The 144,179-nt window shown below is 39.9% G+C and overlaps 1 protein-coding gene across 1 annotated transcript; it reads left to right on the forward strand.

Annotated features, from left to right (window-relative positions):
• The first annotated feature begins 33,265 nt into the window (after positions 1-33,265).
• LOC307142033 (uncharacterized protein) lies at positions 33,266-91,812 on the forward strand. The gene is made up of 16 exons (XM_079842555.1): positions 33,266-33,391; positions 78,280-78,380; positions 78,509-78,638; positions 79,770-79,819; positions 80,499-80,607; positions 81,001-81,159; positions 81,263-81,380; positions 81,510-81,571; positions 81,677-81,802; positions 82,251-82,330; positions 82,420-82,551; positions 83,189-83,385; positions 84,635-84,764; positions 87,980-88,164; positions 90,630-90,812; positions 90,895-91,812. Exons 2-16 carry the CDS (start codon positions 78,363-78,365, stop codon positions 90,914-90,916), a joined length of 1,701 nt encoding a protein of 566 aa, XP_079698681.1. The 5' UTR covers positions 33,266-33,391; positions 78,280-78,362; the 3' UTR covers positions 90,917-91,812.
• The last annotated feature ends 52,367 nt before the right edge of the window (positions 91,813-144,179 follow it).

A 144,179-nucleotide genomic window follows, 5' to 3' on the forward strand; every position in this document is an offset into this window, starting at 1 on the left:
GAGCCAAAACGTCCAAAAAATACCATAAACACTTGAGTAATCCATATGACTATATCTCAAGTCTGTGATAGCTTTATGTACAGGAAGTACAGTCAATTAAACAATTTAAGTTGGAAATCATGTTTAAATGGATAGTTCACCCAAAAAGGAAAATTCTGTCATAATTTACTCACCCTCAAGTTGTTCCAAAACTGTGCGAGTTTCTTTGTTCTGCTGAACACAAAAGAAGATATTTTGAAGAATGTTTGTAACCAAGCAGATAGAGCAACCATTGAGGGTTGGAAATACTATGGTACTATGGTAGTCATTAAGGACAAAATACTATGGTAGTCAATGGTTGCTCTATCTGCTTGGTTACAAACATTCTTCAAATTATCTTCTTTTGTGTTCAGCAGAAAAAAGAAACTCATACAGGTTTGGAACAACTTGAGGGTGAGTAAATGATGACAGAATTTTCATTTTTGGGTGAACTATCCCTTTAACAGCTGTGCTCACCCTTCACTTTCCTTGTAATGAAATAAGTAGCTTTGCTAATAATATGTTTTGCATGGTATAAAGAAAATCATTTGGAAATGACATGAGTGTGAGTAAATGTTGACAGAAGTTTCATTTGTGCATGAAGCATCCTTTTAAGCCCTAGGACTTCATTATGAGATAAGGAGGCCCAGACATGTTCTTTCGACATGCTCAATGGCTGAAACTTTTGAAGAACAGATTGATGGAGTGAGATACTGAAGATTCAAAGTGGTTCCATGCAGTACAGTATGTTGGAAAGGCCGGGCCTCTGGTTTGGAGCAGATATGCTGTTGTCTGATCAGACAATACCATGAAGTGAGATGGATCTATGCTAATCGCCAAGCCTAACAGCACTGACAGCGAAATGAATGAAGACTGAAGAAACGGCTGCCTCACAGCGCCAAGAGTTCTTCATCTGTGTTTGGGAAAGGGAGTGAGAGGGAGAAAGCGTGCTGTGTATTTACTCAGGTGTGTTCCTGTGCTTGGCAACTGTGCTACAACAATATTGAAAACAGGCTGCTGAGCTTCATGAACAACCTGAACGAGGGGATGATGTTTCAGTCAAATCTTGGGAGCTCCCCCTCCTCACTAACATTTTTTTTTATTTTTTATCCGAAATGCAAGTCATGGAATGCCTGGCAACAATACAATCTTTCAATTATTGTAGTGAATTCCAAACGTTTCCCTTGATCCTGAATCTGTTTGAGAATTGAGTTTGTCCTGAACATTTACATTAATGCATTTAGCAGATGCTTTTATTCAAAGCGACTTACAAATGAGGAACATATCAAACAATTAGCCTTAAAATTGAAATTATCATTATTTACTCACCCTCGTGTGAACTGCATAAGTGAATGAGTCGTTTACTTTTAACCATTTCTTTTCAGTGAACTGAACGATTCCTTCATGAATCATACAGATTTGTTAAATTGGCAGCCCTACAAGATATATAGAACAGCTCCATGATGCTTTTCGATGTTCAAAAACGAAAAAAAAAAATCCTGCATGTAGATGGATTGTTCATTTCACAGGGGAAATAAAGTCATAGGAGTTTATAATGACGTACCCATAAATATCTTGTAACTTGTGTCTTTCACAGCATCAGTTCTTGATATTGGGATCTCTGCAGTGTGGGGATACAACGGCTTAATAGCCATACAGAATGCCACTTTTTATCCAATGACATCATTCACTGGATCAAACTTCAATCGCTTGGGGTCTGCAGAGTTGCATGCCCCACACAATGCGATTGCAGTGTGCCAATGAAAATACATGTTTGTTCTGCTTCTCCTCAGAGCTATTCAGACCATTACATATGCTTTTGGATAGAAGTTTTCCAGAAGACGTTTTTCCAGGAGGTCTTAATTCTAAAAGGAAGCACACCGTGTGTTGAATACTTACTTCAGTCTCACATGGCCAAAGCCTATGGGACTTTTGCCAACAGTCAACATATAATATTCAAATATTCACATTACCCTTTAATTGTTTCATGATACTTGTTACGCACAGGGATTGACATTAACTTTTTTTTGCTCACCAGCCACTGTGACTAGTGGTTTTCCAAAGTTACTAGCCACTCAGCATTTTCACTGGCCAAAATCTTGTTGTTGGGAAATGTGTTGTTGGCTATATGTAAAATCCCTTAATCTAGACAGAAAAACACTTAAAGGTTGGGGTAAGTGCTTTCTGGTAACCGATGTTGATTTCAAATCACCAAAACAAACACGGCCCTATTTTGATAGCTCCGCCCCACACATACATACGTAACCCAGGCAACGACTATGGTGGAATCTGCTGTGCCAGCCGGCTGAGGGTATGATGTCATCAATAAGTGAAAGCAATGTGTGTTACTATGGTAATCCAGGTTGAATGTTCCGTGAAAAAGTCATCCCTTACATCCCAAAAACACAAACATGGTTCTCATGAACAACTCGATAGCACAAGCACGACAGTCCAACTAACGAACATATTACAATTATGACAAGATTAGAGGGTTATTGATCTCTAAGAGGAACCAAAGGAAAACAAACATATATTAGGAGTTTATTATCTTACTTTTCAGACACACTTTGTGAGCGAGGAGGTTTAGACGCTCCAGGATTATACGGTGTGGAAATGAATGGGTAATAATCATAAAGCAGTTATTTCTAAAGCAGTTTTGAAATACAACTTACCCCACCTTTAACAGTTGCTTGTCTGAAAATGTTTTGTTTTGGTATAAATATAATTTGTTCTCAAGCAATATTCTCATCAGTGTTCTATCAGCTATGACATGTTTAAATCTAGCATATTTTGTGTATGAGCCCATACAGTAGCCTAGTGAAATACATATCCATATTTTCATGTGATTTAACCGTTTAATTTATTAAATATCAAAAATCTAAAAGGTGTGTATCATACCTGACACCTAGATGAATGCATTACGGTTGGTTTTATGACTGTAAGTCATCCTCTTCAAATGCTATTGAAATTAGAAATTTGTATACCAATGTATACCAATGTGAACCAATGTTTGTATGTACCAATGTTTGTATACAAATTTGTCCCTAAATTTGCAAAAATTGAACGTCCAGCGTCAAGCCAACTTTATGCCAGTCACATCAGATGTGCTATGGTTCTGCTGTGATCTTTGTTTGAAACTATTTTCGCTGCTGAAATAGAACAAAAACAGTCAATCACTTGATGATGAATGAATCTCCTATGAACATCGCACATACATCTCTGCTTTGTTGTTTATGATAGTTACACATTAGCTAGTCTCAGCTTCAGACGTTACTCCTATTAACCGTCTGAACGTCTGATGAATATGGCCCACAAAATTGGAAACACTTCACAAGTTTCGAAGTCGTCATCTGATTGGCTGAATTCTACAGGATTTCCGGGAGACGCGTGTGCCGCCTTCTTTAAGGATGAACCTGGAAACTAATGCTCATGGAAGAAGAATGCTGTTGTGTTTACAGCTGTGACAATGAGAGCTTATCAGGATAAACTAAACGATGTGTGTGATCAACTAAAATATGTGAAGTTGCACAGACTCTTTTAAATGTCTGTTATTGTAGGGACATCGATGTTACATCCCAAAATGACGCTGAACAAAACAAATTGTGATTGGTTGCTTTACATGTCAGTTAGACAACCTTCCGCCGTCAGTCTGAAGGTCTTGCTATGCATTAGCTTGCTTTGATTGATCAAGACATTGTAATTTGCAAATAACCCTGCTAACCCTGAAATTTCTGTCAGAGAAGGAATGTGGAGATGACAGATTGGGTCAGGGTGTGTCTTCATATTGAGACATGTTTGTGTGTGGGACACAAGCTGTGAGTAAGGCCATATCTTCTCTCTGGTCCTTGATGAGGACCTCTGCTGGTATGTAGACCTTGCCCCATGGCTGTTCATAGGCTTGCTGTGGGGGACTGGAACTGTGGCTTCTTTTCTCCCGTGGCCTCTAGACTCCATAGGGAGATGCAGACATTCAGATATTTGCTTTGCAAGTTGGATTTGGCCTGTGTCAAGAGCCCCAAGAAGCATGAAGAGCCCTATGAAGCACCAGTGTTGGAGATAATGCACTTACTGTAATACAATTTATTATTTTTCAAGGTAACCCCTTATACAAAATTCACTTTTATATTGTTTTTGAACATAATTATGTTTCTGCAGTGTGTTTATACAACCACCCTGTTGTGGTAAAAATACCTCAATTCCATTTTCCCCATAAATCTGAAATCTGTGTTTCAAAATGAGCTGTTCCGGAATGTACTCCAATTTGATGTCACTTTAGAACAGGCCCCGCCCACGACGGAACGGAATCTGCCCTATTAGCTTAGCTGTTGATTTGTGTATTTACATTATCCCAAATGTTTTCAACAATGTTTAAATGCAGAGAAATCCAGCTATTTTAACAAGTGCAACGCCCCTCCCATGTCATTGTGTAACGGAGGCCAGCTAGTAGTTGTTGTGCGAGTAAACCTCACTCCCCTGATCTCAAGAGATGCTCTAGTGACTGAGGTTGCAGCCTTTAGCCTCCTTGTTAGAGTATCCAACTCTCATGCTGGCGAACCCGGGTTCGAGTCCCACTTGGAGCAGGTGGTTCGAACAGGAGGGGTTACATTGGTGCCGTGACCGGGATGGGAGTGAGGTTTAGGGGGGTGAGTGTAACGGAGGCCAGCTAGTAGTTAATGTGCGAGTAAACCTCACTCCCCTGATCTCAAGAGATGCTCTAGCGACTGAGGTTGCAGCCTTTAGCCTCCTTGTTAGAGTATCCAACTCTCATGCTGGCGAACTCGGGTTCGAGTCCCGCTTAGAGCAGGCGGTTCGAACAGGAGGGGTTACATTGGTGCTGTGCCCCGGATGGGAGTGAGGTTTAGGGGGGTGAGTGTAACGGAGGCCAGCTAGTATTTGCTGTGCGAGTAAACCTCACTCCCCTGATCTCAAGAGATGCTCTAGCGACTGAGGTTGCAGCCTTTAGCCTCCTTGTTAGAGTATCCATCTCTCATGCTGGCGAACTCGGGTTCGAGTCCCGCTTAGAGCAGGCAGTTCGAACAGGAGGGGTTACATTGGTGCCGTGACCCGGATGGGAGTGAGGTTTAGGGGGGTGAGTGTAACGGAGGCCAGCTAGTATTTGCTGTGCGAGTAAACCTCACTCCCCTAATATCAAGAGATGCTCTAGCGATTGACGCTAGGCAAGGCAAGGCAAGTTTATTTGTATAGCACATTTCATACACAGTGGCAATTCAAAGTGCTTTACACATAAATTAAATTAAAATATTCGTAAGTGAATTAAAACAGTTATAATAGGAATGAAAATAAATAAAAAATAAAGATGAAATCCCCTATCTGGGGTGGAAGAAAATGGAGAGTCAGGTTTACTTTGAAAATATTTGTTAGGTAACTGTGCGTTTAGACAGTACCCTTACAGACAAATCTTCTTGGCCTAACTTGAGGGCTTTCTCTAGATGATTTCCCGTCAGAGCAGATCTAAACGGGTCTACCTCGCACCGGAGGGAGCACTCAAAAAAATATTTGTCAGGTAACTGTGCATTTAAACATTACCCTTACAGACAAATCTTCCTGGACAGGAACACCAGGGCTATCTCTATTTTGTTTGACCGTCAGAGCGGATCTACACGGTCCTTCCTCTTACCACCAAGGCTATACAGATCCATCCATCAGAGCAGATCAAAACGGATCGTCCTCGCGCTGGAGGGATTTCGATTTATCGCTCCCCCATCTCTCAACCTCTTCCACCCAGACAGCCTTAACAAAATAAAAAATAATAAAAAATAAAATAAAAAGCCTTTACACAAAGCCTTTTGCAGCCTTTAGCCTCCTTGTTAGAGCGTCCGACTCTCATGCCGGCAGACCCGGGTTTGAGTCCCGCTTAGAGCAGGGTGGTTTGAGCAATTGCGATGCCTGTCGATGACTGTATCCGTGTTACCCTCAATTTTTTTATTCTATAGAAACAAAGACATGTTTTAATAGACAGGTGAGCAACTATTTGGATACTAATCAATACTATATAGCTCAAAACAGTTAGTCTTATTGTTTGATTCTCTTGTATTCTTGATTTACCGCGAGTAAATGTTTTTGTGTTATGCCTCCAAGACAACACTATTTTGTCAAGTGCTAACAACATAATCAGAAAGAGCTTTATTTGTAGTAACAGTAATACACCATTTTCTAATATTTTAAAACTAATTGCATGCCATTTAGCAACACAAGTCATGCATCTTTTATTAATATGATATTCTAATATCGATCTAGCTTACTGTAATGTGCAACAAGTGTCTTATAGCAGCCACCGAGCGAACCCACAGTGTAGCGTTATAAGATTCTGAAAGGAGCTACTGCGGCATATAAGCATAATAAAACAAAACATTTGCAAAGTAAAAGCTCCTCCATGGAACTCAAGACCGGTGTCTCTCGCATGTGTCTCTCATTAGCATTCGCTCCACTGGCCTCGTTCTGCTCCCACGGCTCTCGGCACTGCTCTGCTTCATACCACAGTAACTTAATAAAACTTTAGCTCATCCATGAACATGATTTCTGCCTGAGTCCCGTCGGATTGCTTTCCATTGAAAGGTGCAGAGGTGAATACGACAACTCCCATGATTCCACGCTCATGCACGGCATCATCAAGCTACGTTTTTGTTTTGAATAAGCGACCTCTAGCACCGAAACTTACATAGTGTGCCTTTAAAAGCAGCATTCAAGTAAGAAATTTATTCTTATTAAAGCTACTAAAGTTATTCAATCAAGAACAGTGAGCGATTTCTTTTTCTTTTTTTCGTTTGATTCATATAACCAGCGTATAGAAGTCAGGGAGCAGCAGCTAATTTGCAAATATAATAATTGCATGTATAATAGATAATCTGTGGTGTGTTCTAAACTGAAAATTCCCAGACACATTCTGGAGACACCTGAGACTTTACAAAATGACATCTTGTAAAAAAGGGGATTTATAGGTATCCTTTATTCATTTGCACGTTCAAATAATTAACATGCATTACAATTTTTTAATAGTTTTTTTTAAATGCAAAAATTCTTTTCTATTTACAATTTAATTTACATAGCTACTAACAAATACAAATAATATTATTTTCCATACATTTCTTTAAAAAAATAAAGTAATGCAATATTGTAACACATACATTTTTGGAAAAAAAGTTCAAACGTACTTTTACTTTTTATATGTAAAACAATATTGTTGCACATTTGTTCCAATTAAAGTATGAGTAACCCATTATTGTAACATTACTTTTAAAAGTAACATTATCCAACACTGTCCACACAATTCCTTGTTATTTCATGCCAAAATGACTGTCAATCACTAGTGTTAACTAATTTCATAACTTTTTTAATCATGCATTCAAGTCTGAATTACTAAGCTTGTCTCCAGTACAGTTAGTGATTTGATACTTTAATGTGTGCAGTTGGCAGGAAGGCGGCACTAGTTCTCTCGAGTCCAAATTGACTCTGACGTTAGGGAGGATATTCCTCATCTGTTGGCCATTGTTGGAGATAATGGGAGCCATATTACATCAACACTACATCATAGGCAGCCTTTGACCCCATCTCATTTCCAGTGATGCCGCTCTGTGGCACTCCCAAGTCGGCAATCATGCGTGGAGCTCAATGGGATATACTTTCACCTCAAACCCAGCTCAGAGTTGGCAGAGGCCAACACAGAATGAACACAGAATGAGTAGAAAGCTAGGGCAAAAGCAAAGGATTTGGGGTGGACACAGTCGATGCAAAAATATACCACATGTTTGCAACTGAGGGCAACATAGCTGGCAAGCTTTACTAAACATGGGCATAGCCGCTCTGTCTGTGACCATGTGCTTTTACGGCACCGGAATCTGTAAAGGCTTTACTCAATGGCCTGTGTAATCTTTCAATGACTTATGTCAGCCATAACCAGGGCTCTTGCGGAGATTGGCTCACTTGCCTTCCTTCCAGACTGGAAAATGTGGAACTGTCGATCTGTTTTGTATTTTTTCTTAACGAGGCATGTTTACAAGGTTTGTTTACAATGATATAATCAAAGCTGCTGCAATACAGAGAGACTTCGCCTTGTCTGTGGTCGGTTGTGGTTATCATATGCAGATTTTGCAAGACGCTCTGGAATTCCAATAGGTCAGATTTATAAGCTGCCAAATAATTTTAGTCGGATCTATTTCACATAATAGCCTTGAAGATATCTTCGTAAAATCACGGCATCTGTAAACTGAAACAGAGTTTGGTATTCAAATATTCCACATATTGAAATATTTCCATAGTGCAACTGATAGAACATGCCGCCGTCAATGCTGAGGTCATGGGTTCGATTCATACTGATGAAAATGTTTAGCTTAAATTTTGTTGCTTTGGATGTCTTGAATAGAAGATTTTATAACATGGGTTATTAAACTCTGTGTTTTTAGAGTAGACGTTTGAATTTTTAATTATCATTCCAGCTATATATTGCATTCATTTTGCACTCATCTTTATTAAAGTTTATTCATCTGCCTCTTTTTAATCATGTTACTTTAAAACATGATATTATACTTCCTAGCATATTACAAGGCTCTCTGGAATTATTGATTCTGATTGGTCAATTGCAGCATTCTAAAGTAAAATGTTATTGGACAACAAACCTTTATGTGAACATACTTATCTTCATCTGTGTTTTCACCATGGAGGTCCTTGTTATTTATTAGCATTTACTGAGTACAGAGAAAGCAAGACCTCAAAGCGTTGTGTGTGTGTGTACCCCCCAGACCGCAAAAGTTATTAGCTGTGTTAGACGTGTCTATAATGGTTTAAGCACCGGGGCCTTCGAAAGAGCCATTTTGCTGTTAATTAGAGGGCAGTGATTTAGCCCCGTGGAGAGGCAGGCCACCAGTGCACTCACTTCCCCTCATCTTCACACTCGTAGTCACGGCCCCTCCTGAGCGATGAGTCAGCCCTGCCTGCACAGCCCATGGTAGACAGGAAGCCTCATCTGCCCTGCGCCCACGAGGCTCATCATTTGCCATTGGTGCATGCTGTGATTTCAGGTAAAACTGATTAAGTGAAACAACAAAGGATTTGAGCCAACTCCTGCAATGCATCTTAATACTCTTACACATACTGTAAGGTTTCAGGATTCATCTCGATTTCTGTTCAGATTGATTATAAAATTCTCAAACTTTTTCAGGTGGCATACTGTTTTGTTTATTTTTTAATTGAAATAATCTAGATTCGCAAGAGTTAGCACATTCAGCTAATTCATTGATTAACGTTGATTAATTGAGTGTTGTGTTTTTTGTCAACTATAATTTATTTATTTTTGAATTTTTTGTGGAATCCAGAAATCCATTTATTCAGAAATCCAAGTACATTCACAGCAGTGCTTTAAGTGGAAAAAATAAAGTGCCGGTACTCACCAGAGGGGGCGGGGCTTTGTTGGGGGCGTGGTTATGGGGGGATTGTTTAGTCAATAATTCAAGAAGGTCCGTATTTTAAAGCTCTTTCTAACTTGTTCTCAGCCTTAGAACTAACATATAGTTCTTGTAATTGTTTAACTATATCATTTGTTACAATAAGGGTTTATTTACAAAGCAAGACCATTGACGGCACCTCATTAGGCTACCATGCAGGCCAATGTTCACTTTTGTCTTTCTTTTTTCTAATCAAATAGCAACACAGTTAGAAACTATAGCTGGGTCATTCCTGGTATGCGGTAACATTTTGGCTTCATAAATGTTGGGGAAAAATGTACATGATTTTCAGTTTTTAGCATTCTACCAAAATGGTGACATGTTTAACTAGTCGGAATACATATTGGTCAAGCTCAGGGACTAAAAAAATTATAATTCTGGGTAGATTCATTGTTCATGGGCCGTGAAGGTGTTCCACCCTGTTAGGGACATATACATAGTTATCACAAAATGTTAATAATGTAAATGTTAAACAATAACAAGTTTTTCTTGCATAGTATATGCCCCTAATGCCATGATATTTTTTTTAATTCTTGAAACAATAACAAAACTATTATTGATGAATAGTATGTCTTGATTATTAAGAACAGGTACTTTTTGTACCCATTTTTGCCAACAGGATGGTAAATAATAATAAAAAATGTGTTCAAAACACATTAGGATCATGCTGTTAATGATCCTCACCTTCCAAAATAAAACATAAGTATGCAAAACATTTAACGTTGCTGTCAAATTATTATTTAAAAATGACTCGCCTAACAGGGTGGAAGACCAGAACAGTGGATGAGTTTTCCGTCATTGTCCTGCATGATTTGCCATCAGTAATGTGTGGCACTGCACCTATATAACATGGTTTTATATATAATATTTATATATGCATATATGTGTTTATAGTATTTGCAATATACACTAAATTACGATTTATTCTATTAGAATTTCTACTCTGTTAGGTTTATAGATCTAACAGGGCGGAATCAACAGGGTGGAAAATTTTAAGATAAGTTAGCCGTAGCTCTTTGAGGGATCAACGTTTAGCTAGCTAACCTTCTACAGATAAACAGAACTTTTATAACTATGTCAGATATGTTTGAAAAATGTTTTGACCGGACAAACATTCTTCATAACAGAGCCTAACAGGGTGGAACTTTAAGAGTGGGACAAGCAGGATAACATTTCAAAAACAAAACAAAAAATGGTAGAGGTGAGAGTTGAAGCTTACTTAATTTTGTACGGTTGAATTCCAGCAGGAAAAACTAATTATGTAATTTCCTGAAAATTGTCTCAATGAAATTGTGGTCTTTTTTGGAAGTCGAGAAATACATACTAACAGGGTGGAAGATGACTTCAGGGACACAGTAAATTAAGACAATTGTAAAAAAAAAAAAAAACTATAGTTTCACATGATTTATATGTATAACTAGAGGTAGTTTAGCCTATTCTATAACATAATCTAAAAATATTTTGAGATTTTTATCATTTCATGGTTTATAGTTCTTGTGGAAGTTGATTACTTTGCACTGAGGACATGGTAAAATTGAATGCATATATCAATAAAAAGGTGTGTAAAATACAAAATAGTATTTTTAATACCTATTATATCTGTTTAGGTGATAAAGAAGACCTACATTTATAATTTAAGCCATTTCTTATGTGACTCATTTTATAGAAAATATGAGTAAGTAAATCATAAAGACAGAAAAGTCACTGTATAACAGGAACGACCCAGCTACAACATGCGGCTGTTGTCATCGGTAGAAGTGGAGAACTCTCGTCCTCGTCACCGGTCGCGGACACAAGTGCTTTGTATTTTAACCATAGATTTTAAACGAGCAGCTATGTTTGCGCGTTTCACACACCCTCTCCGGACCACTTTGAGTTGTTGACACTGACAGCGGCAAAAGCGACGCATGCGCTTTTCACTTGTAAAACTCAAGGGTGTATGGGTAATGTAGTCTCTGCTCGCAAATGAGCGTACCGGTGCGCTAAAAGCACGTTCTGGGCGCACGGAAAGGTGGCGGTACGCTCAAGAGCTATTTTTGGAAGTGGCGGTACTGAGTACCGGCGCGTACCGGCCCACTTAAAGCACTGATTCACAGGCAGTACTCGACATTAATGCTTTGTCTGGGACAAGTGGATTTTTCACTTGAAAGGGCAAGTGAAATTTTACTTGTCCAACCTGACAAGTAGCCTGATTAAAACATCAATAACAAAAAATAACTTGGGAAACCACGTACCCCCCACCCCCTGTGACATTGATTCTGATTCTGATTCTGATTAAGAGTGCTATTTTCCAGAATATCAGCATGATTGCAAATGTGACTGATTTTATAGTAAAGTGAAGTGTGGCCAAGTATGGTGACCCATACTTGGAATTTGTGCTCTGCATTTAACCCATCCAAGTGCACACACACAGTAGTGAACACACACCCGGAGCAGTGGGCACCCATATTGCTCTCACCTCAGTCATGGTATTGAGGGTGGAGGAGTCACTGGTTATTCAATCCCCCCACCGACAGTTCCTGCCAGAACTGAGACTCGAACCCGCAAACTTCTGGTTACAAGTCCGACTCTCTAACCATTAGGCCACAACTGCCCCAAATAAATGTCTAATATCTAAATGCCACCTCAGATGCAGCTTGTGTTTCCTCCACAGTGGAAAGATGCATTTGTAACTGATTTTTGATACTGATTTAATTTAATTGGTAACAGCCTTACACTGTAAAAAGATTACTGTGAAAAATACAGTAACTTGCTGGCAGCAATTAGCTAGTAAGTTGCTGTATTTCATTTCACAGTATTCTTACTGTAAATGTAATCGCAGTAACTTTAAAATTACTGTAAATTTTTTTACAGTAATAATCACAGTACTGTATTTCATAACTACTACTGTAATGGGGATTACTGCATTAATTTTGTGTACTGTAAAATAAAGACACTGTCACAAATGCCATTTATTTTCTCACTTTTAATTTCAAAAATTCATAAAATAAAAATAGTATAGCATCATTTTTTTCAATGTTACAATTTTTCTGTGAACATTTAATTTCATCACTTTTCTGAACATACAAAAAACACTTTTCTGAACAAACAAAACAATCAATATTTATTAAAATGTTTGGATGAAATTACAAATGGATAAAAATCTAATGATTTAAAAACAGCAGGATTTCAAACCTATATATTTTCTGAACATATACATTTTTTTCAATAAGTTAACATTTCTCTGTGAACAATTCATTTCATTTCAACACTTTTCTGAGCAAACAAAACAATCAATATGTATTCAAATGTTTGGGTAAAATTACAAATCTAAAAAAATTAAATGATTTAAAGGGATAGTTCACCCAAAATTTTTTATTGTGTCATCATTTACTCACCCTCAACCTGTATGGATTTCTTTCTTCTGCTGAACACAAAGAAAGATATTTTGAAGAATGTCGGTAACCAGACAGTTGATGGGTCCCATTGACTTCCATAGTATTTTTTTTTCCTACTATGGAAGTCAATGGGACCCATCAACTGTCTGGTTACTGACATTCTTCAAAATATCTTTCTTTATGTTCAGCAGAAGAAATAAATTAATACAGGTTGAGGGTGAGTAAATGATGACACAATTTTCATTTTTGGGTGAACTATCCCTTTAAAAACAGCAGGATTTCAAACCTGAATATTGTTTCTCTCCAAGAAGTTTTTTTTTCTTCATAACTATTATTCTTTTAAAACTTGACCTGGACTTCCTGGGCTGGAGTCTTCTACCCTGTAGAAGAAGAAATTCATTATTAATATAAAAGTTTAAAAGCAAGACAGATGGGTTGATGACATATACATAAAAGTTTTAAATAAATATTAGTATTTTTTTATATGCTTTGTTGGTGGTTTGTGGAGTAGCATCCCCCACATCTTTATTTTATAGCTTGAATAAAGATGTAAAATGTAAATTTATTTTCGTTAACACAAACTGTAACATCTGTAAAAATAACCTATTTTTAAAAGATAAAATGTAAATATTCTTATGGAGTTGCAACTCGACTCTTATTAGACAGTATTGGTTTCTGTCATTTGCCATTACTTTAATATTTAATAACTGTCTACATGAATAATATTATAAAATTGTACATGAATATCCCACATTTCTGCCACAATACCATGTTTACAGTAGACATGTGCCGGTAAACGGTAATACGATATACCGCAATAATGAACATGCACAATATTGTTATCGTGGGCACTTCAAAATACCGTGAATAATTATTTATTACGAATTATTCAGATTTTTAGAATTAATTTTAAGGATACTTTACCCATCAACCGTTTAAAATGAAAAACACGTCAAAGAGGAATGCCACTGATGTAAATAGACCGTGCATGAGCCGAGCACATGGCGGAATGAGGAGACACTGAAGTGCACATTCATTCTTCGACAGCAGAGGGCGCTGACGGAACAGCAGAAATGCAGCCGTTTCTCCAGTAATCACATAACCTAATACATAATACTTAAAGACTTAAGGCTATTCATTTTCAAACTTGCATTTTATATTTTAATCTGGACTAAATTACATGCCCTTGAATATGTTCTGACTGTTGTTCAATCACACACTTTACAAGGCTCCAGTATTTAACATTAGTTCCTTCATTAACAAACTGACAATGAAAAATACTTCTAAAGAATGAATTAATCTTAGTTAAATGTACATTTCAGCATACCTATTGTTCTTTATAATTCTTTTGCACTTTAATCTGTTTAAAATATTTGTTTACTTTATACATTTTTGTGTATTGCTTTATTGTATATAAATGTTTGGTTCTTTTGTTATAAGAAAGTGATTTAACCTGTTATAGTATGACAACACTTTTTTTTCAACTTATTTCAATATCGTGATAATACCGTATACCGTGATAAAAGCTTCAGCAATTAATCGCAACATGAAAATTTGATACCGGCACATGCCTAGTTTACAGTTAGTGATAAAACAGTGAAATTTATGGTAAATGTTTCTGAGTTGTGAATGGAAAAGTATTCTAACTGGCTGGTGTTGTCACACAATGTTCCTCCTGTTTTTCATGTCAGTGTTATTGAATCACCTTGTGTTGACGCTGTAAAACTGCATGATTTGAAAATGATGCTTGGCAAGCCTAAAGGGATAGTTCACTTTAAAATGAAAATGCTATTATCATATACTCAACCTCAAGTTGTTTCGAACCTGTATGAATTTCTTTCTTCTGCTGAACACAAAAGAGGATATTTTGAAGAATGTCGGTAACCAAACAGTTAACTGGAGCCAGTGACTTCCATAGTATTTTTTTTTCCTACTATGGAAGTCACTGGCTCCAGTTAACTGTTTGGTTACAGACATTCTTCAAAATATCCTCTTTTGTGGTCAGCAGAAGAAATAAATTCATACAGGTTTGAAACAACTTGAGAGTAAATTTTAAAGTGAACTATCCCTTTAATAGACAAGTTGCGGGCCACCTCTGACTTTCAACCACCAACTACCCACCCAAACTGGCTTCCAGTTATTCCAAGGTATTCAAGGTAACAATTAAAAGTCTCACCTGGTATTAGTTGTTCTGCCAGTCATACTCAATGAAGTCCCTGATGAATGATGCCACGTGTGGATTGAGGCAATCGTTTTTTTTTTTTGGACCACCTTCCCAGTTCGTCTGCTAATCTGGACCTTTGAATTTAAAAAAAAAATCACGTTATAAATGTAATTTAGCCAGATAAGACAAATATTAATACAATATATGCTCCCAAAAGTCGGAAATGGCACTTCTAATTAGGCTATTAACAATCTAACGTTAATCTATAACGTAATTTCTGCAGCTTGAAGGCAAAGAAGTTCAGAAAAATCATGAAATTATTAAAAATATGTTAAGTAACGTAACTTAAAAGCTGCTATGTTACCTCTAGCTGCGTTTTCTCGGACCGCTTAACTTCAATGTCTGATCCTCAGGCGGCAACAGCAAGCAAGAGAAAAAAACGAGAGATTATTAAACGGCTACCGCGCCAATAAATACAAAAAATTACACCATTTTAAATTACTGTCATTTCACAATGCTAACGTTAGACTTTAATCAAATTAAAGACGTTAAAAATGTAATGTTGCCGGATAAGACAAATCTTAATACAGTACAGCCCATGCCATGCTCCCAGAAGTTTGAATAGCATTTCACCAATCTCGTTTCTGGGGGTTTACATTCAGAAAAATCATGATGAATCACTATGAAAAAATAGGTTAAGTATTAGGCCTAACGTAAGTTACCTCAGCTGCGTTTTCTTTCAGCTCGAGACCGTCGAGAGGCGGCAGGCTAGGCTCACTGCCTCACGCGAAAGTGGTGACAGGAAAAAAAAAAAGTGATCATATTATGTGACGTATCTGCACCAAAAGAGATCACATACACAATTCCAATTAAATTTTTATTTAACAATGCTATAAATGACGTTATCAAATGTTGCCAGACTAGAAAATATATCGAAATCATGCAGAAATATATATTTGTGGTAATAAAATTATAAAATGCACACACAACATGAGATGTTTACTACGAAGTGTGCTGCTCATTACTCTTTTCTCTCTCAGTGCACTCTTAAAGTTGAACAAACAGGTGACTTTACAAGAGTAAACTTTGGAAATAAATTATGTTACCTTTCTGAAGTAAAAAATACAGATGAAAGTGGGAAATCTCGTAGCTTTCCTTGGCTGAAAAAAAATCTTCTAGAAATTGCTGTATTGTGATTCACAGGAAAAAAAAAAATACTGTAGAATTTACCCGCCGTTGAAAAAAGACCATGATGCTTTGCAGATCTACAGCAACATGCTGTATACAGGTTCTACAGTAAGTATTTGCTCATTTTACAGTAATAATGCTGTGAAAACTACAGAAATTTGTTACAGTGTATAGTTACACATGCAGACACATCTAATAAAGTTAGGAAAAATATCGTCATTTATGAAAATGAGTGTTTTGCAAACATTATCAGTATAAAACCGCCATTTACAGACAAAGCTTTATGAAATAATTTACTTAGTTGTGCAATCTGCAATCAAATTCTCAGAACAAACATGTGATCCAGGACGGCATTAAAAATAGGCATCCTGTTTTTCCTGGGACAGTCCTGTATTTCAGTTCTATTTTTAGTGTCCCGACTTATAATGAAAAATCATGTTTTGTCCCGTATTTCTTCTTCCCTAAATTGTCTTAGGTGATCGTATAAAAGCGAGTAGTAGTTTTCCATCATGCGATAGCCTGATCAATCTCGTCATAGTATATTTTGGGGAACAAAATTACCATCCAATCACAATTCTTATAGATTAATTTGCAGTTAGTGAAGGCAGGATATTAGAGAGCGCGGTGGAGATCAAGTCAGACGCTAAGATGTCAAAGAAGCGTGTGTACATTTAATAAGGATCTTTAAAAAGAGTTGATCAAGTTATTATGCGCAGTAAGTTGTGAAAAACAAACTCAATGTGGTCTCACGCTGAATTACACACACTATAAGTGCTCTCTCAGACAGCGCACAATCCTGAATTCAGTTATCTTTGCGCCTAAATAGTCAAATACAGACACAATTGTCAAAATGCCTATCATGTGGAGTATCTCACCTGTCCTGTCCATCCCATCCCATTTTACACCATGAGAGCTGCTGGTCACCCTAATTAAAAACAAACCATCCACTTGTTCCTGATGCTGGTATCCTTCTGAAGTGTCTAAATGAGCAATTAAAATGGGACGCATTATTGCGAATGTCTCTTAATGATTCCATTTACTTTTCTAGTTGTCCTCTTGCTGGCAGACTTAAGTGTGTGGAGTCCAGCAGAAAGTGAATGGCCATCTGTATCCAGTGTAGACAGCGTCAGGGATTGTAATGGGTTCTATTTGTTTTTGGTGCGACATGATGCTTGTATCCGGTACAAAGACCTCATATACTGTATGTCAAAAGATCAAGGCAAATTTGATTTCTCATGTCATGACTCCTTTAAGTAAGTAAGCGCAGATAGAACACTGATGAGTATATTGCTTCTGAATGTTACATTTACACCACAAATAAAATACATTTCTTTCCTGACAAGTGAATGACCGAGTTATTTGTCTGAAGGACAAGCACATAACAAGACTTAATGTCAAGCCATGAAAGGGTTAACATACTTTTAAACAAACTTATTTGCTACTATAATTTAATACACACGCTCTTACACATACCCTGGCACTGTGTTTTCAGACTCATACATTCAGATCATCTACAGTACATGCATCAATGTTAATGCATAATGCTCACACAAACACATTTGCCAATAAATGTAATGATATTGTTGTGGAATATGGGTGGTTTATATGATTCCTCTCATCCCAGATGTGGTACGATTCACTGACTGTCAGCATGGATGAATTTGAATCATCGTTATGTGTTTTAGGGCTTCCATATGTGTCCTGAGGACCTGCATGTCCCTCTATCTCTTTGCTGTTTATGCTACAGGAAAAACCATTGTCAGATTAGAGTGATCTGCCTCATCTCAACTGCTTCTACATTACTGTAGAAGTCACTTTAAAAGGATTTCCTTGAGCCATCAGATGCAGGTGCGCTCCAAAGATCAAAAGAGACCGAAAGTTCGCCAGCTCAGATCGAGATCTCAAATAGCCTGGTTTTATCCTGTCATGTACATTGTAAAAATGCTTTCTGTCTCCAGCTGTGATTTGAATCCACAGAACATGAATTTCCTCCACATGTTGTTCTGGCTCACAGACTGGTCCTCTTGTGGATACAGAGAATGACTGACATTTGACCTCTTTTTATCAAACAGATGTAGGGCTGATTCCAGTTAACGCAACGATAACTGGAGTTTAAGTCATTATTTTTACAGCACTGCAGCTATAAATTATGTATATGTCTTGTGTTTGGTTGATAACGGCAGGAATGTCGGATCTAACCGACCAGCATCTGCAATAGGCAAAATCATAGATGTGTATGTTCAAAAACACAGACAATGAATTTCTTACCTTCCTCCATATCAATAGTAGTTATTTATTAATATTTTTACATTTAAAGTCCCCCTGCAGTCAATAATTGTATCCCTTATATACCTGTGCATATACGTTGACAGGAAGGCAGGACATTGTATCATTGCTTTGTATGAATGTTTTTGAAAGAAGTCTCTTCTGCTCACCATGGATCCACTTTGATCAGAAATACAGTTAAACAGTAATGTTGTGAAATATCATTACAACTTCAACTGTTTTCTATTTTAATATATTGATTTGGCTCTCAAGAAACGTTTATGATGCGGACCATTAAAAAGATCCTTGCTGTACACACGATTTGTGCTTTCCTTATTTTCACATCTGTATTTTTCGAGGAGGCACGTATTACAACGACCCCCTCAACTCTACCATCTAATTTGAAAATGGTCTTGAACTGTTTGCTGTAATACGGGTTACCAGTGGAAAGAGGCAATTACGGATCATTTGCCCTCTTCCATCAAACCCATCAAGTGAGCCATGGCAAAGTCCAGCAACTCGAACCACCTCTGCAAACACAAATTACAGTTTAGACTTTCTGTTGGATTCTGTTTCCATAGTTTCTCACAGTGTTTCATTGAAGAAACCCTTTTTAATAAACTCAATAAATAAAGATTTAACTGTAGTGTAGGAGACCCAAGTCATGTCAAGCCCATGAAATCTGGACAGGAACTTGGAATCTGTTTTTCTCCTGGCATATTCTAGGGCACCTATTGCCAGGCGTACCATAGTCACACCCTGCTGACTGATTCTAACCACCTCCGTCCTCTCCAACGTTGATGTCAGCGCTTGGAGAACGTTACTATAGTGTTGTCCTCTGAGTGCGTGCAGCCTCTTAGGGGCCCCATTATGATGAGAGGGATCTCCCAGAAATCAGTGCGCTTTATAGCTTTTATATTGACTAAATCTTTTTAGCTCTAAATCCCTTGTTGAGAATGAGCCAAGAGTGCCTGTACGAATGGATAATCCGGTAATCTTTGAGAGGTGGAAAAATACAGTCATTATTTGCGGAACAGTTGCATAATTATAATTTGTAACAATTGTTAACGACTACATTACATGGCTAATTTTGTATGTCACAAGACTCAAACCCACAATATAAGATAGTTTGAGTTTTTAGGCACATTTGGACAACTTTAAGAAGTCTCTTATGATCGCCATTGTGTAATACCAAGCTTAAAGTCTTAATTTCTTTCAAGAAAAGAATATTACTGTCCCCCAACTTTTGCATAGTGGTATATGTACGTCCCCTCAGATTAAAAAAAAATTGGGTAATGTCCTAACTGCAAAACATTTAGGGGGTTGATAAGGCACAACGTTTTACCTTTAAGGTCGTAACAAGCTAAAAGTACAAGTTTGGCTCATTTTTATGACAGTGTGGCAGAAATCACTTCATATGTCTAAGTTTGGACAGTCCAATCAAGCTACGACTTGCGCAGATCATTTGGTACCAATATCTAGCATGACTGTGGGAATGCTCACTGAATACTCATATGGATTCAGTACCTTTTATAATATAGCTAGTTATATACAGTACAGTCTTCAAGAGTAAATGTGATATAGGTAGAATAATATGTGAGGTCAGTTAAGTGAAACCATGTCCTGGGTCGCACCATCTGGTGTTGTATGAGGGGGGAATCCCACACCGCTGGTCTGCTGTTTGCTCCGTGGCCGCTCAGTAACACCACTCTGCACCACAGTCATTAATCTTTGTGCTTTTAGGTTAGAACCTCCTGCTGAGCCCAATAAACATAACGCAAAGCAAACACATAGTAAAGTTAGGTCGATGTAAAGCATGAGAATTTGTTTTTCTGCGTAGATCGTGGCTTGTTCTGTGAGAAACTATGAACATGGTATAAAAAAATCTCTTTGGTCACACTTTACAATAAGGTTCGTTAATGCATTTGGTATCATGAACCAACAATGATAAACACTTTTTTTTAGAGCAATTATTAAGAAAAATTCTAACTTTGTTAATGAACATGAATGAACAAAAGTGTATTAACTACTAACTTATTCAACTTGAAATGTTAAAAAGACTGTACTTATTATAAACTGTTACCAACGTATTAATATACATTACTGTTAAAAAGTTTGGGGTCTGTAAATTTGTGGATTTTTACTTTTCATTTTTTTATTGACAAAGTTCGAAAGGACAGCTTTTATTTGTTTTATTTATTGTGTTTCCTGGCACCTTTGATCAATTTAATGCACCCTTACCGATTAAACATGTCTTTAAAAAATGTTTAACAATAGTGTATGTAGAAATTTACATTATCTAAGAATAATAAATACTGTAAAATGATTGCTCATTGTTAAATCGTGTTAGCTATTGCATTAATTAATACATAGAGCTTTCTCATGAAGTGTTTTCAATTCTTTCATGTTTGCACAAAATTATGATGTGAGGGTAATCTATGTAAATACATTTCCGGACCTTGTCTACCTCTAGCATTTTCCATCTCATTGCCTTTCTAAAGATTAAATAACAACTATGGTGAGTGATTGAAAGAGAAGTGATATTTGCCAGGCAGGTGACAATATAAACCCTTCCACTAAAACATTTCCATTCTGTTTTTACTGCTCATCGGATTTTCTGTTCTGTGGTTCAGTACAAATTGGTAAACACAGCTCTTTAAATATAGGTTGAACCATTGAGCAAGAAAAAGCATTAAGACTCGCCCCACCCCAGCCTGATTCGAGCCTAGAGGTATTTGAATGTGTCTCACTATGACATATGAACAAAGCTAGCCATCATTACCGAGCTTAAAGAGCATATTTCTACTGATCCGAGGAGTCATACAGTGCACAGTGCCCCCAAAACGTCCCTTAATATGAGAAGTGCTGTTTCATGACTCAGTGTTCTTTAGTGTCAGATAATGACTGTTTTCAAATTGGGTGGGGGGTGGGGGGGTGGGTAGAGATAAACGAGTGGATTTTATGCTTGGGTTGACTCGAATACCATCTTCTCTTGACCGTCGATTTGTGTTGAGTGAATGTACAGTGAGAACTGATGCTGGATGTCACACATGAGCTTTTCCACTTGGTTTGTTTTTCCAGGGACAAACAAACACGGAGGTACAAAAAGATTCTGGAATGAGGCTTTTCAAAGTTAAGATGCTGAGATGCAGACTAGGTTGACAAACTAGATCAAGAAGGAAGAGATAAATGCCTTCTTTCCTTGTTCTGACATGCATTCCCATTGAAGGAAGGATTGTTTGAATGTGAATGAGCTTTGTATACAGCAGAGGCTTTACCCGTTAGCGTCTACTGTACGCGGCACGCCCAAGCTAGGCATTGACTTCCCTGTCATTTATTTTTTGAATTATGGATGGATACTTATAAAAATGTTTTCTGCACTTCTTTCTGCTGTGGTTTTTGGTCGAAGCCTCGATTCTCCAGAGCTTAAGTCACAGATTCTTTGAGAAAACGTTGAAAACTTTGGGGAAACTCTTAGACAACATCTTCCTAGTCTATTAGCGTTAGTCAGATTCTTGATTTCTCGAGGTGGTCCAGGTGGTCCTTCATTTTGCGAGAGAGTCTACCGTTTGAACTCGGTCCCATTCTTATTGTCATTCACATTTATTGTCTGTGGTTGTTTTGTCAAATTCCTCTGTACTTCTGTCAAACATTCCTCTCCCTCCATCGCCTACTCTTTTTCTTGTTTCTCATTAAAAGTTCAGGGGGAGACAGATGGAGAGGGGGGGGGACAAGCTTGTTTGGTGCTGGCCCGGGGGCCTCGCTCTCTGTTGTGGGAAGCAGCGTGAACGTTTAATGGAGGGAGGTCTCACTCAGGGGGAGATGACACCCACGTTTACAAAGGAATGAGGTACTGTAACGCACATTGATGTCAGGACATGGAATGAAAAGTATGGTGCCCTTTTGGACAGTATGAGAGGTGACTCAAGTGACAGGATGAGAGGAGAGCAGTTTAAATGCAGTGAGAACTCTCTTTATGGCTCTGGCTGGACCGCTTCCCGACCTCCTGCGTCTCTTCATGAAACAGAGCAGACCTTCCTTACATGAAAAGCCGCAGTGACAGCACCTGGTTGTTATTTGGCCTAATGGACTGAAAGCTTACTCACCAGCGAGCAAATCAACTTGGGGGGGCTTGTTTCTTTGTTGCGCGCTCACTCGCTACTTTTTACATCTCCTTGTTTTCATCTGCTTTCTCTGTCTCTTTCTTACCAAGGTTATTGCAGTTTTACAAATTGCTAATTGTTATGTTTTAGTTCAGGTTTAATTAGTTCCTCTAAGGCCTGGTTTCACAGACAGGGCTTAGACTAAGCCAGGATTAGGCCTCAGTTCAATTAGGACATTTAAGTAACTTTTATAAACGTGCCCAAGAAAAAAACATTACTGGTGTGCATCTTGAGACAAAACAATGCCACTGACATATTTTAAGATTTGTCAGTGCAAGATTCTTTCAGTTAAAATAGCTCAAACATGCATTTTAGTCTAGGATTAGCTTAAGCATTGTCTGTGAAACCGGGGGTAAATGAATCAGCCATTTGTGCACAGCATGTCACTGCAAGTGTAAGATTCATTAATCTGTTTCATTAATGTTAATCAAACGATTGTGGTATCATGGGAAATTAATATATTATAAGTAGTATTATAAAATATAAATTTTTCCTAAATATATTTGGTTTGGACTTGTGTGTCAAATTTGGTGTTATTACCAGGTATGGTTGCTAGGTGATTTTGTTTTGGAACCTTCAGAAACAACAATAACACATTTTTGAAAATTTGCTCATTGCGGCTAATTTTGCCAGCACGGGTCACATGTGTATCTGTATGTGTATATTTCTGTCACAGCGTTTGCAGGCAGACAGATGAATAAAGTTCTAAACAAAGTTTAATTGTCGGTCTACTCAAAAACAGGCGTTAGCACAACACAACCTTACATGAACATGACCGAACAGAGAATGAATGTGAGGGTAGAACTTAAATAGCAAACACAAACGAGACTAATTAATTACACACAGCTGAAAACCAAAGACACAAATGAGGAGCGGGAAAACTGAATAAAGGAACCATGTGACAAACGAAAACAAACTAAATGTCCATGAAAACAGATACTATAACAGAACATAACTGTTACAATACCCTTCAAAGATCAGTACGATTTTTTTCTCCCTTATAAGAAGTCTCTTCTGCTCACCTAGGCTGCATTTATTTGATCCAAAATACAGCAAAAACAGTATTGTGAGATACTTTTACAATTTTACAAAGTTTTCTATTTGAATATATTTTAAAATGTATTCCTGTGATGGCAAAGCTGTTTTTTCAGCATCATTACTCCAGTCTTCATTCTTATATGCTGATTTGCTGTTTAAGAAATAGTTATTATTATTATCAATGTTGAAAACATTTGTGTACAATTTTTTCAGGATTTGATGAATAGAAAGTTCAAAAGAACAGCATTTATCTGAAATAGAAATCTTTTGTAACATTATGCATGTCTTTACTGACACTTTTTATCAATAAAATGCATCCTTGCTGAATAAAAATATTATTTAATTTTACTTCTTTAAAAAAAAAAATCTTGCTGACCACAAACTTTTGAACGTTAGTGTATGTTATAATGTATAATGTTATATAATGTTATAAAAGCTTTCTATTTATATAATGTTTTTATTTTTTAAAATACGTTTTTATCTTTTTGTTTTCACAGTTTATGTATCTAATAATAATTCTATCGTTTCTATTCTGGATCTCCTGGATCTCAGCCTGTGTTCACCTCATAAGTTCTGCAGTCTACATACTGTAATGCACCCATGTAGGACATTGCCTTCAAGTGAAAGGGAGGGCCACATGAAGTATGGTTCTCAGGATCCACCAATGACTCGCACATATACACCACCTCTTTCCCCCGACCACTGACAGACAGCAACACAGACTGTGCATGCACATATGAATGCTTTCACCCACAACCCTCTCACACGAGACTTGCTGTTTTTATGCGTGTCTGTGAGTTCAGAGAATCCCTAACTTCTCTTTTTCCTTCCACCCTGTCTTTTCCCTCTCCTCATGTGTTTTTTTGGGGTCTGTGCATGGAGAATGCTGACATGAGATTTCCTGCCAGTGTGTTTTCCTGTTCAAAGCGCTATTACTTCATTCAAAATGTTTTTTTTTTTTTGGCACTGTGCACATCCATCATCAGATTCCTTGAGGACGGAGCTCTTTGTGGACATACAGCTCGTATGTCTAAAAAACTGAAAGGTCCAGTCGATTATTCCTTAACCTTGTCCTCCCCTCCCATATCCTGGGAGAGACCGTGCCTCTTTCCATTGTAAAGTGGTTTAGATTACACTGCCTCATTGTTGATTTCTGCCTCTTTCATCCTCCGTAACTAAAATGACAAACACATTTCTCTTTTAACTTGCAGAACACAGTTCATTTGTCATATCTCGCTTGCATCTCCCTCTCTCCAGGCCTGCCGTGAAGATACAGCGGCTCAAAGGGGAAATAGCTTCGCTCAGTCAGGGGCCTCCTAACAAGGTATCTGTGTATCTAATATTCAACATGTGTTTTGAAGTTTCCACTGGAGGTCTTCATAAAAATAATTTTTTCCTCATCAAAACACGAACTTGCGAAAGTGAAAACAGGAGAGGAGCAAAAACAAAGGTCTGACTGTAAAACCCCAGAAAACTTCCAGCTCAGCATTCGCTCCTTTAAATCAAAGTGCCGCTGCAGAGACCAAACAGTGAGTCAGACACTGGAGGTAACACAATTTCCATGCAAATTCTCCAAGCTTAATAAATCCAAGTTGTCGAAAACCACCCTTCGCGAGTGGCGATGGCTCCGCTCGCACGCCTCCTCCGAAACCGTCTTTCCATTCCCCTTCTAGCTGTCTCTCTCTCTCTCTCTCTCTCTCTCTCTCTCTCTCTCTCTCTCTCTCTCTCTCTCTCTCTTTCTCTGTTTAACAGTTGAAACTTGAAGAAAAGGATCAATAAAACATTACATTTCATCATTTTTTCCATTCTTTAATTTTCACCACAAAGCTGACATGTTTTAAGAGGTGCAACCTAATATTGCCTGAACTCCAGGACCCACCACAAAGATCTCTGGGTAACGGCAAGGGGAGGAAGTGCACAGACAGGAAGACGGGCGTGTATGGAAAAGCACACTCTGCTTGGCTGCAGCACACCCTTAAGTAACAACATATGGCAGCGGAGGAATTCTTCTTGTTCGACGGTCGCGGGAACGTCGCCCTGTCGCTGCGGACACTTGGCTACCCTGTGTCCATGTCGGAGGACTGATAAGACTAGCTGTACCTAATTCCTTTCCATGTTCTCATCTTGGAGTAGGCATCACAATGGGTATGATTCATAGGGTAATTCCGACAGCTACTGACTTGGCTCCCGCTCACATTTGGGAAGAATGTGACCTCACAATACTGTTCTTTCAAAGGCCTATCCCTGTCTGTTCTTCTCCCAGACCCGGCCTGAAGCACGCCTCTGTTCCCAGAGAGGGAAGTGGGGAGAAACAGAGGGAGAGAGATAGTGGAGAGAGAGTGAAACTGAGTGTGTGTGTGTGTCTTTCTCTAATAGCCAGTAAGGAGGAAGGCAGGTCATTGTCATAGCAGAGCAAAAGCAAGCATCTCCAGACAGTGAGTGAGAAGAATAATGCTGTCCATGGCCACTAAATTATCTGAGCAGTTGCATTACAAGTAGTGGAACTGTGCATGTTATAAATTTCTCATGCAGTTGTACTAAAGGTTCCTAATTTTGTTTTGGAGGTCTCCTACAACAGGTTTATATGCATCAAAGGTCAAAAACAATGATTCTCACACGATATCAGATGATTGAGTCCCTCCTTTCCAAGAGCCTACTCTGCTCTGATTGGCAAGACGGTCCAGTCTGTTACGATTGGTCTACCTTTCGGAAGCTAAACACCCATTACTATAACCGAACTTCAGCTGAGGTTTCCTCAGTCCTCAGCGATTGTACACACTAAAGACAGTAACGATGGCGTAGATTTTACCATATCAATCGGAGCGCGAGTCCGATGATGAAATATTGGAAGAAATAGTTATTAAACCCGAACCTCCATCGCAAGGATGACTTGATCAGGACGTTTATCAGTCATACGCTACTCAGTTTGAGGTACATTATGAGATGTAACTGTAATTGTAACAACTTTAATTTCACCTTTAGCATCAGCAACAATTGTATGTCCATCAACAAACCCATGTGTATATTTGTAATTTGATGCGGTGCACTGGCGGGAACTCTTAACTGTATTAATAACGGTGCATATGTTAGCCCAGCACTAACGTGAATGACTATTGTAACATAAACATTTGTAAAACAAGTCTTGCTCCATCCTTTATCTTTACTCAAAGTAGTAAGAACGACAGACAATATGCATTAATAGACAGTTTTAGGTAATAGTGGCCCGAAACTTACACAAAATAAAATAAAAACACAACGTATATGTTGAACACCCAGTAGAAAATATATACATCAATAATTAATCATACTTAATTAATACAGGTTGTGATTCTGAGGAGCGAGCTGGTCCAAATAAACAGGCTACTGACGCATCTTTTTAGAGCAAGCATTTTGCAAATCCTGCATTGAAGGGGCATCGGAATTGTGCATCAAATTGTTTGCGAGCAGACAACATAGAACATTATGCAAAGGTGGGTATTATGCAAAGGTGTTAGCTAGTGACATGTATCCGTAACTGATTGGGATTTGAATTCCTGATGACTTGTTTAGGCGGTTCAGAGTCAATTTTTTTAACGCCAAAAGAGGGTTTGCACTGGCGCAAGCTGTTAGTAAATCTGGGCCAAAATGTTTCATAATTACTTGCATATGTATGTGTCTTCGAGTTCAGACGTGTTCATCAATAGATTTGAAACCATAAAATGAGAGTATTTATACAGTATGATTCAATTCTCACTCTACAAATATTTATAATTTATCATTATATCTTGTTATAAATTACAGACCCTTCAATGTGCACAGAATATTGATTTTAGTCCTATACAAACCATAAAATAGCTTGGGTTTATGACAAATATAAAAAGCCTTTATTTCATTGTGAATGAGGCTGAAAAACAAGTACACTCCAAAAAAATGCTGGGTTAAATATAACCCAAGTTGGGTTGAAAATGGACTAACCCAGCAATTGGGTTGTTTTAACCCAGCAGTTGGGTTAAATGTTTGCTTAAAACAACCCAATTGCTGGGTTAAAAACAACCCAATTGCTGGGTTAGTCCGTTTTCAAACCAAACTTGGATTATTTTTAACCCAGCATTTTTTTTAGAGTGTAGGCAAAGAGCACCGGGATACAGATTTTACACCCCCTGCAGCCCTTTTTTTGCATTTCTTGTGTTGAGTTCTAAATGTCTGTCACAATCTCAGTCTGAAGTTCATAGTTTGTAGAGTATCCCAGCGCTGCATAATTTAAGTGTATCAATAATCTGACACACCAAGTAATGGTCACGGAGCCTTTGCTAATGATCTGGGCTGCATTTCTCAAAAGCATTGTGAGCTAAGTTGATCGTGGAGACCATTGGTGGCAATGGTTCCACAATCTACTTAGGCTTACGATACATTTGGGAAATGCAGCCCTGATGAGTTGAATCAAGTGTGTTAGATATCACAGACATCAATATCTGCTGTACTGGCATATTTTAATGGATAATGTCCTGGCAGAAAATTACCAGTACTTTTTCCATTTTTCTGTAGATTTTTTGCTTACAGTGTGAGAAGGCAGGAGGAGATGTAATGCTGTGGCCTTTCCTCTTCATGTGTCACCAACTTACTCACCACAAGCCTTCACGTATGCTTTTCAGACACATCAGAGATACACACATAATAGACAATAGACTCTCCAGCCTGTCACTCACTAACTGGGTCACTCAAAACAGCTGTACAGACTTTTGTCTGTTGTTCACCCACACATCTCCCATGGCTGGCCAAAACCACCACGTGGTTTGTCATCCATCTCTACGCCAACTGTGCACGTTAGATCTTAAAGCAGTCATCCATCTCTTTCATATTAGGCGTCTCACCATACAAACAGCTCTGAGTCATATCCTAAACTTCTCATGATACCCCATTAAAATTTATTCCAAAATCATCATGTTTTATAGAAACTCTACAAGTGAGCACCTTTAATCAGCACTAGACCAAACAACTATTTCTTAAGACAGAGCCAATGGAAATATATATTGCATAGCCATTTAAGTCATTTGTTTTTTCCCTTAAACTTTGCTGCTACAAAAGAATGAGGCATTTTGGGGCGGACAATGCATTGGCAGCAGAAGAAAGGTTGAGGGAATTGTTAAAAATGGGATACTGGGCAATCTCTCAATTCTTCCACAAGTGCACACCCCTTAGCTTTGAAACGATCCAATCTAGACAACACACTCTCAATTGCTCTGTTAGCCACTTGGCTAAGTGCTAAGTAAGTTGATTTCCTACAATTGTCTTCTTTGGTAAGTAAAAGAAAACCGGCCCCTTAGTCATAAATTACAAGATAGTCATAACAACCGTGATTAAAAATAAGAACCTTCACAGATGGCCAAGCTTTTAATTTTTGGCTCTCAAACAATATAAACTTGATTTATTTAAATGCATTAATGATAATAAATTATCAAACTGAAGTGTCCATTTGCTATACACTTGTAAAATAATGAATGAGCTGTTTTCAGTTAGCATTAAGTCAAGACTTCACTGTTGTAGTTTGGTTTGCAGGGAATCTGGACTTCTAGACGGCCGTTGAGGGTGGAAGAATTTGGCATTGTTGGAAGTCTAAAAAAAAAAAAGTCGGCTTTTCAGAAGTGATGATTTCAAGATCCGCCAATTCATTCTTATCTGGACCAAGAATGAATGTTTGATATCTGGAAATTTACTGAAGGTACATTGTGTTGCTTGGAGTTCTAGCATATCTGATTACTAATGTTAATGACAGCTTTGAAACTGATGTTCTGATATACCTTTAAATACAAAAGCAAAGCTGTAAAATATTTTATAATCTTGTATAGCGTTGCATTACACTTGATTATTAGAAGAAAAGTGATCCACTTAAAAGGCTTTAGTGAATGTTGTTCCTTAAAAGACCATTTTATTAGCATTATTATAAAATACTATAAATAACTTTAAAGACATTGTGAGGAGTTTTGCACATGGTCTGATTCCATAAGAGTTCTTTTTTTTTGCATGAGTGCATGAGAAAAACCTACTGGAATCAATACAGAATAGCTGTTGGTTCGACAAGCAAGGATACTAGACATCCATTTTACAAAAATAGAGCTTGGTTTATTTCCAAGCATGAGTCAAAAAAAGTTTAATAAATCTCATGAGGCAAGTCCAACACTAGAGCGGTCCAGAACAGCCCAGGAGGCCAGATAGGAAAACCGTCTAGTCTGTTTTGTGGAGCTATACTGATATAAATCCAATAATAGGAGCAGATGATGTCACCTTGAATGTTTTTTTTTTAATTTTTTATTATTTAATTCTTGAGAAAAGATTGTCTGAGCTTGTTAAATGTCTACATCAGTGTGTTTTATAGGATCCCTAAAGTAGCCATAATTGCTTGTAATGCAACACACAGTAGAGCTGGCAAATGCATATGAACAACACTGCTGCAATAGCAACGGTTTTCTTTATATGCACAATAAAAGTATGTGTATGCAATATTTTTATATATATATATATATATATATATGCACTTAAAATTTTGTATCTAATGTTTTAACATTTGCTGTTACTATTTACAAAGCCAAACAATGTTACTGCTTAATTTTACAATGTGGCTATAGCAACTGTTGTTAAGCATCCAGAAAAAGACGCACTATACATAAATAAATAGTTAAAGCCTGGGACTGCAGCATTAGCTTACTTCCCTGTGATTAACCAGTTTGAATTCCTCATAATAGTGTTTCTGTCATCATAGCTTCTCAGACATTTCCTTGAAGATTTCTATCTGCAATGCAAACACACCCTGGGAAATATCATGCTAATCACCATGATTCCAACATGTGCCTCATTTTCCGCTGGGAGTAATTTATCTGGAGCATAATGCACATATGAAAACAACTAAATCTAAATCTATTGAGATAAAAAGAAAAAATCATGTTCAGGAGGCCATGCTGGTAAAACCACGGATTAAAGATGCTTCATGTTTTATGTGCAAGTAAATGCACTGCAAAAATAACTTCTTTATTAGATTTGAATTAGTCTTGTATAAAATTACAAAATTTCTTTCTCAAAACAATGCCAGTGGGGTAAGAGACAATTTTGTATCTCAAACGCAAGACAAAGAAAAGAGAAACTTAATTTTAAAATGTACTATTCCACAGTGAATGCAGTGCAAGTTTGGCAGTAAGTGCACTTTGCTGCACACTTGCACATTTTTAAAGCTCTCATGATTCACAGATTCAGAATTGTTCATCTGTTGAGTCAATCAAGGGTGCAGTCGCTGAGTCAGTGTCTAATCACAAAACCTTCCTCGAGAACAGGAAGACACTACATGCTGAAGCCTTTCCTGTCAATGAAAGTATATATTGTAGACAATGAAACAAGGAAGCATAAATAGGGAGCACTTAATATGAAGTTGGGTAGAACTTCCCTATCTACACTTAAATGAGGGGTTATACTGGGTAAAAGGATTGAGAGATACACCTCTTATTGTTTGAAGAAGAAAAAAAAGAAAGAATAAAGTGTTAACAAGATTAACTGATATGCATGTAAACAGGCAAAAGAGGATATTTGAAGTATTGCAGTTGCCTTTCTAGACCATTCATTTGAATAACTAAACTGTCATATCTGAGCGTTTTAATTTAGTGGTGAATGTTTGTGTTAGAGCAGGCCTGAGTGTTTAGATTGGTTGATTATTGTTTAATGCATTCCTAATTGTTTTACTCTGTAAGTGTTGACTGAGCAATTAATTTCCTCAATAGATTTATGGCAGCTTCCAAATCGGCTGGCTAACAATCATGTAGACTTGCCCAGAGCAATTCCTCAAGTGTGGCAAGACACAGAAGGAAGGGCAAAGGTCATCGTGCTGCCATTAGTGGTTCATTGAGTAACTCATTTCACACTATGTTTCAAGGCTGGAATTAAACATGGACAGAACATAGATAAATGGAAGATATGGAAGATGCATATAGATACGTGGATTAAACATGATAGATAGATAGATAGATAGATAGATAGATAGATAGATAGATAGATAGATAGATAGATAGATAGATAGATAGATAGATAGATAGATAGATAGATAGATAGATAGATAGATAGATAGATAGATAGATAGATAGATAGATAGATAGATAGATAGATAGATAGATAGATGGACGGATGGACGGACGGACGGAGGGACAGACAGACATACAGACAGACAGACAGACAGATAGACAGACAAATACAGTAGAAAGACAGACAGATAAAAAGGCTGAAATTAAACATGGATAGAACATAGATACTTGGAAGATATGGAAGATAGACAGACAAATAGACAGACGAATGGATGGACAAATACAGAAGAAAGACATATAGACAGACAGACAAAGACAGACAGGCAGGCAGACAGACAGGCAGGCAGGCAGACAGACAGACAGAGAGAGGGATAGATAGATAGACAGACAAATACAGTAGAAAGACAGACAGATAAAAAGGCTGAAATTAAACATGGATAGAACATAGATACTTGGAAGATATGGAAGATAGACAGACAAATAGACAGACGAATGGATGGACAAATACAGAAGAAAGACATATAGACAGACAGACAAAGACAGACAGGCAGGCAGGCAGACAGACAGACAGGCAGACAGACAGGCAGGCAGGCAGGCAGACAGACAGACAGAGAGAGGGATAGATAGATAGATAGATAGATAGATAGATAGATAGATAGATAGATAGATAGATAGATAGATAGATAGATAGATAGATAGATAGATAGATAGATAGATAGATAGATAGATAGATAGATAGATAGATAGATAGATAGATAGATAGATAGATAGATAGATAGATAGATAGACAGACAGAGAGACAGACAGACAGGCAGTTAGACAGAAAGATAGACAGATAGACAGACATAGAGACAGACAGACAGGCAGTTAGACAGAAAGATAGACAGGCAGATAGATAGATAGATAGATAGATAGATAGATAGATAGATAGATAGATAGATAGATAGATAGATAGATAGATAGATAGATAGATAGATAGATAGATAGATAGATAGATAGTAGATAGATAGATAGATAGATAGATAGATAGATAGATAGATAGATAGATAGATAGATAGATAGATAGATAGATAGATAGATAGATAGATAGATAGTGATGCTCATGTGTGTTGGCCTACTTTATTATGAATCCCCACATGTGTCAGATGTGTATGTGCCGTGATGTGTGCATGCGCAGTGTTATGTTTGTGTGAATAATGCTGTTCTTACTCAGATATGGGTCCATCTGTCCCTCTTTAATCAGCTTTAGCTCAAAGAGGCTTCAGCCCGTCTTGTCTGTGCTCCTGCCATTACAGTATCTGCTTTAAACACTCTCAGACATACTGCTCTTTAGCACCTGTATTCAAATCTTTGCTATCTGGGACTCTGAAGAGCTTTTGTTTGGATGTTTGGGAACCACCTCAAAATTTCATGATGATTGATTTCATCTTCTTTACTTTGGTTGTGGGAGCTGATTGGTGCCCATCAGTGGGTCAGTATGCCAACGTCAGTGGGATGATGGCCCATCTGTGGATGTTCCCACATCTGTACACTCTTAATGCTGTAATCCTGCATCGTCACACACATATTACACCCACCCTGTTCACAGTGTCTACAGTGTCTAGCCAAAACAATGTGGACTGTTATCGGTGAGTGGTGCTGTTGAATGGATTTCTGACCACAATTCAAGAGGACTTTGAATGTAAGTTTTAAAAAAATGTGTTTTTATATTTTACCTTTACAAGGCTTTTACTGCTCCTCACCTGTGCCAGCATCTCTCATTTAGCTGCCCTGCAAACTAGCATGTCTGTCACTCTTCATCCTAATCTTTTAATCTTGAGGTCTCTATCTGTCTGAGTCTGTTTTATACATGTGTTGTCAGTATCTGTTGCTTTTACATTTTCTCATCAAATACCAATGACTATTTTTTCCAATAAAAGAGGCGAAGTTTTGCAATGTGAAGGTAGATGACAACGACAGCAGCAAATCTTGGTGGGTTGAAATGCCATGAAATGGTATTGCTGCAGTATCAATAACATCGTCATATATTCATTTATTTTAGTAACTTTTACTCTGACTAAAATGGTATCTAATTTTAAGTGATATGAAAAAATCTAAAATTGTATATATTTAAATGTTTATCAACATTTAACACAAGCAGTGTGAAATGTAATTGTTTTCATTAACAGTCTTGATTCAAAAGTTTGGGGTTAGTAAAACTGTAGGTAACACTTTACAATAAGGTTTCATTAATTTACATCAGTTTACTACTTTAGTTAACATGAACTAAGAATCAACAATACTTCTACATCATTTATTAATCTTAGATAATATTTTTTTAAAAAGATTTACTAATACATTATAAAAGGTTCAGTGTGTAGTATTTATGACGACCTATTGTCAGAAATGCAAAATAACATACATAACTATGTTTTTAGTGGAGTATAAAGACCTTACATAGTCTACCATACAGGTTTGGAATAACTTGAGGGTGAGTAAATGATGACAGGATTTTCATTTTTGGGTGAACTATCCCTTTAGCATTAAAATCAATCAGTAAATACGTCAGTGTCATAAATGGAAAATCAGTGTTTTTACACTGCTGAGATACAACGGCTCACATGACAGTCAGAGCATGTCATGTTATATTTGGACAACTCTCAACAAGTTGTAGGGTGGTGCTGGTGATTTTGTTTCAAACAGTGAAACGAATCAGATCTCTTGTCTTGTCTATCTTGAATGTGTACAGTGAGGTGGATTCTCAGTTCCTCTCTCAGCGATAATCGTGTGTGGGGTGGCTGTTTTTGTTGGGCTGCTCTCATATTTTAACCATGATTCATCATGAAAACTATCTCTGACAGCAAATACTTGTAGTGTAGTTTATCCCTAAAATAATGACCTGATTTTATTATATCTTTATATTTATATTTATATTTATTATATATATTTGCGTAAATTACCAAAATGTCTTTTTTTCACCCTTACGGAAAGAAAATATATTTTCGTTCAGTCACTCCTAGTTACGTCAGTGACTGACAAATGGGGGTTTCACTCAGAAGCCTATCAACTTCGAGTTGAGCCAATGGCAAGGAATTGCCATGTGTCTGCGGAATTTGCATAGCGTAACTCCGCCCCACCGCGTGGGTATATAAGGAAGGACGCTGGCAATCTCGCATTATGTTTCTGCTTCGGAGCCAAGAGCATCTCTTCACTCCTGCAAGCTTGAATTCTGAGTTCTTTCTTCAGCTCTTTGAGACGAGCGGTTCTCCAGTGTGTTGGTGTGACGGCACGTTCCAGCGATCTCTCATTGCCTGCCTGCTGATCTGTGCAGTGATCTGCAACAGCTGTGTGTGTGTTTCCCTGGGCGCTTAAACACTCTGCAGAGCTTTCCTCTCACAAAAGAGCTTGCGCGTGGCACGTCTTTTTAAAGATGTCTCGCCCGTGCACTTCTGGGTGCGGTCGATCTCTGTCGCCGTCTGATGGGCACAATCACTGCTTGATGTGTTTGGGCTTACAGCATGCTCAAGCAGCGTTTGTGGGTGAGTCATGTTCTCACTGCGGGAACATGACCAAAGCAATGTTGCGGTCGAGACTCAATTACCTCCGTAATGGAGGTAGAGTCCCCTCTGCCACACCCTAATTTATCCCCTCCACGAGAGGGGATACTTTGGCTGGTGGCCAGGGTAACCTGAGGGTTACGGTGTGGAATAAAGCCACGACAAACGCTCCTCGGGCCACAACCCCCTCTTGCACACACCCTAATCTATCCCCTCCACGAGAGGTGATACTTTGGCTGGTGGCCAGGGTGACCTGAGGGTTACGGTGTGGAATAAAGCCCCGACGATCATTCCTCAGGCCATACCCCCCTCTTGAGATCGCTTCGTGCCATTCACATCCTGGGAGACCTGAATCGTGCAGCCGACGAGCTCTCACGGTTTCAGCCACTTCCTGGGGGAATGGAGACTCCATCCCCAGACGGTTCAGCTGATTTGGGAACAGTTCGGCCATGCACAGGTAGATCTGTTTGCCTGCCACGACTCTTCCCATTGCCGTTTGTTTTACTCCCTGACTGAGGGAACCCTCGGCACGGATGCACTAGTGCACAGCTGGCCGCGGGGCCTCTGCAAGTATGTGTTTTACCCAGTGAGCCTTCTTGCACAGATCCTGGAGGGAGGACGAGGAGCAGGCCTTTTGGGTTGTGCCTCATTGGCCCAACCGGACTTGGTGCTCCTCACGACAGCCCCTCCCTGGCCGATTCCTCTGAGGAAGGACCTCCTTTCTCAGAGACGGGGCACCCACTGGCACCCACGTCCCGATCTATGGAACCTGCACGTGTGTGTCCTGGAGGGGACGCGGCAGGTTTGAGTACCCTACCACCACAGGTTGTGGCTACCATCACTTCCGCTAGGGCTTTGTCCATGAGACAAGCCTATGTGTTGAAATGGAACTTCTTCGTCACATGGTGTTCTTCTCGCAAAGAAGACCCCAGAAAATGCCCGATCAGGTCCGTGCTCTCCTTCATCCAAGAAGGGTTGGAATGAAGGCTCCTTCCACGCTGAAGGTTTACTTGTCCGCTATCTCTGCACACCACGACCTTGTGGAGTTGAAAATGGTGGGTCAGCATGACCTGGTCATCAGGTTCCGGGTTCCTGGTCATCAGGTCTTATCCACCCTGCAGAGAGCTCCCTTTGAGCCTTTGCGATCAGTTAAGTTCCTGTCTATGAAGACAGTGCTCCTGGTCGATTTGGCCTCTATCAAGAGGGGACCTGCAGGCATTTTCGGATGACAAAGTGTGCCTGGAATTTGGGCCGGCTAACTCTCATGTGATCCTGAGACCCTGGCCTGGATACGTGCCCAAGGTTCCCACCACTCCTTTCAGAGATCAGGTGGGGAACCTGCAAGGGCTGCCCTGGGAGGAGACAGACCCAGCCTTGGCACTGCTCTGTTCAGTATGCGCCCTCTGTGCTCACATAGACAGAACACAGTGTTTCATGACCTCAGACCAGCTCTTTGTCTGTTATGGTGGGAAGCTGAAGGGAAAGGCTCTCTGCAAGCAAAGCCATTGTCTTGGCTTACCAGATGCAGGGTCATCCATGCCCCCTAGGGGTGAGGGCACACTCCACCAGGAGTGTGGCCTCCTCCTGGGCTCTAGTGCATGGCGCCTTGCTAACAGACATCTGCAGAGCTGCAGGCTGGGCAACACCCAACACATTCGCGAGATTCTATAGTCTCCGTGTGGAGCCAGTGTCCTCCCGTGTACCCACTTCCAGTAGCCAGTAACTAGGACCTGCTTGGTGTCATCACTTGTTCGCCATTCCACTCCACGGACTGTATAAGTGCGATATTTCCTCAGGTAAGCTTCCTCCTCTGAAGCCCTGAGTTCCTCCAGCAGTGTTAATGCTGACACCAGAGTGCATGCCCGCTCGGTCAGCCCTCGTGTTAGGCTAGGTGCCTCCATGTGCATGGTTCCCCAAGAGGAGGGAACGGAGTGGTTACGTCCCTCTGCCACTTCCGCTGGAACAGCCGGGAGTTCAGTCTCAGCTCCTCAGCAGGTAACATAATGCGAGATTGCGTCCTCCTCCTCCCAACCATTCTTCAAGAAGCGCATTTGTGAGGTCAGGCACTGCTGTTGGATGAGAAGGCCTGGCTCGCAGTCTCCTCTCTAATTCATAACAAAGGTGTTCTTTTGGGTTGAGGTCAGGACTCAGAGGTGCAGGCCAGTCAAGTTCCTCCACACCAAACTTGCTCATCCATGTCTTTATGGACCTTGCTTTGTGCACTGGTGCGCAGTCATGTTGGAACAGGACGGGGCCATCCCCAAACTGTGCATGGAATTGTCCAAAATGTCTTGGTATCAGGGATGGGCATTCGATTAAATTTTCTTAGTCCATCGTCGGGAGAATTAACGATCGACTATCGATTAATCATTAATATTTGTATAATAAAATTAATTATTTAACTTTTATAATTAAAAAATGCAATGAATACAAAAATACAGCGTGTTTTTCCTCGATGAGACCTTTATTACAAGATCAACTTGTGGCAGACAGTTAAACTTCGTTTAGTTAGGCAAACCGAACATATATGCGCGTGCATGTGTGGTGCTCTAAAGCAGAGGAACCTGCAGCTGCGAGCCGGCGTTCTTAAACAGAGACCTCATTTGTTCCAAAATAATAATAATAAAAAATAATCATGTTTAACAATATCTTAAACAAAAAGCATAATATTTAGACCTGACAGGTTTTGTCAACATGTAACTCAATACTGGCAGGCTTTCTATCAGAAAGACGCTATAGTTTCAGCCGTAGCCTACTCAAAGGCCGCGGAAACAGCCCAGTTACGCACGTCAATCCATTCCCAACGATCTTGGTTTGCTTCTTATTTATTAAATATACAGGCAAATAGTGTATTAAACATTGATCAAAATTAAAATACAATTTATACAAAACAAAATTAATTTTAAAGAAAGACTTTCTAGAAAACACAATTCAATTAAGTGCTCAAAATCCATGTCCCCAGACATATGCGCATCTGATGTTTACTCATGCTGCTCAATTTTCATAATCAGCATATGAAATAAAAAAATTATAATATTTTAACATAGCCTAACTATATGAAACTAAATAGGCTACGTTTTCTTAAACCCTCTGTCCAACGAAGTCGTCGGCGCCTTCTGATGGATTTTTTTACTTTATGACAGCAAATACAAATCACAATACTCCATAATGTCTAGCCATACTACAGATAAGTGCAAGACATAATTAGGCCTATGATAAACAGTGAACTATCTACTTTTATTTGTGTACACTCACAATAACGGCAAAGGCCGTGGATTCTGGGAACAGATTATTTTGCACTCCAATCCAAACGATGTCTTCATTTCAAAAATATATTTTGTTTATTAAACGCAAAGTTTTTCATTTCAAAAGTATTTCTAAATTCAGTTTATATTTCCAACAAACGAAATTCCAAGCCAAAATAACGAAGTGGTAAAAAAAACTTTTGAGTTGTCACCATGAAGATTCAAACTTTTTGCTCGTCTCTGTATGTGGCAATGCGTCAAAGTGGATCATTCTTTACAGATGATGGTATGTTTGGACAGAAGACGAGACAGAGTTCTTTATTAAACTCATAAAAAACAATAGAATATAAAATGCCACAATTTATCATAACACCTCATATGTGCCGCTCAAGTAGTATAAGGTGCCTTCCTTGCAATCAATGCTGGATAACACACACGTCTCTTTCCATTAAAAATAATGGCGCGCGGTGGCTGGGATATACATAAACCTAACAACATACGTAGCATAATTTTTGGAATGACTTATCACAAGATAAAAAAAATTGCTTTAGTCGCAAAACATCAGTTAATGGAAACGCCGTCATTTCGCAATATTTTTTTATCGACCTTTAGAAAATATCGCAAAAGTTTTGGGCAAATCTGTAATGGAAACGCGGCGAATGATGTAGCTGGCTGGTTATGGTGATGTAGCTCTCAGCTGTTAAAGCGGTCCAGCAGTCTGTAGTTAGAGCAACTCTCTCAGCTTTGCTCAATTATTTTAACAGCTGCTGCTTTCGTTCTTCGTAGAGAGTTTCTACCAGTCTGGTGATGGTACGTCGTGGTGGAATTTGATATGCTGGTTCCAATAAATGTATCAGTTCTCGGAAACCATCCAACCCTCAACAATACTTAAGGGCAGAATATCCAACTCAATGAACTTGCTGATCCCTTGGGTAATGTTCTCTGCTCGTTATGCATCACAGCTCCGAGTCCGAGCTAACGCCGACTTGATGCTAGGTTGAGATTGGATGCACCGCCACCAAAATTAACCAGGGACGGATGCACTTTGTTTAAGTGGTACATCATTTGAGTCGTGGCCGTGTTGCACTTATACACGGCATCGCAATGTTTGCAGTGAACTTCACCACACAGGGAAATTCATTTAATTGCTTCAAAACTCACACTATGCAACGCAATCTGCATTAGATAAAAAAAAAATGCATTAGATTAATTGATAACAAATTAACGTGATTGACGAAATTCTTAATGATCAATTATCGATCATCGATTAATCATGCCCATCCCTACTTGGTATGCTGAAGCATTAAGAGTTCCTTTCACTGGAACTAAGGGGCTAAGCCCAACCCCTAGAAAACAACCCCACACCATAAACCCCCTCCACCAAACTTTAAACTTGGCACAATGCAGTCAGGCAAGTACCGTTCTCCCGGCAACCGCTAAACCCAGACATGATGTTTTATTAACAAGGTTCGGGAGAAGCACGTTCAGATAATTGACAGGTGGAGAGCACTCAGCCAATCAACAATAGAGGTATATATATACACAGCAGTCCTACCTCCGTTTGTTGACAGTTGGCAGCAACCCTCCACCACCCCTTCTCCACACTTTTTAGCTCTAAACCACTTACATATACGGGGGGTACTCTGGGTTTGGTCCTAATTCCGAGCTAATTCCGGACAGCACACCAAATACGCATTCAATTACTCTCTATAAATTATATGTAAGTGCGAACTCGGGAATCATCCATCGGATTGTCAGACAGAGAAGCGTGATTCGTCACTCCAGAGAACACGTCTCCACTGCTCTGGAGTCCAGTGGCGGTGTGTTTTAGTCCACTGCATCCAACGCTTTGCATTGCACTTTGTGATGTAAGGTTTGGATGCAGCTACTTGGCCATGGAAACCAATTCCATGAAGCTCTCTACGCACTGATCTTGAGCTAATCCACAGTCCACACGAAGTTTGGAGGTCTGTAGCTGTTGACTCTGCAGAAACTTGACAACTTCTGCACACTGTGCTCCTCAGCATGCGCTGACCCTGCTCTGTGATTTTATATGGCCTACCACTTTGTGCATGAGTTACTGTTGTTCCCAATTGCTTCCACTTTGTTATAATACCACTAACCGTTGACCGTGGAATATTTAATAGTGAGGAAATTTCACGAATTTACTTTTTACACAGGTGGCAACCTATCACGGTCCCACGCTTGAATTCACTGAGCTCCTGAGAGCGACCCATTCTTTCACAAATGTTTGTAGAAGCAGTCTTCATGACTAGGTGCTTGTTTTTATACACCTGTGGCCATAGAAGGGATTGGAACACCTAAATTCAATGATTTGGAGGGGTGTGCAAATAGACTTTTGGCAATATAGTGTATATAGAGAAATATATAATGTAATATATTTCTTATATATTTACTTACATTAAACATGTGTCATATACTTTCAAGCTAGTTAACAATAGCACAAGCACACCTGCATGTGCTAAAGTATTTAGCAAAGAGACTATCACTGTGCTGAAGATGAGCACAGCCGTTACTTTTTAAATATAGTAACATAACTTAATGGTGTTTGGCCAATCATCAACCTAACCACAGGCTCTACTCTTCAGCACAACGGTAACCCCAAAAAGTCAGACATGCCAGAAACTCATTCCGTGAATGTGTGTATATATGTGTGTGCATACATTCACATTTATATGGGAACATGTTTGTGCAATAAATGTACATACTAAAGGATTAAACTTTTAGTTGGCTGGTAAAGTGGATAAAACTTTATGAATATCACATGTAATGCTATTTTTGTCTTCATTTCTAAATATTTTATATGTATCAATATATAGCCATACATGGTCAATGGATGCAGTTTGATAAGAACTCTGTGAATCATGATCTTATCCACATTTATTTACTCTTCAGAGACCTGAAAGATTTCCCTGAGGGAACTCAAAGTAGCACAATAAAGGAAAGTATTTCCCATGTCACATACCAGACAAGTGGATTTTTTGCTACATTGAGCAGTGCCTGCTTCTTTCACTGACAGGCCAGGTAGTCTTGGGTCAGATAATGCCTTTGAGAGACACAGACACAATAGTTCAAAGGAACAGCCCTGGCATTTGATCCATTGTCCTGACAGGCCTTTGGAGACCACCACCCACAGAGCATCATCTTACCCAGGCAGAAAGCAAGAGAGTGTGGCTTGCTCTGGATTAATTGCAGGTGAGCCGTATCGGTGGACTCTATTGTGCGACAATCAGCCGAGCCATTGTTTCGTAATCTTTGATGGTTTTGTGAGGTTCTTGATGACTTCTTGGATTGGTATGCATGTTACTTTCCTCTCATGCTTTGGTCATATGGCTTGAGTGAGTGACTAAGGTTAGATATAAATACTGAGATCTGTCTTGCACTTGTCTCTGGCTGTCTTCAGCCAGACTCAATCACTCTCCGCAATGCTTTGATGTGATTTGATGGAAGGCCTGTTCGTCTGTGTGGTCCTGGTTGGAAGGTATGACCCAGACTGATGTCATGGGTCATTGGATCAGAACATTTTAAATCCAGCCTTCTCTCTCTTTTTCTCTTTGCAGGCTCTCAGGGAGATTAAGCAATCTGCCGGTAGTGATGAACAATGATCATATGACAGGATTAGCCTCCCAATAATGATGACAGTTGAAGATCTGAACTGAACACCTTCTGTCATTGCATCATCGCTAATAATGCACGGGACACATGCACTTACAAACTTCACTGTCTGCTGTAGCATTGTGCTGCCAATCCGTCTCACACCTAAGATTCCTTTCAAACACGTAGCAATTAACAAAATGTAATCCTTCTTTTTTAGTGCAAATGTTCATGTAATATTTATAAGATGGCACAATTAGAATGATGCAATGCCCAATGGCAATTAATAATAGGATGATGTAATTCAAATCTGTTTATAGTGCAACATTAGTTTAGAGTGTTTTTGATAAAGGGAAAAGGATGTCAAACTCCAAAATCAGAGAATGACAAATCTGTGGCTGGTTGCATAAACATTTTCATAAAGTGTATTCAAGTGTGCTATACTTCTTTAAAACTAAAAATAAGAAAGTATAGTCTACTTTTTATGTACTTCTCAGAAATATACTTAAAATTACACAAGTAAACTTTTAAAAAACAGTTTCTGACAGAAAAGTGTATGTTGTACTTTAAAGTCTTTTGATTGAGATAAAAGTATAATACAGTTTTCTAAGTATACTTAGCTTGTAGTTGTGTTTATGTCTTTGATTGATTAGCATTTTAAATACCATTTTAAATACTTTATAAACTTAAATTGTTTGAAAATATTGATATATATATATATATATATATATATATATATATATATATATATATATATATATATATATATATATATATATATATATATATATATATATATATATATATATATATATATATATATATATATATATATATATATATATATATATATATATAAAACAGATATGTTACCAATTCTGAGTATATGTGAATTGTTGTGTAGTTCACTGGTAGTGACATAGGAATTTACCTCAAATCTACTTAACTCTTTCCCCGCCATTGGTGGAAATTCCTAGCTAACCATATTTTCAAAGTTTTTATTTTTTAAGGGGTGGATGGTCGTTTTATTTAGAAAATAGAAATTCAATAATGAAATGATCAAAATGGATTTAAGGGAATAAAGAAGAAATAAGAACGCTAGAAAAAGTACAAGGTCTAATTATAGCCTAGTTGTGAATTCATCCATTTAAACTCTGCAATTTAAACTCTTTAAATATGCACACATTCACACTTGTTTGTATGTCAAATATGTCAAAAAAGTCAATTTGGCCATTGTCAATTTGGGAGTAATTTTGGCCATTTCCAATTAATGGGAGGGGGGGGGGTGTACTACAAGTATTTGACTAGAAAACTATCAGTATAACTATAAGTTCACTTGTAGTAAAGTTGCAGTACATATGAAAAACGTAATGGTAAACTAATAGTGTACTAAAAATTTACCACTGTTACACTTAAAGTATATTCAGTTCCCTTTCGTTCAGTCACTACGACGTAACGTTAGTGACTAACGAATGGGGGTTTCGCTTAGAAGCCTATCAACTTCGAGTTTTGAGAAAACGCCCAATGGCGTGCCAATGCCATGGGGCATGCGGAATTTGCATACGTAGCTCCGCCTCACTGCGTGAGTATATAAGGAAGTACGAGGCAATATCGCATTATGTTTCTGCTTTCGGAGCCAAGAGTACCTACCTCTTCACTCCTACAGCCTTCTGAGACTCTGTCAGCTTCTTCGAGACGAGCAGCTTTCCAGTCGGTGTTGGTGTGACGGCGCGTTCCAGTGATTGCATACTTCCTGCCTGCTGATCTGCGCAGTGGTCCGTTTGACAGCTGGTGTGTGTTTCCCTGGGCGCTTCGGCATCGACTGCGAGGCTTTCCTCTCACAAAAAGAGCTTGCGCGTGGCACGTCTTTTTCAAGACGGCTCGCCCGTGCACTTCCGGGTGCGATCGATTTTCCGCTGCTGTCTATGGACGCATTCACTGCTCGAGCGTGTTTGGGCTTCAGCACGTTCGGGCAGTATTTGCGGATGTGTCACGTTTCCATTGCGGGGGCGTGACCATCGCGATGTCGCGGTCGAGACTCAATGATCTCCGTGAGGAGAGAGAGTCCCCTCTGCCACACCCCAATCTACCGTCCCCGAGTGAGATGGTACTTTGGCTGGTGGCCAGGGTGACCTGAGGGCGGTGCTGTGGTATTAAGAACCCCGACGTTCATTCCTCGGGCCACGCCCCCCCTCTTATACATCGCTTCCGTGAGTGTTGGATTGAATCTACGGCCCGTCTCTGACGCCCGTTCGTTCAGTTCACGCTCCGGATAGCAGTGAGATGTCGATCGCCGCATCCCAAGGTGGGCTGGAGTCCTTTGGGGATGACGATTAGGTTGTGCTCCGCCTCCGGGTGTGTTAGCACTGCCTGATCTGACCTAAAGTTGACAGCCATGTTATCTCGGGCAGCCGCGAGTCTCGCGCTGGTGTGGAACTCCGCCCAGTCGCGGGTGCTCGTGGTTGCGCGATTGGTTTTTGGGGGCGGCACCCGACAGCTGTTGGGCCCCGCCCCCAATGCCTTTCGCTCCCGGGGTGCATGAGGAGATCACGCGGTCCCGGAAGTCCCCGTGCTTCCCGTGACCGTTTGGTGGCCTCCTCCGCCTTCTCTGCCCTTGATGGGGCCGCGGCCTAGGGTACACTGGGGCCCCCTCCCCCCCACTGTTGAACTCTCTGTTGCGCACTACGGTGTCCACAGAGGGCTTTGACGTGGCGTGGTGTGGCTGTCCTAAGCACCCCCCCCAAAGCCTGTGGGCTCGTCTACTTCGGTGGCGTGGTCCCGCAGAGCTACGGGCAGGCCGCCGCCCCTTTGCACATGCACAAGGGTGGAGCCGACCCAGGGCTCTTCATTGAGCTGCGTGCCGCAACTGACCCCGCCCCCGGGCGGTGAAGGTGGCCACACGCTCCCTGGGTCGGGCGATGTCCACAGCTGTGGTCCGGGAGAACACCTGGCCTTACCTGGTGATGTGGAGGACGTTGAGCGGGCCCGCCTCCTCAACTCACCCATATCCCAGGCTGGCCTCTTCGGCGGCGCGGCTGAGAACTGCGCCCAACAGTTCTCGGCCGCCCCAGAGCAGACTCAGTCCGCTCGCCGCCGAGGGCGCCCTCCCTCTTCCCGCCCGGCCCCAGCAGCAGCCTTCACCTGGGCCGCGCCGTGGAGGTGGTTGAGGATGTCGCCCAGTCCGCTCCCCAGACTGGTTAAACGCCAGGATGGAGGTGGACAACTCAGAGATGGGTTCCAGTTCTTCCCAGGGGATGGTGGCAGGGCCTCTCCTTCCCCCGGTGAGGGCCGGGGGAAAATCCTTCCGCTGCTGGCTCCCGGGCTAGCAGCGCTTGGGAAGAACTCATGTTCCTGTCTCTGAGCACCCAGAGACCAGTGACGGCAGTGCGCGCCACCCTCGGGTCTCGCCACTCTCGTACTCGTTAACCGTGCTCCGACCCGGGGACGCCCAACAGCCTCCCCTGTCCGCGCCGGTAACGCTGCCTCGCTGCCCCACCCAGGGTACGTCTGTCGTCCGTATGACCCCGTTGGTGCAGTCTCTGGAAGCCTGGCTTCAGCTTCCGGGGCTGTCCCGCTGGGTTGCCCGGACCATCAGGCTCGGCTACGCGATTCAGTTCGCGCAGGCTCCTCCCCGTTACAGGGGAGTCCGCTATACCATGACCGGGGCCCATGCCCCCGTCATGCGTGCGGAGATTGCCACTCTACTGGCGAAGGGTGCGATCGAGCCTGTCCCTCCAGCCGAAATGAGGTCGGGTTCTACAGCCCCTACTTCATTGTACCCAAGAAAACCGGTGGGTTACGGCCAATCCTGGACCTTCGCATCTTGAACCGATCCCTTCACCGGCTCCGTTCGAGATGTTGACTGCGAAACGCCTTTTCGAATGCGTTCGTCCGGACGATTGGTTTGCAGCGATCGACCTGAAGGACGCCTACTTCCATGTCTCCATCCTTCCTCGACACAGACCGTTCCTACGGTTTGCTTTCGAGGGGCGGGCATACCAGTACGCAGTTCTCCCATTCGGGTTATCTCTGTCCCCTCGCGTCTTCACGAAGATCGCCGAGGCAGCCCTTGCGCCCCTTTGGCAGCACGGGGTTCGCATCCTGAACTACCTCGACGACTGGCTCATACTAGGCCACTCTCGAGAGCAGGTTTGCGGACACAGAGATCTGGTTCTCCACCACTTAACCCGTCTGGGCCTTCGGGTCAACTGGGAGAAGAGCAAACTCTGCCCAGTGCAGAGGATCTCTTTTCTCGGTATGGAGATCGACTCGGTCGCCATGTACGCGCAGCTTTCGAGCGAGCGCGTGCAGTCTCTGCTGACTTGCCTCCGACAAATCGAGAGCAAGAATGCGGTTCCACTGAAACTATTTCAGAGGCTCCTGGGGCATATGGCATCTGCAGCCGCGGTAACGCCGCTCGGATTGCTTCATATGAGACCGCTTCAGCACTGGCTTCGCGATCGAGTCCCGAGATGGGCATGGCAGTCTGGCACGCTCCGGGTCCAAGTGACTCGGGCCTGCTTACAGACACTCACCCCGTCGTATCGACGGATGCCTCTGCCACGGGCTGGGGTGCCATGTGCAATGGACAAGCAGCCGCGGGCTCCTGGACAGGACCCCAGCGCCTCCTGCATGTCAATTGCCTCGAGTTGCTGGCAGTACGGTTCGCCCTGCACCGCTTCCGAGCGTTGCTGAAGGGTCAACATGTGCTTGTCCGGACAGACAACACGGCCGTAGTAGCGTACATCAACCACCAGGGCGGTCTACGCTCCCGCCGCATGTCTCAACTCGCCCGCCATCTCATCCTATGGAGTCAGAAGCGCCTGAGGTCCCTTCGTGCTGTCCATATTCCGGGAGTCCTGAACCACGCAGCCGACGAGCTCTCGCGGTTTCAGCCTCTCCCGGGAGAATGGAGACTCCATCCCCGGACGGTTCAGCTGATTTGGGAACAGTTCGGCGACGCACAGGTAGACCTGTTTGCCTCCCACGACTCTTCCCACTGCAGCCTGTATTATTCCCTGACCGAGGGCATGCTCGGCACGGATGCACTGGCGCACAGCTGGCCGCGGGGCCTACGCAAATATGCGTTCCCCCCAGTGAGCCTACTCGCACAGCTTCTGTGCAAGATCAGGGAGGACAAGGAGCAGGTCCTTTTGGTCGCCCCGTACTGGCACGGCCGGACCTGGTTCCCCGAACTCTTCTCCTTGCGACAGCCCCTCCCTGGCCTATTCCTCTGAGTCCGGACCTCCTTACTCAGAGACGGGGCACCCATTGGCACCCGCGTCCCGACCTTTGGAGCCTCCACGTGTGGCTCCTAGACGGGACCCGGCAGGTTTGAGTGGCCTACCACCTACGGTGGTCACCACCATCACTTCCGCTAGGGCAGAGTCCACTCGGCATGCCTATGCGTTGAAGTGGAACCTCTTCGTCACCTGGTGCTCTTCCCGCCAAGAAGACCCCTGGAAATGTCCGATCGGGTCCGTGCTTGAGTTTCTCCAAGAGGGGCTGGAGCGAAGGCTGTCTCCCTCCACCCTCAAGGTATATGTGGCCGCAATATCTGCCCACCACGATCTCTTGGAGAACAAAAAGGTAAGTCAGCACGACCTGGTCATCAGGTTCCTGAGGGGAGCTAGGAGACTGAATCCTCCTCGCTCTCCTCTCGTACCCTCTTGGGACCTCGCAGTAGTGCTAACTGCTCTGCAGAGACCTCCCTTTGAGCCTTTGCGGTCGGTTGATATTAAGTTTCTGTCTATGAAGACGGCTCTGCTGACCGCATTGGCCTCAGTCAAGAGGGTCGGGGACCTGCAGGCATTTTCGGTTGACGAAGCGTGCCTGGAGTTCGGGCCGGCTAACTCTCACGTGATCCTGAGACCCCGGCCTGGATATGTGCCCAAGGTTCCCACCACTCCGTTCAAGGACCAGGTGGTGAACCTGCAAGCGCTGCCTTTGGAGGAGGCAGACCCAGCCTTGGCATTGCTCTGTCCAGTACGCGCTCTCCGCGCCTACGTAGACATGACGCAGTGTTTCAGGACCTCAGACCAGCTCTTTGTCTGTTATGGTGGAGAGCGGAAGGGAAGTGCTCTCTCGAAGCAAAGGCTGTCTCACTGGATTGTGGACACCATTGCTTTGGCTTACCAGCAGCAAGGCCGACCATGTCCCCTTGGTGTGAAGGCGCACTCCACCCGGAGTGTGGCCTCCTCTTGGGCTCTAGCGCATGGCGCCTCGCTAGCAGACATCTGCAGAGCTGCAGGCTGGGCGACACCCAACACATTCGCCAGATTCTATAATCTCCGAGTGGAGCCAGTGTCCGACTATGTACTCGCCCCCCCGAGGGGCCGGTGAAGGACCAGGTTCAGGTGTCTTCGCTTGCTCGCCACTCCACTCCACGGACTGGATACGTGCGATATTTCCTCAGGTGAGCTCCCCGAGAGCCCTGAGCTCCTCCAGCACTGTCGACGCCGACATCAGTTCAGTCTGCCCTTTCGAGCCCAGACCCTCATGTCCGGCCAGATGCCCCATGTGCATGGTTCCCTCTGGCGACCCCCACATGTGTATTTCACCGTAAGTCTCCGCAGTGAGCGGGTTTCTTCCCTTGGCGTGTCCCCGCCACCCCTAGGGTTAAAAATCCACCTTCGGCTGGTACCCTAGAGATCTTCCATATGCAACCCTCTCCGGGTCATATGTGTCTCTTAAGTCCTCCCCACGGGTAGGCATCTTGGCATTCCCTCACTGGGATATGCTTCCCAGTGTACCTTGGTAATCCTGTGTTAAGTGGGAGTCCTTCGTCCGTACTAGTCTTACGACAGGGTACTCACACTTACGCAGGGCACTGGAAGACAGCTGAGTGGCGGGATTATATTGGGACCCCCATTCGTTAGTCACTAACGTTACGTCGTAGTGACTGAACGAAAGGGAACGTCTCGGTTACGGATGTAACCCTCGTTCCCTGAGGAGGGAACGGAGACGTAACGTCCCCTTGCCACATCGAGCTGTGTTGCCTGGAACGCAGGAGTTCAGTCTTGGCTCCTCAAGCAGGTAACATAATGCGATATTGCCTCGTACTTCCTTATATACTCACGCAGTGAGGCGGAGCTACGTATGCAAATTCCGCATGCCCCATGGCATTGGCACGCCATTGGGCGTTTTCTCAAAACTCGAAGTTGATAGGCTTCTAAGCGAAACCCCCATTCGTTAGTCACTAACGTTACGTCTCCGTTCCCTCCTCAGGGAACGAGGGTTACATCCGTAACCGAGACGATTTCATCACGAGAATGAAGAGCTGAATGACAAGATGAGGGCAGAAGATTAGGTTTCAACGCAAAATAAAAAAGCATTTGTGAAAGTTTGTCATTGTACTGTTTTATTGTTGTGTTTTTCATTAAGAATAACAATGACCCCACCATTCAAGTCACCCGCCCCTGAACTGGCGCTAATTCTAAAGTGAAAGTAAAATGTGCACAGCAATTCATGATGGTGCGTGTCCACTGGCGCGGAGCAGAGTGATCGTGGTGCCAAAGGAATTAATTGAAAACACTCTATCTGCTCCGCAACATTATGAATGCCTGTGCGGTTGTGCGCATTTTACTTTTGCTTTGATTAACGATTTAAAAGCGAGGTGCAAAAGAGGGAAAACTCCAATGTCACAACCATTTAGCGTAGCTTTGCTGTCAATTTTTTTCTTCTCATCTGGAGAAACATTTTTACTATTTTGAATTTTCTTAATTTTTTGTCATCTTTTCCAGTAAAAATCGAATTAAATTTAATTATGGATGTTGTTTATATATTTTACTGGACAACAAGACAAAGATTTTTTGTTTTTGTTTGCAGTATACATGCTGATGTTCTACAGTATGTCCGTCCCTCATGGATCTTTAAATCTCAGAGGCTCTGTGAATGTGTGAATTGCACTATTCGGGGGGTTCGGACGCAGGGCAGATCTTTATCTGCTGGATGGGATACTCAGCCATTGAAAAGGGAAGATAACTGTTGACTCAGTAAAAATCTCTGAACGGTGTGAGTGCAGTTTAAATACAAACACACACAAGCAGATACCCACAGACTTCCCCCTCCCACCAAAAAAACAACAAAAAAAAAACACCTCAGGCACGAGCCGTTGAGGTCATGGGTAAATAGACATTTTGAGAGGTATGGGTTTGTGGGTAATTGGACTGACAGCGGAGGGGAGTCAAGGCTGCTGATGTTTATTTATCTCTTTTCTTGTGCCATGAGCAGGAACAATGAAACGCTCTTGCCCGGGCCCATGATGACATTGCCTCTTGTGCTGTCAGGGCCCTGAATGAAATGAGCTTCTGCAATCCAAACTTCCTCTTTGCCAAAAGATTTCCTGGGATTCTTCTGCTACGTCTGCCTGAATTAAGGTACAGGCTGAATCTGGATATGGGGTGAGGTCATGGAAGACCTGAGCAGCAATAAAAATATGTCTGGGCTTGTTACACATAAGTCATTGTTGTCTTCATTGAAGGTGCGGTGACTGTATAAATAAAGCTTCTCTCTTTCTTTCTTTTTTTAGACACGTTAAGTTGCTAATGTGTTTTTAAATGTTTTGTTACAGTGCAGGTAGAACTACTTTTGGGTGTCTCAAGCTTTTAACACTGTAGTGTTTTTGTGTTGTTTTGTAGCTTAAGATCACACACCCATATCAAAACACATCTTTCAGATCTCTGGCATTCTGCTCTGGTTGTTAGCATGCAGTGTAGGTGCTTACAGACCGTTTCTATGATGCAACGGATGACTGTGCTCTTCCAAGGAGAGGAACTTCCCATCTCTAGCACATTCCTGAGTCTGGCTGCAGGCTAGGGTTGGACTCAAACCATGTGCATCAATTACAAGAGAAAAATAACATCAATACCTGTTTGACGCAAACACTGCCAATCAGTGTCTTAACAATTATTACACCCCAAGCTCATTTCCACACTTTGAAAAGATTTACAGTTTTGTTTAACGTCACTTTATGCAATGGACCCAAAGGAGCACTGAGGAATTTTTTATAAAAATAATAATAACATTTGTGTCATAATGTTTTATTTTACATGAATTATGTTGCACTCTCGTGCACTCTACTATTACAGTACTACTAATTGCAACAAATAATCATATTAATTAGATGTATAACAATTACAATGATTATATTGTATTGTAAATGTAAATTTTTTTACTGTATATAGTGCTTTTAACTGTAAACAAACTTAATACATCCACACCTATAGGTGTCAGCAGGCATGTGGTGACCAAGCGGCAACCTTCTGTTCTCTCTCTTGAATCCAACACGGAAGTGACTTGAGACCTGAGACAGGCTCCAAAATGGAGTCAATCCCATACACCCCCCATGTTAAAATGCAGAAAATAATTTAAAGCAGAAAAACATATGTTTACAGCCTGGTACAAAAAGGGGTTTTGGTCTATATAGATAATTTTGCCCTTCTTGACAACTGTGAGGTGGGTGTTTTTTTTTTAGCTTATCTGTTCAAATTATATTTAGCCTAAACGCTGCATAATAAGGGCGTGGCCACTTGAGTGACAAGTGGATTGCCGCTTTGACAGGTGGATTACTGATTGAGGTGCTGCCAAGATGGCGACGGCCGACCCCGCCCACTTTGAGCCATTCGGATTTGACTCAGAATTGTGTTTTATAAAGTCGTGTGGTCAGTCTAGCTGAAAACAGTCACGGCCATGTAAACTGCATGACAAGGTAAATTGTCAATACTGTTTCCTTATTATAATTCGATCAGCCACGTTACGAACACTAGAAATATGGTGTTTGGAAGAAATGTATTTATTAAAAATGTTGCTGTTATTACTTATATGAAATATTGGCGAATATACATTTCTTTCATAGAGGTTGTTTTTACTGTGTTTACTAAATGTTTTATTACAAATTTATATTTTATTATTATTTATTTATTTTACAAACCATATCCATGGTAACGAGAAGCATGTTTTTTTTTACCTGTGACTACCATCTAGAGAACGCCCTCAAGTTAGGCCAAGAAGATTTGTCTGTAAGGGTACTGTCTAAACGCACAGTTACCTGACAAATATTTTTAAAGTAAACCTGACTCTCCATTTTCTTCCACCCCAGATAAGGGATTTCATCTTTATTTTTATTTCCTTTTAATTCCTATTATAACTATTATACTACACTCTAAAAAAAAAGGCTCGTAATCATAGGGGAACCTTTTTTAGTGCTATATAGCACCAATTTTGGTGCTTCAGAGGTTCTTCAGCGGTTCTTCAGAGGTGCTATATAGCACCTTAGTCAAAGAACCGGTGAAGAACCTCTGAAGAACCTCTGAAGAACCGCTGAAGAACCTCTGAAGAACCGCTGAAGAACTACTGAAGCACCAAAATTGGTGCTATATAGCACTAAAAAAGGTTCCCCTATGATTACGAGCCAAGAACCATTTTTGGTGCAATATAGAACCTTTTTTTTTTTAGAGTGTATATATATTTTTTATTTTATTCACGTATAACTATTTTAACTTCATTTCTGTGTAAAGCACTTTGAATTGCCACTGTGTATGAAATGTGCTATACAAATAAACTTGCCTTGCCTTGCCTTGCCTTACCATGATCGTACTAATAGTTGAAATTTTAATTGTTCTAATGAATTTTAATTGAAGTAAATGTTCATTCAATTTGAGCCTGATGAAACATAAATATCAGTACAACATAAAATATGTGTTAACTTTTTACCAATGTTACTTTTGTTAAAGGGATAGATCACCCAAAAATGTCATAATTTAGGCTACTCTCCCTTGTGTCGTTCCAAACCTGCATGTTTTTGAATGTTGGTAACCAACCAATCTTCTTTTATGTTCAAAAGAAAGAAAGTCATACAGCTTTGGAATGACATTAGGGTGAACAGTAAATGTATTTGTTAGGGCATACAACCTCAAAATCAGTGCTTTATTGTCAAGTGCATTTCTGCACTTTTACAAAATTGTATTAATTAAATATTGCTGTATTAGCAGTAAATTCAATAATATATATCATTATTTGTTTCTATCCTATTTTATTTATTCATTTATTTACTCTATTTAAGGCCCTTACTCCAGCAAAACATTCACTGGTGAACTTGTGGGCCGAATGGGCTAGATTTGTCCAGGGCCAAATTTTATCCCCAGCCCAGCTCTAGGTTTCAGTATAAACAGCCAGCAAAACATGAACAAAAACCTAATGAGAGCATCTTTAATATTAGCTTTTGGGCATTAAAATATGAAAAGCATACTCTAGTAAATTTATCATTTAGGCTATCAAGAGGACTTTAAAACAGTTTTGGTGAGTGTGTGTCTACCAAAGTAGTTTTCAGTTCTTTAAAAGCAAGTTTCGCACTTAAAAAACACAAACTGGGGATTAGCATCTTTGCTAAAATATTGCTTAATCTGCTGTGGAAAGAGGTGTTTTCATGTACATGATTTTGATTACAAAATGCAGGTGGAACCGGGAACATTTCTGGTGAACTATCCCTTTAAGTACTTATCAAATTGCTGTTGATTCTGTGCCGTGAATGACTAGTCTTGCCTGTAGGCTGAGGGACAGATGCTCAGTATGAAAGAATGAAATGCTGTGAGGAATGCAACGCTAGCCTGAGAACACGCCATTGGCAGCACTGCTGATCCCGAACTAATTCGGACAAGAGCTGGAACGAGAGACAGCAACCCAAGCACCACTCGGTTAACCCTCAATCTCTACATTTAAACATTATACCGAGAGAGAGAGAGAGAGAGAGAGAGAGAGAGAGAGAGAGAGAGAGAGAGAGAGAGAGAGAGAGAGAGAGAGAGAGAGAGAGAGAGAGAGAGAGAGAGCTGATTGTTAGAAACCGACTGTTGCCGTTTACTCTGCTGTTGGCCTTGGATTCCCATAAGCTTAGAGGTCACCACAACCAAACAGCAGGGGTGTAAGAATGATCCTAATGTTGCTTCTTGAAGGAGGAATAAAAGATGGCTTTAGGGGGATCGGGTGTCAGCCGGGGTCAAGGCAAGTGGAGGACCTTTGGCAACTTGAGTATGTAGCAGCTTGCCGCTGTCTACCGTAGGATATAATACCCATGAGACACCAACTGGGCGGAACAGGAAAAAGATCACAAATGGTGCCTCCTTAAGAAACGGTGATTTAAATTTCCCCGGGTGCTTGGCTTTTAATAGCTAAAGAGATTTGTTTTATCCCATACCAGACAAGTGTCAAAGAGGATTTTTTTTTTTTTAATGAAATAGTTTTTTTACAATTGAAAAAGCTGCAGTTCAAACTATCGCTTCTCTTCTTCATAATTTGATTCATATCGCTGTCATAATCAAAATAAAATGCATACAAACATCTATTAAAATAGAAAAAAAGGGAAGTAATATTTTGCCCCAGGAAAGGGGCAAATAAGTAAATAAGTGTAAATATATAAAACAATGACACTTACTAAAATCTAAATATGTTGCAGTGCCTTTTCAATGCATTTAGCTGAAATGTTTAGCGAATCTGCCCCATAGACTTACCAACTAAACAAAAAAAATTTAAACTCAATGAGACAAAAGCCCTGTCTAAGCAAGCACATAAAGAGATCAGTCTGGGTTTTGATTATAAGTCAAGCATGAATAACCCTCGTGGCTATTCCTGGTCATTTGAATAGGCCATTCAGTGTCAGGAAATGAAACAGTACTATTCCCTCATAACCTAATTGGCTGGATTGCAGGTGTCTAGTTTCCTATAACCGTTTCTCCGGCACAATAAACGTCAGTTCCCTTGGTTACAGGGCCTATTGGCAAGCTGAGGATCCGTGTTTGTTTCTGATGAGGTGGAGAAGTGCACTTTTCTGTCTCAGATGTAGGTGCTCTATTCCCAGTTTTGTGATTATGTTTGTGTTCCTGTGCTGAAATATATTGTCACGATGCTCATTTGTGCTCCAGGGACCCAGCAGGACACCACAAGCCCGAGAAGTGGTTCTCACGGCTTTTGGCAGCCGATCGCAGGACGTTCATTAGCCTCTGTCAACGTGCATATTGTGTGTGTGACTGTGTGCATGCGTGTTTGTGTTCTTTCAACCACCGGCTTTGTGCTTTGTTAGTGGTCTGTTACTCTGGTAAGTTTATATGATGGTACTGTGAGACCCTCGTTGGCAGCATATAATAGACACTGAGGGTCGGCTTGAGTGTTTCTTTTATACAGTATAAAAGTATAGTTCTATAAACAAGAGGTTTCTGACTAAAAGTGGCCCTAAATTAAATGTTTTACTGCCGACTGGTCACAAAAGAATTTTCACACAAGCATACTCTATTTGTATCATCTTCCTTATATGTGTTCCAAATCAGTGAAATGTCCCAGCACATCACTTTTGGAATGCTGCTCAGCCAATCAGATTAGAGTAATGAGGAACTAACACTTTTCCATTAAGTGTGAACATGTTTTATAAATAAACCATTTCATATGCTTTTTTAAAAACTCTTTAGTAGGTGAAACATTATGAATAAAACAGGTGGATAAATAATTACACTCATCGCTGCAGGTTTCCGACTTCACACAGCTGCCTGTAATCCATCTGAGGACATTACACCATGTCCGACAGCTAAGAAAGAGAGGGGAGGGGTGGTCACATGATCACTCTTACTCTTTTGCTGCTTTCACACACCTTCACACTGTCACACAAGCTGAATTAAGCTTACCAGACACAATTTTTGTAAAAAGGAATAGTTCACCAAAAATACTAAATAAATTACGCCATGATTTCCTCACCTTCAAGCCATCCTAGGTGTATATGACTTTCTTCTTTCAGATGAATACAATCGAGTTATATTAAATAATGCTCCTATAGCTCTTCCAAGCTTTATAATGGCAGTGAATAGAGGATGATACACTATATTGCCAAAGGTTTTGGGACGCCTGTCTTTACATGCACATGAACTTTAATGACATTCCATTCTGTTGGCCCACCCTTTGCAGCTATAACAACTTCAACTCTTCTGGGAAGACTTTCCACAAGGTTTAGGAGTGTGTTTATGGGAATGTTTGACCATTCTTTTAAAAGCGCATTTGTGAGGTCAGGCACTAATGTAGGACGAGAAGGCCTGGCTCGCAGTCTCTGCTCTTATTCATCCCAAATGATGTCTATCGGGTTAAGGTCAGGACCAGTCAAGTTTCTCCACACCAACCTCACTCATCCATGTCTTTATGGACCTTGCTTTGTGTACTGGTGCGCAGTCATGTTGGAACAGGAAGGGGCCATCCCCAAACTGTTCCCACAAAGTTGTGAGCATGAAATTGTCCATAATGTCTTGGTATGCTGAAGCATTAAGAGTTCCTTTCACTGGAATTAAGGGGCCAATCCCAACCCCTGGAAAACAAGCCCACGCCATAATCCCCCCTCCACCAAACTTTGCACTTGGCACAATGCAATCAGGCAAGTACCGTTTTCCTGGCAACTGCCAAACCCAGACTCATCCATTGGATTGCCAAACAGAAAAGAGTGATTCACCACTCCACACTTGAATTCACTGAGCTCCTGAGAGCGACACAATTGAAGTGATTGGAAACCCTGAATTCAATTATGTGTTCTAATACTTTTAGCAATATAGTGTATTTTGAAGCCCAGAAAAATCCATCCATCCGTCATAACAGATATCCACACGGCTCCGGGGGGTTAATAAAGGCCTTCTGAAGCGAAGGGATGAGTTTGTGTAAGAAAAATATCCATATTCAAACTTTAAAAACTAAAATAACTAGCTTCCGGCAGACGGCCTATGCAAGTCGACTTATCACAGCTTTGATGCATTTCGTGGTTCAAACAAATAGGGCTGGGCAAACTTAAGCTCCTCTTCTATTATATCGAAATACTCTGACACTACTCTTTAAAAAAATCTAATTTTAAACTTCTAATTTGTGACTGGTGTTTTGTTTTGGTCTATTCTCTGCGCTTCTGCATTCGTCAATACATCATGCGTCAGGTCAGGGGTTACTATTTCGCTGTAAATCGATGCGGACAGCTGTCTGTTGGAAGCTAGTTATTTTAGTTTATAAAGTTTTGAATATGGATATTTTTGGAGGAATATTTATGGAGGAGCTTGAGTTTGTTGCCCAGCCCTATTTGTTTGAACCGCAAGAGGCATCAAAGCTTACGCTACTCCTATATCGTGTCAGGGGTTACTCTTTTGCCGTAAGTCGACTTGCGTAGGTTGTCTGTCGGAAGCTATAGGTATTTTAATTTAGTTTTAAAGTATGGATATTTATCTTACTCCCAGAGCCGTGTGGATATATTTTATTATGGATGGGTGAATTGTATGGGCTTCAAAATCGCATCCTCTATTCACTGCCATTAAAAAGCTTGGAAGAGCCAGGACATGTTTTAATATAACTCAGATTGTATTTGTCTGAAAAAAGAAAGTCATATACACCTAGGATGGCTTGAAGGTGAGTAAATTATGGGGTAATTTTCATTTTTGGGTGAACTTTCCTTTTGAGCATTACAGTTTATGAATGTTATCTAAAAATACAGGAATACTGTATTTTACCCAAAAATTAAAATGCTGTTTCTTTCTTTTTTTTCTCTTCTGCTGAACACAATGAAAGATATTTTGAAGACAACATTAGACAGCATTGACTTTCACTGTATGGACAAAAAACACTGAGACAGTAGCCGGGTTTCACATGAGGTGATTTTTCAGGCAATTTTAAAAAAGAATATTTCGCAAAACTGCAATGGAAACATTTACAGATCACCTGCCGTAGATGGCGCAGTATGTTTGTACAAAAGAGGAGACCGAGTTCTTTATTAAACTCAATTACTGGAATACTGGGTTTTAAAAAACACGTGGAATAAAAGTTTTAGCCAATAACATTGGTGGATTGAACCGCTGTCATTTCACAATAGTTTTTTATCGAGATATCGCAAAAGTTTTGTGCACATCTGTAATGGAAATGTGGCTATTGTTAAAAAAATCCTTTGTATTTCACAAAAGAAAAAAAGTTATATAGGTTAGGATCAGACGAGGATGAGTACAAAAAAAATAATGTACGATAGAAAAACATTTGCAACTCAACATATAAGAATATGCCTGTTTAGTTTAATTTTTTTTTAAAGTTTTTTTTGCCTCAGCCTAATGCTGTTTCTTTTTCCTTTTTTTTTGCCTTTGGTTCTGTCTCATGAAGCCCTTGGCAGACCCACTCGGTGTGAGTAAACACATTCCTTAGCTGCACAGCATGCCACAAGATTAGTTATGACTTTGGAGAATGATTTTAAGAGGGAAACTATGTCTCAAAAAGAAGATGTGTATGAGGTAAGCCATGAGCCATTGCTGCCTTTCATGAAATTCATATGTTTGCCCAAAACAAAAACCATCAGTATTAGAATTTCAGCCCACAGAGCAGACAACAATTAAAGCAATCACAACGGATGTGTTCGTGGAATGTGACATTGTCATGATGCTATCATGTGAGAATGAGTTGAATCATGAGTAATTCCAGTAACAACTTTCCTTTGTTTTATTTTATGGGGTAGTTCATCCAAAAATGAAAAATTATTGATTCATTCCAAATCTGCACCATTTTCTTTCTTCTGTGGAACAGTGTTTTTAGTCCATACAATGAAAGTCAGTGGGATTCAATGTTGCTTTGGACCCAATTTGCTTTAATTCTATGAAATGGCCAAAAAGCAGTATTCAGAATCTTTTGTGTTCCACAGAAGAAAAAAACATACAGGTTTGGAATGACTCAAGATTTTTGCTAGGACTTAGATAGCTCTGACCAAGTAGGTCTATACTATTTTTGAGATTATAAACCTTTGTGGTAGAACTTGGTGGGACGTTTCAGAGTTGAAGATCAGACTGAGACAGGTTGAGGCTCTTCAAGGCCTGTCAGAAAGCCCCCTTATTTTTATTCATGATTGCTTTTCAGCCTTTGTCCCATTAAGCGAGCGGACTTGTGGATTAGGTCCACCTCGTGTCAGTAATATCATCATGAAAAACTCATGACACCCAGGGCCATTTGTTCAAAAGGGAGGGAATTTGAAGAATAGCACTGTAGCCATCTGCTCTTTCTGCTTGTCTTTCTTTGAAGAGGAGGTGTCTTCCTCCATCACTTCCCCTTCTAGTGATCAATATGGGTCATCCAATCAATTGCCACACTCAATTAAACCTTTATAATTTCTTTTAAACAACATACTTCTAAAGAAGCATAAACTGAGAAGAGAAGCCCATCCAAATTACACTCTAGTGGCTCTTTTATTGGGCTGACATACAATGGAGCTTGACGGAAAACAATCCTCATGTTTTGGAAATTAGGTCAGGCCGTATTGAAAAGGACAGTCTGCTAGGCAGCCGGTGTAATCTGGTGGGGACGGACTTGTTGTCCGACCTGCTGCTCGCCATATTTGATGTCCCATTGTTTCCTCTCCTCCTCTAATCTGCCCATTCTTAAAGTGTTGCAATTCATTTGGGCTGATTTCTATGGCAGCTCAGGCGCGAGGGCCATTAAAGGACTTTAAAGGGGCGAGCGGATGAACTACATGCCAGTGGTGTGCTATTGTGCCCCTAAGGTTTGTGTACCCGCTGCTAGTGGGGGAGCGGAGGGTTTCTGAATGGAGCTCTGCACAAGTACAAGGCGAGAAACTCCATATAAAGTCTGTAGTGTTTAAAGTTTTGAATTTATATTTACAATAATGTCTTTATACTCACAATTGTGACTTTATATCCCACAATGATGACATTATACTCACAACTGTGACTTTATATCTCATAATTGTGACTTCATTGCTCACAGTTGTGAATGAATACCATTTAAAATGAACATTTAATCATTATCATAAATTCGATAATATCTCATAATTATGAGTTTACATCTTATAATTATGAATGTATACACAAAATTGTGACTAAATCTCAGTGTGACTTTATATATCACATTTATGAATGTATACACACAATTGTGACTATATCTTACAATTATGAATTTATATACACAATTGTGCCTTTATATCGCATAATTATGGTTTTATACTACCAATTGTGACTTAATATCTCACAATTATGAATTATGGACACTCCCAATTGTGACTTTATATCTCACAATAATGGATTATGGATACTCTCATTTCTGACTTTAAATCTCAAAATAATGAATTATGGATACTGACAATTGTGACTTTATATCTCAGTATAACTATACCTCACAATTATGAATTATGGACACTCCCAATTGTCACTTTATATCTCACAATAATGAATTATGGATACTCACAATTGTGACCTTATATCTCACAATTATGAGATATAAAATCACAATTGTGATTATCCATTATGCATTTACACAATTTTGACTTAATATTTCAGTGTGACATTATATCTCACAATTATGAATTTATACTCACAACTGTGACTTCATGGGACCTGTTTTGATAATATGAGCGCATGGTCTGAAGGTCCACTTTTGCTAGTTTAACGACGGAAAAAACTGTCGGCACCCAGGCGCATTGTCCAAAAGGGTTGTACTCTTAATGAGTCATGGGTGTGTTTAATAAACCAATAAGAGTCTCATCTCCCATTCCCTTTAAAAGCCAGTCATGCTTGCACCATGGCGGATTTGCTATTTACATGGCGGAATTTGCGAGCAGAAAGACTGAATGCTTCTCCAGAGAGGAATCCTTTGATTTTTAATATTTAAAAATGTGTGTGTGCTGCTGTGCATACCTGTGTGTGTATAAAGTTGTGCACCTGCCTATAGGCACATATTACTAACGCGCCCTTTAAATACTGTGCTGTTGACTTTAGACCAGGTTTTTGTTGGTCAATGGCGCAGTCATTTTCAGTTGCCTCAAAATAGCAACCAGCCAACAATGCGCCTGAACACATCTCGTTTTCAGGCCAACACACCCATGGGCGACAGATGGGCGTGAGTGCATTTGCTATTTAAACAACATGGCGCTGGACGTGAAAATGAGAACTGCGTCGGGCCAGCAAAAAACACTTGCGTCGTGCCTGGTGTTGCGTTGCGCTGGCTGTATGATAGGGCCCCTTATTTCGGCTTGACTTTATACAGTATCTAATAATTATGAATTATGGATACTCACAATTGTGACTTTATATCTCACAATTATGAATTTATACTCACAATTGCTATCTCAAAATGACTTTATATCTAACATTAGTGACATGTTATTTACTTAACCCTTAAACGCATACGTCGGGTCTTTAGTGACACAGGACGTCATTCACTACCCTCCTCCTCGTTCATTTTTTTAAATTAGACATCAACCTTCTTAGTATTCCTCAATACAATATAACAAGAAAATATATAAATAAAAGAATGCCTGTTTTACTATTCATTTTTGCTATCGACCCGAGGTGTGTAATAGTGTAAGAATATTTTTTTCTGCACAACAATAATTAAATCTTTGATGACTGAATAAGTGCAATTCACTTTTATACCTCAAGGTGGCAATGTCTGATACACAATGATGAAGTGACGTTTCACTCATAGTAATCGCAGGCATAAAACAAAAGAATAGGAAGAATCATCAGCAAAACTTGAGATGGCTCAGTGATTTACTGCAGAGCAAGTACTGAACACAATCAAATATTACTGTCACTGGATCGGGTAAAGAAGCTGTCAGTGGTCAAAATGTTGATTTTGAAGATGCTGAAAATTATAGTTTTGAGAATATGTTTGAGATGGTGAATATGAGCCAGATGCTGAATGTACTTGGAAATGAGGACAGTGATGATGGTATAAAGCATCTGCTCAAACTGAACCCTACCAAGCTCCAAAAGGTAACAAAATATGCTTTATTATCAGGCATTTAAGGGTTAATTAGACTTGGTACATGTTAATTGAGACTGACAAATGTAATTTCACCCAATTACATCTTTATTTCTCACAATGGTAACTTTCACAGTTTGTATTTAATTTCTCATAATTGTGACCTAATTTTAAACTTTATCTTACAATCACTTCTTATTTTCTTTGCTCTGTACAGCTCTTATGGTGGTTTTATATTATATGTTGGTAAGATTCATTAGAAAGATCATGACATTGACAGTGAAGATGGTCAAATTGCCTTGTTTTGACAAGAAATTCATGGTGCTTCATTTACATTCTCCCTCTTTGAACTGATAATGTGTTTGCCACAATAGGACCTTTGACCAGACCGCAGCTCCCCCTTGGTTACCACAGAAACCAAAGAGACTTCTCTCTGCTCCTCTGGGCCCTCTCTCTACTGCTGCTACAGTTTTTCTTGTTTCCCCTCTCTGCTTCCTGTCCTCTGTAAATTGTTCTGACTGAAATATTTCACATCTGATATGAGGAAAAAAAGAAAAGTCAAGCTAAGCCTTTTTATCTTTGCCAGTGAATCCTTGATAACAGTGGACCTGCGTCTTAAAGCAGGAACCGGTGGTCATAAACACCATTCCCATGGGAAAGTTTGTAGAAAGCCTCAGTTTGTCTTCTCTTTTAGTGCAAAACGTTTCCACTGCAGCTCATAATGCCATTAAATGTGTGTGTGTGTGTTTGTGTGTGTGTGGTGGGGGGTGGGGGGGCTGTGCTAAAGAAAGGGTTTGAGACACGTCAGGAACCCTAAGCAACCCGCATCCTGTAAATCAGGTCTTCATGAGCCACATCTCTCAACAAACACACACACACACACACACACACACACACACACACACACACACACGCACGCACGCACGCACGCACACACACACACACACACACACACACACACACACACACACACACACACACACACACACACACACTTTTTCATTCTTTCGCTCATTTTCTCTCTGCATAAAAGAGAGGGGAGTGTAAAAAAAAACGCACAATGCTGACATGCAAGAGACGAGTGGCCCATTCTATAAAAAGATAAACAGGGGACCAACCAAAGAAAAGGAGGGAGGGAGAGAGATTAACTCATGTCATCATCTTTATACTCTAGCAGCTGAGAGCCAATCAGTTCATTTAAAGACAAATGAATTGGTTTTCTTTTAACCACACTGGGTGTGGGAACAGCACAGTTTCTTATAAAAAGAGGCAAATAAACTATTCCTTGACTTTAACACAAAGCCAAATAGAGGCAAGATGCTAGTGTATATATATATATATATATATATATATATATATATATATATATATATATATATATATATATATATATATATATATATATATATATATATATATATATATATATATATATATATATTATATGTGCTTTTTTACTGTATAGTCTCCTCATCCCTTCTCTGTTTGGTCCATTCTTTCTTTGTGCTTTAATTTGTTTTAAACATACACATAAACAAAATATTAAAATATTATAATTATCATCATTTTAATTATAAATGATTTATGAAATTATAGTGAAATTATTTTATAATAATAATATATTTATAAATATTATAATTATTATTATAATTATAAAAAGTATGTTTACTATTGTTTTAAAAATGTTACATTCTTTAATCAAAATGATAAAACAGACAATTCTTGTTTGAAATTCTGATTGGATCGAAGCTGCTCATTCTGTATTAATGTGCACAAGGTTGCTTCGCTACCATCAACAAGTTTTTAACATTAATTATATAATCCATATAATTTCATACTTTTTTTTATATAAAAACATATATAATTAAAGGTGTATCAACATTAATTGATGGAAAATTGTATGTTTCAATATTAATATTATTAATATTAATACATAAAACTATTTATTGAACATGCACGACTTTTATTGTATTATTGTTGTAATAGAAGCTCATTATAGGCAACCTCTTAACCGTGGTAAAAGGACTGTAACACATAGCATCACGTGACTTATCAACATACACAATATTGCCAAAAGTATTGGGACACCCCTCCAAATCATTGAATTCAGGTCTTCCAATCACTTCCATGGCCACAGGTGTATAAAATCAAGCCCCTAGTCATGCAGACTGCTTCTACAAACATTTGTGAAAGAATGGGTCGCTCTCAGGAGCTCAGTGAATTCAAGCGTGTTACCGTGATAGGTTTCCACATGTGCAACAAATCCATTGGTGAAATCTCCTCACTACTAAATATTCTACGGTCAACTGTTAGTGGTATTATACAAAGTGGAAGCAATTGGAAACAACAGCAACTCAGCCATGAAGTGGTAGGCCATGTAAAATCACAGAGCGGGATCAGCGCATGCTGAGGAGCACAGTTTGTAGAAGTTGCCAACTTTCTGCAGAATCAATAGTTACGGACCTCCAAACTTTGTGTGGCCTTCAGATTAGCTCAAGAACAGTGCATAAAGAGCTTCATGGAATGAGTTTTCATGGCCGAGCAGCTGCATCCAAGCCTTACATCACTAAGTGCAATGCAAAGCATCGGATGCAGTGGTGTAAAGCACGCCGCCACTGGACTCTAGAGCAGTAAAGACATGTTCTCTGAAGTGGCGAATCACGCTTCTCTGTCTGGCAATCCAATGGACGAGTCTGGGTTTGCCAGTTGCCATGAGAATGGTCCTTGCCTGACTGCATTGTGCCAAGTTTGGTGAAGTGGGGATTACGGTGTGGGATTGTTTTTCAGGGGTTGGGCTTGGCCTCTTTGTTCCAGTGAAACAAACTCTTAATACCAAGACATTTTGGACAATTTCATGCTCCCAACTTTGTGGGAACAGTGTGGGGATGGCCTCTTCCTGTTCTAACATTACTGCGCACCAGTGCACAAAGCAATTTCCATAAAGACATGAATGAGCGAGTTTGGTGTGGAGGAACTTGACTGGCCTGCACAGATTCCTGACCTCAACCCGATAGAACACCTTTGGGATGAATTAGAGCGGAGACTCTGAGCCAGGCCTTTTCGTCCAAGATCAGTGCCTGACCTCACAAATGCGCTTCTAGAAGAATGGTAAAAAATTCCCATAACCACACTCCTTTCCACTCCCTTGTGGAAAGCATTCCCAGAAGAGTTGAAGCTGCTATAACTGCAAAGGGTGGGCCAACTCCATTTTAAACCCTATGGATTAAGAATGGGATGTCATTAAAGTTCATGTGCATGTAAAGGCAGACGTCCCAAAACTTTTGGCAATATAGTGTTCACAGACTTCCAGCTGCATAAGAGCACATCCGTTTTTTCATACTGAATTTAGTTGCCCTATGCCAGTTGAAAAAATAGCCCATTGCTCATTCACACAAAGTATTTGGTTAAATAAATGGCTGTACCACCCCCACTCATTTACACACAGTCCTTCAGCCCTACATCCTCACTGCAGCTAAACTTTGGTGGTCTCCAGCCTTCAGTGGATAATTGATTATGGGATTGAAGCCACAGGGCTTTAAAGGGGGAGAGGTGAAAGAGGTTTCCAAGGTCAATGCCTCCCTCCTTCTTCTCTGCCTCTTTTCTCTCAATTATTTGGACAGAGTCTTCAATGCAATAGTCATTAAGGTCCAGCCACCAGGGGAAACTCCAAATATTTGGCCGCATTTGCAACAACTTTGGAGTCAGGAGCTCTACACAAACATGAGGATGTTGTTTAGGTGCGTCCTAGTAGTTTCTGGTTCACAGGCAAGGAGAAAGCAGACTTTTGAAGAAAACACTGGTCCGTTAAGCCGTACAAAATATGCTTTGGCCTCATCATTGATGACTAAATATTTGTACTTCATATGCTCCTTATTTTGGAACTTTTATGTGGATGTTGTTTAATGCGTTTTGTATTTGCCCTTGTCACATTCAATGACTGTTGCATTGAACACTTTTCAAAATATTATGTTGAGTTTTTTTTAAATGCAGAGTTATAAGGAGGATAAAAAGGAGGCATTATGTTCATTTAATGCCTAGATAAACAGCTGTTTACCTCACTCCTGCAAAAATCTGTCCCCCATCCCTCCATCGCACTGACTCCAACTTTATTTCTATAATTGTGTCCAGGAGGGGAAGTTGAGAGCACGAGTTGAGTCTTGTGCTTAAGCCTTTGTGAACTTGTTAATGATCATTTGAAGGATAATCTTGCACTAGTCATGCTAGTTACTATCTCTGTGAATGGTATTGGTTAGTTGTTTGCTCAAGGCCAAAGTAACAGCACTGGAATTTCAGTAACTCGCTAATTCCTGGATTGTGCATCAATGGGAAAGCATGTTAGAAATCTTTAACCATTTGGCACTATTATTTGTCTCACGTTGCTGGATCTTGCTTGATCTGTATTGCTGGTCTGTCAAAGCAAGACCATAATAAGTGACTTACCTCAACAAAATAAGCTTACACACGTGAAAATAAGAGATAACAGCAGTCAAGTCAATTGATTTGTATGGCACCTTTAACAGTATTGTACCAGCTTAACAGACAATTATGATGGTAATTTTTATAATATCTTCATGCCTCATAGTTGCATTCAGCAGATTAGAGCTGAGTGATAATATAGTTTATATTTTGCGACGATACAAGCAATCAAGCAGTTTAGACATGCTATATTGCCTTACACGAGTATAATGTATGTATTTTTAAGTTGGACGTACTTAAAATTCCAACTTCATATAAAGAGCTGGCCGATAATATGCGACAATAATAAATCAGGCAGTTGGGATTAGCTATATAGTATATATTGCTTTACATGAGTGTACTATATGATAAAGATAATATATATCCAACTTTATATTTATAACTGTGCGATTAGTGTTTGTGATTACTATGATTTTGCAGCAAAATAAACCAAGATTTGCTATAAAATATATATTTCTTACCTGAATATACTGTATTCAGCACTGGCATTTTATACAAATATATCCATGTTGTTTTATTTGGGTTATCATCTTTTTATTCTCTTGTCCAGGCCAGTATTTGGCCTGTCACTTTGTCACTTTGAGAGACACACTACGCACCCATGGACTGAACACATAATACGAATGCACATGACATCACCGTTTTCACAAATTTGCGTTTTTGTAGTTTACACTAAGACAATATCTGTATTGTTTTAAAAAACTTACACTTTGAAACCCTGTTTTCAAAAGTTAGCGTTTTCAAGTTTGCCCAAAAAGGCATTGTTGTGTGAACAGCCAAAACACATAAAAAGTTTCCAGCTTTAAGTTGAAAACGGTGTTGTGTAAAGGCCCCTTAAACTAATGTTATGTATAATCGTCAGTTGATTATAATTAATGTAAACTGGTGATCATTTGTTCCCATACATATGGTTGTTATTCAGGCGAATTCCTAGGAAAAATGTCAATTATAGATCATTGCCTATAGTGGTGGTCTGGGAAGGTGGAGAAAGAACCTGACTGTAAATATATGAATTAGTCTCAACCAATTAAATTTGCTAAACCCAAAGTGGGCGCGGCCATACAAAGCAGCTTGCTCTGTGACAGTGAACAGGAGAGCGGTCCAGGGAAACACGAGCAACACAGGAAATGTTCAATATGTTGGAGAGTGTTAAAAACCGTGCTGCAGCTTTCTTTAGCGAGGAGCCCTTTCTGACAGTGCTGAAACTCACTGTTGTTTTTGGCTCGGAGTCTGGGCCCTCTCCCGGATCTACCTCTCTCTCTCTCCTTCTCTGTGGTGGCGAGTGCAGTCAAAACCAAAAGAAAACATGCTTCGAAAGAGAAAAGTTGGGAAATAGTACAAGGGGGATAGTAACCCTCTCCTCGTTTGTCATAAAGAATGTATTTATTGCATGTATTTAGGACCAGTGCCTAAGAGAATCTCATTATATAAGATGTATAGCCACCCCCTTAAATATTATTAACGTTATTTCATTATTTTTGTGTGCCATGTGTTACATTAGCTCAAATTAGTGCAAAACATCTTTGCAAAATATCCTCATTTGAAATAAGAGCTCTTGGCAAAAGCTTTTGAATGAAAATGTTTGACAGAGGAAGAGAGCATTCGGTTTTCAGCCGTTCTCAAATGGCGTTTTAATATATTGTAAAAGAAATTAAGGGGAAAATTGGTATAAATACAAATATTTGATCAAGATATCATGCCGTATCTGTTTTGCTGAGTGGTAAATGAAAAGCATTTGTGTGGTTCTTCAGTAACACGACCCAAAACTCGCCTCTCCCACTCCTGCCCTCTTCTCTGATAGCAGAACATCTGCACTCTAGTGACACTCTGTGGCAACCGTAGGGAATCCTCCACCTTCGTACCTTTCACAGATACAGATTAAATATACAAAATGTGAATAAAATATACAGAGTTGCTACAATTTGGTAATTTAAATGAGTTTGACAGACTGTTAGGGGTCTGTCCGAGGTGTTTCATGAACTGAGACCCCGGTAGGGTTTCAGTTCTTTAAATATCGGTGATGTTAAAGGGTTAGTTCACCCAAAAATGAAAATTCTGTCATTAATTACTCACCCTTATGTCGTTCGAGACCCGTAAGACCTCCGTTCATATTCGGAACACAAATGAAGATATTTTTGTTGAAAGCTGATGGCTAAGAAAGGCTTCTGATAGGCCTCCATTGGCATTCAGTACACTTATACTCCCAAGACCGATAAAAGGCACTTAAAATGTCAGTACAAAGTCCATCTCACCACAGTGACTCTACAATAATCTTACGATGCGACGACAATAGTTTTTGTGCGCAAAAAAAAATCAAAATAACACCTTTATCCAGCTTGTTATTGCCTTCCGCGTGTGCCTCCACGACGCATGCGCGAGAATATGACGTAGCGCCGGGGTTCGGGATTCCATGAAATGCACACTCTAACCCCATTTTGAGCACTACGCCGAGACCTAAAGCACGATCAATGTAGAATCCAACAGCTGAGATACGCGCGTCTTCCTCTGATTGTAAACAAATCACTTCTGGGTCATCTGTCCGAACGCCGGATCTGCGTCATATTCTCGCGCATGCGTCGTGGAGGCACACACGGAAGGCAGTAACAAGTTGGAAAAAGGTGTTATTTAGATTTTTTTTGCGCACAAAAACTATTGTCGTCGCATCGTAAGATTATTGTAGAGTCACTGTGGTGAGATGGACTTTGTAACGATGTTTTGAGTGCCTTTTATCCGTCTTGGGAGTATAAGTGTACTGAATGCCAATGGAGGCCTATCAGAAGCCTTTCTTAGCCATCAGCTGTCAACAAAAATATCTTCATTTGTGTTCCGAATATGAACGGAGGTCTTACGGGTGTCGAACGACGTGAGGGTGAGTAATTAATGACAGAATTTTCATTTTTGGGTGAACTAACCCTTTAATATGTGTACTGGATTTTGGAAGCTGAAGAGGGGGGTTGGGGAGAAGTCAGCTTTGACTCAAAGTCTTTAAAAACGCTCAAACCCATTAAATGTTTAAGAGCTACTGCAGCCTTGAAGGAACACACTTAGCCTATGTTGACTGTGGGATCCTGACAGATAGCAGCAGTGCGACAAATGCCATGTTTCCTTAATAGCAACTTAATTGGTATTAATGCGAATACAGCTGCTTGATTAAGATTTAACTGCAAAATGGCTCGAGTAAATGTTTGTGCTGACAGAAAGGACACAATGTAGAGCAATTGCTTCTCAGCTATTATTTAATTTCATTGCACATTATTTTCACTTAATTTTCATTTGATTGTATAATTTTTTTATTTTGTCTGAAACTTTATTACAGCATCATATATCATGTTATTGGGCATCATGCAATGAAAATGTCAAAGAGCAATTGCTTCACAGCTATTTTATTTATTTTATTTATTTTATTTATTTTATTTATTTTATTTATTTTATTTATTTTATTTATTTTATTTATTTTATTTATTTTATTTATTTTATTTATTTTATTTATTTTATTTATTTAATTTATTTAATTTATTTAATTTATTTAATTTATTTAATTTATTTTATTTATTTTATTTCATTTATTTATTTTAATTATTTCATTTTTTATTAATTTAAATTATTATTTTTATTTAATATTTTATTTTTTATCCAAATTTTTGTATCATTTTTATCTTTTTATTTTGTCTGAAACTTCATTACAGTATCATATATCATGTTATTGGTCATTGCAACGAAAATGTCATTATACTGTAAAATACAGAACATGGTGAGTATTTTATTTTATGCAAATTATATTTTGATGAATGAATAGCAAATCTTGCTCCCTCTGACTTGCTTCACTGATTAGAAACCTTTATGTACCAGTTGCTTTTTTATGAGCCTGGAAAAGCAAAAGCTACCTGCCAAAAAAGGGAATGACGCACATAAGCCACAGTGCAATTGTTTCTCAAAAAATGTAATACATGGCATAATAGTTTTCAGTATTCATGTAAATGTTTTTTTCCCCCCAGTCAGGACTATAAGAGTTGAAATCATGAAGTACATTTTTGTTAGTATACATACAAGTCTCGTTTCAAGCTCTTTGGTTACGAATAGACACAAAATCAGCTCACAGAACTCCTCTCTGCAACCCTTGCCCCTTATATATTTGGTTATTAATTTTTTTTTCCTAATTTGATTTTTTTTTTTCAGCTACCAGTTGGAGTATATTATTCTGCAGAATTCCATAGATCATCCCCCAAATTCAGCAGAAAATATAGAAAACAATGCAGATTCTTCTGTCTTGACCTAGCTGTGATGGATGCTAGTCATGCAACAAATCCCTTATTGTGCACAAATGTTTTTGCTTAAATACATATATAAATATCAGTGGAGCCTTTGATCAACAGACTTAACAACTGGCTCTTAAAAAAGTACTGGAGCATGGTGACCTTTTCTTCTGCATGGAGCGCTTGATACAGTAGTGCTGACAGTTCTTTCTGCTCCGATTGTGCTCAAAGGCATTAATGATAATTAAAACACTATGATTTTAGCTTGCAGGCATTTGATTGGCCCTGAAATAAGAAACATAAAGTTTATTTGAAAGGACTCCTCTAACAGCAATACTTACATTTTGTGTTTTATAAATATATTCCTTGCACTCCTCATTTGCAGTTCTCAGATAACGTTGTAACTCATGTTTACTGATAAGTTATGCATACTGCCGTTAAAAAAATCGATAACATTTTTTGATCAAAATCGCAGTAAAACATTATTGTTATGAAATATTACAATATAAAATACAGTAACTGTTTTGTATTTTAATATATTTTTAAAATGTAAATTATCCATTTGATGGCAAAACTGAATTTTCAGCATCATCACTCTAGTCTTCAGTGTCAAAAATTATTCTAATATGCTGATCTGGCGCTCAAGAAACATTTGGTTGGTTCTGTTGGTGTGCTGTGGAAACTGTGATACATTTTTATTCATTATTTTATTCTTTGATGAATAGAAAGTTCAAAGGGACAGCATTTATTTTAAATGTAGTTTTTTGTAATACAATATAAAAGTCTTTACTGTCACTTGCTGATTAAGAGTAAGAATAAGAGCTGAATAAGAGTAGTGGACCTCAAATTATGAATCTTTCAGTCGCTGGGTCAGATGTCACTTTTGCACTGTATTTGGGTGAAAAAACTTGTTTAAACAATGTTTTTTTGTGTGTACATTTCCTCAATAATTAATTAAACAGATGTAATTTTTTCCATATACACATCGGTAAGGTCAGCTATGCTCTTAATTTTATTCGCACATCTCTTTGAGGACAGAACCGTGTCCTTAGTACTTTCCATATGAAAGGCCCTTAATTGAAACTAGCATTCATCTCAAGTATTCATCAAAGCCAAAGCATAAAGCCTCATCCTATTCTCTTTCAGGCCACTGCTAAGCAACAACCTACAGAGGGTTTATTTTTTATTGCTCGGAAGGGTTTTCGGTGAGAGGGTCTTGCATATTGATGCTTTGAGGAGGTCTGTTTTCCTTCGGATTAAGGTTTAGGTGATAGAGGTGAAAAAGCCATGCTTTTCTGTCTCTGATCCTCAGACTTTTGGTTTCTTCTGGGACTGAGAGGGTCAGGGAATGGGGAGGAAGTAGCGATGGACATGGCAAAGCATGCGGATAAACGACATTCCAGGCAAGGAAACATCATCGGCACTGTACAAAGGTTCCTGTGTTGCTCTTGCTTTCATACTGTTGAAAACGACTACTTGGAGTACAATCAGGAAAAGCCACAAAACCCCAAGCCTGTCCTGGATGAGGACAGCGTTCATATCATTGTTGAAGATTTGGGAATAGACAACCCCGGGTTTAGCCTCGCTGAAGTTGAGCGCTGCGGGCCACCTCAACAGATCACCATTGGCCGCTCTGCTAGTTCTGCGTCCGTGTGCCAAAGAGCAGCGTTAAAGAAGAAGCTTGCACCACTTTCCTCTTTACCATTTCAGACCAGATTGATCCAGAACAATGAGGATGACTCTGCAAATGACTCTCTTCTGTACGGTTCTGGCAGCACTAATTTTGGAGATGGTGGTCTTCTCACACCACCAGTCATTAACCTCATACCTCCGACACCTTCCGACGTAATAGACGATGACCAGTTCTTCGACATAAACTCGGAAGAAGAAAGTCTGCAGCAAACTTCTGGCAGTGAAGGAGTGGACAGTATCGGCAGTGCTGCAGGAGAGCAGGAAAGCGAGGAAGACGTGGTGTCTGAAGGTAACTGTGAGACCAAAAATGAAGAACATCCACAGGTGGAGCCTCAAGAGGAAGAAACGACCAAGAAGAATAGTGTGGACAAGTCTACAATCCACTTCCTGCGTAGCTCCTTTCAAGTACCCCCTCTTCCTGAATACCCACGAAAAAGTAAGAGGCTGTGTGATGAGCCTACTGGCACGTTTGTACAAGACTAGAGAGTAGCTTTGCTTTATGATACATTCTGAAACAGTCGCTTGTTTGTTTGCATTGTTAGGAAACCTCAATACTGGAATCAGTTTGCTGCAGTTCACTGAACATAATCTGGGTGAGTCTGATTTGTGATGAATCTTCACAATAGTCTTCAGTGTCTGTATAGTGAAAACTGGAGTGAAAAATATTTCTAAATGAAACATTTGAAAAGGTCCTGTGCACATCTGTTATGGAATTTTACTGTATACTATACTGTATAGTATAGTAATATAGTCTTTTTTTAAATGAGTTAAACATTCAATATTTTATTGGTTTATTTTGGATATTTAACTGTTGCTTTAACCAAAACTGCCAACAAAGTATTATTGATTTTTGCAGCTTGACAAACTTCACCAACTTTTGATGTTTAATACTAGCAACTTAATTTTATTTTAAATATTTAAATATTGTATTTTAAAAAGGTCATGGAAAACTAAAGTGCACTGTATTTGTGTAATGTGCCATATCAGAAATAGGAATCAGAAATGTTGGGTATTTTAACCTAATCACAGAAAAATGATGGCGCGTGTACATCTACAAATATTTCGAGGTTGGTATGTAACACAACTATAGTATGTAACCTTTAATTACTGCATAGGAATTGTTAAGATTAGGCAGAAATATGAGATGGTCTGAATTGTTCATCATTGACGTATTTGTCTGAAATGCTGAAAACTTGTCTCTCATGACTCATCTACTTTTGACAATTTTACTCATCCTCATCCAGGTGTGGTTTTCAGCAGAAAGGGCACAGTTCAGAAGGTGTGGGTGGACATGCCACTGTACAGGTCTCATCATGCACAAAGCAACTCCTCACAGCAAAAATATTTAGACCCTTTAGTGAAGTGAGCCGTTGCTCCTTACCTAAGGTGTTTATTGTTTGGTCTAGAGACACAACACCCGCTGAGGCGCTGTTTTGTGACCAAGGGGTAATCTGCTTAGGACAATGGTGTCTGTGCTGTGGTGAGGGATGGCCTTTGTACAGATTTATCCCAAGCATGAAGCCATATGACCTGTTCCCAAGCATTGTATTCCAGTCCGAAACCTTTACACGGTTGTTCTAGGCATTTGGAGAAGTCACAGAAGCCACAGATCTTCTATGAATGAATCTGTCTCAATGTCTGTTATAGTTCTATTTGTGAGTACACCATTGCAGGTTGTGAATAAATGCTGTGGTGTACACAGGTGTGCTTTACGGTAAAGCCCTAAATCGATTAACATTTGAATGTGTTTTTTCATAATTCACTCTTAAGTTCAACGAGTTTGGTTTCGAGGAAACTGTATTCTCTGGTGCTGGGTTTCACACTGGTTCCGAGTACATTTGGGGCCCTGTGGAGACTGGGTAAACAGCTGGCAGAGCGGAAAGACCTAGATACTTCCCAAGATCCCACAGACCTCTTGTGCTCTGATCCTCTGAAGATCTGTACCTCTACCTCCTTCGGCCATGTGGTATTCCATTAATCCAGTTTGCAATTTACTGGCTTTTTGGTGAATGGAGGAGAATGTGCTGAACTGCAGCACATATGTTATTCTCCTGCAGCAAGATCTGTTTGTTGGCTCCCTCAGATCTTGACCTGTGTTAAGTCCTTGGCTTTACTGAGTTTTCTCTGTAGTCTTGGGACAGGCTCTGCACATATCCTCTTCCTGTTCACTGTCTAGAACGACCAGAGGCTGTCAGAAGGCTGACTTCACCGCAAAGACCGTGTGAAGTGGCCCAGTTTCTGAAAGCCTTCTGTCCTTTGCTAGACTATTTTAGCTCTGCCTGGGGACTAAACGCTGTCTCACTTTCTACTATTTGAAATCATTATCTTTTGTGCTTTTGTATTTTCTGTAGGTATCTTGTTTGTTTAAATAGGACATTTGAATAGGTTTCACACAAAAGCTGGACCAATTTTGGATGTCGATTTAAAGGTCAATTTAATCTCACAATTGAATCACACTTAATTGAAGTCACACTCCCTTCCTCTTGCTTGTCAAGTCACATTTATTCTCAAAATAGAAGTTAATAAATTTGTATTGGGACTACATGATTTTTTTTTGTGGGCATTAAGTGAAACTGGGCAAGGGATTTCTATTTTGCAGCATGCTTTGCATGGGACTGGATAGGGAGTGCAAATATTGAAATTAAGTGATGTTTTGTTTGTTTTTGAGCTAGATTAATAAATGGAGAGACTTGTTAGTGTTCAGTGTTCTTTTACGTTTCTAATATGTTAGTGTTTTATATTACCCTTATGTTGAAGATTTCCAAGGTACTGACTATTGTTTGTCCTTGTGTTTATACTGTAAACGCTGTGAATGAAAGTATAACGAAGTTTAACAATTAGCATGCTAACATGTGCTATTGCTAGCTGGTAGTTAACTGCAAGAGTTTCAATTGAGGTTGACGTGTCTGATTTATGACTTGACCAAATTGAGTTTCCACCACACAAAGTATTTGAGTTGGGTTTACATGTTAATGAAACTCATTTCCCACCACTATCCACAATTGAATTAAGTTTAGCCAAAAAATTACTTCTTATTCACAAAATCAACCCTACTTTCCTGGCACAACTACCATCTCAGTCTTCCCGCATTCTGAAAACCAGTGGCAAATTAAGTTTTGTTTAAAAGCGATGCCTGCATGCATTATCAAGTGATCATGGCTAAATAATAAAAAGAATGGCTGTGATTTACCAAATGAAATTCCAAATGAAGAATACTAAGGTGCTTGTGCACAAAAGTTGCACAATCTATTAAATTGTGTTTGCTTTGTGAACGTGTTGTAAGTAATGGATAACTGTGCAAACAGCAGCATATGCAAATGTATTGGTTACTCTGTCACCTTGAAATTACTATGTAACTAATGCACTGATAACAGTAGCAATAATTATTATAATAATTAAGTTGTGGTGAGCGCTGGCAGTAGGGAAAAATGGCAAGAGGCATGAATTATTTTACTGAAACACCAAAAGTAAAGTTTTCATTTATAGCCAAAAAGTGAACTGAAAAAGTTTTGATGTAGTAAAATTCTTTGGCAACGAGCCGCCTCTCGATATTTCAACCAAACAAATTTTACATACTGCTACTCTAGTATATTTCTGGTCATGGGAATTGTGTCCATACTGCTTTCATATTTACCTGTTGTAACTTATCCATGTTGTGTGCATGAGATAGACACTGAAATGGTCAAAATGCTTTGTTGGAGAAGCGCTAATTAAATACATAACTTTTCTGATCATTGTTTTTTTTTTTTTGCGGAAATTTCGGTGCATCATTAATTGCTAGTCTTATCAGTTTGTCTCAGTGCAGCAGTTTTTTCTCCTTGAGGAGGAAGTATCAGGGCTTTGAGGAGCTTTAGGGGAAAAATGTTGCAAAGTCTCTCTGTGTTGGCCCCTGTACTCAAGTAAGCCTATTTTTTTTGTTTTTTGTTTTCGGGGCAGAGAGTTCATTGGAACGGGTCGGGTGGGGACTTATGTGATGCTCTGGGTCTCACACACCGTTTGTGGTAAATGTCTGATATGAGAGAGAGTGAGCTTCCAATAATTCTCTCAGCTGTTTTTACAAGGCATTGCAGGGCCTTGTGGTCTGAATCATTGCAATTTCCAAACCATGCTGTTAGGATGCTTACAATTGTTTCTCTGTAGAATGTGGTGAGGATGGGTGGGGGAAGTTTGCCCTCATCAGTCACCGCACAAAGAGACGCTGCTGTGCTTTCTTGGGGTGGTACAAGTGATGTGCGGACCCAGAAACGTCTCCATCCTGACTGTCTCTACAGGAGACCCATTGATGCGCTATGGGAGGTGATCAGTGCGAGACTTTGTGAAGTTGAGGTTTGTTTTGTCAACATTTCGAGAGAAATTGTTGTTTGGACAGCAGTCTACTAGAGCTCCAGCTCCTTTCTGTATGATGACTCATCGTCGCTGATGAGGCCCACCGCTGCGATGTCATCCTCAAACTTGATGATGCGGTTTGTACTGTGTTTGGCAGCACATTCGTGAGTCACCAGGGTGAACAACAGCCCTGTGGGGCTCTAGTGCTCAGTATGATGGTGCCGGACCAGTTATTGCCTATCCCGAATGTCTGAGGTCTGCCAGAAAGGAAATCCAGATATAGAGGGAGGCGTTATTTATGTGTATGCTCCGTTTACCTGTAATGTCTTTAGAGATGATTATGTTGAATATATTTCATGATTCTTCAGTTTCATCATTCTGATATGCTGATTTGGTACTCAAGAAGCATTTATTTTCATTAAAAAATTTGAAAACAGTTGTGCTGCTTAATATTTTAGTGGAAACCAGGTTGCTTTTACGTGCTTAGTCATCTGATGGTGTTCTCATTTGCAGTTCACTCAAAGCTGTCCTGTTGGGCTGAGATAGGCTACTCTAGATTCTTTTGTCGATATTCTGTTTGAGAACCAGTTAAATGAAAGTAATTAGTATGAATATTGCAATTGTTTCAAAAACAGATCTCTATGGTCAGCCTTTCCACCATGTTCCACTTAATAGTTTACTATATAAAAGAAGCCAGCAATATTCCTTGGGCAAAGTTTAAACTTGGCACCGATGCCAAACACATACTATTCCCTACACCAATTTTGGTGCTTCAGAGGTTCTTCACCGGTTCTTTGACTAAGGTGCTATAAAGCACCTCTGAAGAACCGCTGAAGAACTACTGAAGCACCAAAATTGGTGCTATATAGCACTTAAAAAAGGTTCCCCTATGATTACGAGCCAAGAACCATTTTTGGTGCCATATAGAACCGTTTTTTTTATTAGAGTGTACTATGCAGAATCAACAGGGATCAGACAGTAGGCATTTGATAGGACTTAAGACCATCATTTCAGTGTGTCAATTCCCAGCACTTGTTTGTTTTTCCTGCTTTTTTTATGAAGGAAGGGGAGGGGGTTCAAAAAGCATTGCGGTTATGGGAATGTTAGAATGTCTGCTGTCTGTGGGAAAACATAGCATGTCACTGTTCACTAAACTATGCCACTGGCCAGACAGTCCCTCACTTGTCCTTTTCACTGTCAACCCAGTTTTGCAACATCCCACAGTATTCCGGTGTGGTTTGCATATATTTACAGAGCGTGCGTACAAGGCTGGTGATACATTATTGATGACTGATGCTACAGAGCCCGTGTACGAAAAGAAACGCCTTCATTCCTTCCTTAACATTATTAGCTCAAGTATTAACACTAGCATACAGAGATTAAGTATCTGTTTCCGGCTGACATTATTAATTTGACACAAATTCCGAACCAAGTTTTCAAGTGTGTTCCACAGAGCACAATACACCAAATATGGTGTTTTGGATTGTCCAGACTTGAGTTTGGGACAAATTTTTCCCATGTTAGCTTGAAGTTCTACTTGTTTTGTTTCCCAGAGATGGACTCAATGACCCAGACAGAGTTAGGGCTTCTCCGGATCCAAAAGTTCTTTCCCATCAGCCCAGGGATCATCTGCTAATAGTGGTGACATCTTGTTGACGTGTTGTTTTACTCATTTAGATGACCTGAGCAACAAGGATGCCAGCAGCCATGAGTTGCTAAAGCAAGAGTTGAGGCTACTACCGCTGAGCAGTAAGATAAGCATGCCAACAAACCAAAAGGTAAAATCACTCGGGATTACCTTTGTAAATGAAAGAACATTGACATCAATATAATCCATGTTTCACACATAATACATTTAAAAGGCACTAAACATGTACAAATGCTCTTTTTTGTCATCCTGTCACAGAAACCAGCTACTAGGTCCTGTAGTTTAGGCGATACGGTGTCGAGAAGTCTCACCTTTCGCTCCACATGCCAAGGGCAAAATGGAATCCTTGAATATGAGGAATCACCACGTCAAAGAAGGATAACTGTTGGTAAAGACGTGATGTGACTTTGTATAGTGGCCCATTGCTTGGATGACAAAGGCTAGGATGGTCTCCTTATTGTATTTATTGTTTAGATGACTCATATGAAGATTACAGGTCTGGAAATGACCACCCTGCTGAAAACCCCCCCACTATGTATTGTGTTTTAGTTGCTTCCCACTTGGCCTTTTAACTATAGGGTAACCAGAAAGTATTTTTGGTTAAGCTTCACTAGCACCGAGTTTTACTGGTTGAATAGTATAGTACTAGTTAGTACTAGCACTAATAGCATAGAAATTAAAGTTAGTCTTTTCAGCAGGTCGCTGTGTTTGGGAAACTTGCTTTGAAAAGTAATGCATTACAATATTTCTCCCATAAAAAGTAATTGAGTTACTTAGTAGTTACTTTTTAAGAAAAGTAATGCGTTAGATTACTTTTGCGTTACTGTTACGTTACTTTTTCTCACCTGGGCAGGGCTTGGTTCATTTTTTGTGCAAAGTAAAGACCTCTTCATACCAAAATTGAAATAATAAGCCTCAGGCTGAGGTAAAAATGGAAATTCATGCATGAACAGTAGAGGGCGCAGCTCTGCTGTGCTGTGCTGCCAACCTGGATAATGGAAGAATAGGACGCAGGAGAAAAAAAGTTTTACCAATAAAAACAAAAAATCTAGTAATTTTTGCTCATGGTTTAACTGAATCATCAAAGGTCAGCAGCAAGACATTGGTCAATAAAGGTAGATTAAATGCATACAAAATATTTGTTTTATTTAACATTTAATTATTAGAGGTTTGCATACTCTGATTTTGCATTTGACTGATTTTATTCATTTTGAGAAGTACTGAATCTTTATTGTGCAAGTGAGATGAATAAATGCTCACATTTAGTCTAGAGCTAAATAACCATCATGTTTACATACAACACCTCTGCACTTACTCTCGATTTTTCTCAGTATCAGGACAGGAGAACTGTCAGTCAAATAAATGTGAAAAAGTAACTCAGATATTTTGTTGTAAATTTGAAAAGTAATGTGTTACTTTACTAGTTACTTGAAAAAGTAATCTGATTACGTAACTCAAGTTACTTGTAATGCGTTACCCCCAACACTGGTCATTGGTCTTGTTATTTTTCTCTTCCCAGCATCCTACATTCCCCAGTCAACCGACCACACTGGAGAAAGTGCAGTGGAGGTATTGCCTTTTTTTGTTGCAGTTTTTGTGTGCAAGATTGTGAAAAATATGCTTCAGTTTCCAGGTCTTATTCTCAAGTAATTTTGGTGTTGATGATAATGTGATTATTGTCATGATAAAATTGTGTAAAGTGTCTCATTATTTTGGGAAGTAAGTCAACAGACGTACAGTAGCAGACTTTTTATTTCTACATAATTGTGAACATACACTCATGTTTTAACACCATTGACCATATAAAAATGTTCTTTAAAATACACCAAAAATACGTTGATTCACAGTCAGTGACACTGGGCTATTTCTAGATGAGACTATTGCGAAACTACAGCCATTTTGTAAAACTATATGCTGTTTTGCATGAAAATACCCCACATTTTTATGTAGTCACAGTATCCACAGCTTTAGGGTACACGCAAGTACACTCATGCAGCGTTTCATGAGAGCACCAAAAATTCTCCATTGTAAAAAAAAAAGAAAACTCTTAAAGTCCTATTTTCTGTCTTTTATGGTGGAATGTTCTAACTTGGTCTTTTTTTGTGTGGACACTTCTTCCATTGTGTTAATACTCTGCATTAGTGTGTTCACGAACAGCTATTTCAAGTTGATGAATGTGTCTGTATGTTGAGAACTTTAAAAGTAATTTGTTTGTATTGTGTGTTTGTCTATATCTGCCTGTGTTTAGCTGGATTCTAATGGGTACAGTGCCAAAACTTTAGCAGAGCTGAACACGGAGGAGGTCTGCCAGTGGTTTAGTAATATTGGTCTACAGAAATGCCTGCCCTTCATTAGAGGTAAAGTACAGTTTGCACATTTGTTTTTGTCATTTTCCCACCCTTTTTAAATGTTTTAATTCGCCAAGCATTCAAAGAGACAAATGCATAGACCACAAACCAATAACTGTTTAGATTATGTATTACTCAATTGCACTTTTAAGTTATTGCATCATTTTAAGAAGTATTTCCATGCATCATCTTAAAAAGAGAGGGAAAAACAACATTTACTAGCTAATGCAACACCACAGAGACTTTTATCATTTATAGCTAATGATTTGCAGTGCCTATTTGTTGAATATTCAAACCAATAATGGTCTATTTCAGAGATCCATTAGTGTTATTTATCAGAAGCAACAGTTTAAAGAGATGTTAATAATAATGTTGTGGCTTTGGGTGGATCAAACCCTACAGAGGCAGAGTTCAGTGGATCTCACATCGCTTCTATTGATCTCCACACCCTTGAAATCCTTCAATTGTCCAATCTTGAGGAGAGAGAGAGGCTGCTGTCTGCCATCTACCATGAGTTACACCCACCGAACGCCACCACCCAAAGACTCAACTCCCTCCTGGGTACCATAGCACAACCATAACCTGAACTGTTTGAGTTTACATCAGTACTTTTGTCTGTAATTTTGAGGAAGCAAACTTGAACTTGTTTTCTTTCCCCAAAAAGAAAGGTTTGGTCCACACAATGTTGAGAAATTCACAGCGGCTTTGGTGTCTATGACCAAGTCAAAATCTTCTCCTCAAGTTAGCAGCATCAGCATGAACCGATGCTCATTCAAATTCAGGTAGAGCATCCTTCCTCTCTTGTAGAATGTAAATTATGCATAATTACACATCATTACTAAAATGGCATTTACATTATCTTCATAACAGTATTTACAGGTTGACCTAATGTGTCATGTTTTCTCTCACAGACAGAAAGAGCAAAATGCTAGATTTCAGAAGAACTCACATCTCGTTGAAATCACAGTCAATGGTACCATTCTGCCAATGCAATTTTATCCCATCTAAGAGTTCAACATATCATTATACATTTTAAAGCTTTGACAAATGCCTATATCTGTCATTTATTTTGATTTAGCGTCAGATCGTGCTGTTCATTTAAGAACACCCAAAGAGACAAGTGTTGGAAAAGTAATGGAGTCCTGCCTGAGGATGCTGGGAATTAATGAAGACAAAGATCACTTCAACCTAAAAAGCAAAGAAGGTCTTGCATATATAATAGCAAAAAGGAATAAAATATTTACAAATGTGTACATGTTGTCTTTGTATATGTATAAGTATCTATACCTTAAAGCCAGAAGAACTTATAGGAGATATTTTACAAATTGTTGTCAATTTATACAATATGACAGATGACACCAAATCAATGCAAATACTTGTATATTATTTGCAGTAAATTTTTTTAATATATACTGATTTATATGTACCATTAGTGCCCTTTGGGATTATGCACACATACACAAAATAAATGGACTTACGCTCAATTTATTGTATTATTTTTAGGGCTTTTTCTTTTGTCTTCTTTGGAAAAGATCAGCCATTTAGTCTTGCATTTGGAGAGAATCATATATGGCTTGTGGCTTGTAAGTGCTCTGGAATTTACACAGTGAATTTACTTTTACATACCGTCTCTATTTTTCCACGTTTTTCAGATGAGTTCTCCCCTGAGCAGCAGATTGGAGATTTGCCTGGCTCAGAAACAAGACTAATGGAGCTTCACTTATGTAGGAAGGTAGACAGAATTGCAGCGTTTCAGACACAAACATAACTTAGAAGTTAAACTTAAAAATAAAAAAAAATATTTTGCTTCTCAAAACACAGAAAGATGGTCCTGATTCCCCAAATAACATTCGTACCGCTGACGATATTCAGAGCAAGAATCTGATTAACAACACCAGCAAGATTCGAGAGCTAAACCAACAGGTGGTCTCCCTTCAAAACGTCATCATACAGGTAAATATTCTCTGTTGTCCTGTTGGAGGAAATCCAAATAAAACCAGAAAAAAGCCTTCTTCTTTTTCACCATTTTATTCAAATGGAGACTGGGGCTAGTTGTCACACCAGGAACTACATTTACATTTACATTTATGCATTTGGCAGACGCTTTTATCCAAAGCGACTTACATTGCATTCAAGGTACACATTTTACATTTTTTGTCAGTTCTTGCTTTCCCTGGGAATCGAACCCATGACCTTGGCGTTGTTAGCGCCACACTCTAGTGTTTGAGCTACAGGAAAGCTGAACTATTGCGTTTTGAGTCAAAAGTCCAGTTATGCAAATGCTTATTTTCTCTGGTGGGGGATTTATTTTTGGATTCTAGTTCAAAACCCTCATAAATACGAATAATTATTGTGAATTTAATCCCAAAACAACATTTTCAGTATCATTGAGTCTACTTTTGGAGCATGTTGTCACAGGGTTGTGTGTGTCTTTTCCACTTGGCAATAACAGTGTATCCGAAACGTAGAGGTATGTTCTTACACAGAAATACACCTTCAAAAATAAACCTGCCTTGAGGGGGAAAAATGTGACAACTAACCCTGTTCTCCACTATTGATTTTAATTTACCTATGTCTGTATTATAAACAGGTTCAGGAGCTTTACCATGGCCTGGTGGCCTTCTGTTCAGAGCTAAAGAAGATGGAGGGAGACTTGGATGCAGTGCAAACAGACAGCTTGGAAGTGAAGAGGCGTCTCAGTGAAGCCCAAGACAGTCTGAAGAGGAAGAGACAGAGCCTTCAAACACTCAGGGACAATCTTAACACAGCACCAGTGCAGAAGAATAAGTCAGTATATCCTCTCATTGTAAAATTGAATAGAATGTGCTGGAGGTTAATACAGAGCAGTTCAGTAATTATATGGGATTGTCACATGGGATTGGAGAGGGAAAGAAACTGTTCATTAATGCATTCGTCTTTATGGATAATGATGTGTTGCTTCTTCCAGAAGGAGAGGCTGGAAGAACTGATGATCAGAGCGGGTTTTGGATGCCCTCAGTGTAATTTCCTTGTTGAGACTGTACATCCTGTGACTTTTGATGCTCTGTTTACAGTCTGTTACAGTTTATTTTTCTGTGGCGTCAGTGCTGAAAGTTGCATTGGATGATGGTAATGCGTAGTCCACAGATCTTTCCTAATTTCCTAAAGTGCAGAGAAAGCTGCTGTGCGGTCTACCTCATGATTGGACCCATTATGCCAGCGTTTCATGTATTTTCTTAACAATATTTACATGGTTCTGACAATGTTTAAAGAAAGTTCCATTTTACTCACCCTTGTGATGTTTCATGATGTTATTTTTTCATTGCAACACAAAAACAGAATTTTTGATAAGGATCGGCCTTATCATGTGAAAACAGTTACCTTTGCAAAACGGGAATCCGTACCTGTTTAATTTATGAGGTGTGCAAATAAAGAGAGGGTGTTTGAGGAAAAAGCCAGTGTGGGTCTCGCCCAGTAGTTTCCTGCTTTTTCTCAGATTTACGGCCTTTGATTTATTCTGACATCTTTTCGAGCTGGACAGATTGAATGCAGGAATGGACAAGGGTGTGAGAAAATACCATCATAAATCAATATGTCCAAGTCCTCATTAATTACCTGATAAGCCACTTAACTTGAAGGCTTATTGTTTTTTTGTTTCGTTATGTCCTTCATGTGCTTGGCCATTTCCCCAGCAAAAATGCAAACAAATCTTTCAAGTTTAAGGGTTTTTGGATGACATTAATCTAAGATATTTGAGTCTGAGAACATAAAAGATTTAGACCACTTACATTTATTTAAGATCGAGCCGCAGAATAATAAAGAGCCTAATCTTTGATATAAAGTGACAGAACATTGGAAATCTGTTCAGATCAGCTTCCTGATCCAAGACAAAGGAATAGTTCTCTAAAAATGAAAATTTTGTCATCATTTATTTAGTTCCAAACCCATATGACTTACTTTTTTTCTTTGAAATATAGTATGTTATTTCTTAAGGGAATATTATGTTCACTCTTTACTATATAAATAAGTGAATGAGATATTTTTTTTTACTCCTCAGGGCATCAGAGGTCCGACTTCTGGAGAAGATGAGGATGAATTGCCAGGTGTTTAAAGACGAGATCACACTGGTCCACCTAAATCGGCAGGTGGCTCATCTGCGTGAAGTTCTGGAAAAGACCCAGGCCAAGGTGAGACTGGCACCCCCGATCTATTTTCTCAAGGTTTTCTGATTTTCCTGGTGCAGTATGAAATGATATAGTGCTGACATGTGAACGCAGGCCAGTAGTTATTATTTTAGACCACATTTTAATGAGGCTGAACATATGGTACTAATGTGAGCATTACAGTCTTGGCTTTTCCCAATATGCAAGCACTTTGGACATACAAAAACACTTGGGGAAAAATGTAATTTTGAAGCTTTTCTCGTAATGTGTAAGTTACAGCTTTTTTTTTCTTTTGCCATCTTTCAAAGTTTGTAATTAATTTTTTTCATGGAGAGCAAATGAAAGGTGGCGTTTCACAATGACAGTGACCACAACGGTGAGCCATTGCCACCAACACCACTCGTTTTTCAAAAGCCGGATGACACTAAACACTAGTGTAAAACTATCCGCATTGTGGCCGTACTGGTGATTCTTTCCCACCTTCGTTCTCCTTTAAAGCGGCTCTTTCATCTCATCGGTAGAGACCTAACGAGGTGCCATGAAAGGACACATGCCGACCGGGACTTTGTAAGAAAAGAGCGTGTCACGTTGCCGCCCTCAGGCCACAGTCTTTAGGTGCTGAGTTGGTGGGAAAGAGGCAGTGCCGCTAATGTTTATCATATGACCTAATCAAGGGAAAGGCGCAGGTCAGGCCACAGAGCAGTCTGGGAACTAATACAAGCCTGGGCCCTAATAAGGAGCAGGCTGCCATTTATTTTCCCTAGATTATCTGACAATAAGGAAATATTTCATCATCGCCTCTAATCTCTGCAATCCGTCGCGACTGCAGTGCATCAAAAAAGACAGGAAGAGGGAGGGAGGAGTTGTTGAAATAGAGCGAAAAATAACATATGGGGGCAAACGTGGGGTCTAGAGCTGAAATTCAGGGATTTGAGGGAAAAACCCCTCTAAGTAATATGTCCCAAACATTTTCTAACCTTCCCTTTTTTATTTCAATTGAATTACATTTCATTCCCCTTAAGGCCAGAGATGTAGTAGTGGTTGATGACTCAGATTCGGTTTCACTATTCTCATGGGAAAAGGTTGTCGAGATACTGCGATTGCGGCCAAGCATGAGAGCTCCCAGTAGTTGGGCTCGCTTTGATTGTTCCTTCTTCCCGATGTTTTGGTGGTCACCGTGTTGAGCTGCACTGGCGGCTAAGAGGCCCAGTGGCTAATAGTTGTGGCAGCTTTTGGCTCTGTTTGGGATTTATAGTCCATCTTGAGGTTGCCATTTTACTGCATGCAACACTACACTCCGAGGCCCTGCGAATCCTTTATTGTAACTGACAGTGCCTCACTTATATCATTAATACCAGCCACACTTTTCTAACCATGTCCGAAATCCTTTCTCATGTGAAACACAATCCTACAATCCGGGGCTTGGCACGGCTTCCTCTCCCATCTCATAAGAGTTAGGGGATTTCTGAAGGTGTGCCTGTTTCTCAACCGATTGTTCTTGTTCTTCCCAAACATCTACGGTTTAAAAGACAGTTGCCAAGTTATAATCTGTATTTCCATTGTTCAGCTTGCTCTCTAGTTTCTGTTTGCTCTGTGGCCAGTAGCTATTCCCTCACCTCGCTCCATCACTAGGTTAGCATGAAGGCTGGACGACATTATGAGCTAATGAAAGTGGCCCGAAATGATTAATTCTTAAGTACCTGCCCTTTTGCTGCTTCTCTTAAATAAGTGAGCGAGGCCCGAGCTATGCGTCTTGCCCTAGGGAATCCAAACAGAGGAGTGATCAGGGCTCCTAAGCATTTCTGCAGGGGGGTTTCCTGTGTGAGCGAGCTGTCTGGTGCCCATGTCTGGGGAGAGGCTCAGTAGTCTTGGCCGCAGGGCTTTCACACGCCAGGAGACTCGAGCCCTCACCTCGACTTTTCTGCTGCGTGTTCAGAGAAACCTGATCACTCTGCATCTATCTTTTCACTTACTTCCTGTATTCAGTCTCTGTCTCAGCTATTGGTTTGGGGGTGTGGATTAATTAAATAATGTATGTTTACCAGTGATGAAATCAATAGTGATGAGTCATTTTGTCATGACCCCTATATATATATATATATATATATATATATATATATATATATATATATATATATATATATATATATATGAGTCTTATAACACAGTCTTGCTCAAAAGTTTACACACCCCTTGCAGAATGTGTGAAAATGTGAATCATTTGAACAAAATAAGAGGGATTGTACAAAATGCATGTTATTTTTTTAGTTAGTACTGTCCTGAGTAAGATATTTTACTTAAAAGATGTTTACATATAGTCCACAAGACAAAAAAATATATAATAGCTGAATGTATAAAAATGACCCCATTCAAAATTGTATGTACCCTTGATTCTTAATACTGTGTGTTGTTACCTGGATGATCCATGGCTGTTTTTTGTTTTGTGGTGGTTGTTCATGAGTCTATTATTTGTCCTGAGAAGTTAAACTGCCCAATATTCTTAAAAAAAAAATCCTTCAGGTCCTGCAAATTCTTTAGTTTTCCGGCATCTTGTTTTATATTTGAACCCTTTTCCAGAAGTGACTGTATGATTTGGGGGTGACATTTTTTTTTATTTGAAGATCAAGGTAAATTGTACTTAATTTGTCTTCCAGGAAATATGTAAGTATCTTCTGTTGATTTCGAAGGGTAGTACTACTAAATAAATAAAAAATAAAAAAAATCTTCTGTTCAAAAGTTTTCACCCCCTGCTCTTCTGCATCATGTTTCCTTCTGGAACATCAGTGAATGTTTGAACCTTTTTAAATAGTTGTTGAGTCCCTCAATTGTCCTTAGTGTGAAAAGATGGATCTCAAAATCACACACTGTTGGAAAGGGTTCAAATATGCAAAGTATTAAAAAGTAAGGGTCCATAAACTTTTAAACGGGTTATTTTGTATAAATTCAGCTATTATTCTATTGTCTTGTGGACCATATGTAAACATATTTTATGTAGAATATCTTATTCATGACAGTACTAAAAAAAATAACATTCATTTTGTATGATCCCTCTTATTTTGTTCAAATCAATCACATTTTCATATATATGTGCAAGGACAGATCCTTTGGCTTTCCAGTTCTGTTACTATAAAATGATTGTGTCTCAATGAGGAGAGCAACCTCTAGTTTTTGCATTTGCTGCATTTGCTGCTTTTTCAACTGTTTTTTTATTTATTTATTTTTTTCTTCTTTTCCTGCAGGAGAAAGCTGAAAGGAAGAGCCCTACTCTGACTCAGCTGGTCTCTTTGCAGTCTCCTGTCATGCTGGTGGCCACCCAAGTGAAAGCAGACCCAGACGGTCATTATGGTTTCTCTGCACACTTAGTAGAGGGCCAGGGATTGATGGTGCTACACACTGAGGGTGCTAGTCTCTGTCTGAATGACAGGTAATTGATTTAAAATATTTTAAGAATGTTTAAATCTATATCATCAGTCTTTTTTAGCATGTCTTCAAGCTTTCATTTACCTACACCTAAATGTTATTGAAACATTTAAAGGAACAGTTCACCCAAAAATGGAAATTGGAGCAGCATTTTGGGGCAGTCTATTGCTTTAAATGATTTTCACCAACTATAACCTTTGGGGCATAGTCCTAAAACAACAGAAATGTGAAAGAATGTGAGATCAAAGAGGTCAGTTCAGTGCAATGGATGTTTTGATGAATTAAGCCTCTAATTGGTCTTTCATAAAACATGCCAAGAAACATCCCAAATTTTCCAGCCTTTAAGAGCAAAGAGGATCACAGAGGTTCCATCAACTCTTGTGTTTTTTCCCCTGTTGCTATGGAAATTTGTAAAGGACAGGGAGCATAACAGGAAAACACTGAAATGTAAAATGTGGGTGGCTATACACAAGAACAGATAAAAACAGCAATAATACCTTGCAGTTTAAATATTCAATTTTTGAGCTGGAACTTATAACCATATACAGGGAAACACATGTACATAAACACAATTATAAAACAATTTATAATTAATGGATGAGGATCAGAGGGAGGGAGGAGGAAAAATATAATACAAAATAGCATATGCACCCACTGGAAGAGGGGAATCTGAGTAACTGCATGTATTTTGATGCTAATTGACAAACCTCTGGCAAAATTATTTTCACAGTCAGTGGTATAAAGACTAAAAGCACTTTCCAGAAACACTCTGCTTTAAGTAAAATGCAAAAATCAGTTTTTCAAATGATCCATTAGGATTCTGGAGATTTAATTTAATGCGCGGGGTGTTCTTAAAATGTTAGAAACCCTGCCTTTTGGACCCACAATGTGTAAAACCTATTTTAACCTCTTGTTTAGTTTTCAGGAATGCAAATTCCAGAATGCATTTATATTAGCATGCAATATATATTTGGAAGTTCAGAAGTTGCTTACACACATATGTTTTTATACTGTACAAACTGTACATTCTATCCCCCTGCACTTCCCACTATCCCTAAACCTACCCATCACAGGAAACATTCTGCATTTTTACATATTTAATTAAACATTGTTTAGTATGTTTTTAAAGCTATTTTAAATATGAGGACATATGAAATGTCCTCATATTTCATGTGTCCGTCGTAATACCAGTGTAAAACCTGTGTCATTTTACAAATTTGTGTCCTCTTATATCACAAACAGACACACGCACACACACACACACACACACACACACACACACACACACACACACACACACACACACACACACACACACACACACACACACACACACACACACACACACACACACACACACACACACACACACACACACACACACATGTTTGTTTTTGTGAAATGTGAGGACGTAATGGTTTTTATACCGTACAAACCGTATTTTCTATCCCCTTACACTGCCCCTGCCCCTAAACCTACCCATCACAGGAGACTGTGCAGTTTACTTTCTGTGAAAAAAACCTTGTTCTCTGTGATTTATAAGCATTTTGAAAAGTGAGGACATGGGGAACGTCCTCATATTTCACCCTCTTTTTGTAATACCCATATCATACCCATGTCATTATACACATTTGTGTCCTGATATTTCACAAAAACATGCCCACACACAAAGACGTTGGGTTTTAATGTTTTATGGAGACATTCCATAGACATAATGATTTTTATACTGTACAAAAACTGTATATGTGACCCATGCTGGCAAAGTTGGTCACAATGAGCACATTTTCAAAAATGAGTTGTTGCATGATTTGTTGTATTCAGACCAAAATAATGACAGAGCTACACCTTTTTGAAATCGATAGACTCAGCAAAGTGAATTTTGAGAAGGACCTACTGTAATGCATGGATCTAAGATAATGTTACACATCAGATGTTTTCCCCAACAATTAACCAAACGTTCACTTAAGACATAACAGATGTTTGCGTCCACCATGCAATACAAATATTTTGAAATACTGTAATTCTTTGTTTATGTGTATATCAGGATTGCTTGCTGTCTGAGGTGTCTTTGTGCGCACACTTCAGATGTGTCAGTCAGCGTGATTAAGTTCGTTTTATTTACATAAGTTTGAAAATCACATTTCATTGATTCAAAGTCATGCTATTTACAATTCACTATGAATATTCATAGTTGGAATTCTGCACTTTACAACGATACCAAACTTGTGCTGAGGGTAAGCACCAGTCGCCAAGAAGCGAGCAGAGAAAAATGTCAATTTTTCATGGATTATTAAAACAAAGGAAAGATTTGGGAAGGTATACCTCTCAGAAAATGTACAAATAAAGAGAATAAAGCATTGGGATTGCTAGACAAGGGCATAATGAACTCATTTTTGTTAAAACCTTAAATTCGACCAAAGTTAGCAGTGCAGTCAGTGTTCTTGTTCTGAGGATGTGTCTCTGTTTCAGGCTGGTGGAAGTAAATGGAGTGAGTGTCTTGGGGAGCAGTGAGGACGAGCTGGAGTTGCTGCTCAAGACACACATTGCCCACATCATTGTTCTACGCCAACTGGCCCAGGAGCTTCCACAGGAAGACCCTTCTGCTCTGAGTAATCACCAGGACATACTAGTGCTACAGAAACACCAAGCAATGTAAACCAACTAAACACTGTTTTTCCTGTCGATAAGCAGAAACACTGTCTTTTCTAACACATTCTTTCCTGTTTTTCTGCAGAAACACAGTCAGACACATCTGACACAATCATATTTGATGTTTTATCCCACGTAATGACGTTTGTCTTGTAAGAGAAGAGGTTTAAATGTTCACCCTGCATTACATTCTCTGGTTCATTTCGGGCCAGTTTCATTTTTTGGGAGGGTATGACTTCATGTTTTCGGGTTGATACTAATGTAATAGCCATAGTCTCAATTAATGGGTGGGTCAGTCAAAAATTGCTCATAAAAATGTCAATTGCATGGGAAAAGGCATTTAGAATTCGGAATTGCATTCAACCATGAAGGTCAAGTTAGCAAAATAAATCATTTGTCATAACTTTCACTTTGTACAGGCAGCTGTGGTGAAATAGAAGGCAAGGAAACTTCCTGTAAGACTGACATTAACAAGAATATATAGATATCAAAGTTGAACTTTTATTTAAATGGCTAAATATTTATTTCCATGACAGTGCCTCATGTCAAAGATTGACTCAAGGAGCTAAATGAAATGATGTAGTGAAAATATGAACCACTTTGTTATTAACACAATGTTAACGTTTTTGGTAACACTTTACAATAAGGTTCATTAGTTAACATTAGTTAACTACATTAGTTAACATGAACTAATAATTAACTGCAATAATAAAGCATTTATTTATTTTTGTTAATTTATAAATGTTAATTTCAACATTTACTAATGCATTATTAAAATCTAGTTAACATTAGTTAATGCACTGTGAACTATGAACAAAGATTAAGTAATGCTGAACAGAGGTGTTGTTCATGGTTAGTTCATGTTAAATAATGCATTAACTAATGTTAACTAATACAACCTTGTTGTAAAGTGTTACCACGGTTTTTTTTATTTTTTATTATTAAATGAATTTGTAAATAATAAGCTTCATGAAGAGGTCTGAATAAAGTGTATTACAATGTGTAAAAACCTGCAAGCAGCAACCATAGATTATTCCATAGAAATCTGTGAACAAAACAAAGAATATATTTTTTTTTTCTACTTCTCTCTTGGAAAAACAGAGGAGAATTGTTCAGGTTACGGAATATGCTGTCGGGAAGGGCACAATCTTTTAGTTACATACCCTGACCTGACATTTTTGTAGTGTTTTTAGTGGATTCAGTCAAAATCTATGTTAAAGGAGAGCCACACACACACACACACACAAAGTGTGACAGATGTGCTGGTTTAGCCCCACATCTTGATGCTTCTGTGGACCCCATATATCCGGTCTTGTGGTTCAGCCTTGTGGATTTCATTGTAAGCCTATTAATAAAGAAACTGGGCATTCTAACTGGCATGTGGGACCCGCAAATGGAGGGAGGTGACCTGACCCATGACCTCTTGACCTTTGTGGTGGAATTATGTGGTCATGTGAATCTAACTGTGGGAGTTGAAGAAAGTCTCGAGGAAAGGAATCCTGCTATAACTGACGTAGTGGAAGTGAATTACACCGTGTGTAAGTATGTTCAAGTACAGTGCGTGATTCATTTGCCATTGTTCAGACTGTGTTCACAGAGTCAGTTTTTCTCATAGGCAGCTGAAACGTACGTTGCATGAACACTAATCTAAGCTACGGCTAATACATTCATCAAAACTGTCATATCTGTCAGCAAACAAATATGCCTTCAGTGTACTGGCACATGGGAAGTATTAAACAATCAACAGGAAGTGTCCATCCAAATCTTATACGATTAAGATAAAACATGATTTAGCTGCACAAACTGTTCACACAAGGGAGGGCAATCCAAACACACTTTCATAAACAGTGCTGCTGGCAAGGAAAGAAAGACATTGTGGGATTCTCAATAGCCTACGCCCTTCCCCACCCTCTCTAGTCATGACATGTCTCCTAAAAATGCACTTTCTTTATTTTCTTTTTGATAAAGGAAAACAAACAACACACCAAAATAAAACCAATCATAAGAATAAGGAACAGAAGATTGATTTATACAAATACAGGCACAATAAAAAAATAAAAAAGAAAGGTAACATTTTAGAATAATGTTCCGTTATTAATGACTTACACAGGAAACAAATGATTAATTATTATGTATTAGCACTCAGTTGAGGTAGCTAATCAATAACCTTACAAAAACATCAAAAGCTTACAATGACTTCAGATTTATCTAATTCTTTTCACTTTAGAATACTGTTCTGAATAAACAATACATTTGGTAATACTTGAGTCATAATTAAGTATACATTATGCATTATTCACATTAATTATGAGCCTGTATATAGTAGTTCTTTGTAGTCCTCTGGGAGGTATGAAAAAAATAGTAATAGTGAACTACCTTATTGAACTGCACTTACTAATTACACTTACACTTGCAGAGTTTCTTGTTAGTTAATAGTAGTTACTATAATTTTAATACTCATTTGTTCTTGTGTAGTTACTCATCAATGACTGAACATTATTCTAAAGTGTTACCAAAAGAAATTGTGGCAAGAAATATTGAATATTTCAGTTGCTAAATATTGCGGAAGTAAATACAGTTCTCTCATCGCTTGAGGGCAAAACATGTTTCTGTTTTTTTTTTCTCTGACAAAAAAAACAAGTCTGATAACTATAAAAAAAGATACAATCTCTTGCGTGCCGATCATCAAGATAAATGCTGCAGCATGATCGGCTGAGTGACAGTGCAGATCAACCGTAACAAACAAGAAACTGTATTAATGAATCATGAGTAAATTATTTTGGATGTTATAAACCTGATAATTAGTATTAAAATATTTTATTTATATTCGATTATTTGTTCAATATTTTTTCATTAAATGTGTTTAATTTTACTGTACTAAAGCACTGTGCTATATCTTATTTTTCTTGCACTGCAGTTCTTGAAATGCGTCCAGACCTGTCATCTGTGTATGGAAGACCTGAGGATGCCACAGCATGAATATTCCCATCATCACAGCAGGCATTGCTCCAGTGCACCGACTGTCAGACATAGCTGCTAAAGTTTATGGAGCAGAAACATTTGCCACAGACGTATAGCGCATTTCTGAGGGATCGCCTTCCCTCTGGCCAAAAACCTCCATATATGCATTCTGTTAGGATCTGAAGCCAGTAAAAATAGTTTGGCCTCTTTTAAGAGGGAAAAAAGTTTCTTTTTTTAACATATGAAGGGGGCAGCTCTGCATTTCTGAGCTGTTTTTTGGGGGGTGTTGAAGCAAAGTGAGGGTGGCTGTGGCTTTTCGAAGCTTTCTGGCAGTCTGTACTTCAACTTAACAGCCAGTGCAAAACGTCCAGAGGAGATGGCATGTGCGTGTACCGCATGCAAAGACTATATCAGTTCAGTCTGCATTACCATTGACATATCGTTTAACATGGACACGTTTATCCTTGTAATGCATATGATGTGTATTGTTAGTGTCAGTTGATATTTAAATATAAACGCAGAGCATTTCGACCTTATGGTGTGTGTACAGAATTAAACAGCTGCAGCCAATCGATCCAAGTACACACAATTTAGCCTTCTATTCTTTCACTCCCTCTTTACATCAGAATGAGTCATTCAAGGCATGGACATTTAGACATTTTGATATCTGCCAAGTTCCATAATGACCTGCTATGACAATCTTGTCTCCATTTACTCCAAACATCACTGGATAGACTCACAACTAGCGGCCAAAATGGGTCACTAAAGATGATGGAAAGGAGTCTGTTATTAACAACATGTGCTGTTTTAGCATATATGAATTTGGATTTGGATTGGTACTTATAGGAGGAAGATGTTCTAGCTGTGCTCTCTTGCATTGCGCTTGTTGGCTGACCCTCGAATCGTACAGTAACACCCCTGGGCGTCTGTTCTGTTTTAGGATTGTAGATATGACCAACTACAGCCTTCCAGATAAGCAGAAGCAGACATCTGTCTCTCTCTCTGAACTCAGCACTTCCAGGTTCATCTCTCTCCCATCTGCCCCCATAACACGAGCCCCACTCCTGCCCACCCGACATTTAAAGAGCTCCTGGCATTTGTTTGAAGTTAGTGTAGGCATTAGCTCTGGTTTCCTGCTTCAAATCCCTATGCAGGCCCAATAAAAGGTCTATAGGTTGAAAATGCACTAAAGTGGATTGCTCTCTGTACAAAAATATAATACAAACAAACTTGGCATTTACTGGCTATTATGAAGAAATATATAACACTGAGTGACCTCTCTCCTCATGAGGCTCTACTGTTAAGGCCTGTTCACACCGAGAGCAATAACTATATAATAACGATAAAGACATAGTTCTAAAAATTATTCTAAATGTAAAAAAATAGCAGTGTCCACACCACAACTATAATAATAACAGCACAGAGGAACAATATTGTTGGAGTCACTTTCAGAATTATTATTTTTTTCTGCTGTTGAACGATAAAAACAAAGACTGCCAATTAGAATCAATCTTGCTCGAGCATTTAAAGTGACAGATGACAAAACTGCAGCTGGAGACTATGAGAGGGCTTACAACAAATAGAATGTTTTCCACTGGTGTGGACACTAATATAGTTATCAATCTTGATGTGAACGGGCCTCTAGTCAAAGATGTCTATTCAGACAGAACTCTTTGTACTCCTTACTAGCCTTCATAGTGTTTTTACCAGTTAATCGACAGCTGCCCAGTAAATTAACTGGTACAACATCAGCACTTTATATAAAATACTACATACACTGATCAGGCTCAGCATTATGACATAATATTGTGCTGGTCCTGTAAGTTACAAGGTGGGGCCTCCATGGATCGGACTTGTTTGTTCAGCACATCCCACAGATGCCTGCATCGATTGAGATCTGGGGAATTTGGAGGCCAAATCACTCGTTGTTGTGCTCCTCAAACCATTTTTGCTTTGTGGCAGGGCGCATTATCCTGCTGAAAGAGGCCACAGCCACCAGGGAATACCGTTTCCATGAAAGGGTGCACATGGTCTGCAACAATGCTTAGGTAGGTGGTACGTATCAAAGTAACATCCACATGGATGGCAGGACCCAAGGTTTCCTAGCAAAACATTGCCCAAAGCATCACACTACCTCCATCGGAGGTATTGCATTCTTCCCATAGTGCATCCTGGTTCCATGTGTCCCCCAGGTAAGCAACGCATACGCACCCGGCCAGCCACGTGATGTAAAACAAAACGAGATTCATCAGACCAGGCCACCTTCTTCCATTGCTCCGTGGTCCAGTTCTGATGCTCACATGCCCACTGTTGGTGCTTTTGGCAGAGGACAGGGGTCAGCATGGGCACCCTGACTTGTCTACGGCTATGCACTGTGTATTCTGACACCTTTCTATCAGAACCAGCATTAACTTCTTTAGCAATTTGAACTACATTAGCTCGTCTGTTTGATCAGACCACATGGGCCAGCCCCCCACGCATCAATGAGCCTTGGCCGCCCATGACCCTGTTCACCACTGTTTCTTCCTTGGACCAGTTCTTGATAGATACTGACCACTGCAGACCGAGAACACGCAACAAGAGCTGCAGTTTTGGAGTTGTCTAGCCATCACAATTAGGCCCTTGTCAAACTCACTCAAATCCTTACGCTTGCCTGTTTTTCCTGCTTCTAACACATTAACAAAATGTTCACTTGCTGCCTAATATATCCCACCCACTAACAGGTGCCGTGATGAAGAGATAATCAGTGTTATTCACTTCTCCTATTATGCCGGTCATAATGTTATGCCTGATCGGCGTATAAGCAATAAGACACGAGTAAGAGTAATACAGTAGTTACTTTTGCAAAGCAGTAATAAGTATAAAGGAAGAAAGACACATTTTAGACACAATATTGTCTATTTTTTCTCTGGCAATGAAACCGTATCCAAATGTAAATTAGTGAAGTTCAAAACATAATTTCGGGAGGAGTGAACCCATGTCATCTTTCAATTAGCAACGTACACAAACGCAAATTCGGGAGGAGTGAACCCATCTAATCTTTCAATCAACTGCTAAGCATATAAGCAGCCTCCTACCTCCTTCAGGCATCAGTCGTTGGCATCCCTCCACCTCCCCAACTCCACCTACTTACATTCATGTTTACCTTTCTCTTCTTCCTAGCACTAGTAGTCCCTGGGGGGTAAATCTAAGCTTGAGTGGAAGCGGCTTCCTCGAGCCCCTCCACCGCGGACAGCAAGCCAAATACGCTAAAAACCTTATCAGCTAAAGAGTATATGGGTAAACGAACTCGTGAAACTGTTGCGTCTCCGAGCAACACACGATAGTGGCATTACTGGAAAAAAAAGTTTTTGGAACAAATTGTTGAACGAATTATTCAATGACTTATTCACTCATAAAGTCAGTTGTTCCTGAATGATTCAGTGCTGCTGGCATTCAATGGTGGAATGACTGGCCGACTGACTGACTGACTGACTGACTGACTGACTGTCTGAGAGAGAGAGAGAGAGAGAGAGAGAGAGAGAGAGAGAGAGAGAGAGAGAGAGAGACTGGTCTTGTAAAAATGCTAGTAAACCTTTTACAGATCTCTGTTTACAGAATTTGATTTTCAATATTTTGCACTTCAAAATAAACTTCTGGCCAGTAGTCCCTATGTAACGGACATAAACACAATTTAATTGTGATGCTTCTAATTAAGAGATAAAAGCAGTTGCAAACATTTTACAATGTACACATACTCATCTAATCACCAATAAAATATGCACACGTTTTACTACCAAATTGTGTCATATATAATTAATTTAACTTACACTGTAAAACTTTCTACAAAATCTTGCAATTTTTTGGCACATGTGTTCCTGAACATCATAAATGATGAGATATGCTTAGCCTCAAATACCTCTCCGAAGCATTATGAGTATTTAGTGTGCATTAGGGGCACTGAGCGTTGGCATTTTTAGACCTTGTGCATTCCTTGACAGTCTTGTGCACTTACTTCCAGTCGCGTACAAGCGCTCTCAAGTGGCTGCAACAGCAAATGTGGGTATTGGTAAGGGCATGTCACTTGTCTCTTACTGAATGAATCAGTGTTTATGAATGCATTGGTTTAGTGAATGATTTAATGACTCGCTTATAAGGTTGCTTGTCTCCACCCTACTGTCGTAATGATGTAACCTGCAAAAAATTTTAAAAAATCCCCATCATTAATGCAGACTGGATCACATGCATTAACTCTTACTCGTGTGATATTGCTTATATGCAGTATTTTAAATAAAATACTGATGTTGTAAACAAATTAGGTGTGCTCATCCACATAAAGTCACTTTCGATGAAAGCATTTGCTTAATGATTTATTGCAAATGTACACGTGTATTCCTGACTACATGTTTTAGAAAAAGCAGAGCAGAGCTGAAAGGAACTGGTTTGTCTTTGACATCTGGGTTGACTGATTTGTACCGCATACTTGGTGAGACAGGGAGTATGCTTATTGTCAAGGGTCAGAGCCAAAGTTTTTCTGTTAGTGAGGGGAGTTTTCGGCACGTAAATCTGGCCTCTCTGGGATCGTCTGGCTGGCAGGCAGGAGCGCAGCTCAATCGGCAAAGACTGCACATGCTCTTCAAACACGTGGAGACTGGCCAAAGGGCCGTAATTGACCCCATTTTGCGTGTGGTCAGGAAGATGGTCTGTAACAAGGAATAAATCAGGAGTAACATGCCATGAGCAGAGAAGAGTAAAGTGGGACAGTTTGATGTGTAAATGCCTAACTAGTTCCGACAGGTTGCCTATATGGTTTCTAAGCACCTGTGGGAAGGTGGTGGCATCAAACTAGTTATGTCAGTTGTAAAACACTTTGGGGTCATCCAGCTGTGAAATGTTCTTTGGAAATTCTCACCTGACTATCACTAAGTATCACTAAGTAAACACAGTCAGTATGCTTTTTTACAGATCTATGAACATGAGTGTGTAGCAGAATTATAGTCAGAGGCACCATGTCCATTCAACAATTTTTTTTCCCCCCAAAACACATTGGCCATAATTATTGGCACCCTTTTATTTACCCTTTTTTGCAACCTCCTTTTGCCGAAATAACAGCTCTGAGTCTTCTCCTATAATGACTGATGAGTTTGGAGAACACCTGACAAGGGGACTTGTGACTTGGTGACTTGGACTCGAGTCGACTCGAGTCGCTATTTTTATGACTTGTGACTTGACTTGACAAAAAATGAAATACTTGAGACTTGACTCGGACTTGGAAGTTAAAGACTCGGGACTTGACTTGACTTGAGACACGATGACTTGAATGACTTGAGTGTTAATCACATCATGTTTTCAGTTTGAATATAAAATATATGAATTATTTTTTTAAATAAAGTTGCCCCAGCTGGAGCGCAGGCTGAGAATAGTGTTGTCATGACTGGATCACGACACTATCATCAGTCATGCCCTCTCGTACGCACACCACGCCCACTTAGATCAGATATCACATCAACATGTCAGCCGGAGGGGTACCGAGGGTCATCGCTTTCGGCTTCAACAATTATTCGCAAGATGGCAAAAGATGAACAGCGTTGCAAGACATGCAACATAAAAATCACAGACAGCCAGACGACAACCTCCAATTTCGTCCGTCATTTGAAGAGCCATTCTGCCCAGTAAGTGCTTGTCAATTTGTTAATGTTATCTGGTTAGTTGGTAGTTAGCTAATGTAATAATAGCTAAAGTAGCCACTAGCCCAGGGGTCACCAACATGGTGCCCGCTGGCACCAGGTCGCCCGCAAGGACCACATGAGTTGACCGCGGGTCTGTTCTAAAAATAGCTCACCGTAGCAGCTGCGTTCAGTCGCTTCCGTGTTTATTTAAACGCAGTGCTCCAGACTGAAGCCGAATATATACTAGTGTCTGTAAATATTAAACTGCAAAATGCTCCTGCATGTTCTGCGTCTGTGTGGATGACGGGCGCCGCGCGCGCGCACTTGCTCTTGTAGTCTCTGCCGACACGAACGCATAAACCGTCACTTCATGAGAATTTACCGTTTCATTTGAGAAAACTGGGTGCGTCTCATTCAGCTCCTGGTTCAGTAGTCAGGGCACTGATCAGGACACAAGTCAATGGGACTGAACTAGGGAGCTGATTGAGACGTGCACCCACTGTCATATCATGAACACAGACACTCAAAGGTATTCAATTCACAGCAACCCATCAAAATAAAAGTTCGGTTTAACATGAAGAAATTGACTACAGATTGTAGCCTACAGTAAATTTAGCTACGTCTCTATGTAATAATAATACATCTCTATAATAATAATAGTTATGAAATAAATAATACTAATTATATAATTATTAATGGTTGCTTATTTTTCACTTGATCTTTCATTTATAAACAATGTTTACTTTTAAACAGCATACAGCCTTTACATGTTTATGTATTATTTACTTATGATGATTATCATCATAAATAAAAAACATTGATTTTTAAAAAATAGTTAAATAAAATAATTTGCTGTGGTACCAAAATTGGTACAGAGTACCGTCAAATTTTTATGGTATTGGTACCGACTACTGGAACTACACTCTTTCAGGTGTAAAACAGTTCGGATAGTTGTTAATATGAGAATTATGATGCATTATTTAAGAGTTTTAAGTATTATATAACATGAGTAGCTCTCTGTGACTTTCATTTTTAAAAAGTAGCTGTCAAATGAAAAAAGGTTGGAGACCCTTGCTGTTATTTGTTTTATGGACTTAATGTTGAAAATTGAAAACATTTTACATTTAAATTTAAAACACGGTTGGCAGAAGTGAAAAATAAATATTTTTATGAAGTTACAATTTAGTTTGATTCCATGATGTATTTTACTGAACATGAGTATTTACAATGCAAATCCAAATTATTGTAATTTACTGACAGTTACTTATATCTTGTCTTTTCACTTTATTAAGATCAGATTCTGCAGGTAAAATTACAATAATAAGCTGACTTGACTTGGACTTGACTTGACCTACTACAGGACTTGACTTGACTTGACTTGACATAGCCTGTGACTTGACTTGACTTGACTTGCCCAAGAAAAAAATACTTGGGACTTGCTTGAGACTTGAAGGTTCAGACTTGAGACTTACTTGAGATTTGCACATGTGTGACTTGGTCCCATCTCTGCCGTTCCTCCATACATAATCTCTCCAGATCCTTCATATGTTGGTGCTTCTTCTCTTCAGTTCACTCCACTCATTTTCAATAGGGTTCAGGTAAGGAGACTGGGATGGCCATGGGAGAAGCTTCATTTTGTGCTCAGTGACACATTTTTGTGTTGATTTTGATGTTTGTTTTGGTTCATTGTCCTGATGGAAGATCCAACCACGGCCCATTATAAGATTTTTTGCAGAAGCGGTCAGGTTGTGATTTTTTTATCTGTTGGTATTTGACAGAATCCATGATACCATGTATGTTTGTTTCATCTGACCATAGAACCAGGTCAGATGTTCCAGTTGTGAAGTTCCAGTCGTGTCTCACAACTGAATATGCTGGAGTTTGTTTTTGGATGAGCAAGGAGGATTTTTCTTGAAACCCTCCCAAACAACATGTGGTGATGTAGGGTTGTTTGGTTTTCTGACTCAACTAATCTCCTTGGAGAGTCTTTGACCACTCAAACTCTCCTCCTCACCATGCATTAGGATGATATACACACATCAGATTCTTAGTAACAATTCAAAAATTTTATAAAATATTAATTTGTCAATGCCTTTTCCCATTAAATCATTGACTTGCAGTCAAGTTCAGTTGCATTATAAAAGTGTATAACCAGTACTTGGTTCATTTATAAAATGTATCTTATATCAGAATTTAACCCTGGCTCCCATGTATACTATAAAATTACACAACTAGACTAGCATGACTGTGTCTTAAGAAGTTATGTCACCGGTGCCCTCTCAAAATACTAGGTGAATGACACCAATGAACAGAATCAGTAGGTATATATGTTTGAATACACTTCCATTGATGCATAGTGAATGAGTAAATGAGTCAGTGATGATCACTTTAAATTGGCGGATGAATCAGTCACATGACGAGACGGCAGGAAGGTCAATCACGCACTCAAAATTAGGGGCAAAGGTTTCATGAAAGGGAGTTGGGTGAAATAAGAAGGGGAAATCCTCAAGGCTTCCAATTTCATTTCCCAAGCATTTACAAAAAGAGCCATTTCCATTCAAACTGGCATATCTCACACTACAAGGAGGCAGTAGACACTTGAGAAAGTCCCTTAGGATGTTTATGTCTTGACCTTATAGTGATTAGTGGTTACCCCGTGACTTCCAAACAACTTCAGGAGTCTGAGATATTGTAGAGTTTAACAAAACATCTACTGCCATCTTCCTGTCAAAAACAGTACTGCAGCAATGGTAGTGCAATTTAATTTTGTAAACATTTTGTTACCTATATATATATATATATATATATATATATATAAAAAGTAGTAATCTAAGGAGAAGAGATTGCAAAAAGTCTGCTTTGTGATAATGTTTGCAGTTAGAAGAGTTTTTCTGTCAAATGAAAAGAAAAGAAAAAAGAAAAGAAATGAAGATCAAAGGCTTTTCAAGCCTCTGGTGATCTTTGGCTCCTGGATTTGCTGGTGTTGGGTTTTCTTACATAATAAAAAATTCTTCCCACACTCTAAACAAGCAGCTCATTTATAAACACTGTACAATTACTGGCACCGGCTATACCACTGAAACTGGGAGAGAGGCAGATTGGGGAAGGAGGAGGGAGAGAGGTAGACCCAAAACGAGCAGAGCGCTAAAAGAACTGAGCGGTGTGAAAACTGCAGGGTACACTTGAAAGAAGGGCTATTCTGATCTGATGACACGTAAAACGCCTAGTAAATCTTAGCCTGGCTAGAGGAAGCAACCACAGTTTTTCCACATAATCTCCTTTTTTAGCCCTCATTTTAGTAGCCTTACTAATCCTGAACCGGTGTAGCATGATCATTTGGTGAAAAATCTTTTTGTTGTTTTTTTGTATGATGATCGGCTTCTACACAAGTAATGGCACATTCCAATTTCTTAGAGGGCTTTGAACATTCACTCTCAGGAAAAAAAAGAAGAAAAAAAAACAAACAACGGTACTAAAGATGTCCCTGGGGCGGTACCCTCTTGGGTACACCTTTCTAAAGAGTGCATATTAGTACCTCAAAGGAAAATGACAAATTACATATCAGTATCTAAATATTAGAAACTTTTGAAAGTCTACCATCCCAGTGACAGCTTTTGTACCATTTTTTTTTCGAGAGTGTTGGATATGTCAAAGCATGTGTTTGATCCATTGTGTTGATTAAATAAATTCTAACTTTAATAAATTCTTGCTTTATTTTCTGTTTTTATGCTCATTATGCTATTTATACAGTACTACTTACACCTGGTTTTGAACTTATTTTTAAACATCAGCTACATTGATAACCATTGCAGGAACATACCTAGAGTCCTTTAAACTTCGGTTAATGGTGCTTCTGTGGTGTTATGTTCTTTTTGGAGCTTTACAGACATGGATGAACTGTTGCTGTCTGAAAATTAGCTGTGTGATTTGCTTGTGTTCCAATCCTAAGAAAGAATAAACAACAAAGAGGGTTGGAACACTTCAGGAAAATAAATAAATGAGCATACAACTACATGATTTTTAATGGCTTTTTTGCTATGCATTTCCCCTGAAGTTAGCGATAAACCCTTTGTTAGGTGTAGGCTACCACCAGAGGGCAGTACCGAACTTAATAATCAAAAGCATTTGAAGTGCCACAGGTAAAACCCAGTTGGGAATATTAATTTTACCCACTTTTAAGTAAAACATGTTAAGCACATGTGAGAAAAAGGTTTTCTCTTTAGATTAAGAGAGAAAACATATAGAGTGATGTCATGTCCAGTGTGAGGGATCCAGTGTAAAGACAATAGCCTACAAAGTCATCCTTACGGTTTTATACTTTCAAATGAATAACTTGCACCTGAAAAAAATTATCTTGAAAAGTTGCCAGCTGTTTCTCTGAGAACATTAGTATTACAAAACTAAGGTTTGAAGTTTTTTTCACCTCTTTTGACCCTTTATTTACTTTTATACACTTAAAAAAATGAAACTGTCCAATGTTATTGTCTAGTATCTACTCAAAATCATGTGATTTGTTTCCCATTACGCAATAATCTTTAGTAACTCAAATGTCATCTTTGTAATGTGTTTTATAGTCTAACAGACATCTGTTTATTCTTTTAAAAATGGGCACTTGATGGACTGCAACATCCTTGACAAGATCAACTTCCTCTATGAACCAGGCAGCAATAGAAAGACACTCTGTGACTGTTCATGGTAGTCAAACTCTCAATGCCTGATGCAGTGAGACAAGCTAGTAAATAGAAGTTAATCGGTCAGGGAGCGTGAAAACGTCTGCAGCTCCATAGAGGCCTGCACATCTGAGGCCCCTGGAGACCACCCCTGGACCTGATGCCATCTGACACAACGCCAACTTTTCAGAGGAAACCAACTCAGCCACCTGCAAGGGTCCTTATCATCTTGTACAGGAGAGTGGAAAAAATAGAACTAAAATATAAATGTCATCTCTTTGTGTTCTCTGTCTGTTTCTGTTTAGGCTACTCCCGGAGGAAGACCTGGAAGGGAGGAAGAAGAGGTTTGCTGAAGTCCTGGGCACTACTGATCTTCACCCGGAGATGGTGGAACCTTGCCCAGTGTCTTCACAATTAAAGATGGCAACTCTTCGCCAAACCAACATGAAGAAATATGTACCCCCTGAATAGCGGGAGAAATTCACACATGAAAGTCACTCAAGGACGACACTTGTCAGGGTATTTCGGAAATGCAGCATGAACGCTGGCAAGGAGAGCGGGTAACAGAAGTCTGCCAATTTGCTGGTGCCTCATGTGGTTTGGAACCAACTTCATCTGCAAAAGTGACATTCCATTTAAGCTGCATGTCCTTCATAATTTAACTGGACACATTTTCAAGCCACTGGGATAGTTAAGTTTTTTTGTTGACACTACTGTGTCCTTTAAAGCGAAATTATAAGAAGGGCAGATTCCAAAATACGTCTGAAATGTATTAGATTGTATTCGTTTTTTGACGGGATATAAACATGTTAGCTCTTGTAAACATGTTAGCTTTCAGGTTTGCAAAAGGTGATTCTATGAATTATGGGATAATGGATACTGATGTGTTTCAGGCGCTGAATGATTCCATTTATTCATGCTGACTCCTCTTTCACGTCCCCATTTATCAAAGAAGACCTCGCTGTCACCGCTGATGCGTGGCTGAATGTAGAAATGACATGTTTCTCTGTTTGTTGAGTGACTGTATCACTTTGGAGAGCATTTGTGTTTTGACAGCTTCCTGTCGACCAATTTTCACCCTGACATTACTCTGTAATAGAAAATTGTAAGGGGTTGGTAGAGATAGTGCTTGCACTTTAGCTCTGTTCAGTGAAGTCATGTTATGCTTGGTTGATGGATACCTAAAGCTATACAGCACTGCCCCAGAATGCAGTTTGATAGTCTTAATTTGAGTAAATTTCCCAATCGGTGGTGGCTGCAGGGAGATAGTGGACACTACATCACAGTTTAGTGGGCTGTTGATGTGATGGGAAAATCAACTTTTTGTATAGTGCTGTACTCCAACTACTCAGGGTCTCTATATATCTTGAGATCTCCACTTCAGAGTTTCTTCCCCAAGTTGCACTTTTTAATGTCCCTTCTTTAAAACTTGCTTTCCTATTCGTTGACATATTTAAATTGCAGGAGATTTGAGAGATAATGGTTTGGAGCAAAAGACAGTATACGTTTTGTTCTCTTCCTCACTCAGAGGCTTCAGAACACAAGTCTATTTTATGATACTTTTTATGTTTTATATATACAGTATATATATATATATATATATATATATATATATTTGGAGGTTACCTACCTGGTTACCTATCAGTTTCATTTTACGGAATCTCCTTTTACAGGTTTGGAACAACATGAATGTGAGTAAATCCTGACAGAATTTTCATTTTTGGGTGAACTATGGCTGCATCCAAAACTGCATACTTTACTACTATATAGTTGGCAAAAAACAGTATGTGACAAAAGAAGTACTCTATGTCCGAATTCACAGTTCTCATAAATGAGTAGACAAAAAGTACCCAGATGACCTAATACTTTCGACAAGATTCTGAAGTGTGCATATGGTGGATATTTACTATCCCATGAGGCAACGGAAGAGGATTTGTGAATGGCAGTGAAGCGACTCAACTGATGCTGGTCACATCATAATGACAGCATGGCGAATGGATGGCAGTCATACTACACACACTTAAAATAAGTACCTACTCAAGAGAGCATGCAATTTCTCTTTAAGGATCTTGAACAATTCCAGACACATATGAGCTTTCTCCAATGCTTATCCAAAGTCGTGTTTAAGTGATAAATAAACTAAGTGAATCATTTAGCTCCCCAGCACTTCTGAGGGCTCAGTTGAGAAGCAATGAACTCCATTTCAACTCCCTGCACTTTTGACGTGTCAATATACATAGAGTTAAATCCTCTGAAACATGTGACCTGTGCTGTTTTTGCAGCTGAAATGAAGCCAAAACATAGAGCTTCACTAATTCAGTATGTTTCCATGAAAACAACTACATCACCTTTTCTACATCAACCCATCAGTAAATCAAGCTTACATTATGTATGATGTCGGCGAAGATACAATGAAAAACACAAATTGTCAAAAATAAGTCATGAAATCCTACATTTTTTTGTCTTAATTGTAGTTGGACCAAGCACACGTCTTTGAGGAACTCCCCTTTGAGCTTGGCCTGTCTAGACTCATTGTCCGTCTGCCCACCGCCTGGAGATGTGAAATATTGATTAGCTCATTCACCCATATGATCCAATGCTGGCTTCTCCTGTCAGGCTTATTTAAACTCTCACCCGTGAAGGAGCTCCCCAGTGAAGGGCAGCAATCAGCAAGGAACCTGAAGGTGAGAGACGCTTCTCAAGGACTGGATACGGGGGGAGGGGCAAAGAGGGAGATTTCTTTCACAATAAATATCGTTAATAATTCCTTAGGAATGTCCATGAGAATAGTTGTTGGATTTTAAAGTAAACACAGATCCTGTGTATTTGATTAGACGAGGAAAAGAAACAGATGACCTGCTTTTGCTAAACCTTGTCCTCCATACGTGCACACTCCACTTTCTTTTCAGATGTCAGTTTGCCAAGATGATGGCCTTTGAGGTACCAGATAAGTGAAAAGGTTACAACTGCTATAGCCAGCATGCTAAGCTGTGTTAAGCCTCTCGTTTGTCTGCCCAAAAGGTCAATCATTTCTTTCGCAGAACTCAACTGTTTTGGTAATGGGTTTGCTCTCTTGTGCTAAAGCCATTGAATGTGAGTCAAGCATTTTTGCCCGGTCCTCCTTCCTTGTATTTTTTCCCCCCTCTCATTTTCCTCAGCATCTCATTCATTTCCTCAGGGTTATGTGAGAAAGGATCAGTGTGGCAAAGCAAAAGAACCAGAGATTTTTCCCTTTCTCCTGGCAGTACAGAGATGACAGTGTGACAAAATGAATACATGAACAGAGATGGTGGAAAATAAAAAAAGAAAGAGTGCGAATGGGTATACATGTACAACAAAATGCTGAAAAGCGTAAAAAAACTGTATGAGAGCCCATATGGGTTATCTAATCTCACTTGTGAATTCACTGGTGGCTTTAAAAAAAACTATTTAAAAGCTTTTTAGATTTTAGCCTTTAGGGTTTTTTTTATTGCCTTTTTTAACGGCAATTATAAATTTTACTATCAGCCATTTATTAGTTAAAGGCAAGATAATTATTGGCTTTGCTCTGTTGGCTAACTGGTGTAAGTTTGTGTATGTAAACACAGTCAATATAGTAAGGAATAGTCAGAAAGAGGAGAGTAGAGAAAGCAGTGATGAGAGAGTGAAATTGACATGCAAAGGGAGTCCAATAGTGTTGTGATAAAAGCTTGATATACAGGAATCACCCGTTCAACTAAAGCTATAACAGATGGGAATTTAAATTTCCTGGGCTCAGAATATGAGACAATGCACCATCCAAACTGAAAGGGGATTCCTCGCTTTGCAGGGGGGCTCATGTTTCAGGGCAGTAACATGGAAGAAAGGCATAATCTCTCTGAAAGGGGTTGACGAGCAGAAGAGGAAGAAAACAGGATCAGGATCCATTATGCTTTTAAAGAGCAAGATCTAAATCCTTCTCTCATTCTGCTATTAGGCTCTCTTGTGTCCCAGTTTGGAAAGAATTCTCCTCCACCCAGACACACTTATTTATTTATTTATTTATTTGCACGGAGAATATAGGTCACACATTTTAAGTACTACTTATACATTTTTTATGCATTGCAGCTTTTATTCAAACGGGCACCAGCATTTGCAAATTGTTTTTGCTGCAGAATGACTGTGGTGATATGAAATGTTACAGTTTAACAAAGAATAGCACTTGTTTGTGGTATAATCTCCATTCACCGCATTTCATGAGCCATTAGCCATAGTGTCATTGTGGTCATTAACATGTAGATATCTATAGATGAGCATAATGTTTAGATTTGAATTTTAAGATATAAATGTACATGTCTAGAATTAGTAACTGACTGATATAGTTTGAATTAAACTCGTCTGTCTGATTCATTTGACTCTGCTGTGAACCCATAGGACATTTCTGCTCTTTCATTATTACACTGTAACCTGCCATATCCAAATTTTAATGAAATCCACATTGTTACTGATAGAATAGAATCTTTTCTATTCCAGCTTTCCTCTCTTTTTGCAGCCAATTTTCTATCATGTTCTTCAGTGCCTCATTGATTCGCTCTGTGGAATGTTTGAAAAGACATCAAAGGCACTACAATCACTTTATCATTTAATGTGTGTCCTACATGTCTCAGATTTGAATATGTCGTATAGATTTCTATATGGATACTGCAGTTTGTCAGTTTCCTGGATGCCAACCTAAATATGTAGCTTGCTGCATGCAGTTCGGTTCACTGTATTTTCTTCAAGTAATATATTAATTACCCAGGATTAGGTTTGGTTTCAGTGGGTTATAAGGTTTCTTCAGCCATTTTTCAATCCCATGAAGGGGTGACCCATGAAATGGAGGGTTACTGAGATCTATCACAACTGTGCCCTCAAGCAAAGCACTCAACCCCGAGTTAAGTTGCAATTAGTGGCTGGTAAGTCGCTGTGGGTAAAAAATATCTGATAAATGACAAGCAAGAGTGGGTAGTAATTAGTCAGTTGTTTAAGTGGAAGAAAATAAAAAAATCTAATATGGGTTTGTGCATGGTAAAGGTGAAGAGCAAAGCTCTGCAGCAGTCTAATGTACTGATGTTTCCTCACCAGACCATAGCAACCGTATTTGCTTCAGAAAAAAATGCACAGCTCATTAGCGGCCAAATGCTACAAAACACACAGCATAGCCTGTAAAATTGATGGCCTTCACTAAGAAACTAAACATTTTTGATATTGCTGATCCATCAGGATTTGATACACAACTTTTGATCCCAAAAAGGTATATAATACCTGTCGAATTTATCCAATGACAGTTGCTTGACTTACACAGGAAGTGCAATTTGAAATGTACCATCTTTACTCATAGGAATACATGGCAAATTGTGAATGTCTATCAATACAGAACAGTTGACAGCCCGGAAAGTACTGTGTGTAAAGCGAATTTACAGCATAATTTTCTGCAATTATAGTGTAACTATAAAGTACGTACATGTAGGTATAAGGGAACAATATGTAATATTTGGGGAATAAAGGGGGAACTACCAGGAAAATTAACACATTATTTATACTTTAAGTATTTTTTAACTAAGGGGTAATTATCTGTGTTGTTACAGGGTAAGTGGTGCTTGTTATTCCATGTAGTTAAAGGGTAAGTAGTGATTTTATTTCCCATAACACAATAATCTTTAGTATCTCAAATGTCATCTTTGTAATGTGTTCTCACATTTTTTTATTTAAAATAATGGTCCATGTCACTAGTAGTTCCTTTATATTGACTAGGTAACACTTGAGTAATTCGTGATGCATTTTATGACTATATACAGAGTAAAAAAGATGATTGATTACATCTCAGACACACAATAATCCACACAATTCTCCAAAATTCGATATTACTTAGTTAAGCTTGTTTCCATATTAGTTAATAGTAGTAGCTGAAGTGTTAATGGAGTACTACACATTAGTCCTGCATTACTTCCTGCATAGTTATTAATCACAGACCCTTTTTCTAAAGCATTACCCTTTATAGTTACACTATAAATACCGAAAGTTACGCTGTAAATTAGTTTTACTTACGCAGTACTTTCCGGGCTGTAATCTAAAGTGCTATCAAACTTTTTTTTTTGGTTCAGATAGTGTAGTTATATCTACCACCTTTAATGAATATAAAATGTTTATTAAACAAGCAGGGCGGGGCAGATAGCTGTGGGAACAGAGCGAGGCTGGAGCGAGCCTCCCACCGACAACTCACTCCAGCCCCAGCCTCGAGTGGCAAACCACGACCCCAATCTCCCACAACGAAAGTAAAGCGGCAGCCTCTCACAGACAACTGCCACATACAAACACAATAAAAACACAACACAAATGTCCCAAGCCTGGTCCCCTCTTGTCCTTCACCTCTGTGAGAAACTCAAGGCCAGTGTACCATGCAGGTGACGTTCATTAGCACTCATGCCACAGGGCTAGATCCGTTCCTATGGCTCTCGGCCCCGCCCTGCTTGCCACAGTTCACTTTGTTGTTAAAGGATCACTGAAGTGCCTTGAAACACTCAGCATTATTCAATATGTTGATGTAATTTCCACTGAAACAGGAAGACAGGGCGGGACACATCAAGCAGCTCCTCCCCTTTTTTAGCCAATAGAGTGCCGAAGTTATGACGTCACTTTGTAGGCCAAAACACGTAAGTGAGTTAGCATTTTAGCACTTCCGGTTCCCTCGCCCTAAGTCTATGGGTTTTTTGAATGGGTTTTTGCTAAATCGCCTGAAATAAGGTGTGTGGTTAACAAAGCCTCTAAATATTTTCACGTTTTGATCTATGACATAAAACACATTAGTTAAAACCTGCTTGTGATTTTTTAAAACTTTATTGTGTCTTAAAAACGGTGGTTGCTAACAAGTTGCTAAAAGGGACTACATCCTTTGGCGGGGACTTTAGACGTTATCGTGACAAACAGGAAATCTTTCACTAGCCCGCGTTTCAGCCTCACTTATGAATAACTTGTGTGGCGTGAATAAATTGCGCTATTCGCGCGAAGTTGGATGCTTGAACATTTTGAGTTTACTCGCTTCAGAGACTGGGTTGTGTTTCATGTCATTTAATGTTATCACAGTGATAATCATATTGTCTGAAAAAACATTAACAAAAGATAAAAAATCTCAGAGAGGCACGCATAAACAAAATTAGTTTCTAACATTTTTGGAAAAAACGAATGGGCAATATTTCTCATGAAAAGGTGTTCATACACAGCGCAGATCATAATGAGCGAGCATGTTTTTTAAATAAAGTTTGAGGAAGCTTGATGATGACGTTGATCCGCGAGACCGCGACCATGGTGTGCTGTAGCCCGTTTATAGTCAACCGTTAGCATTTTATATCTGACGGCTTTATTTAGGCTTCAAAATGTATACATTTTGGATTAACTTGTAAAGATTATCTTGATAGACAAAACGTGTAAGGGTCATAACTCTTTGTTGAACACAGATCTTATTTTTTGCGATTTTCCAAAAGTCTATGGGGAAAATGCATGGCTTTTCGATCGAGGGAACCCATGTGCTGCTAACTTCCGGGTTGTCCTACAAAGTGACGTCTGTCACGGAACGCTCTACAACGCCTCCTCCTGGTTTCACCAGATCCCTCTCTCCTGCATATTAGAACTACATTTCCCCTCCTTCCTCCTCTGCTCATTAACATTGCATCATTATCACCTGTGGACCCTTAGCTCACCTTTATCTGGACTGCTCTGCTCATTGTTCATTTGTGAAGTCTTGATTTACCTATACTCTGCCTCTAGCTTATTTCTCGTGTTTGCTCTTGTGTTTTTGACTTGGACTCTGATCTCATTTTTGTACCTAAGCCGCCTGCCTCTGACCTATGCCTGTTTGACTTACGCTTCTTGGATTACCCTTCATGTGTGCTGTTGTTTGATCTTTATGACTGCCTATCTCTGCTGGCTTACCTGTGTTAATAAATTATTGCAAATGGATCCGAACGCTTCCGCCTCTTCGTCACAACGTCATAACTTCGGCACTCTATAGTGTTCCGTTTATATCACAGCTCAACCAGAGCCATTAAGCTCAGCAAAGCCACAATTTCCTATAATCTCCTCCATATTGCTTTAAAATATAGCATTCTGTGGAGAATTCAAATGGATCTGATACGTTTTGGGGTCTGCGCCAACTCGCGCATATGATCCGCTCTGTGCTATCGTGTCTCAGACTGTGTGCGTGCTGCGGCGGTTCATGTGACACTAATGTGAAACCAGACTTAATTCGCCCCAACAGAAAACATGTATCATATATAAAATAGTAAATGGGTCAACAAGTGACCGATCTGTTTATAATGTAGACGGAAGTGCAGTATGATGTCATCAAAATAATTTGTATCCATATTGGCGGAAATGAGAGACTGTAAGTTTTGAATGCTTCTTCTAAATGCAAATTGTCATTGTTTTGAAGCAGATATAGAAAAAGCTAACAAATTCATATTAAAAGCCAAAAAACTTTGATTTCGATTTCAAGGGGACTTAAACCCATTGGTTAACCTTTGCTGCAACTAGAGTCTCATACTCTTTATGTAATTTTCAAGTTAATTTCAAGTTCAGATGTTTGGCTTGCAGTTGGAAAGTCTCAATCCCTCCTGGAGCTATGAAAAGGAGAAGTGGAGGAGATATGCCAAAATTATTATCTGAATATATGAGGTTGTTTATATACCCACAATATTGTGATTGGAGGAAATATGTGAACATGCCCCTAAAAATCTTTAGTTAGAAACACTTTCAGTGGATAAGTCATGGTGGCTTTAATTTCCATGCTGGACTAAATGTGGGATGAAAGGGAAACTTAGTAGATCAGAAGTTTGCCAATCACTCTGATCTGTCACTGATTTATAATGTATCTGTACAATCAAAATATAGTAGCGCACTGTTTATCTATAAAAAACAAAACAAAAAAAAACTGTTAGGATTAATCAAGTTAATTGTAGTTGTGATTGCTGTGCTATCTGATCACAAAATTTGGATATTCGGAGGTGGTGGGGAAAACAGAAATGAACGAATCTGTTTAATGAAATCCTACGTGTCACAAATCAAGAGGTGCTCCCCTGTGGAGAAATCTGAAGAAAAATACAGCAGCTGTGTATGGCTTTCATCTTTGCGCTCTATACCTTCGCCTTGGGTTAATACCTTAATCTCCATGGAGACCTTTGTGCTATTTTGTTACCTGTGTCTATTGTGGTTTCTTGGTACCGTTGTTTACTGACTTTTCGGTCGTATTTCTCAAATGGTGCCAAATATAGCTTGACAAATCTCAGTTCACTGATGTTTATTCTTGTAATATTTGCAGGAATTGAATACACGGAAATGTTTTCTTGCAGTTAAGGCCTAATTAGCAAGGTGTGTTTGAAGAGAAGGAACATTCAGCTCTAATGAATCTTCGGCTGCCAATCAAAAAAAAAAAACTGCTAAGTGTTTTATCTTACATTAGCAGAGCAGCAAATAGAGCATTAAAGATGGTAAACCTTAAAGTAAGTGGTTTAAAGTGAAGAAACAGACGTCTTGTTGTTAGTGAGTCAGATGCTGAGCTTTTTCCGGCAATTTGAACAGCTCGATTTTCCTCCCCATGTATCTGCTGCATGAGTCTATATTTTTTTGCTTGTGTACACGGTAGAAAAGGGCAGCGTGCATGTTGCCTTTAATGTTAACACCTCATTATCCTGATTAGCATCACTGTGATTATGTTAGCGCTGATAAAAACTGAAAAGGTCAGACTGAGGTGACACTTGTTGTTAAGCTTAGAGGAAATCATTAAGAATTAGCTCTGAGAAGGTTAACCAATCCTGGTCTAAAAACAACTGGTTGCTGATGTGGACACCAGATTTGGGATAAAACAGTTTTTCGGAGTGTTTCTTTTTAAATATAATGTTTTAAGGTACTGTGTAATTCATTCTAAACGAATTATGTCCCATTGTTTCTTTTTTATAGAAAGTAATGTGTGAACATTTTTAAAGTTCTCTTTTTGCATGCAAACCAATGAAAAATGCTTTGTAATGTGTCAGTGCAGTATATTTACTTACCTGCAAACATTATATCATGTTGGAAATCTAAAAGGTAACATTACTTTGTAATACATTACCCCTCTTCTTGAAATGTTTGGTTTCATCAAAAACAGAAACAGACTGAGCTACAAATTTTGATCAGAACTCAGCGTTTAGGGATTTTAACATTGCACCACTTTCTAAGCTCCTTTGAAAGGTTTGAAAATGTTCCTCGGTAATTGCTGTGGATGTGGCTTGTCAGATAGACCCACTTTCACAAAACCCAATTTTCCACGTACAATACCTTTCATCTGCACAACTGCTTCCTGTGCCTAGCTCTCAGCTCTGGACAAAAATAAATGAATTATCATATAAATATATGACAGAGAAAGCTTTTTAATTGCCCTGTATAGGGAAAAAAAAGTCAGTTACATTTTTATAATGATCCACCCATTCTATAAAGTGATAGGCAGACTTGCTCCGAGACAAGTGACTTTTCCGTTGTTTTTCTTTTTTCCTCTCCTTTCACTCTCTTCCACATCTCTCTGTTTAAATGCCACAAATGTCATTGGCAGAAAGGGACAGCATCATTATGGTTATCCTAACGACATCCTTGCTCTCTTTTATTAAGCCGGAAGAGAGCTTCTTCCTCCTCCTCTTCCTGACAAAAGTGTGTTCATTATAGACTGTCTGCCTCCTTTCCCAATGTGAAGCTCAGAACAGAGTCTCAGAACAACAAGTCCTCATTCTAATACTCCTACACCTGGTTAGACAACCCCACACACCTTCAAATCTCTTGAGTCGATGGGAGTTTTAAAGTATTGAGGATGATGACCTGAGTGGAAAGGAGTGAAAATCTCTTCTATAAGGCCATCAGTCCATTACATATATATTTTATATAACTGAATACATTGCATGCTTATCAATGAATTGCATATATTAATATTTGTTGAGAAAAGCATCAAAAGAAAGATCATTAAAAGCATTTTTCTTCAGTGCGTAATGTTGCTGTTTGAGAATTAAAAAGTCTTCAAAGTTACAAAGCACAAAGTCCATTTCAAAGGGAGTTATTCTCTATATCAGAAAACACTGTTTTTCAACTTGTATGTTTTCTTCTGGGAATGTAAAGGGGTCCTATAATGCCCCTTATTACAAGATGCAAAATAAGTCTCTGATGTCCCCAGAGTGTGTATGTGAAGTTTTTGCTGAAAATACCCCACCGATAGCTCAAGTTAGCAGCTCCAATTACCTCACACATGAAGCAATAAAAATGTCCGATACTGTTCAGCCTTTTATGTTCAAACTGAAGTCAGACGATGGAGAGACTCACGAAGAAGTGACAATATGTAGAATGCAACAGGGCGTTTCTGAATGGTTAGTTGATGAATTTATGTAGCTGATGTGGAGTTAACTATCTTCACGTCACTGATTAGCATATTCTGTCATGATAATCTATAAATCGCTCGTGTGGGAACTGTTGTAAAATGCCTACAGAGCCAGAGAATAAATGCTGCATGAAGATAGAACATGTTATAACGGTTATAACTTATGCTGTCATCTTGCTTTTATGACGTGCTATTGCATGTGTTACTTACTGTATTGCAATAAATCTGAAAAAACGGATGCGACAGAGTGAGCAGACCCCTAAATGTGCTCTACTACAACATCTTCTCAACATGCCCTCACCCTCTTTGTTGCGTGTTCCCTGGGGCAGGGTTTATGTACATTTTAGGGTTAGTGATGTCACTAAGCTCATTGTAGTCCTTGATAGCCATTTGTTGTAGTCCTTAAAAAGTGATTTCTTTAAAAGAAAATATATCCCTTTGATTTGAACTTTGATCATTGTAACTTACAGCAACATTACACAAAGTTAAACAAGCAAAATCATAATCAACCACCCCTTTAAATAATTCCTTCCCAAGGCTTACACAAAAATGAAGTTCCTAAACATAAGTTAGGGAGGAGCGAGCCCATCTAATCTTTCAATCAGTAGGCAGAGTATATAAGCAGCTGCTTACCTCTCTTCAGTCTCAGCTGTTCCAGCATCCCTCCACCTCCCCAAACTCCACCTTCATCTTAGGTACCTTGCGATATTTAATCATATTCTATATTTAGTCAATGTGGGGGTATATCAGAGCTTGAGTTGAAGCTGCTTCATCAGCCCCTCATCAGTGGACAGCAAACCGAATAAGTTCAACCTAATAGCTTAAAAATTATATGGGCAAAGAAACTCATTAAATATAGGGGTTGTGTCGTGGTTGTGTTGCGTTAGTAAGTGTTGTGACCATGTCCAAGAGACTCCGTTTTTTTCCCACCCCGGATCTAGCTTTGATTGTAAAATGTCATTGGCTCTCGTGTGACTTGTGACCGATCGCGTCATGCTAAAGGGTCGTGTGTATTATTTGAATGAGATATGAATGAGTGTGTTCACGGAGCGGTGGGATCATCATTTTAGCGATTAAAACATTAAGATCAACTCTGTTCTTTACAAGATATCGTGTGACTTCAGAAGACTTGGAATCCAACACGAGTTAATACTTGTATACTGTTTTTGGTCAGTTTTTGCAATAAATACCTGTGGCTGTACTTGTATTTGCCTGTTATGTGTTTTATATTGTTGAGAGTGAGTGGGTTTAGGGTAGGAGTGGAGTTAGTTGCACCAAAATATAAAAGTGGCCTATAAATATTAATAAAATCATTTTTACTTTTTACTGTCATTGACTTACATAGGCATCACTTCCGTGGACCCATCACGGAATTTTCGGCTACCACAGATTTTGAGTTAAGGGGCCCGTGTTCATTTCACGGAATTCTGTGAGACCAGGTTGCACATAGTGTGCAGGTTATTTACAGTTGGAGACGGACTTTTTTTCATCAAAATATTATCTTCTTTCATTTTATAATGGATTTCAATGTTGCTAGTCATGTTGCTACCATACAGTTTCAGCTTGGGTAAGAAATTAAATTAGACTTTGTTAAAGGTCTCATGGCATGAAATTTTCATTTTATGAGGTTTTTCAACATTAATATGAGTTCCCCTAGCCTGAATATTGTCCCCAAGTGGATAGAAATGTTGATCGGTGTAAACCCGAGTTCTGGCTGTCTTTCTCTGCCTTTGAGAAAATGACAGGCCAGACTAGCCAATCCTGAAGTCTCCTGGTTTGACTTCCAAGCAGGAACGGTTACCTCCCTTTCCTCCACCCAGAGAATCTGGCACACCCATGCAAACGATCATTGCTTGTGAACGAGTGAACGCTGGCAGTTTCTCAGTGTTTGGATGTACAAATGAAAACATAAGTCTTTTTTCAGTTCCTTCTGATCTGTGATCAGTGATTTCTTATGTGTAGCTAATTATTTATTATTCGTGCACATGCTGCGGCTTCTCTCTCTCCCGACAGAACGGTGTTTTCGTGTTTTCTATCTTGTGAGTCAGTGTTTTTGTACGTCCTCGTCGCGTCTATCTGTTCTACAATGTGCATACAGTCGTTTCTGCTCAACATCAGCAGAGTAACATCTTTAGAGATGAACCTTACACACGCCGAGGCTCGGGCCGGTCGGCCTCCAACATCCATCCCCGACCCCCAGTACTGCATCTGGCCCACAGCGAAGGCGCCTTACGCGGCGCGAGATTAAGCAGAAGGGGGGTAAGCGTGAGGGTATCTGGGCTAGGCTAGCCAGCTATTCCCACAATAAACTGGATTACATTCGATTACTGCTGTTGTGTCTTTGTTTGCGCTGTGTACTCAATGCGCGTCACTGACGCTTTCCATATGATAGGAACATATCTAAAAATAATGGTATTATCAACACTTACTCATAACTCGTTCATCCCGACAGCTGTAATGGTACTTTGTTTGCATGTGTTACAAAGTTGGTAATAATGATGAAGACGGACTCGGCGTGACTGGGACTCGTGTTTATTCAGAACTCTCAAATACAAACACAATAAACTCGCGCTGACTGACAGCGCTCTCATAACTCAGTAGTTACTATAAATAACTTTGTTAGCAATCGCTGAGCTCAGTCTCTGGTACATTAGTGATGTCCGGTTCGCGAACGATCTTTCTTTTGAACCGGTTCTTTTTAGTGAACCGAATCAGTTCACCAAATCGGACTGAATCGTTCTAAACGGTTCACGTCTCCAGTCAGCGCTGATCCATAATTTACTAAAGTTACTAACTTTCTGACATGAGTGACAGCCCCTCCGACTAGAAATAGACTAATAACCTGAAGTATATGCTGTAACTAAAACAGTTCACTGAACTGAGACTGACAGAACCGATGTGAAGTGAACTCCGGTCCATCCATCTCTCTGGCAGCAGCTCGTGCCTGCTCGTGCCTCGTAGACCTCGTTAAACCACGCCTCCTCCGCTCATATCAAATGCAAAGATGTCAGCCAATCACAACAGTGGGCGTTTTTACTGAAGTCCCACAGCAGACACACCTCTTGAAGCAGGGCATTCAGCCACAGGGCAAACAGCAGTATAGAAAAAATGCCTTTTATTTCTAAATTATGACATTTTATGATGTAAAAATCATACTAACAATATAAGTACACCTCAGGAAACATTATAAAATAATAGAAAAATGCCATGCCATGGGACCTTTAAAGGGCATAATAGGTCCTCTTTAAAAGTCAGGGAAGTTGTATATATATATATACATACACACAATATAATTACACATACACACACTCACACACACACACACACACACGTTTGCTTTTGTGAAAAAATGTGAGGACATTCCGTAGGCGTAATGGTTTTTATACCGTACAAACCGTATTTTCTATCCTCTTACACTGCCCCTGCCCCTAAACCTACCCATCACAGGAGACTGTGCAGTTTACTTTCTGTGAAAAAAACCTCATTCTGTGTGATTTATAAGCATTTTGAAAAGTGAGGACATGGGGAACGTCCTCATATTTCACCCTCTTTTTGTAATACCTATGTCATACCCATGTCATTATACACATTTGTGTCCTGATATTTCACAAAAACATGCCCACAGACACACACACACACACACACACACACACACACACACACATATGTATATATATATATATATATATATATATATATATATATATATATATATATATATATATATATATATATATATACATATATTGGTTCCTAACACCGTGAGGGCGGCATCATGGCAGTGGCTGAGAAACAGATCGTTTACAGTAGTAAAGGTGGACTCTTTGGACTGAAGAGGAGTAGTGACATGATGGTGTAATAAAGTAAAATCTGTGGGTGTGTGTGTATGTGATTGTGAGAAAACTATATGAACGCGTGGGAGGTTATGCTCTGTGTCGGTGGGCTCAGGGTGAGAGGGTCAGCTCTCCATGAGGTCTACTCATAGCAAACACACTCCTCCACAAACAGGACTGTTGGCCAATCCTGTCTCCGCTTGACTGCAATCTGTTTCCAGGCCCTATGAGCATTTCCCTATGCACCTATCGGCTAATTCTAATTTAGGCATTTAAGAGCTGAGAGATGCATTCATCCTGCAAGAGTTTACATGTTGTCAATACCTGGTATGATAGCAATAATGTGCAAAAACTTTAACAATGCACTCAGTATTTTGTCTGATTAGAGAGCTTTTAAACATTAATAGTACTTGGTGGCACTACCAGTATTATTTGCAAATGGTTAAATTTAGAGTCAGTTTGAGAACTAAAATGTGCGAAATGGGTTAAGGGAGATATTGATGTAGGGTTATTTCACTGAAAAATCATGTTGTGTGTGTGTGTTATTGTCGAGCTGTATCCTTACACTACAAAAAGGTTTTTTCTTGTTTGTGCCATATTGTATATATGCCTTTATGATTGGTTTAACAAGTGATATTTGATGTTAAAATGTGTGTAAAATTATAAATATTGCTTTGATTTGAAATTATGACTTAAATAACCAGTGCACCTTTATTGATTCTTTCTTCTTTTCCCATTTAAACTATTTGTGATTACCATAATTATTCACATAATTATTATGTCTGGATGATATCTTGTTGTGCATTAATTAGTATTTATACATGGAAATAAAGGTATTCAGTCAGGATTATCCAAAAGTAACAAGCTAATTTAACTTACCTGTAAGATAATAATTTCTTGTAGGAATAATTATCTAATGAAAATGTCATCCTTATCTCCTAATTGCCTCATAATAAGTCTCTCGAAGAGTGGAGACAAGACTTGCAGATGATTAGTGTCCAGATAAAGGGTATCATGGAAGTGGCAGTTTCAAACATGGAAAATTGCATAATGTTAATGTTGCGTTTGTTTTGGATTCAGTTTGTCGTTTTTTTCTTGCTGTCAACATATAAATCAAACCAAAGGTTTAATTTCACCTTGCAGCTGTGTTTACAGTGAAGATAGAGATAGAGCGTTTTGCTCTCTCTATGTAATCCAAATGAGAGTTACGGACATTTCTTAATCTAACATCATCCTGCGCCTGTCAGGCCTGACCTGATGGTACAAAGTCAAGAAAGGAGGAAAAGGCTATAGCCAAATATGCATTATAGCATCGTAGCCTAAATATTTCTGTCATGAAACTCTAGATGGCACAGTCTGAAAGGTCATTAACTCAATCTGCTTGCAATCACATTATTCTCTATAGGGCACAGCTGATTGGTTCTTGCGGTGTCAGTAGCCAATGAGCTTGCTGCTCAACTTTCAAATATTTGGTTAGCATTTGCCTTAGCAGTGCAGCGCTTTTTCAGAAACCCTCCAGCTTCCCCAGCTCCACCTGTATCTGCTACGGGTAATTCATGCTATATTATACAGCAGCAGAAGAAGTAGAAGAAAATGTCTTCTATTTTCATTAAGATATTACACAACCTTCGCATTATGGGTTAAATCAAATCACTCTGCAATATTTGACTTTATGAAGGTAAATGGGTTGTGAATGTCTTTGACTCTGAGGTACGGTAGACACAGAAAGACAGAACTACTCATATGTTCGCTTTTTCTAGTGACTGCTTTTTGTTCTCCTGTTTTGTCCATCTACAGTAGTTCTCAACTTTTTGTATTTAAACATTGTTTTATTTATATATACATATGGTTAGTCTTCTAGAAGTGAGAAACCATTTAATTTAGATATTTTTGCTGCTGCTTTCAACCAGATGGCAGAATCACCTCCTCTCCCACACAGCTATACACACACACCCTCAGTAGAGATGCTCGCTTACACACACCTACACACAACAGATTCTCTCATGCACCATAATTGGTCCTATCAGTGGTCCTATCGATGTATAACCTACTGGCCCACAGCATGTACCAGTAAAAAGGCACAAACTAGCCCAGACATGGATCAGAGGTCTCTCACATTGTGTCATTGTCCCTCTCTCGTAGTTCAAAGATCAGTGCAGCTAATTAACATTATTTATACAGAATTGTATGGGCAACAGAGCAATTTAGGAGCTTAACTACGGAAACTTCTTGTCACAGTGTTTTAAGGACTTCTGAGATTTGAATTTGAGTTCAAATTATAGATTAGAAAAAAGTGCCTAGCCATTTTAAAAATAATTTTGCATGAAATTCTACTTTTGCGGTTGCTCTGTATATTTCTATGGCATCGCTGTCGAAGAGTAATTAGCTAGTGAAGTGGATTTACTTATTTTAAAGCTAACGAAATCTATCATGAGCATTGTAATGTCTGAAGACGTCATGTGGATCAGATTGTGAATTAGATTTAGCGTGGTGGTCTTTTGAAGAATGTTCTATATTTGGTGTTATATCGCTAGTAAACATACAGTATGACTGCAATGTTTGTGGAATGTGCTTGCTAGCTGCATATTACTGGTCACTACAGTGCACAATAAACCATATTTAAGATTAGATTTGAATCTGTTCATTAAAAAACAGCTTTATTGGGCATACATAGCAATGATACAGTCAATAAAAATGTAATTGTAATTTAATTGTTGCTATCTGGAAGCCATGGAAATAGTTAATTTATGTATTAAAATCTTTGTATTTTGTTTACCTTCACTGATTAAAAATTGTTATCATTATTAGGCATACACAGCAGTCTAATCATTACAATTCAAGTCTAATTCATTTGTTGAAACCTGGAAGCATAGAGAACACCTTATTTTATGTATACAATATTTATAATTCAATTATTCATTTTCTCTTCATTCATTAAAATGAATTATATCAGCTTCGTAGTGCATAGTCATTTAAAGGGGACCTATTAGGCAAAATTTGGACATAAATGTGTGTTGGCAGTGTGTGTACACAACCACCCTATAGTGATAAAAATCCACTCAATCCTTTTTTTTTAATCCCCATAAATCATGATCAGTGTCTCCCAATTTCAGCCATGGGGCTGATGTGATGTGATGTCACATCAGCCACAGGCCCCGCCCACGATTGCCGTTCCGCCTTGATCGAGTTCACAGCAAGTTGTACATATCCACCATTTTGCTGCACTGACGAGAATGTCTCCCAAGCATTGTAGCCTAGGTGTTTTGTAGTATTAATCCACAGCTCTCTCTATTTACTCCCGAAATATGAGCCGCAGAAGACGAGGTGGTTTAAATTTGTTTTCGAATAAAATGCTCCCTCAACTCTACCGAAATTCATTTATGTCTGCTCAAATCATTTTACACCGAACTGCTTTGTGAATGAGGGTCAGTATAAAGCAGGTTTTACACAAAAGTTGCTCCTGAAGGATGTAGCAGCGCCAATTGTTCGTGATCCAGCTACACCTCCAGAAGAATCACGTGTTTGTTTTCCAAATTACCTTTGAATTTGTCAAGCTCATAATCATATGTTGGACTTATAAAGTTTGTGATAGCATGCGATGGCACCATGAGACCAGCTATGTTGTTATTTTTTATCGCACCGTGCTCCCCGTCTGTGTAATTCAGAGGACCTGCAGCGAGTTATTGATTATCATGATGGAACATGCTAGTCTTAAAGTTATCTCCATATAAACTACATAAAAACATCAACTAACCATTCAAAAACTTCCTGTTGCATTTTATGTGTTATCACTTCTTCTACAGGCATTGTCCGATTCCGGTTCATACATAGATGGCTGAACACCACTACTTGCAGTTTTCGACATTTTCATTGCGTGAGAGGGCGATGTTTTGCTATTGCTGTCATGCTGGACAAGTTTTAGAAGCTCCGCCCTCCTCTGAAAAGGGGGCAGGAGCACCAGTTAATTTGCATTTAAAGGGACACACACTAAAACAGCGCATTTTTGCTCACCCCCCAAATGTGGCAATTTTAACATGCTATAAAAAATTATCTGTGGGGTATTTATTTATTAAGTATATATACTTATTTTACATCTTGTAAAAGAGGGCATAATAGGTCCCCTTTAAGTCTTATTATAATTGGTAAAACCTAAAGGCCAAAGAAAGAAAACATCAATAGGCCTATTGTTTATTTTCTTTAGGCCATATTCAGTACAATATCACTCAATATTACACAACGCCTATTATTAAATACTACTATGCATTTGCTGGTGATAATGCCGTGAATGAGTCCTACCTGTCGCGACATTCCCTACTCTGTCTTTTCTTAAAAAAGAAAAAAATGTGTCAAGGTAAAATCTCCTTCAAAAGTATTGTTTAGTGTAAAACAGGTTGAAGATTAGCAAACAGGCTAATTTCTTAAAAGGTAATCGATTTCCTCTCAAAAGCTGTTTATTCAGCGTAGTGAAGCCTCTCATCCATTGATATCCATTAAAAAATGGCCTCTATCTACAACTAATTGAATAGAATTATAAAGAGCTGTGCAATAAAGATTATGTTTAGATAAAGTATTTAAAAATGAAAAAAAAAATGTTATGTTTGGATTTTATTTTATATATATATATATATATATATATTTATATTTAAGTTATAGTTTTCAAGTTCTACCAGAAAGACTCGGGAAGCCAGATGAGTACAATGAAGTAACAAATGTATTAACAGACCAGCAAGTATTATATTTAGAGTATCTTTGGCGTAGCCCCGTCCGTAGCTCCCGTCTCGAGGGTAACGGACACTGCATTTCCTGCCTGAAGATGAAGGCAGGGGCGCAACCGACCCCCTGGGAGGTATAGGCGGGGACCATCCTGGTGGTGATGGGGAGGATGGAGGTAAATGTTGGCGTCAACATCTGTGAACTCAGACATGTGTGTGTAAGTGACCATCTTTTATACTCTGATGATTAGGACATGATTGGTTAGGTCTGGATGTGATAAATGACGTAACATTGAATCTTCCTGTCAGAACTTTACGCTAGAACATGAATTTTTATTACAGTTTTTTACAATCGCTATGACAATTTTTTCAATACTTTTAACACATTTCCTAAACTCTTAACACAGTTAGCACAACATCTGTCTGTGTAGGCTATACAATTAACACATTTATTGTTGCTTTTACACAAAATGCATATAGTTAACACAAATTTAAATAGCTTGATCTTCTTTTACACACAAGCTCAACCAAGACCAAAACAATGGATTTTTACTGCCAAATTTACCAATGCTTTAACACTGTATGTCAGAACAGATAACACCTTGTTCTAAACCCTAACCTTATAGGCTAAAGTCAAGGTAAACAGCTGTTTATATTTGAGAATAGAAACACAAATATATCCCCTGTATTTTATTCCATTGGTACTGATTGAATTTGTGCAAATATATAAATCACAGCTGATTCCCATCTAGGAATTGTTCAGGTGTTGATGTTCTTTCAATCACATGACCATATGGTATACTACAGTAAAAAAGGGCCTATTTGGTCTGCTTTTGTGTGAAAAAGGAACAATATAGAGCAACACAAAGAAAGTCAGAAAAAGACCTGTATGAGGGAGAGGAAGATGAGTACCAAGACAAGGGAGAGGAGTGGGACAAGGTCAAGGAAGAGGAATGCCGGGACAAGGGCAAGGTAGAGATTGAGGAGGTAGAATGCATGGTGGCACACAAAGAAGGGCCAGAATTAGTGTAACTGATGAAATAAGAGCTACTATCATAGACCATGTCATAAACCACAGGCTATCAGAGGGGCTGGTGAACGAGTACAGCCAAATCTCAGCCAGGACACAGTGGCATCCATTATCCAAAATTTTCGAGAAACCAACAGGTCGGATATTGTATAAGGGCTTCTCCTACTGCAAAGTGGAAATAATTTTACCATGTATTACAGTAACTGTGTGCCTCTGGTCCCTAACTGTATTTTGTCTGTCTAAGGATTCAACGTCTACCTCCCTCAGGGGGCAGAGGAAAGCTCCTAAATGAAGAACAGGAACTTGCTATTGTCAACATGGTGATTGCTGATAATGAAATAAAACTGAAGGGCATTCTATACAGCTACTCTGAGATGGGTCATTCATTTTTTGTATTGAATTTCTGCAGCAAAATAAACAAAATGCATGCATTTACTAAACCCAACAAAACAAAAATGTGTAGAGTCTTCAAAAGAAATCTATGATCAATAAAATATACTGTCTATTGTATAAGGGCAGACCTGACACAAAAAAATAATGCAGTTTCTGTAATTCCATCTAGAGTTAGTGTTTTTTATAACATTGCGCTATGATTGACTAAATGTTCCTGTTGGAAGAGAACACGTGTTAGGGTTTTGGTAGACGGTGTATTGTGTTAGTGAATTATTGTATTTTGAAAATTAGTTTTGGAGTTTAGTTTACAATGTGTGATTTTGAGCATGAAATTACAGTTTTTTCAATACTTTTAAAAATTTTCCTAAACTCTTAACACACAAACACACCTACATCACACAATTGCCAAAACGGTTAATTTCATGCTCAAAATCACACATTGTAAACTAAACTCCAACACTAATTTTCAAAATACAATAATACACTAACACACTATTTCTACCAAAACACTAACACATGTTCTCTTCCAACAGGAACATTTAGTCAATCATCACAATGTCATAAAAAAACTAACACTAGATGGAATTACAGAAACTGCATTATTTTATGTCAGGTCTGCCCTTATACAATAGACGTCTCGGTTACGTATGTAACCCTCGTTCCCTGAGGAGGGAACGGAGACGTACGTTAGTGACTAACGAATGGGGGTTTCCCTTAGAAGCCAATCATCTTCGAGTATTCAACAGCACCCAATGGCAGTGCCAATGCCATGGGCATGCGGAATTTGCATGCGTAACTCCGCCCCACCTCGTGGGTATATAAGGAAGTACGCTGGCAACATCGCATTATGTTACTGCTGCAGGAGCCAAGACTGAACTCCGCGTTCCAGGCAGCACAGCTGACGTGGCAAAGGAAACGTACGTCTCCGTTCCCTCCTCAGGGAACGAGGGTTACGACGTACGTTAGTGACTAACGAATGGGGGTTCCAATACAACAACGCCACTCAGCTGTCATCCAGTGCCCTGCGTAAGTGTGAGTACCCTGTCGTAAGACTAGTACGGACGAAGGACTCCCACTTATCACAGGATTACCAAGGTACACTGGGAAGCATATCCCAGTGAGGGAATGCCAAGATGCCTACCCGTGGGGAGGACTTAGAGAATACACATATGACCCGCTAAGGGCTGCATATGGAAGATCTCTAGGGTACCAGCCGAAGGTGGATTTTTAACCCTAGGGGCGGCAGGGACTTGCCAAGGGAAAAACACCTGCTCGCTGAAGAGGCTTACGGTGGAAATACTCGTGTGGGGGTCGCCGGAGGGGAACCATGCACACGGAGCACCTGGCCGGACATGAGGGTCTGGGCTCGAAAGGGCAGACTGAACTGATGTCGGCGTAAGCAGTGCTGGAGGAGCTCAGGGCTCTCGGGGAGCTCACCTGAGGGAAAATATCGCACGTATCCAGTCCTTGGAGTGGAATGGCGAGCAAGCGAAGACACCTGAGCCTGGCCCATTACCGGCCACCCGTAGGGGCGAGTACATAGTCGGACACTGGCTCCGTCTTCATAGACAAGAACTTAATCTCAGCCGACCGCAAAGGCTCAAAGGGAGGCCTTTGCAGAGCACTTAAGACTACTGAGAGGTCCCAAGAGGGAACGAGAGGAGAGCGAGGAGGATTCAGTCTCCTCGCCCCCCTCAGGAACCTGATGATCAGGTCGTGCTGACTTACCTTTTTGTCTCCCAGGAGATCGTGGTAGGCAGATATTGCGGCCACATACACTTTAAGGGTGGAGGGAGACAGCCTTCGCTCCACCCCCTCCTGGAGAAACGATAGCACGGACCCGATCGGGCATTTCCAGGGGTCTTCTTGGCGGGAAGAACACCATGTGACGAAGAGGTTCCACTTCAACGCATAGAGACGTCGCGTAGACTCAGCTCTAGCGGAAGTGATTGTAGCGACCACCGCAGGTGGAAGGCTACTCAAACCTGCCGCGTCCCGTCCAGAAGCCACACGTGGAGCTTCCAGAGCGCTGGACACGGGTGCCAAAAGGTGCCCCGTCTCTGAGTGAGGAGGTCCGGTCTCAGAGGAATAGGCCAGGGAGGGGCTGTCGCAAGGAGTAAAAGTTCTGGGAACCAGGTCTGGCCGTGCCAATACGGGGCGACCAACATGACCTGCTCCTTGTCCTCCCTGATCTTGCACAGTACCCGTGCAAGAAGGCTCACTGGGGGAAACGCATACTTGCGTAGCCCTGACGGCCAGCTGTGCGCCAGTGCATCCGTGCCAAGGGTGCCCTTGGTCAGGGAATAGTACAGGGAGCAATGGGAAGAGTCCTGGGAGGCAAACAGATCTACCTGTGCGTCGCCGAACCATTCCCATATCAGCTGGACCGTCTGGGGGTGGAGTCTCCACTCTCCGGGGAGAGGCTGAAACCGTGAGAGCTCGTCGGCTGCACAGTTCAGTTCTCCGGGGATGTGGACAGCACGAAGGGACCTCAGGTGCTTCTGACTCCACAAAACGAGATGGCGGGCGAGTTGAGACATACGGCGGGAGCGTAGACCACCCTGGTGGTTGATGTACGCTACTACGGCCGTGTTGTCTGTCCTGACTAGTACATGTTGACCCCTCAGCAATGCTCGGAAGCGGTGCAGGGCGAACCGTACTGCCAGTAACTCGAGGCAATTGACATGCAGAAGGCGCTGGGGTCCTATCCAGGAGCCCGCGGCTGCTTGTCCATTGCACATGGCATCCCAGCCCGTGGATGATGCATCTGTTGTTACAACAATATGCCTGGAAACTCGTTCTAAGGACACTCCAGTCCGTAGAAAGCTGAGGTTCGACCACGGGGTGAGCGTCTGTAAGCAGGCCCGAGTCACTTGTACCCGGAGCGTGCCAGACCGCCATGCCCATCTCGGGACTCGATCGCGTAGCCAGTGCTGAAGCGGTCTCATATGAAGCAATCCGAGCGGCGTCACCGCGGCTGCAGATGCCATATGCCCCAGGAGCCTCTGAAAATGTTTCAGTGGAACCGCATTCTTGCCCTCGATTTGCCGAAGGGAAGTCAGCAGAGACTGTGCGCGCTCGCTCGAAAGCTGCGCGCACATGGCGACCGAGTCGATATCCATACCGAGAAAAGAGATCCTCTGCACGGGGCAAAGTTTGCTCTTCTCCCAGTTGACCCGAAGGCCCAGACGGGCTAGGTGATGGAGCACCAAATCTCTGTGTCCGCAAACCTGCTCTCGAGAGTGACCCAGTATGAGCCAGTCGTCGAGGTAATTCAGGATGCGAACCCCGTGCTGCCGAAGGGGCGCAAGGGCTGCCTCAGCAATCTTCGTAAAGACGCGAGGGGACAGAGATAGCCCGAATGGTAGAACTGCGTACTGATATGCCCGCCCCTCGAAAGCAAACCGTAGGAACGGTCTGTGTCGAGGTAGAATGGAGACATGGAAGTAGGCGCCCTTCAGGTCGATCGCTGCAAACCAATCGTCTGGACGAACGCATTCGAAAAAGCGTTTCGCTGTCAACATCTTGAACGGAAACCGGTGAAGGTAACGGTTCAAGACGCGCAGGTCCAGGATTGGTCGTAGCCCACCGGTCTTTTTGGGTACAATGAAGTACGGGCTGTAAAACCCGTAATTCATCTCGGCTGGAGGGACAGGTTCGATCGCACCCTTCGCCAGTAGGGTGGCAATCTCCGCTCGCATGACGGGGGCGTTGGCCCCGATCATAGTGGAACGGACTCCCCGGAAGCAGGGAGGAACCTGCGCGAACTGAATCGCGTAGCCGCGCCTGACGGTCCGCGCGACCCAGCGGGACAGCCCTGGAAGCTGAAGCCAGACATCCAGAAACGGCACCAGCGGGGTCATACGGAGTAAAGACGTACCCGGTGTGGGCTTGCAACGATGCAGCGTCACCGGCCCGGACATGGGAGGCTGAGGGGCGTCCTGGTGCGGGGGCACGGTTGACTGCTGCGTCCTGACAGAGGAGACCAGGGAAGGACGCACGTTCCACTGGGGTCTGCTCTGCCAGGAGGCTGGCGACAGAGTGGGATGCGAGTGGCGGGACCCGTGGGTGGCGCGCACCATCATCACCGGACTCTGTGGGCTCAGGGATGGGAGTGTTAATTCTTTCTTTGACCAACATAGGGTGCTGCTGACCCGGGGGCCAGCAGCTGAACAAAGGATTCTCCCCCGGCCCTCCACCGGGGGAAGGAGTGGTCCTGCTACCATCTCCTCGAAAGAATTTCCCATCCCTGAGCCGTCCGTCTCAGGAGCGCTGCTTGGCCTGGCATTTAGCGGGGCGCGGGGCGGCCTGAGGGGACTTGGACGCCTTCCTACGGCTTCCTCCGCGACCCGGCCCGGGTGAAGGCTGCTGCTTGGACCGGGTGGGAGGGGCGGGAGCCTTAGGAGGGCGTCCTCGGCGTGGAGCAGACTGAGGCGACTGTGCCGGCGGCTGGGTGGAGGCAGCAGCTGGCCGCCGGGGCAGTACGTGTTTGATAGCCTCAGTCTGCTTCTGGGCGATTGAGAACTGTTGGGCAAAGTCCTCAACCGCCCCGCCGAAGAGGCCGGCCTGGGATATGGGGGCATCGAGGAACCGGGTCCGCTCGGTGTCCCGCATATCTGCCAGGTTCAGCCACAGGTGACGCTCCTGGACCACATTTGTGGACATCACTTGACCCAGGGAGCGTGCGGTCACCTTCGTCGCCCGGAGAGCGAGGTCGGTGGCGGCACGCAGCTCATTTAAGAGCCCCGGATCAACTCCACCCTCGTGCATGTCCTTGAGGATCCTGGCCTGGTAGACCTGAAGGATCGCCATGGCATGCAACGAAGCGGCAGCCTGCCCCGCGGCTCTGTGCGATTTCGCCACCAAGGTTGATGTGAATCGACAGGCTTTGGAGGGGTGCTTAGGATCACCACGCCAGGTTGAAGCGCTCTGAGGACACAGTTGCATCGCAACAGAACGTTCAACTGGAGGGACCCCAGTGTACCCTTTAGCTGCCGCCCCATCGAGGACGGAGAAGGCGGAGGAAGTCGCCGAACGGTCACGGGAAGACAACGGGGACTTCCAGGACCGCGCAAGTTCCTCATGAAGCTCGGGAAAGAAAGGTATTGGGGGCGGGGACTGACGGTTGTCAGCGCCCGCTCCCAAAAACCAATCATCGAGCCTTGAGCGTTCGGGACAGGGCGGAGGGTTCCACTCTATCCCTAAGCTCGCGGCTGCCCGAGACAACATGGCTGTCAGCTCTGGGTCTGACTCGGGCAATGCTGGCGCGCCCGAAGGCGGCAGCACAGCCGAGTCATCATCCTCAGAGGACTCGAGCCCACCTTGTGATGCGGTGACCGACATCGCATCTTCCTCCGGAGCGCCAAACGAGATGCGCGGGGGGGCAGGAGCCGGCCCCGCGATCTGCGTCTGAACACTCGCGGGTTGCAGTGTGCAAGACGGGGGTGTGGCCCGAGGCATGAGCGTTGGGGCTTTGTTCCACACCGTAACCGTCAGGTCACCCTGACCACCAGCCGAAGTACTGGGCCTCTGGGACTCAGTAGATCGGGGTGTGGTAGAGGGGACTCTCACTTCAGTACGAAGGTCATGGAGTCTTGACCGCAACACCGCGATGGTCATGTTCCCGCAGTGGGAACATGACTCATCCACAAACGCTGCCTGGGCATGTTGAAAGCCCAAACATACCAGGCAGTGTTTGTGCCCATCAGAGGGAGATAACGACCGGCCACACCCAGAAGTACACGGACGAGACATCCTGAAAAGGACGCGTCACGTGTAAGCTCTTTTAGGAGAGGAAGCTTCGCAGAGAACGCCGAAGCGCCCAGGGACCACACACCAGCTGTCTAGCGGACCACTGCGCAGATCAGCAGGCAGGCAGTATGATGATCACTGGAACGCGCCGTAACACCAACGCCTCTGGAAAGCTGTTCGTCTCGAAAAGCTGTCGAAGACTCAGATCATGCTTGAAGGAGTGAAGAGACCCTCTTGGCTCCAAAGCAGAAACATAATGCGATGTTGCCAGCGTACTTCCTTATATACCCACGAGGTGGGGCGGAGTTACGCATGCAAATTCCGCATGCCCATGGCATTGGCACTGCCATTGGGCGCTGTTGAATACTCGAAGATGATTGGCTTCTAAGCGAAACCCCCATTCGTTAGTCACTAACGTACGTCGTAGTGACTGAACGAAAGGGAACAGTATATTTTATTGATCATAGATTGTGTGTATTTTGAAGACTCTCCACATTTTTGTTTTGTTGGGTTTAGTAAACGCATGCGTTTTTTTTTTTTTTTCTTTGCTGCAGAAATTCTCCCTTGCCCTTGTCCTGGTACTCATCTTCCTCTCCCTCTTGCAGGCATTTTTCTTACTTTCTATGTATTGCTCTATATTGTTCCTTTTTCGCACAAGATAAGCCCAAAGAGGCCCTCTTTTACTGTATACCATATGGTCATGTGATTGAAAGAACATCAACACCTGAACAATTCCTAGATGGGAATCAGCTGTGATTTATATATTTGCATAACTTCAATCAGCTGTTTCTCAGTACCAATGGAATAAAATACAGGAGATATATTTATATTTCACTTCACTATATAAACAACTGTTTACCTTGACTTTAGACTATAAGGATATGTTTAGAACATGATGTTATCTGTTCTGACATGCAGTGTTAAAGCATTGGTAAATTTGGCAGTAAAAATCCAGTGTTTTGGTCTTGGTTGAGCTTGTGCGTAAAATAAGTTCAAGCATTTTAAATTTGTGTAAACTATATGCATTTTGTTTAAAAGCAACAATAAATGTGTTAATACTAGCCTACTCAGACAGATGTTGTGCTAACTGCGTTAAGAGTTTAGGAAAATTGTTAAAAGTGTTGAAAAAATTGTCATAGCGATTGTAAAAAACTGTAATAACTCCTGTAAAGCCACGTTTCCACCGCAGGAACTTCCCCCAGAAACTAGGAACTTTGGGGTGGTACTCGGTGTGTTTCAACCGCAGGAACCAGGGTCTAAATGAAGTTCCGGGTAAATATTTCCCCCTCCAAACGGCCCTGCTTGCTAGGTAGTACTTTTTCAAAGTTCGGGAACTTTCGGGGGTGGGACTTGGGCGCTGAACATGCTGATTGGTTGAGCTCACCTAGCATTTTATTTCAAAAGTCTTGCGAGGTTCGTTCTGCGTTCAGTAAATATCAGTCTTGCTCTTTCTGTCCGATGGCGCGCGTTGTCTCAGAAATCACTCGGTCAATGTCCGTAGTTGCTGATAATAACATACGTTGTCTTATTTTAAATCTAGCTTTACAAGCTTTCAGAATACGCTTTAGTATCAGTGCTCATCTCTTTTACGCAGTTTTGTTAATTACATTTTTAGTAATCCAATACATAACTAGCAAAAGCAGCGCTGCTTGCATCTCCTCCATACTTGTTATTGTTGCAGACAGTGTCGCACAAAAATTATTACTGTCCGTCGGTGACTGGGAGGAACAGTCGCACGCAGTCCCACATGTCTGGAATAATTTGCCTAATCTTCACGGTACTTTAGACCGCAGTGGAAACGCAGACTGTAGCAGGTCTGGGGGGAAAAAGTTCCTTTAAAAAAAGTTCCTGGTACATATTGTTCCCGGTAATTTCGGTGGAAACGGGGCTTAATTGAGGTCAGTTTGAGTGATGTTTGATTTGATTTTGTCATTATATTGAATCACTAGTGTGTTTAGGGAATGTGACTGTAGAGATTTGATAGACAAGTGAGGGTTTTATATGTTTATTGAGTGTGATTGAGGTGATGCTGATAATTATACAGGTCTTTTTCATTTTTCCATTTGCTGAGGGTTCAGACCCACTTCAGCCCTGCTGAGATTATTTGAACCACTTCAATATGTTCTCAAAATGTAGGAGCATGTTTGGAAATTCCAGCTAATATTTGCTCCCATTTTTAACAATTGATTTTGACAACAGATTGACACTGGATATCATCCTTTTAGGATCAAATAAAATCATTTTATCCAGAATTTTAGTGGTATATCGACATTGGGGCAGTTGATTACCCATGATCCACTACAATCAGTAGCTCAGTTAATTCTTGAGGACCCACTTTATATTAGGTGGCCTTAACTACTATGTACTAACATTTAATTAATAATTTGATACAATGCACTTATTGTGTACATACATGTTTTTACATTGAATACGTTTAAAAAAATACATCTGTAATTCATTTCATGGTTGACACTTCCCTTACACCTAACCCTACCCTTAAACTTACCCATACCACGACAACTGTCCCTAACTTTACCCGTATCCCACCTCAATATCAGCACAACAACAAAAAAAAACTTTATTAGGTACACCGTTTCAGCTGCTTATTAATGCAAATATTTAATCTGTAAATCACATTGCAGCAACTCAAAGCATTTAAGCATATACTCAAGATGGTCTGCTGAAATTCAAACTGATCCTCAGGATGGGGAAGAAAGGTGATTTAAGTGACTTTGAACATGGCATGGTTGTTGGTGCAAGACGTCTGGTCTGAGTATTTCTGAAACTGCTGATCTACTGATTTTCAAGCACAACCATCTCTAGGGTTTACAGAGAATGGTCCGAAAAAGAGAAAACATCCAGTGAGTGGCAGTTCTGTGACCGAAAATGCCTTGTTGATGCCAGAGAACAGAGGAGAATGGCCAGACTGATTCAAGCTAATAGAGAGGCATCAGTAACGCAAATAATACTCATTACAACCGAGGTCTGCAAAAGAGCATCTCTGAACGCACACCACGTAGAACCTTGAAGCAGATTTGCTACAGCAGCAGAAGAGTACCATGCAGGTGCCACTACTTTAAGCTAAGAACAGGAAACAGGAAAGTCTACAACTCACACTGGCTCAACAAAATTGGACAATAGAAGATTGGGTAAATGTTGGCTGGTCTGATGAGTCTCAATTTCTGCTGCAAGGTTCAGACGGCAGGGTCAGAATTTGGCATAAACAAAAAGCATAGATTAATTTTGCCTTGTTTTGATGGTTCAGGCTGCTGATGGTGGTGTAATAGTTTTTTTTATATATTTCTTGAGACTCTTTGGGCCCCTTAGTACCAACTGAGCATAATTTAAACACCACAGCTTAGCTGAGTATTGTTGATAACCATGTCCATCACTTTATGACCATAGTATACTCATCTTCTGATGGATACTTCCAGCGGAATAATGTGCCATGTCAAAAATCATCTCAAACTGTTTTCTTGAACATGACAGTGAGTTCACTATATTGAAATGACATCAGATTTCAATAGAACAATTATAAGTATTGTTTTCATTCATTACTCGCATGATGTGCATGGTTACATCAATATTTTCAACTGATTATTTAGTAGAACAATTTTTTTTTTAGTAGGGTAGAGTCGGGGAAGATCCAAAACATGAAAAATAAAGTATAAACAAAATCCAAAACATGAAACAAACCATGAACAAAACTTGATAATGGACACATGGAACAGCATTCATACTTCAATAACTGACAAAGTAACATGGCACACAAAAAGGTTTAAATACAGGACTATATGGATCACATGACAAAAACAACCAATGTGAACAAGACAAATGAAACAAGGGAACCAATCAGAATATGACACATAACCAAACCAGCCAATAGGAACATAACACATGAGACTAGGGAAGCACATGACATGATCACATGATGGGAAGAGAATCACATGACAAGACCAGAAACTATGAAATTACAAAATAAAAGACATGAAAATATAAACGTGAAACAAAACCTGAAACCAACCGTGACAAGTAGATAGATATGACTGTTTCTGCATTCTTACATATTCGGGTCTTTAGCGACCCGGATCTATATCTAACATGGATAGATCTATACCTGTCGCGATAATATATAAAACTCCTGATATTTGAGTAACAATTACAGAAGAATAAAATAAAACATATTTCTTTAGCTTTTGGAGCTTGGAAGGGTTCAGTTTGAGCAGATGTTTTATACCATCATCACTGTCCTCGTCAGAACTCATTTCCCAGTACATTCAGCATTTCCCTCATATTCGCGATCTCACACATATCCTCAAAACTCATTTTCAACGCCTTCAAAATAAATATTTGTCCACTGACAGCTTCCTTCACCAGATCCATCATAAAGTGACAGTGACACTAATATTTGATTGCGTTCAGTAACGTATCTGCAGTAAATCGCTGAGCCATTTCAAGTTTTGCAGATTATATATTATTGTTTTGTTTTCTGTCTGAGGTAAATATGAGTGAAACGTCAGTTCATCATTGTATATCAGACATTGCCACCTTGTGGAATAAAGGTGAATTGCACTCATTTCGTCATTATAGATTTATTTATTATTGTGCAGATAAAAAAATGCGTACAATCTTACACACCTCGGGTCGTTAGCGACCATATACAATTTTGACAAAAAACTAGTGGAAAAACAGGTATTCAATTATAATTTTATTATTTTTTTCTTGTTATATTGTTTAAAAATGGATTGAAGAAGATTGATGTCTAACTTTAAAAAATGAATGAGGAGGAGGGTAGTGAGTGACGTCTCGGGTCGCTAAAGACCCGAGGTATGCATTTAAGGGTTAATGAACCATTTAAAAAATTAACCTTTTTGAAAAATATTGTTAGCTGATGCTAACTGGCTGGCTGGCTGGCTGGCTGGCTGGCTGGCTATCTAGCTAGCTAATGCTAATGCGAGGTCATTTTTAAATATAAAGTCCAAATATTTTTATTCAGCCACCTAGTTAGATTACATTTGATGGAAAAAACAAAGAATGTGATGTTCAGAACATGGTAACTACAGTGATTATGATAGTGGGAATATACAGGGGGCACTTTACCCCAAGTGGCTGGGGGCGTTTTACCCCACAGACTAGGTTTGGAAAAAAAAATAAAAAATTCAGAAAATATAATTATATTTTCCTTAAATAACAAGTACTCCTAACTACAGACATTGCTCTTCTCATATTATATAAAACTGTGATGTTCTGCAAAACAACAAGCTTTAAAAAACTTTTTTTCTTACTGTTAAAAATTATATCATTTAATGTGAAATCTGTTTTCTCTCAGGTACTTCACCAGTGTAAGCTTCACAGTGAAAACTTATACATCACTATGGTCAATGTAGTCCATAGCAGCAACAAAAACGTATCTTGATTTTATCTAGTGGTTATTTGGGGAAAAACAGTATGGGGGCGTTTTACCCCATGTGTCAAAAAACTGGGTGTTTTACCCAGTGGTTTTACCCCACTCTACCCTAATCATGTTTGTTATTAAGAGGTTTTGTGTTGTACTGTTTGTCCTCCAAATTATTGTAGAACTAGCATCTGTTGCTTCAAGAACTGGCTCTCTTTTGGAGTGCTGGACAGGTTTTGTCCAGATTGACAGTCGATGTCCACTCTACTGCTATAGCGGGGTCTGCCATCCTTCTGTGAGAGGCAGCAGAACCAGGTCATCCACGCAGAACAAACACTTGATTTCATCGTCACATAGAGTGACACCTCTAAGTCTCTGGCACAGGACAGATCAGAAAATGCTTTTTAAGACACCCTGTTATTTAAGAAAATTACTTGGTGTTTCTTTTTGTCTGAAAGATATCTTCACCTCAGGTCACCTTGTTCCACTTTACTGTAAGTCTGTCATCTAGTTTTTGGATGCCAAAAGCACTTCCAGAGCAAAACTTACATCTGCCTGAGCTAGATAGCAATAATCAAAACATGTCCTTGCGCCCATATCTGAGCACAGCATGGGGAGATGGACGCTTGTTATCTGGTTTGACTGGACTAGTGTTGCACCACACACAAACATGTGCACATGTACGCAAACAGACCGCCAGCTCCCTCTGTCCACCAGTCCCCTTCTGCTACAAATCCTCTCAGATCACTCTACCCAGCAAGTCTCCTGTTTGGACAGCAGCGTGAGCCCTGTCCCTGGTCCAAAGCCATGGCTTCCTCCCCTCTTCCCACCTGTCAGGTGCTCTTGGCCATTTTAATAGGGGAGGGAAAGGAGGGGGGGGGGGGGGGGCAGCAGCCAGCCTGCCGGATCCAGCACCTGCCTGCCTTTCTCTCTGTGCCAACCTTTACGGCTGTCTCTCAGCTCTGCTCCACTTCCTCTAAGCCAAGACTCCCAGCAGGTGTCCCCACAGAATGGAGATCTGTCCGAGCCACCACGGAGGTCCAACTCGTCTCGTCTTCTCTGGCTGTTGTGAGAGACAGAGAGGTCACACATTTTCACGCACATTCACGGAGATCCTTTTCCTCAGTCGTGCAGAAAGAGTCACAGGAGTGATTCTTTGCTGAATGTGTGACTTATTAACATTCATAAATTTGCAATGCTTGTCAGTTCTGCCGAAATTACTTTGTGAAAGATGGGAATCTCATTACCATGATTACATAAAGTATTGTTTTGCCATTGTTATTTCACGCCATGTGTGGTGAAAAAAATGGGAAATGCAATTTGTTTTGCTTGCAAAGTGTTAATGAGGCTAGCAAGCCTTTACCGAAATGTGCAACCGATACACTGCATGAAACCATCGAGAGACTGAACAATTACTCAAACAGCACAGCTTTTGAGAATAACAGGCGTCTGTATATCATTATGAGATGGAATCATGCACTCTCATAACAAGTATCAGCTTTAAACATTAGTGCAACAGTTTAAATTCTGTTTAGCTTGGGACAAGATACAATTGTGTTTTTAGGCTTTGCCTCATCTCTGTTTAATGAACCAGAAGTGAAAGTCTGATAATAGAATTAAGGGCCATTCACACCGAGGACAATAAATATAACTATAAAAGTTTAATAATCACTCTAATTCTATTAGAAAAAGTCCATACACAGCTACGATACAAGAACAATAGAACAATAATGTCACAGAGGAATACTGTACAGTAGTTAGATTCACTTTCAGAACAAATTTTTTTTTCAGATTAACAATCAATCATTTTACCTAGCTACTGAATTTAAATAGCTTAAACGTTTAAAGCGTATATCGTTTTTGGTCTGAACAGGCCTTTATTAAAGGAAACATTAACACAGCAGCAGGATATGGATGTTAGCACTGTATTTGAGTGCGTAATACTGTAACGTTCAGTTATTTACCTCTGCTGCGGAACCGTACTGGGGTGCGTTTCCCGTACAACGACGTTACTCACTGCTTAACTACCATAGTATGATGCATCGTTAAAGAAATCAACTAGCTAGTCATGACTGTTTCCTGAAACCGTATTGTCGCAAATTTGTTGTTCAACTACGTTGGTTAATGATGTCACACAGGTGGTGAAGTAATAACTGCTTTTAATTAATTCATGCTACACCGACACATGCTACAGTTTACACTAGTGTTGTCAAAAGTACCGACTTCGATACCAAGTCAGTACTGAAATTTAAAAAATGTGACACTTGCGCTGTTGAGCGGAATCGTAAACACCTCTGATTGCCAATTGTGCTTACGCACTCATCAAATATGTCTACAATTGGCTACAGCACTTAAAATTTTTTTTGGAAATATACATTAATGACACTCTTCATTGAGCGCTTAAACAGATCGAAGACAAAAGGCCGGTCCGCTGATAGACGCCTGCTAGGGCTTTCAAATTCTCCCGCTTTCAAAACACTTTCAAACACTTCTGTGTGCTTTCAAATGCTCCCGTGCGTTGATCATTGTAGCCAAACACAGACATATCTGATGAGCATGAACACAATGGCCAATAAGAGGTGTTTACGATTCTGCTCAACAGCGCTTTTTTATATTTCAGTACCGTTATCAAAGTCGTGGTTACTGTTGGGGATATTCACGCCTAGCGTAAGAACAAAAAAGACAATTGACAATGTTCATACAGTAACAACTCAAATATGTAATGTTTGTTACTGGTCCTCCTCGACCTGCTCCAAGTGGGATTCGAATCGCAGTTTCCGGTGTGGAAGGCAGGCGTGCTAACAAGGACGCTAAAGACTGCATCTTTTAGCATCAGTTGCTTATGCCCCTTCTTGAGGCCAGGGCACTGAGGTTTACACGCACAGCTCTTACTGTTCTATGTCCATTACACTTACCCCCTAAACCTCACTCCCATCCGGGTCACGTCACCAAAAGTAACCGGTCCTACAAGCCCACTCCGAGCGGGATTCGAACCAAGGTCTCCGGTGTGGGAGGCGACGAGCTAACAAGAATGCTATGACCGCAGCCTCTAGCGTGCTTCTTGAGGCCCGGGGAGTGAGGTTAACACGCACAGCTCTTAGTGGCCTACATTACACTCACCCCCCTAAACTTCACTCGCATCCAGGTCACGGCACCAAATGAAACCGGTCCTACTTGTCGGTCCCACTTGCTCCGAGTGGGATTCAAACCAAGGTCTCCGGCATGGGAGGCGGGCACACTAATAAGGATGCTAAAGGTCGCAACCGTTAGCGGCTTAGTCGCCAGCACGCCTCTTGAGGCCAGGAGAGTGAGGTTTACATGCAGAACTCTTACTGGCCTATATTACATATTCATTAGCTGTTGTGTGACGGGTGTCAATTTTCAGGTCTTACTCTAGCTGGTCAAGCTGGTCGAAAGCTGGTTTTGAGCACTAGTCAGTCAGTTTCCAAGACACAGGGAGACAAGCTGAGCACCAACTTGGACAGGGTGTGAGCTTACCTACACCAGTTTAAACCTGATTTAAGCTTTTTTTTGTCAGCTGGGGCAAAGCTCAAAGGCAGAACCAGATTGGAAATACCAGGAAAAGAAAATCTCATTCTGCCAGTTTCTCTTAAATATCACCTTCTCTCCGGCTGTCCCCGACCATCCAGTGAACACCGTTTCCAGGGCAACATCTCCAGTGGCCAGCAGATGCAGAGAACAATAATTGTCCAGAGCAAAGAGGGCAGAAGGACCTCTTCAGTCAAGACAGTTGCCAGATGTTCTATTAAACACTCGTTTCAATCAATTAATTAATTATCACAACATTAATAGATAGATAGATAGATAGATAGATAGATAGATAGATAGATAGATAGATAGATAGATAGATGATAGATAGATAGATAGATAGATAGATAGATAGATAGATAGATAGATAGATAGATAGATAGATAGATAGATAGATAGATAGATAGATAGATAGATAGATAGATAGATAGATAGATAGATAGATAGTAGGGATGCAACAATACAGTTAGTCCACGGTTCAATACATACCTTGGTTTTTAACCACGGTTTTCGGTTCGGTTCGGTTCTAATGGCTTGTCACATCAGTTTTTTGTTATTCTATTCTTAGGCGACAGGAACAGAAAGAGGTTAAGGAGAAAAAAGACTATTTTTTATTGCAATACTTTCTTTATTTTACTTAAAAGAATTGAAAACCCTTACTTAAACTTAAAACTTTACTTTAAAAAAACCCTTGTACACATTCCTAATGTTTTGTAAAATATAAAATAAATGTATATACAGATTTACACAGGCAGCTCAGAGCTGTACAGCAGCATTTAAGTATGAAATTGAATAAATAAATGTAAAAATAAAACACTACATAGACTTCACTATAAAATACACATCGATTCTTATTAAAGCTACTGTATTAGTTTTTTTCAGTCAAGAGCAGCGAGTGATTTTCGCTTTGTCTTTTGTTGTTGTATTAACATTAAAGGAATAGTTTATTCAAAAATGTAAATTCTTTCATTGAGAAATGAATACAGGTTGGGAAGAATATTAGAGTGAGTAAATAATTACATCATTTTAGAGGTGAACTGTCCCTTTAAGGACAGCGTGTTCACTGGGCTGCACTGTAAAAAGGTTGCTGTAAATTTTACAGTAACTTACTGGCAGCTGGATGCCAGTAAGTTACTGTAAAAGTCTTTACAGTATCATTACTGTAATAATAATGTTTACTAGTGAATACTGTATTTTTATTTACAGTACAAGTACCGTATTTTCATTTACAGTAATAATACTGTATATTTTATTTACAGTATGAATACTGTATTTTTATTTACAGTACAAGTACCGTATTTTTATTTACAGTATTAGAATTGATTTCCTATTACAGAATTATAATTTTTTTTACTTTATTTACTTTACTTTTTTTTAGCTTAATTTACTTTAAACAAAATTAATTTGATTTGAATCTACATGCCATAGGTAACGTTGCAATAAAGTTGATGAAACGGATCTAATCACAGCGGTCAGTTTTATTTAACACAGAACTCAAAATACTCAGAAAACAAAGGAACAAAACAACCAAACCAGACACAGAGTTTAAAAAGACAAAGCAATTAATGAAATTAACAACAGGTGTAACTGATGATTAAATAATGAAAAACCACTACAGCACTGTAAACTATGTTTTTTACCCCCCAAAAATGAATGAGTCCTCATGAACATTTGTCATTAAAATATGCTGTTTAATTGTTTAACTGTTTAACATTTACTTTAAAAAGTACATTTTACAAATGTGTTTGAATTCATCCCGTGTATTTAACATGGCTAAAAATGTAAACATGCTGAAAATCAGAACAAGCCTTCAATAATTTTGCCAATCGAAGTCAACAAGCTCTCTGATGAAAGATACCACAAGGGGATTTAGGCTGGCGATTTTTCTCTGGACCCTTTTTCCAGATGTCAGGCTGATCTGTGATTTTGATTGGCATTTGGTGCCATCAGGGTTTATTCTCAGAATGAACCTGCAAGCACAAGAAAAAAGACATTTATCAAACCAATGCTTTCCCAACAGTCATAACATGGTGCTGTATGCACTTTGATGTTAATAAAAGCAATATGTACTATATAAATAAATAATTAATTGTACAGTGTAGACAGATTATAATGGAACTTTGCGAGATTGTAATTAAAACGAGGGACACATTTTTAGTGATTATAAAAGGACAGCTCTTTGCGTGCTTTCTGCCATGCCAACTCAAACATCCAGTAGCCTAAGCTTGATTTTCTGTTAAAATTAACAGTGGTTGGTGAATGAAGATAATTTATCGGGAAACACTTATGTGATTCAGTACGGTGACCGGGAGGGGACATGTTCGGTTCACTTAGTTTTGTCGTGGCCACAACATATAAACTTGTGGGAACGTGATAATATGTGGTTGCCACGAGATATTAATTCGTGGGAATGTCATATTAAGTCGTGGGAACGTGATAATTAATCGTGGCCACGAGATAATTTTGTTGAGTTGACGACATCATGATGTCGTGGCCTCGACTTCATATTTTGAGAGAACGACATCTATTTCTCATGGCCACGAGTTATGTTTAGGGAACCACACCGGTCAGTATAGCCTACTGTAACCACAGCAGTCGGAGATGGAGATGACTGATGAATAGGGCTGGGTAAAAAATATCGATTTCTCGATTTTAATAGATTCTCACTTTTACAAAACAATATTGATTCTTAAATCCCAAGAATCGATTAGTCATCCTGTTTTCAGTTAAAGGGTTAGTTCACCCAAAAATGAAAATTCTGTCATGAATTACTTACCCTCATGTCGTTGGACCTCCGTTCATCTTCGGAACACAAATGAAGATATTTTAGTTGAAATCTGATGGCTCTGAAAGGCCTCCATTGGCACAATGGCACGGTTCACTATCAAGTTCCTTAAAAGGTACTAAAGACGTCGTTACAAAGTCCATCTCACTACAGTGGTTCTACAATAACTTTATGAAGCGGCGATAATAGTTTTTGTGTGCAAAAAAACCCTAAATAACGACTTATATAGTGATGACGATTTCAAAACACGGCCTCATGAAGCTTCGAAGCGTTATGAATCAGCGAGCCGAATCATGATTTGGATCGCGTGTCAAACCGCCAAACTGCTGAAATTTGGCGATTCAAACTGCTCATTCGACTCGCTGATTCATAACGCTTCGAAGCTTCATGAGGCCTTGTTTTGAAATCGTCATCACTATGTAAGTCGTTATTTAGGGTTTTTTTGCGCACAAAAACTATTGTCGCCGATTCATAAAGTTATTTTAGAACCACTGTAGTGAGATGGCCTTTGTAACGACGTCTTTAGTACCTTTAGAGTGAACCGTGCCATTGTGCCAATGGAGGCCTTTCAGAGCCATCAGATTTACACTAAAATATCTTCATTTGTGTCTGAAGATGAACGGAGGTCTGACGGGTGTCGAACGACATGAGGGTAAGTAATTAATGACAGAATTTTCATTTTTGGGTGAACTAACCCTTTAATGAATGAAATAAACATTGTAGCGTGCCTCCCATCCAATAAATCGCAGTAATCTTTGTACTTTATTACTATTGATATGAAACAAAGTCTCAGATTTCAAATTACGTCTATTTTTTTTACGAATGAGCTTCTGACAGTGTGTTAAAAGATACAGTACAACTTACCAAAATCTGTATCATGTCACATACAATAGCTCAATCAGTGTTTCAACCGCAGAAAGATGTAAGTAAAACGGCTTGTAAATGTCATGTAACATCACATTTTACTCAGAAAAACCATATCCAGTGTCCATAAACTCGTTAGTCAGCTAGAAAATTAACTCTAGAGAGGAGGATTTTGCTAATTATATGCACCACATTACATAGGCTATTCATTGTACATGTTCTTCAATATTTAATGCATGTATGTATGAATAAATCTGGCAAGTTTTTATGCAGCCACCATTTATCTAATGATTATGTAATTGTAAAGTTATTATAACTTAAAGGAGAACTCCGGTGAATTTTTAAGTTAATCTTGATCGTTATACCTTTGTGAGTACTGTCTATAGAAAAACG

Source organism: Gobio gobio (genome assembly GCF_949357685.1).
Source record: "Gobio gobio genome assembly, chromosome: 18".
In the NCBI taxonomy this organism is placed as follows: domain Eukaryota; kingdom Metazoa; phylum Chordata; class Actinopteri; order Cypriniformes; family Gobionidae; genus Gobio; species Gobio gobio.

What these genes read in the sequence shown, in the direction of transcription:
- LOC307142033 (XM_079842555.1), top strand. An exon ending in CGATGCTCATTCAAATTCAG is followed by an intron (nt 81,381 to 81,509) that starts GTAGAGCATCCT and finishes TTTCTCTCACAG; the next exon opens with ACAGAAAGAGCAAAATGCTA. An exon ending in CGTTGAAATCACAGTCAATG is followed by an intron (nt 81,572 to 81,676) that starts GTACCATTCTGC and finishes ATTTTGATTTAG; the next exon opens with CGTCAGATCGTGCTGTTCAT.